Source organism: Ascaphus truei, chromosome 4 (assembly GCF_040206685.1).
Source record: "Ascaphus truei isolate aAscTru1 chromosome 4, aAscTru1.hap1, whole genome shotgun sequence".
NCBI lineage: Eukaryota > Metazoa > Chordata > Amphibia > Anura > Ascaphidae > Ascaphus > Ascaphus truei.
This window is the reverse complement of record NC_134486.1, coordinates 289261468-289405646: the sequence shown is the minus strand read 5'-3', so window position 1 is coordinate 289405646 and position 144179 is coordinate 289261468. Positions and strand designations below refer to the sequence as shown.

At 47.1% G+C, this 144179-nt stretch overlaps 1 protein-coding gene across 2 annotated transcripts; it reads left to right on the top strand.

Moving 5' to 3' along the window:
- Positions 1 to 56779: 56779 nt before the first annotated feature.
- Positions 56780 to 123131, top strand: SLC22A16 (solute carrier family 22 member 16). Of its 2 annotated transcripts, none has more exons than XM_075597615.1 (8): positions 56780 to 57163; positions 92328 to 92804; positions 105906 to 106023; positions 111514 to 112051; positions 112915 to 113042; positions 115645 to 115754; positions 117638 to 117737; positions 120111 to 123131. In XM_075597615.1, exons 1-8 carry the CDS (start codon positions 57126 to 57128, stop codon positions 120315 to 120317), a joined length of 1716 nt encoding a protein of 571 aa, XP_075453730.1. In that variant the 5' UTR covers positions 56780 to 57125; the 3' UTR covers positions 120318 to 123131. The 2 variants fall into 2 exon arrangements, with proteins under 2 accessions (XP_075453730.1, XP_075453731.1); XM_075597616.1 differs by lacking the exon at positions 56780 to 57163 and adding an exon at positions 91687 to 91808.
- Positions 123132 to 144179: the final 21048 nt, after the last annotated feature.

Below are 144179 nucleotides of genomic sequence, written 5' to 3'. Positions count from 1 at the left end.
AGTGGCTGGGGGGGGGCTCGGCCAGTGCTAGAGTTGGTCCTCTTCTTGCCACCGTGCCCGGCGTCTCCCCAGCTGCGGGCCTGCCTATGTCCTGCACTGTACCGTGCCGGGCCTTTCTGTGACGTCGGCGCACACTGGGAGTTGCGGCACGCGCTTCAGGCGCGCACCAGCATGGGAGAGCCCAGCATGGGACAGTGCAGGAGAGAGGCAGGCCCACAGCTGGGAAGACCCCGGGCCCGGCAGCAGCAAGAGGTGATTACTATGCCAAGAAATCCTATAAAGTGCATGCTTCCTCCTTTTCAATAGTGAAAACTATCTAGAACCCTTACTACTGGTGCTTAATTACTGGGCACATTTCCAACTGAAAACAACAAATGGTGACAGGACACATCTGAAGAACCTGCTTCTAGAACAATGGGTGAAGGTATATATACCCTCTACACATCACGGGTCACAAGACATACAAAGGAGTGGCAATCCCTTCTGCATAGAAAACCTACATCACATGATGGGGAGGGAAGTAACCTGAGTGAGCCCACACACTTAACCTATTAAAGCTGCAGTTCAGTCTTTTTTTTTAATTTATTTTTTTACTTCAATAGTTTCATGTGGGCAATCTCTAATTACCTAAAGAACTGTATAGCTGCAGGTCAATTCGTTCTCCATGTATTGATAGGCAAAATTTGGTGACATACTTAGTGAAGGGATCTGTTTTTCTTCTGCTTCTTTCTCTCAGTGGAAGCTCATGAATATTCATGAGCACTCCTGCACTGACATGTGCGAGAGGGAGGGCATGGCTGACAAAGGGGTGTGCCAGGGCTTGTGACAGGACATGAAGGGGCAGTGCCTTAGCAAATTGCTGTTAAAATAGAATACAAGAAAATTGGTCTTTCAAAGTTGTTTTTTTAAAAACAGAAAATGCTAAAAGTATTTTTTCTTACTACAGAACTGATTTATTAAAAAAAACACACATGCCGGATATTGACTGAACTGCAGCTTTAAGGCTGTTAACCTCTTTACTGAAATAGTAGCCCCTAAAGAGGGGGCTACACTTGTGTATGTGAAATGGGTTAAAACATCCAGCTGACTCACTTACCTCCAACTCTAGGGCACTAAAAATGAGCAATCCCTCCCCAAACCCTGTCACACTACACCTCAATTACGTTGCCAAAACAAGAATAATTTAAGGTCTGACTCTCAGGAGTTCTTGGTCTCCTGTTACCTAGAAAAAAAGTGTAATTAACACAAAAAAACAATTTAGCAAAATGTGTAAAAAAACTGCGGTTATTCTCTCCATGAAGGTTCAATTAGAGCCCAAAGACAGTACTTATTAAAATTTAGATTTAATATAAATAAAGTGTTACAGTGCTTGTTAACAGAAAATGAATGATACAAAGACATACAATATGCAGACAGTTTCATAAAAAATAAAATGATAACACAGAGAACCTACAGTATACGTTACCAATGGACAGTATTAGTTACCGTCAGAGATCTTGACATTAAAGATATGAGAATTCCTGTGTTATTGGTATAATATATACACGAATAGGATCATATAGCTCAACCTTAATATTTAGTACATGCTGTAAGGGGTGCATAGGGAATAATAATCATATAACCAAATGATCAGAGAAAGATCACAAAAAGAAACCCCGTTAGACTTGCACTCAACCTATATTAGTGATAAGACACATTGGTAATTGTAGCTAGGAGGGGTAAAATCCAAAACAATAAAATGTTATTAATAAACTCCTCTATATATATATTGTGAAAAACCATATACAAAAAATGTGAAATAAAATATCTCAAGAGGAGATAATGCCAGTATTGCATACACCAGATATATGTGTAACGGGTATTCCCCCACCCAATGGCATATAGCATGTGTGTGCGGGGAACTTAATGTTACCAGGTGTGGTGCTTTACCTGTTAGGCTCACAGGAGGCCTAAACCTCCCCACGGGGAGCCTGGGGCACATATAAATAATAGAAGTAACCTTGCACTCGGTGCAGCGCCTCCACCTGCGATGGCTCCCACCGGAGGGGGGAGTGGTTCGTCGCAGGACAATATATATATATCACACACACAGCATGTAAAACAACCAATAACTTTACTGTAGCAACCGTACTTATTCATATATATATAAACAGGTGTCCCTCTCTAGAGGAGACACTAACTACTGCGTCTCGCAAGACGCTACCCCCTTTCACCGTGTGATCCCACCCCATGTCCAGTAACCCCACACAATATGTCCCTTCACGTGAGATAGATATGTGTGACTGCGCAGCCACTAGTCCCGTGTAAGTATAGTTGGTGCACTTGGTGATGGTTACCTGCCGAGCACTCCAGTGCCCGGGCCTGCCAAGGAGCTTCACAAAGGATCCGATGACCGCTGACCACAGGAACTTCCATCCAGGGCAATCCCACCCGGATGGCTGCTGCAGCGACAGCGAAGGTCTGAGCCCAGACCTCTGGATGGACGCGCAGCGTCCGCTGTGTCCCTAACTGACTCTGAATAATAAGGGGCAGGGTCCCTAACATGGGGCCTGTCCCTGCAACACTCAAAGCTACTGGTGACTCAGGACTATCTGGGGCCTAGGGGGCTGCTGGCCTAGTGCCGGGAGTCACTGACTCCTGCACCCTACCTCCTTCCCCTAGCTGCTCCTGACGCCGATTGACTAACGTGATCAAAACCCGCGAAAATGTATCAATCCCTCTGTGCAGGGAGATACTCTAGCCCTATTGGCTCCCTGGTGTCACGTGGGGCGCTCCTGAGGCTCATGGGACTTGTAGTCCCTTCCAAGAGCCTGTCCCTGGCAGGCTAGGGTTCGCGCGCTATCACTGCGCATGCGCAATGTCCCTGGCTGGCCGCCGCATGCGGGGACTCACTGCGCATGCACGAAGTTGCGCAACATGGCGGTGCCCTGCTCGGGAGCCGCCGGGGACCTCCGGAGCACCGGAGTGCTCCTTGTTTGGCCCCCACACTCCAGAAGTGCCGGTGGGTCTGTCGAGTGACCCCCGGCAGCAGAGGTAAGAGGAGAGTGTGTCGCGGGACAAAGGGGACCTGGCTACATCCTCCCCCTGGTAAAAACCCCAACGTCCTCGCTTTGGATACATAACTCAACCATGTACAGAAATTAGATAATAAAAAATACAGTTCAATCATATAACTTAACACATTCGCATTGACTTTATACAATATTGCACAATTCTGTGAGCATCACAATCACAGATTGGATTTTGCTCCGAGACCACTGCTGAGCCTCATAATGGGGTGCCCCAATTTGATCATAGGTTACCTGATTTGGAGGGTACCTGACTCTTTGGCTCCTGCGGAGCTGTTCTTCTGCAACTCCCTCGGTGGAGTAGTAAACACAGTCCTGAGGCTCAGCCTCTTCCCTTGAGGGGAGAAATGTCTCTGAACAGTTTCTGTTTGGCACAAAGCACTGGCTCTGTGGATCCAAAGGCTGGCCTGTTGGTGCCACCTTAGTAGGCATTGGCCTACGGGGCCCTTTACCCATAGCTCCTCCGGGAGATGCCCCTTCTGTGGAGTAGTCCCTTTGAGAGGGTCCTTCCATAGGATCTTCAGGAGTTTCAGAGTGGGTTTCATTATTTACAGTCTCTTGACCCATCTCTGATAAGTCGGACTCACCGTTGAGCGGTGTGGCCAGTATTTCCGCTTCCTCATCTCCCACTTGTGGAATGGAAAGAAGATGGTTACGGTGCCATACCTTTACCCGGCCTTCAGTGTCTTTGATGCGATAAACCGGGAGGCCAGGCATCTGAGATTCTATTTCATATACACTGTCTCTCCATCGGTCGGCCAATTTATGTTTTCCTGGGACTACCAGATTTCGAAGCAACACAGCGTCTCCAGGATGAAGCTCCCGATATTTGACCTTATGATAGTATCACCTTTTATTGTCAGCATTCAGCTTAGCTGTAGACTTCTCGGCCTGTTGATATGCCTGCTGCAAGATGTCTTTAAGTCTTTGCACGTATTTGAAATGGGTAGCATTGTGTATCCCATCCGTCGAGACTCGAAGGCGTACATCTACTGACAGTCTCACCTCTCGTCCAAACATGAGGAAGTATGGGGAGAATCCAGTTGACTCGTGTCGGGTGCAATTGTACGTGTGCACCAAGGCCTCCACGTGTCGGCTCCATTCAGTCTTCTGAGCTCCCTTTAAAGTTCCAAGCATGTCCAGTAAGGTCCGATTAAATCGTTCTGGCAACGCATCCCCTTCGGGGTGGTACGGGGTCGTTCATGATTTGGCGATGTTCAGCATTTTGAGCAGTTCTCGGATCAGAGTGCTCTCAAAATCCCGACCTTGGTCTGAGTGAAGGCGGTTTGGAAGACCGTATTGCACAAAGTACTTCTCCCATAACATTTTTGCCACTGTGATGGCTTTCTGATCTTTCGTGGGGAAGGCCTGGGCATACCAGGTGTAATGATCCGTGATGACCAGAACGTTGCATATTCCACGGCTATCAGGCTCAATGCACAGGAAGTCCATACACACAAGGTCCATTGGGCCAGAACTCTTCAGATGGCCCATGGGTGCTGCTCTGGTAGGTAGGGTATTGCGTTGTATACACCGAGTACAACGGCGACAGTGGTGCTCTACGGCCTCTCGCATCTTGGGCCAGAAAAAGCGGTCTCTGACCAACCCAAAGGTCTTCTCTACACCGAGATGTCCATGCTCATCATGTAGGGACTTTAACACCAGGTATTGCAAGTTCCTAGGGAGGACTAGTTGTCGTCTATCCGGGTGGTTGTGATATTGCACCACCTGATAGAGTAAGCAGTTATCGATTTCGAATTTGTCCACTTCCCGCATGAGCGAGGCCACCAAGTCATTGGGAGCACGCTTCAGAAGGGCTGGATTCTTCTTTTCAACGGCTTGCCTAATGATACTAATGGCAGGATCTCGTATTTGGTAGTCTACCAGATCTTTCCACCGTAGCACTTTGTCATGAGTTATGTTCATCCCTTTTGGATCGCAGTAGGCAGCTGGGACAGCCTGCGACTGGCATCCCAAGGAATCCACCACCCGTAATTCTGAGAAGGCCACTTGATCATTTACGATGGCGGCAGTTCTACACATAGCTCGCACCCCTGGTCCTGGGAGTTCTTCCCATTCCTCATCATCCTGAGTAGCACTTAGCCCTGGCCGTCGGGAGAGGGCGTCAGCCCCGACATTCAAGGGTCCCGGCTTAGGCTAAGGTCCCGTTGCACGCGTCCGCACGGCTGGCTTGCTTGCCGGCGGCGCGTGCAACTCGCTGTACCGCGATCTGCGGTCTACAGGATGCTTTTCTCGGAGCGGGGGGGGGCGTGGCCAAATGGGTCGGGGGGCGCGGCCATGACGTGAGGGGGCGCGGCCATGACGTGAGGGGCCGGAGCGGGAGGTGGGAGGATTGACTGGGAGGATTGACTGGGAGGATTGACAGGGAGGGGGGGCGTGGCTTGAGTGGAGGGACCCGCTACTCTTCCCCCCCCCCTCCCTCCACGGGCTGCCACGGGCTGCAGGTAAGTAAAAAAAACACACACACGCAGGCACTCATACATACATACATACACACACACACACACACACACACACAGGCAGGCACTCACGCACTCATACACACACACAGACAGAGACAGGCACGCACACAGACAGGCACACACATACACACACTCATACACACACACAGACAGGCACTCAGGCACACACATACACACACACACACAGGCACTCAGGCACACACATATACAGACAGGCACTCACCTGCTTTCACTCCACACTCCTCCCCGCTCCCCGAAGCCTCTCCTCCTCCCGCAGCCTCCCCTCCCCATTGGCTCACAGCCACACCACGTGACGCGTTGAAGCTAGGAAACACCATTCTGTGGTGTCTCCTAGCGGCTGACGCGCCACAGCGTGTGATCAGCTGTGCAGCCAGTGGGGACCGGGACCGACTCGCGAGGATTCCCCTGCTGGTGGGGAACTCGCTACATTGCCGCCCGCGCCAACGAGCGCAGCGGGTCCCAGGCCTTAGAGGGCGTCAGCCCCGACATTCAAGGGTCCCGGCTTATACTTCAGGGAGAATCGGTAATTCTTCAGAGCTGCCAGCCATCGGTGTCCTGCTGCATCCAATTTGGCCGAGGTATTGATGTACGTGAGGGGATAGTTATCCGTCCTTACCTCAAACGTAACACGGTAAAGGTAATCGTGGAGCTTCTCGGTGATCGCCCACTTGAGAGCCAGGAACTCCAACTTGTGGACGGGGTATCTCTGTTCACTGGGTGTCAGACTGCGGCTGATGTAGGCTACAGGCCGTAGACCCTCGGGGTGCTTCTGGTGCAGGACGGCACCCAGTCCATTGAGACTGGCATCCACATGCAGAATGTATGGTTGTTCGGGATCAGCATACGCAAGCACCGGCGCTTTGGTCAGGCATTTCTTCAATTTCAGGAAGGCCTGCTCACACTCAGACGTCCATTTATCACCAAACGGCTGGCGAGCCTATACGGCCTTCCTTCCTGTATCTTCGGGGTATATCTTCAACAGATTGTTCAGGGGTTTAGCTCTACTAGAATACCCTTCCACGAAGCGCCGGTAATACCCACAGAACCCCAGGAAGGATCGTAGCTCCGTGATATTCTCGGGACGCGGCCAGTTCACGACCGCTTCTACTTTGGCTGGGTCGGTGGCGATTCCTTGAGCAGACACGATGTGTCCCACGTAGGTGTGACAAAACCGGCACTTGTCTAGGGACAATTTTAACCCTTCCTTCCCAAGACGGTCTATCACTTTAAGCAGCCGCTTTCGTGTTCTTCCAGGGTCCTTGTGAAGACAATGATGTCGTCCAGATAGACGAGACACTCCCGAGGGTTCATGTCCCCGATAGTCTTCTCCATCAGTCTTTGGAAAGTAGCAAGGGCCCCACATATACCTTGGGGCATACGTGTAAATTTGTAGAACCCCAGTGGGCAGACAAAGGCTGTTTTCTCCTGATCCTCGGCATTCATGGGTACCTGATAGTACCCGGATTGTAGATCGAGCACACTGAACAATTGGCTTCCGTTCAGAGCATTCAGGATCTCTTCAGTGCGAGGAAGGTTGTACTGGTCCGGTATCGTACGGTTGTTCAGGGTTCGATAGTCGACACACAGTCGTACGGATCCGTTCTTTTTCCTCACCACCACTATGGGAGACGTTCATCACATCATCCACATCCCTAGGGGTGATGCGACGAGAGCGTTCCCGGAACGGAGTGGCATCACTCAGTCTAATGGCATGTTGAGCGCTGCGACTGCATCCCACATCCATCTCACTCGTGGAGAACACAGTCCATCGTTTATTCAACTGGGTTGTCAGCCGCTCTTTCCACTCAGTGGGCAATGTCGACTCGCCGAAGTTGAAGTCCAGATCGACTAACCGCTCACTCACTGCCGCCGCATTCACCTGGGGCATTGTTTCCACAGGGCTGACTGGATATATGCAACCCAGACTCTGTACGGCATCAAGTTCCATCAGGAATGGGGAGATGTTCTGCACATATACGTAGGTCTGTAGAGGGATTTTAGTCGTCCACTCCCGCACCTCGGGTAGTACCCTATACCCTCTCTGAACTTCTTCCTCAGGGGTACTCTCCAGAGAGAAAAGCTGATCATTCTCATCTCGCTCGGGATAACAACACCAGATGGCCATTCGTTGCACTCCCCCTGGTAATATGGTCGTCATTCCGCGTTGACGATTGTAGAGATCCCCGTGACGCTCCAAGGCATAGACCCGGTTGCACTCCTCTCGTAGGGTGGGATCTAGGAGCGAATTGGCCAGCGGCAACTCATTGGTCTCTTTCAGGTATGCTCTGATTACAGCTTGTACTATATCAGTATTGGTTCCCAAGATGATCGGATACTTGCACTGGTCTTGGGGCTCCGGGCATACCATTGCCGCTACATGCATGGGGTGCCTCTTGCCGGTGTTCAGTTGGAGTATTTCTAGTTGAACCCTTACAATCCCATCGATGGGGTAGTCTTCATTACTTAACCCCCTAACCTTCATATGTTCAGCCGACCTAAGGGGGCAGTGTCTAAGGTGCTGGTCATAGAACTTGCGATATATAATGGTCACTTGGGATCCAGTGTCCAGTAGGGCAGATGCATAGATCCCTTCCAGGACAACAGGTACAATGGCCAAAGAGCCTACTTGACTGTAAGCTTCCCTGGGTAAGGCGTAATCCCTGGGACCGGAGTCAGAAGGAGCATCTTCGGTTCCAGCAGGGGTTTCTGGGTCAGACTCTGCCATTTGTATGCGGCAGACCATTGACTTGGCTGAATTTCCTCTATCGGGAGGTTTTTCCTCCGGAGGATCCTCCCTCTCCGGGCAATCTCTGGAGAAGTGGCCCTTCTTCCTGCAGTTATAGCAAACTACTTTGCGGCGTTCAGGGCGACCCTTGTCCGTGGAAGATGATCTCTCAGAGGTACTGCCCTTCCTGACAGGCGATTTGGGAGCCAACTCCTCCTCCTGGTTGGAAGATTTCTTACCCTTTGGGGCGGAGGGAGCGGAGGTGTCACCCTTGATGGCATCCTTGGTCTTTTTGGATTCATGAAAATGTAGCTGCACCTCATGTCCTCTGATGTGATGCAACAATTCCATGTAGCTGGGATTAGGCAACGACCCCTTTAGTAGCTGTTTGAATCGGTACCGGTCCACTTCGGCGACTGAAATGATGTTTTTGGACAGGAGGTTCCCCAGTGACAGCTGTAGTTTGCGGACGAAGGCAGACAAATCCTCTCCTTCTTTTTGGCGAAGAGCTTTGAACTGGGCCATCAGCTCATCCTCGTCGTCTTCTCGGGTATAAGACTGAGTGAGCATTTCCACCAGTTCCTGTGCCATAACTTCTCCTTCCACTTCACGATGCATCCGTACCAGTTGGGAGGCTGGGGCTCTGAGGCACTCAACCTGCCTCTGCCTTTTACTGGCTTCGGAGCACGACCACTCTGCTACTGCTTGGAGAGTATGGTCCCTCCATGTCTCGATCCCTTCTCCTGAAGGCGTCGGTAGAATCCCAGAAAAGGCCTTTAGTTTCCGGAAGTTCTGTGCTTGGGACGAAATGGTTACAGCTTCTACTAGTTGGGAGGCTGTCATATTCAAGGAAAGGCCTCCACTAAGGGGCTGACTACTGGTTCCAGCTCCCACGCTAGGCATGATTGGGAGACAGCCTGATCGTCTATCAGGAGTAGGCGAAGTGGGTGGACTCCCCGCCCAGCTGCTGACTCCTCCTACACCGCTCGGAGTGAAGGAGACCTTAGGGGGACCTACCCTGTGAGGAGTACTGGTCACCCGGTGGGTCGTGGTTGGCCCAGTACTAGTGGGCGGTTCGTCGGGTGCCTGGGTGTCAGGATATATCACGGGAAAGTCCTCTGCGGAGGGCTCTGGTAGGTTTAATACATGGGGAACAGTCTCTGAGCATATGTCACATTCAGTGGCCATGAGGTAGGTGGTCCCCCGGCCGTCAACATCAAGTTTAAAGTCTACCATCCGGGAAGTGGTCAGTCCCGGACAATTTCTTACTTGTGTGCATACTGTGTAGAAGCCCGTATCATTGGATACTCCCGCCACTGCAACCACGCGCCTTGGGGACACGCGGCGCTCTAACGCCTAGTCGATTACCTCTTGCTTTGATGGCACGGACATGATGGAGTTCAAATTGGACAAATTGATGAAGAATAGGGCACCCCAGGTAGAATCTCAGCAGCGCCTGCAAATGTAACGGGTATTCCCCCACCCAATGGCATATAGCATGTGTGTGCGGGGAACTTAATGTTACCAGGTGTGGTGCTTTACCTGTTAGGCTCACAGGAGGCCTAAACCTCCACCACAGGGAGCCTGGGGCATGTATAAATAATAGGAGTAACCTTGTATTCGGTGCAGCGCCTCCACCTGCGATGGCTCCCACCGGAGGGGGGAGTGGTTCGTCGCAGGACAATATATATATATATAACACACACAGCATGTAAAACAACCAATAACTTTACTGTAGCAACTGTACTTATTCATATATATATCAACAGGTGTCCCTCTCTAGAGGAGACACTAACTACTGTGTCTCGCAAGACGCTACCCCCTTTCACCGTGTGATCCCACCCCATGTCCAGTAACCCCACACAATATGTCCCTTCACGTGAGATAGATATGTGTGACTGCACTTGGTGATGGTTACCTGCCGAGCACTCCAGTGCCCGGGCCTGCCATGGAGCTTCACAAAGGAACCGCTGATCGCTGACCACAGGAACTTCCATCCAGGGCAATCCCACCTGGATGGCTGCTGAAGCGACAGCGAAGGTCTGAGCCCAGACCTCTGGATGGACGCGCAGCGTCCGCTGTGTCCCTAACTGACTCTGAATAATAAGGGGCAGGGTCCCTAACCTGGGGCCTGTCCCTGCAACACTCAAAGCTACTGGTGACTCAGGACTATCTGGGGCCTAGGGGGCTGCTGGCCTAGTGCCGGGAGTCACTGACTCCTGCACCCTACCTCCTTCCCCTAGCTGCTGCTGATGCCGACTGACTAACGTGCTCAGAACCCGCGAAAATGTATCAATCCCTCTGTGCAGGGAGATACTCTAGCCCTATTGGCTCCCTGGCGTCACGTGGGGCGCTCCTGAGGCTCATTGGACGTGTAGTCCCTTCCAAGAGCCTGTCCCTGGTAGGCTAGGGTTCGCGCGCTATCACTGCGCATGCGCAATGTCCCTGGCTGGCCGCCGCATGCGTGGACTCACTGCGCATGCGCGAAGTTGTGCAACATGGCGGTGCCCTGCTCGGGAGCCGCCGGGGACCTCCGGAGCACTGGAGTGCTCCCTGCTCGGCCCCCACCCTCCAGAAGTGCCGGCGGGTCTGTCGAGTGACCCCCGGCAGCGGAGGTAAGAGGAGGGGGTGTCGCGGGACAAAGGGGACCTGGCTACATATGGTAACTACTTTGTGGAGAAACCATAAACCAGGTAAATTTAGTACAGATAATCTCAGGGTTGTAGAACCAAATATGCAAGGGAAAATATCCACATAAGCAATTGTATATTGGTAACCAGATACCGTTGCCAGATAGTGGTTATAGTAACAGACTATGGCAAGTATATAGTATCACTTCCAAGCTCTGTTAGCTTCTGCAATCACAACAACAAATTGCTTTCACTTACAGTTCAAACACACGCTAGCCATTTACTCCATTAGTATCACTATGTAGCAATCATTTAGGACCTGCTGTACATAGCGTCTAGCTCTTTCACCCATGTGTTTCTAAGGCACATTAGTATAGCCTAAGGGTATGAAGGATCCTCACTATTTACTGTACATATAGGGGTCAAGCAGTTGTCTCAGCTAAACTAAGGAGTACGTGAAAATATCTGCTGCATGTGTGACATACACAGATTAACAATGGTTGTGTCATAATCTGCGGTATGAAGTACTGTACTCTCAACTATGTATAGTGAGGAGACACAGCAGTATGGTTAAGTGTATAACTGACCCCACATGCTATGTGTCAAAGTACAGTGCCATTGAACTGCGGCATGCATCTCCTGTGGCTGACACATACACCAGTGAAGCTACGGAACCGGGTTGTATGAATCCCTCTGAAGCATGAGGAATATGCTCTTTATACACTTATTATTCAGTTCAATGGCATTGTACTTTGACACATAGCATGTGGGGTTAGTTATACACTTAACCATACTGCCGTGTCTCCTCACTATACAGGGTTTCTAACTGGTATCTTTTTGTGATCTTTCTCTGATCATTTGGTTATATTATTGGTATAATACCCTTCTTTGTTGAATTCTACTTTAGATGCCCAAATGTGTTGTTTTTATGCTCAAAATTAGTGTCTTCTCTCTCACTCATCAATATTTTGTAACATTTATGACGGGGAAAAAAGAATGATTTTTAGTTCAAATGAATCTGAGAATATAAAATATCATATAACTCTCTCCTAGAATAATGTTTCCCTCACCGTTGCATTCGTATGATTTTAATGCACGCCGTGACATCTGTCTTGATAGATCTAATTTAAATCTTTTAGGAAGAGACAAATATGTGATATGCAATACAGACAACCTGTCAGATTTGATTTTTTTTGCACCCGCCTAATTTTGTCCGCTGCAAAGCTAAAATTTTTATCCTTGTAAATTGTATCAGCTTTTAATTATCATACATTTTTTAATCTGTAAGGAAATAGAGAGCAACCTCCCTGGAATTTACACAATGCCCTTGAATATAGTACATCAAATCTCTGGTGCGTCCGTACACTGTCACCAGTCACTACAATTATACCATGATAACGTTATAGGAGACACAGAAGAATATGTATTTTTTAAATGAAAGTTAATGCCTTGGTTGGTGTAGTTACCACAACTGAATAGGTTAAAGGCATTAACCTACAAACGTCTTTATCCACTCCTTACTATTCCAGTCCCATTCCCAATATTATTAAAAACTATATGAAGGGCATTGCTGATCTCGAAGGAAGGGACCGGAACTTAAAAAAATGTGCTGTAGTTTAGTTCTTGAGCGGTCTAGGATATTTAGCCGCCGTCATCTCTCTGCAGCCATCTCACCGCTGCCATTCAGCCACCGCCAATCAGTTGCCGGGGTATTTAGCTGCCGGCCATTTTGCTGTGAAGGTAAGCCCCTAACCTTAACCCATTACCCTCAAACCAGTAATCGGCCTCTTACCATAAAACCCCTAACCTTACCCTAAAACCCCTAACCTTACCTCTTACCCTAAAATCCCTAACCTTACCCCTTACCCTAAAACCTGTAAACTTACCCTAAAACCCCTAACCTTACCCTAAAACCCCTAATCTTATCCCTTACCCTAAAACCCCTAACCTTACCCTAAAACCCCTAACCTTATCCCTTACCCTAAAACCCCTAATCTTATCCGTTACCCTAAAACCCCTAACCTTACCCCTTACCCTAAAACCCCTAACCTTACCCTAAAACCCCTAACCTTACCCCTTACCCTAAAACCCCTAACCTTATCCCTTACCCTAAAACCCTTAACCTTACCCTAAACCCCTAACCTTATCCCTTACCCTAAAACCCTTAACCTTACCCTAAACCCCTAACCTTACCCTAAAACCCCTAACCTTACCCCTTACCCTAAAACCCTTATCCTTATCCCTTACCCTATAACCCCTAACCTTACCTCTTACCCTAAAACCCCTAACCTTATCCCTTGCCCTAAAACCCCTAACCTTACCCCTTACCCTAAAAGCCCTAACCTTATCCCTTGCCCTAAAACCCCTAACCTTACCCCTTACCCTAAAAGCTCTAACCTTATCCCTTACCCTAAAACCCCTAAGCTTACCCCTTACCCTAAAAGCCCTAACCTTATCCCTTACCCTAAAACCCCTAACTTTACCCTAAAACCCCTAACCTTATCCCTTACCCTATAATCCCTAACCTTACCCCTTACCCTAAAACCCCTAACCTTATCCCTTACCCTAAACCCCCTAACCTTACCCCTTACCTTACCCTAAAATCCCTAACCTTATCCCTTACCCTAAAACCCCTAACCTTAACTCCTTACTCTGAGACCCCTAATCATAACTTCTTACCCTAAAAAGCTTAGCCCTGCTTTTCATGCAGCTCTGACTTGTTTTGCATGTGTGCTTCATCAGGACCCTTTAATTAAACTATGATTGTACCTGCTTCTTTTACCCTCCTTTAATTGATTTGTCAATGAAAAATCTATCTTAACCAATACAATCAAATACTATATTGTTGATTCGCATGCACTATAAATACTTAAAACATCCACTCATTTTTATTTCAACATAAACATATTAAAAAACCTTACAGTACATCACAAAAATAAAAAATAAAATAAAAAAAGTGTAGGATACAACACCCCAACTTAATGAAGGACCCTACACGTTCCAATCACTGTGAACAAATGACCATTCTATTCAATCTCATTACCTCTCTACAGTTCTGTCATTACCAGGTCAAATGAACATAATAAAGTAGTGAAACTCTGGCTAAACATAAAAAGACAAAAATTTTAACCTTCTCATATCTGAAGGACTAATGGAATAAATATAGAACCCATTACTGTATCTGTAAGAATTAATCAAATACAACACATTCACTAAAATCATAATCCGTGAATCTAGTAAAAAAGGTAGAAAAAAGTTATGTTAAAACCGATGGAAACTTATCAATGACATTTATCAACAGTTAAAACATTATCGATGAGGGGTACATGCAGATCCGAATCTGCTTATTAATACGTGTATAATGATTCTAATCTAATATTAAATGTTAAATGACCTATATCAATTTCTATATTCAGACCATCTTGATGCAGAGTTTTCAATTTAAATATCCAGTCTTGTCGAGCAAGTTTTAGCATGTGGTCTTTTCCCCTCCAATTACCCTCTACATGCTCCATCAATCTATACATCATCCCTGTTGGGTTTCCCTGGTGAAGTATATGGAAATGCTTCTACACATTGTTTGTTAATACATGTTTGTTTATATTTCTAATGTGTTCTAATACACGTACAGTCATATGTTCACTTGTCTGGAAGTTCTGCCTACATATTGGATGCCACATGAGCACTCCAATAGATAGGCCACATTGCAATTTTTGCAATTAAAAAAAACTCTAATAACATTTTCTCCAGTTTCAAAAGATAAACAACTCGGTTTCTCCTGAGAGCCAAACCTGCAAGTGGAACATCTACAAAAAAATTAATTTTTTTGTAGCCAGTTTTCCTTTCATAATCTTAAAGGTACAGTACTTGGAGACAGTTCTGATTTCAAATTAGATGCTTTAAAAAAAATAAATCTGGGATGGTCCGGTGTGCCAGTGCCTATTTATGGTACTTTTTATTTTTGAAGCCTCTCTATTGAATTGCGTAATAAATGCCAAACTGAAATCCTCTTCAGTCTGATCTTTTCGTTTGGACACCTATAATTAATTTCTTTCCAGATTCTTTGATAAAATGTAACTGTTCCAAAAAGGATGTGCTTGAGAGCCAAGCAGAAATATTACAAGAGAGATTTCTAGAAATGGATTATGACACCGAAACTATAAATGAGAACCAAGCCAATGCCGATCACAAGCCCCGGATTAAAAATGGGGTGTGTTGGGTCCCGTGGCGACAGAACCGGAAAATCAGCCAAGAACCCAATGGCAGGACAACAATTACGAAATTTTCCTATGGCTAGCGCAAATGGGTCAACCGATGCGTTGGGAGTAGCTGGGCCTCCCTTCGAAAAATCGGCTACCAGCCACACTCAAAAAAAAAAAAAATTCAACGCTAAAGACTTTCTCAACCTCGCTGCTTGGAATATCCGTTTGGGCAGCCAAACTGGGAAAATTGATCTATTAGCCGACGAACTAGACGAATTCAATATTGATATAGCGACAATTTCCGAAGCCAGACTCCCTGAACAAGGGGAACGTACTGTCTTACACCCTAACCACTCGGCTCGCTTTCACCTACACTATTCCGGCAGCGATAGTTTTAACAGAGGCATAACTTTCATGCTGAAATCTAGTCTAAAGAAATTTGCTACCTGCTTCCAACCCATTTCAGACCGAATCGCCGTATAAGAGCTTGCCAGTAAAATACCAACGACCATTATTGGGGCTATGCCCTAACAGAGATCAGCAATGATGAAGACACAGTCACGTTTTACGAGGAATTACAGCAGATTTTGAACTCTTATCAAGGTGGGAATCAGCTGACAATAATTTGCGGGGATCTCAACGCACAGACCGGTTCTAGCCGACTCGGATGGGAAAAAACGCTCGGCCCATTTGGCTGTGGAAATATTAACAACAACGGTCTCCGCTTATTGTCATTTGTTAGCTATAGTAAAATGAAACTTTGAAAAAGTCCAAGCCTGGACGAAACGCGTCAGAGTGTCTGTGCTGATGTTCGTTACTAGCTATCAATAAAGTTTTTTATATCCATTTGTTGGCTGCTGAAGATGCTGTGAACCACGGACTACCTAACCTTTTTTCCTATAGTAAAATGGTGGTTTGCAACCAAGAAAAAAAGCAAGAAAAAAAGCACAGGTGCGCACCAAGGTAAGGGTATAATAATATAATGTAACAACAATAATATAGAAACTTACATATAATTAAAACTTAGTTCATCTCCAGGTCAAAGCGATGTCTTCATCTGTTGGGCTCCACCGTAGATCAGGTAAGGGGGCGATATCCAATTCCTTACAGATGACAGTCCCGCGCGCTGGGGCTGACTCTGAGGCACTCACTGCAGTTTCACCTCCGCGTGTATCGGCGTGGTGTGTGATGCATTGCGCATGCGTGGGAAAGAAGCCCCCTGTAGCTGTCCGAGGATGCCAGTTCGTTGAAGGATCGCGACCGGAGTGAATACACTTGAGTGTATGTCAGCCACCAAGATTAAGGTAAACTGGTTACACAATTCGCGACGCGTTTCGTATAACTGGTATACTTCATCAGGCTTGATTGGTTTGTTTCTCTAAAGGAACAACCAATGATGTAGCTTGAATGACATATATTAGACCCCTCATAGGTGCCCAAGTTATTACCTGATGAAGTATACCAGTCATACGAAACGCGTTGCGAATTGCGTAACCATCTTACCTTAATCTTGGTGGCTGGCATACACTCAAGTGTATTCACTCCGGTCACGATCCTTCTACGAACTGGCATCCTCGAACAGCTACAGGGGGCTTCTTTCCCATGCATGCGCACTGCATCACACCCCACGCCGATACACACGGAGGTGAAACTGCAGTGAGTGCCTCAGAGTCAGCCCCAGCGCACGGGACTGTCATCTGTAAGGAATTGGATATCGCCCCCTTACCTGTTCTACGGTGGAGCCTAACAGATGAAGACATCGCTTTGACCTGGAGATGAACTAAGTTTTAATTATATGTAAGTTTCTATATTATTGTTGTTACATTATATTATTATACCCTTGCCTTGGTGCGCACCAGTGCTTTTTTTCTTGGTTACCTGGTTCTGCCGACAGAGTCTTCTGCCGGGATCTATCTTTGGAGTGGGGGGAGACACTTCGAGCCACATGAGCTGCAAGAGGAAAGGGGAGAAATTACTTTTCTGCACTCATAGGAAGCAAGAGCGCGGACTGAACATTCTTTGACTGGTGGTTTGCAACACCTGGTTCCAACACCCTATATGTCACAGGTTAACTTGGTCTCTGAATAATGGAAGAGATCAAAACATTTTGGACTATTTTCTGATACATAAAAGGTTTCAGAGTGCGATACAGGATGTTCGTGTAATGCGCAGAGCTCCTATCGGGTCAGACCATCATTTAGTTCAAGCCAAATTTAAGCTTCACCTAAAAGCACATTATGTTCACATCCCACACCCACATTAGACTACTCATACCTGGCCAACCCCACCAATCAAGTCCAAATTCTATTACGCAACCGGTTCGCCCCACTCATAAATGAGGATATAAATGAAAACTGGAACTCAACTAAAACCCCCATCATAGAAACACTCAAGGAAATATGCCCCAGAAAGAGAAGAAAAATCAAACCATGGATTTCAGACAACACTATAAACTTAGTTGAAGAACGCGCTAAGATAAAGAACACCGATCACAAACATTATCTCTACCTCAACCGACAAATTAAACGCCAGCTTAAAGCGGACAAAGAAATATGGTGGAACTCAAAGGCCCAAGAAATGGAATCGGCCAGCAGGAAGCCTGACGTGCGCCTCCTTTATAGTGCCCTACGAAGCTGCAGCAGAAATTTCAGGGCAACAACATTAAGCCTTAAGGATCAAAATGGTGCCCAAATAAAATCACTTGATCACAAACTAGAAAGGTGGAAGGAACATTTTAACCTGCTGCTCAACCGCCCGCACCCGGCAAATCAAGACCAAAAGATGATAGAAAATGTCGACTTAAGAGTTTCCAAGCGATATAACCGACCACCCACCAAATGAGGAAGAAATTCGAACAGCAATCAAACGCCTAAAGAATAGGAAAGCACCCGGCATTGATGCCATCTCTGCAGAAGCTCTAAAAGCGGGTGGAGAAGTCGTCGTGAATCAATTAAAAGGCCTATACAACATCTTTTGGAGCAAAACTGATGTGCCACAAGATTTCAATGATGCAATAATCGTGCCGATACATAAAAAAGGCGACCCAGCTAATTGCAAAAATTATAAGCATAAGCTTGCTATCAACATCTGCAAAGCTTTTGACTTCTATTATCTGGACCAGATACGCAGAAACAAGTAGAAAAATAAGACAGTGCACTGCCCACGTTGATAAAGGGCATTTTTGCCTGAAACTAGTTGGTGGACCCCTGCTGTGGCCTAGGGGGGACCCTTTTGTCCACTTTTTAGGTAATAAATCTATTTTTTGTTGCTTAAAACCGTGAGGCTCCTTCTGTTACTTTGGGCAGTGCACTGCCTTATTTTTCTACTTGTTCCTGCCATCACCTGGGAGATTGCACGCCTATGAAGATTCTGAGATTGGATACTCCAGGAGAAACTGAGTGAGTGCACTTTGTGGGTCGCTGTACCCCTTTTTTCTCTGATATATGGGACGTTGGTCTGTACTATTTATTTATGGTGCCGCTGGCATTAGGTACTAGTCCCCTAACCCTATTAGGGCTTCGTTATGCTATATGCTTACATTGAAGGAGTTTATCCTAAACCTCAGTTTATTATGCCAAACAGGACTTGTTTTTTCTGATGCACCTGCTTTCTACACATACTTAAACGCAGAGAATTAGACTGCATGGAAGAACAGGCTGGATTTAGACCAGGAAGAGGGTGTATGGTCCAAATTTTCACAACTAGTAGAAATACGACTCCGCTGCAAAAAAGATACCTTTATGTGGTATTTGTTGACTTCTCGTGTGCTTTTGACAGTGTGGACCACCCATCGCTATGGTGTGACCTCAAGGCTGATACGGTATCACATGCCCCTCTCAATGTGCTATGAACTTTTTATGAAGGAGGTACAAGCAGAGTCAAACACATGGGCAACATATCCGCGCCATTCTCCATATCCACGAGTGTCAAACAAGGTTGCATAATATTGCCTATGTTATTCAATATTACCATGGATTGGATTCTCAGAAAAACATTTAAAGACAGGCCTGGCGTACAAGTGGGAAGCAAGTTTTCCTCATGGACCTTGTATGACATCATGTTCTTAGCGGATACAGCCCAAGAGGCACAAGAACCGTTGAACGACATGCAAGCCAATGTAAAGAAGCTCGGATTATCCATAAACTTTGGAAAAGACTAAATACATATTTACCGGTACCCAACAGATTCAACGTCAACTGGACGGCAACCCAATTGAATGAGTGGGCTCATTCAAATACCTAGAGTCTATTATTGATAGCCAAAGCATCGGCTATGAACGACATCAAAAGACGCATTGGTAGCGACACTGCAGCGTTCGCCTCCTTAAAGGAATGCTTGTGGAACCAACAGGACGTGACAAATGTAACAAAAATGTGAATTTTTAACGCCTCAATACGCACCATTTTACTGTATGACACAGAAACACGGACACTACTCATAAGCGATATGAACCTACTCAAACGATTCCAACTAAGATGTCTACGTAACATATTCCATATTACGCTACGAGACCAATGGAAAAATGAAGCTGTACGGTTAGCCTGTCAAAACCAATCCACAATCGACCAGTACATTAAGCGACAAAGACTTGGGTGGTTTGGCCACGTCTGCCGTATGGACATCACCAGAGTACCATACCAGTGCCTCAACACCACACGACCATAGGCTGGAAAGTGGACTGAAATGCTCCAAAGAAAATGTGGTCGAATCAGGTGGCGCAAGATCTCAAACCAGTCCACTTCTCAGAAGCCGAAGCTCAAAAAGCCGCCCTAAATCGAGATCAATGGCGCGGAATTACTAGAGACGTATGGAACATCCTGCTGCTAGCCTCCACAACGCCTCACTCCTTACCTTATAAAAGATGAAGAAATGTCGTTTACGGAGTATATACCATATATACTGTACTATAAGAATAGGGAAAGAAATTAATTATTAGTGCCCAAACAAAAAGATCAGAGAGGAAAGGATTTCAGTTTGGCATTCATTACACATTTCAATAGAGAGGCTTCAAAATTAAAAGTAAAAGAGGTATCTAAGAGGGGATATGATAACTATAAACAAATATATTCATAGACAATACAAGGAGCTTTCAAAAGAATTATTCATCTCACGGGCAGTACAAAGGACACAGGGTCATACCTTAAGGTTGAAGGAAAGGAGATTTCACCAGCAACAACGTAAGAGCAGTTAAAATGTGCAATTCATTACCCATGGAGACTGTGATGGCAGATACAATAGATATCTTCAATAAAGGGTGGACATCTTTTTTGAAAGGAAAGGTACACAGGGATATACCAAATAAGTAAACATGGGAAGGATGTTGATTCAGGGAGAAATCTGATCTCCATTATTTGGAGTCAGGAAGGAATTTGTTTTTCCCCTTATGAGACATCATTGGATGATATTTCACTGGGGTTTTTTGTTTGCCTTCCTCTGGATCAATACTGTAAATACAAATATAGGATAAGTATCTGTCATCTAAATTTAACACAGGTTAAACTTGATGGACATATCTTTTTTCAACCTCATCTATAATGTACTATGTGGTCAGGTCTTTTATTATCTGATTGAAGGAATGCTTAACATTTGTGGTATATAATGTAAAATAGTCCTTGGTTATTTGGTTGCCTATATATTTTATGTGATTCGGGTTCTATTTAAAGGCAACGTTAACTTGTAGTTTTACCACTTTTTTAGGGAGATGTATGTGCCAGTGGAAACCGTCAGACCAGCAGCCAATCAGGATGGAGGAACCTGCCCAGCCCCCTACCAATAGCCCTGCTCGGGGAGATCCTGCGGACCCCATGTTGGTCAGGTTACTATGTCCAGAAAGGTAATACTGGATACATACATGTCCAGTATTACCGCTAATCTTTTACTGGACAGTGTCTAAATACAGGACAGTCCAGTTCAATACTGGAAACCTGGCAACCCTAGGCCGATTGAAGAAATAATCAAAATCACAAACAGGTTGCTAGGTTTCCAAACACTGCCCAACTTGCTTTAACTATACACTTGCTTTTTTAGTAAACTCCCTTAACTCTTTCCCTGCCAGACTCGCAGATCATTTGCGTAAACTCCTTCTTCTTTTAGATGTAGCGAGGTTCCCTTTGTCTCTCCTTACCTATGCTACGAGCAGGAGACTTGCCGGATGCCCAGGGAGGTTACGGAGGAGCGCGGGTACTGTAGGGAGTGCCCCGGAGGCTCCGCCGTGAGACGCCGGTAGGGCACCACCATTTTGGATACTCACGCTTGTGCACGAAAGGCGCAATAGCTATTTAGCTGCGGCGGCCATGTTTCTACACCCTGCGCATGTGCAGGACATGATAGAGCGGCGGCCATTACTCTAAAACGACTTTGCAAGGGACTACAAGTCCCATGAACCTTAGGGACAGAAGCAGGGAGCCAGAGTGGATACATTTTGCATGCTTCAACCGCGCTAGCAGTCAGAGCCAGGACAGAGAAGGGGAAGGTAGGGTCTGAGTGTCAGTGGCACTCAGACTAGGCCAGAGTACCCCCTTATGTCCCAGATAGGCCCCACTCAAGTGAGCTTGTGGTTGCTTCAGGGAAGGCCCTAGATAGGGATGCTTCCCTATTTACCGAGTAGTGTCAGGGACACAGAGGAAGACACCGCGCGGTGATTGCGGCCCTCTGGTCTGGGATCAGATCACCTACGTCCAGACTCTTCATGGTGGGACCCTCCTACTGGAGACCACCCAACGCAGAGGCGGACGCCATCATGGACGGTGATGTCGCTGGATCAGCGGATCCCCATGCGCTAAGTCGGCCGCACTGAGTACTGGAGTACTCGGCTGGTACCTCACCAAGTGCACCAACAATTCACGGGGTAGTGCTACTCCCTACACTCTTGGGTGGGCCCAAACATTGGGGAAAGGACATCAGTGTATTGGTGCCTAGCACCTAATGTACTTCGGGGGCACTCATTGGTGGTACAGAGTTGGGGTTGTTATACTGTGTGGTACAGGGTACTGTTTATGGTTCACAGTAAAGATTGGTATTTATATATACAGACGGGTGTGTGTATTACTGGTATTGTTCCTGGGAGGGGCTTATCCTGTTGCGTCAGGATCCCTTTCAGGTGGAGGCGCTGCATCGAGGTGGACATCTGATCACCCCAGGCTTCCAGTGGCGGACGCTCTGGCCTTCTGTGATCCAACAGGTAACGGCAGTACCGGTAGACTCTTTAATAAGGGGAAAGAGGGGTACATAACATATGCTAAATAAGTAGCAAATGTGGTCCTGTCACAGCCACAGATTTGGTGTTATTCATTTTGTTTCCTGAATGGGAGTGAGGCGAGAGGCTTTGAAAGCATCAGTAGTACGTCGTCTGCGAAGAGAGCTATCTTGAACTCTTCTTTTTCTACAGTAATACAAGAAATGTTCGGGTTCGTTCTTATCTGGTAGGCTGGTGCTTCTATAGCCAAGGCAAATAGTAGAGGGGACAATGGGCAAGCTTGTCTAGTTCTGTTTAGTTTCAGAAAATGGTCAGATGGGATAATGTTGACCCTCACTATAGCAGTTGGATCAGAGTATAATGTATTAAAACTATTTCAACTTTTTGGGGTAAATCCCATTTTTGAGAGTATAGCCATCATAAACTGCCAGTCTAGCCTATCGAATTATTTTTCTGCGTCTAATGAGAGTAAGAGGGACATGCTGTTTATTTTTGCCACATGTATGAGGTGAGTCTGGGGAGGATATTGTTCAGTCTGGTGGCCAAAATATTAGCATAGAGTTTTAAATCCTGTGTTTAAATGGTAAATGGGTCTGTAACAAGAGCACAGCAGAGGTTCTTTTCCAGGGCCGCAGACAGATTTCCCGTGGCCCAGGACTAGAGTTATGACTGGAGTCCCCCCCATGTTGGTGGTCTTGCAAGTCCCCCCATTTCACACCTTAGAAGCCCCCTCTATTTCCCATCCTCTTCCCATGTTTTGTTCTCACCTCTCACTCTCCCCCTTCCATACATGTATTTCTCTCCCGTGCGTCTCACTCTTACTCCCTCCATCACCCCCTCGCTCCTCTCACTCCACCCTGTCAATTATCCCATTCTCTCAATCCCTCGTCATCACACATTCCCTCCCCCTCACACAATCCCCCCCCACAAAATACATACCTCCCCAATACATATTAAAAAAGCCCCAATACATATAAAAAATCCCCAATACAAATATAAAAAGCCCCAATACATATAACCCCCTCCCCCCTCCAATATGTATATGTATTGTTTTTTTTCTCCACGTGGGGGGGTTTATATGTATTGTTTTTTATAAACCCCCCAATACATATGAGCCCCCACCAATACATATAAAAAATCCCCAATACATATAAGAAAAAGCCCCAATACATATAAGAAAAAAACCCAATACATATAAAAACCAATACATATTAAAAGAAACCATACATATAACCCCCACATATATAAAAAAACAATACATATAACCCCCCAATACATATAAAAAAGCCCCAATACATATAAAAAAACAATACATATAAAAAAGCCCAATACATATAAACCTTTGCCTTGGGGCTGGTCTCAGGCTTCTGGCCTCTAGTCGGGCCCAGTGGCTGGGGGGGTTCAGCGGCCGGACAAAGCAGTTAGGCCCGACCTCTTGTGGCTGCCAGGCCCCGGCTCTCCCTCAGCTGCGGCCTTCTCTCCCTCCCTCTGTCCCATGCCGGGTTTATGACATCCGCGCGCGCCGGGCCGGAGTGGGCCGAAGCCGAGCCCAGCTGACTTCCGGCCCCCGACGTCAGAGGGCCTGGCGCGTGCTAACAGCCCGGCATGGGTGAATATGTGAGGGGGGAGGACTGCAGCTGAGGGAGAGCCAGGGCCCGGCGGCAATGAGAGTTCGGGCCCAACTGCTTTGTCTGGCCGCCAGGCCCCCCGCAGCCACTGGGCCCGGGACACTTGTTCTGGCTGTCCCCCCCCCTGTTGGCGGCCCTGGTCTTTTCCCTCTCTCAGGATTACAACTATGGTTGCTCGTAACATCTCTCTAGGTGGGGTAAGGTCTTGGAGACGAAGCGCCTGTGTGCGTGAAACATGTAGAGGAAGAGGCTGTACTGCAGCCTGCTGTGTCCACTGTGTGTCTCCAATAAAGCTTTGATGTTCAATTTTGGATTGTGACGTCATTGGGCTGTTTTGCTGTTGCTCCGGATGCACCTCTCCCTTCCACATGACCTCTCTGCCGGATGCACGCTGTAGGACTCACTGCTGAGGAACTATTGGACCCAGGATTGATGAGCTGACAGGGGTAAGATTGCTGTTTTGCCCCTGAGCCCCAACTTTTATAGTGGTCTTTATTTATCCTCTCATTTTCCTACCAGCCCTGCACAACCAGTGCTTCATTCAACTTTAGCCTAGGAGCGCATGACAGTTACATATCTCTAGGTTATAAAGGAATGCATAGTATTCTCTGAATGCTTTAAAAATACTGTAGTTTTAGGATTATGGGAAACCAGGCCATTTTTTGTGTATAAATTATGGATTTTGGTCTTCATTTGTTTTTGTTTTAGCTAGAGGCCTAGCATACTATCTGCTTCATTGCTTTTTTCTTAGTACTCTGTTGACGTAGTACTGTTTTCTTTTTCCAGGAAGCCAGCACAATCAACCTGCCTCTGATTACCGATATTTATGTGCCTCCCACAGGGTGAAGGAAGACACCTCTGGGAAGTTATTTAGCTTAAAGTACTGGGTGAGCTCCTTGTTGCAGGGACAATGCAACGACATGTGGGTGTTCTGAATTGAAATGTAGAGATCAGTCCTAAACAGGGCTTTGCCCTTTTTTCAGCAAGGGCGGTTCAAGTCCAGCATAGAAGCATAGAGGGAGGATCAGTGTCCAAATTTAACAGACCTTTTGGCAAGTAGTTCTCTCTGAATCTTTGCTTCAGACAGGAACCAGGCACAAGTGAAGAGTCTGTTTTTTTCAAGCCCCTTAACGAGGCATCTGGGAGCAGGTTAATTAACCCAGCCTTTTCAAAGCTGGGATTAACCATGTCACTGTTGGACTGCAGACCAGGTCTCCCAGGCATATTGATTTCACACTGTCTCACTGCTCATCCACTAGTTTGTGGGTTTATCAATAAAGGTTTCTTTAAAGACCATGATCTTATGATGTTTTTTGTTATAAATCCCTCCTGTTTAGTTATAATTGTACAGTGATCTAACCAAGCAGAATGGACAATAGTTGCTGAAGAGATGTTGACACTAATTTGTTGATCAACTAGCTATTGTGAAGCTATTGTGAGGATGTGAGTAGAAAGAAAACTCTTTGAAGTTAGGGTTAATTAATTTCCAGGAGTCCATGTGCATCCATTTTTTTTATATGGAAACAAGTCCTTGAGTAGAGGGCGCTACCCTATGTGGTGGTGCGGGGACGGGGGATTTGTCCAGATTTGAATCAATAATTGCATTTAGGCTAATATTAGAAAGGCTTTCTAAACAGACTCAACAACATTTGTTAACTCGTGGAAGAAAGACTCTTGGTTTTCATTAGGCACATAGATGTTTACAATTGTTAGGTAAGTGGAGTCCTGTTAGGACTAAGTAGTAAGTGTTAGGCTGTGATAATTACAATTCTTCCAGCGGAGTCAGTTTTGATTTTTTCTACCTTAAAGTTTCAATTCTTGTGGGAAAGTGTGGCCACTCCATTTTTCTTTGTGGGGGTGATGAATGGTAGATTAGAGCAGGGGTGCGCAAACTCTTCTCCCTGCGCCACCCTGCCTGCTCTCACCCCCTGCTCACACTCCCCCCCCCCTCCTGCTCTGATCATTTGACGCTGTTGCTGGAAAGTTAAGGTAAGTGAAGTTACAGAGGCCTCGCGCGAATCCCAGTATTTAATTTAAATGCCTTCGAGGAAGCGTGGGGCCTCTGTAACCGCTGTGGCCCCCCACCCCCAGAACATCACGCACCCACCCTGAGGGGCCAGCCCCCCAGTTTGCACACCCCTGGATTAGAGGATAATCAATACTAAATAATGCCTGATCCCCTTTTTTTCAAATGAGTTTCATGCAGCATAATTATATCACCTTTTGGCTTCTAACAGAGCTATGTTTAGTTGTCTCTTTTGGGGTGAGTTCAGGGCCTTGGTGTTTTGAGAAATTTTAATTAGCATGGTAATACTTCAGTGATGTATTGTGTGACTTAACAGAATGATAATATATACATATCAAGACATTTTTTTATAGACATTTTGGTGCCCATACATATACCAGTCATTACAGAGTGATGACAAATGCTTGGGGGATAGGGGGTGGGGAAAGGACACCTATACACCCAGATGAAGTCCAATGGGATGAAACCGGTTGGGCTTTTTTGATGCTTTGAGGCCACCGTACCCAATCTCCTGAGAAGCCCTGATTGGAAGGACACTGCTGAGACGACCGTGACGCGGCGGAGTGCCCCCACTGTGGGTGAGAGACGCTGGCGGAGGCAATCGTGGTTTGTTCCTGACTGAGAAGTGGAGCGGTCGCATTTGGAGCTGTCATCTAAGGCTGAGTCCCCGCTGTCGCTGAGCGCGCTGGCGCTCAAAGCATGCGTGGCGGGTGTCCTGCGTCTGCTCGCGCGTGGGGGGAGGAGGGGGCGGCATTACCGAAAATTGAGCGAGCGGGAAAGTATCAAATTTTTATTTATCTAAGCGCTGAGCGTGTGTGCACGCGCATACGCGAGCGCGCATCGCGTGAGCGGGGACTTGCATATATATATATATATATGCAAGTCACCTCGCTAAGCACCGCCCGCTCAGCGAGCTCAGTGCTAGCAGGGACGCAGCCTAAGGAGAAGGGTTGAAGTGCGCCCAAAGTCACTTCTTGTTCACTTACCAGCGGGGAAAGTGTGAGTGTGTCACCATTCCCCTCTGTGTTGTCTGTCATCTTAAGTAAATGATAATGCACTATACTCTCTGCATTAGTGTTCTTTTCTTCATATGAGGGTCTACAAAGAGTCTGCTGACCTGGAGAATCCTCTACTTGGAGTTACAGTATTATGTGTTTTTCAGTGCTAATCAACACTGGGATCATTTGCACATATTAACTGTTTTATCGCTTTGCGCCACGAACACTGTTTTGTTTAGCTACATTATGAATAATGTATAGGTAACCTAAAGAGCTTCTTTTTTTTTTATTGCGATATTCCTTCACATTTGACCTTTTTGTGTTCGAAATTATTTGTTAAAATATATGACTATACATTTCCTGGCTGTCGTAACCAGTAGTACTATGGAAATCTAAATTATAACAAAGGTAGGTTCACTCTATTGTGTCCTCATCGTACGTAAAGTTGTATGACTATACAGATAGCTAAACCTTGATCCAACTTCACGAACTCCAAGTATTTATTGAAACATAGTCAGTCAGAACATAATAATATTCATATGAATTAACTGGGACTTTAAGAATCATGTCTGAGAACTAATTGGAGCTTAAGAGGTGAAACAAGGTGATCTCCTTATGTCATAGTTGAAGACAAGTCGAAAATATATTGCTTTCCTAGGCCACAACAGGTGCAGATAGGGTCAGGGAACAAGCAACATAATTTACAGCTTCTTCTGCAGCACTGAGGGGAAACCCTGACCTGTAACAGTAACAATCTGCTCAGTCAGCTCTAGACCAAGGCTGCAGAAAACAGATACATACAGGGAGCATAGATTAATATTATGGAAAGCAGATCAATTAATATTTAGACTGATTCCTAAAATGAATACTATCATTATAGGAGCAGTCCTCTCAACTCTTTTGGAGCTGAACCGTGTTAATTTGAGCTCCAGAGACACCCTACTTTCCCAGCGATGTACCTCCATATGGGGTGCCGGTATCTATCTTCAGTTTAAATGTCCTGGTCACACAGGCCAATAGGATGCAGATAGGGAGGACAGCATGGCTTCCTATTAGCTCGCGCGATGCGGGATATGTAAACTCAAATTAATCTGCGTATAAAATATCCTATAACTCTCTCCCTGCAACCCATAGAATAATGCTGCCCTCACCATTGCATTCGTATGATTTTAATGCACACCGGGACATCTGTCTTGACAGGCTAATTTTAATCTTTGATATATTATTTATTTTATTTTTACAAATGTTTTACCAGGAAGTAATACATTGAGAGTTACCTCTCGTTTTCAAGTATGTCCTGAGCATAGAGTTAAGACAAATAATACATGGTTCCAAATACAGCTACATAAATGAACAGGGTATACATTATATACAAGACATTGCATGCACAGTTAAAGAAAATATTTATTATAGGCTTATGAAACAGTTACAGACCAAATTAAAAAATGTGAGACAGCATTAGTTTTGAAAGAACTTAAACTGATGGTTCCAGTTTTGGGGTGTACGGTAAGAGAAGGAGGTGCGGCCGGATACTTTGTTGAGCCTTGGGACCATGAACAGTCTTTTAAAGTACTGAAGAAAATCCAGCACACCCTAATAATAGATACAAAGTCACTGGTATATAACCAATTTGAAAATTTAATCAGTGCAAAAATAAGTCAAACAACTGACAACGGCACACTAGGAGAACAGATAACATATAGGTAGGGCCATACGTGGGATGTACAGGAGGATAAAGGGATAAAGGAAAAGTAGGATGGGACAATGAAGGGAAGGTGAGGTGAATGGTGGAAGGGGAACAAAGAAAACAAAAAAAGTGGGTCACAACGGGGGAGTATAGGGGGGCAACGTTTCGGGACTTGTCCCTTCGTCAGGCCCGTTCCCCTCAGTCCCAAGGGGACAAGAGGGTACTTCCCTAGCCACAGAACCCACAACAACAGAACTGAGCCTAAGTAAAAACAATAGAAGACCCTCCACAAATTCTAAGTAATATTCTAATTAAATACACACACAATATCCCTAAACTAATTGGCAAAATAAATCCACAGTTTAACTTTTGTATAGATATATTCAGGGACAAACTACATGCAAACAGCTACAATGTATTAGTGAACTAGCAACAACTGAGAACACCAGAGAACAACAAAGAGAGGAGGCAAATCAGGAGTAATGCAAACCAGACAGTCCTTAGTTAATAGGACACACGAACCACGAGCCTGCTCCTCACTCTAGAGGGTGTTTGCAGTGAATGTGCAGTTCATGAGGCTTCTTAAGGGAATCCTGACGTCATCTGCTGTGCGCGTTGCTCCAATCAGCCTGATACCATGCAGGTGGTAGTGTCCATAGCCTGTATCACTCTCTCCTTCCTCCTTGTAAATGTAAACAGATCGGGCTACCATGGTAACCACGGGGCATGTCCTCTGGAGCTTGAAGAAACGAATCTTTTGATATGTAGCAGTATAGGAGTCTGGCAGCATGCAGTACGATCCCAAACCATATTTAGATGTGTGGATAATTAGCTATAGTAGGACTTCCACAGGATTACCCTCAGAGGGCTACCTAAAATAGGTGAAAATTAAAACATACCATATTAAAAGCAGAGTATTATTTGGTCCTCTCATAAGCTAAGCAATGTATGAAAAGAACTGAACACACAAACAAATAATGTATAAAGAGGCTACTATAAACAAATAATGATCATTAAATCTATGAAAATATGACCTGGTGGGTAATTGGGGACCCTAAACATAGGACAGGATTATAAAGGAACTATATAGAACCAGGGTGTCAGGCCAGCGGTGGGGGACACCTACCACGGGCGAAAGTTGGATCAATCCGCACAGGCGGCAAGACGCAGGTACCCAACACCACAGACACATACCCCAATAAAAGGGGGCACTAGAGACACTAGTAAAGGGTACCAGGCATTACAACACCATGGAGCCAGAGAGACACTCTGTGGCAACTGTGGAAGAGACGGCAAGGGGCACTTTGGTTCAGAGGTAGCAACCCATATTTAGTTCTTTGTTCATGCCCGATGGGGTCATAGTGCCAAGGGTTCTTATCCATTTTGATTCTCTCTGTAGCAACATCTTATGTAGATTGCCTCCACGTCGCCCCATTTTAATGCCGTCTATTACCTGGTACCGCAGTTGACTCACAGTATGCCCAGCTCGTGTGAAATAATGTGCTACCGGTGCTTCAGGGTCACATCTGCGTATAGCCGCCTTATGCTGTCCAATCCTGTCCTTCACCCTCTGGGTGGTCTCACCCACATTGCCCTTGCCGCATGGACATTTGATCAAATATATGACGTCCTTTGAAAGGCATGTATAGAAGTCTCTAATTTTATAAATGTTACCAGAGACAGAGTTTTGGAAAGTGGGACCCTCCACAATATTATTGCAATGGGTACAGCTACAGCATCTCTAGCAACCCACGTTCGGGGTGCCCACAAATATTTGTTTAGTGGTTGTCCCCCCAAGGTCCGCCCAAACTAGGCGATCCCGAAGATTCTTTCCTCTTTTGTATGAAAATAATGGAAGTTCAGATAGTGCAGGAGCCAACATTGGGTCACTGCTCAGGAGAGACCAATGTCGTTGTATGATATTTTTAATCTGACCACTATTTGTATTGAAAGTTGAAACAAATGGAATGGAGTATTTCCTTATTTCACAAACAAACTGTCCCGTGGGTGTCCAGCTTTCAGCTTTTATACGTTGGTTGGACAATATCTCCCTAGGATAACCTCTGGAGCTCCTGAACTTCCATTATTTTCATACAAAAGAGGAAAGAATCTTCGGGATCGCCTAGTTAGGGCGGACCTTGGGGGGACAACCACTAAACAAATATTTCTGGGCACCCCGAACGTGGGTTGCTACAGATGCTGTAGCTGTACCCATTGTATGTATGTATGTCTTTATTTGTATAGCGCCATAAAATGTACATAGCGCTTCACAGTAGTAATACATGTCATATAAATAACAAATATAAATAACAGATCATGGGAATAAGTGCTTCAGACATACTGTAAAAGTAACATTAAGGAAGGAGTCCCTGCTCCGAGGAGCTTACAATCTAATTGGTAGGTAGGGAGAACGTACAGAGACAGTTGGAGGGAATACTAGTAAGTGCGTCTGCAGGGGGCCAAGCTTTGTGTCATGTGTCCATGATTATCCAGTGCTATTCATATGCTTCTTTAAGCAGATGTGTCTTAAGGTGGGTCTTAAAGGTGGATAGCGAGGGGGCTAGTCGGGTATTGAGGGGAAGGGCATTCCAGAGGTGTGGGGCAGAAAGTGAGAAAGGTTTAAGGCGGGAGAGAGCTTTAGATACAAAGGGGGTAGAAAGAAGACATCCTTGAGAAGAACGCAAGAGTCGTGATGGTGCATAGCGAGAAATTAGGGCTGAGATGTAATGAGGGACAAAAGAATGTAAAGCTTTAAAAGTGAGCAGTAGAATTGAGTGTGAGATACGCGAATTAATCGGAAGCCAGGAGAGGGATTTCAGCAGGGGAGATGCTGAGACAGATTTAGGAAAGAGTAGAGTGATTCTGGCAGCAGTGTTTAGGATAGATTGTATGGGAGACAGGTGAGAGGTAGGAAGGCCGGACAGCAGGAGGTTGCAGTAATCGAGACGTGAGAGAATGAGGGCCTGAGTCAGAGTTTTAGCAAATGAGTAACAGAGGAAATGGCGTATCTTTGTGATATTGCGGAGGAAAAATCGACAAGTTTTAGAAACGTTTTGAATATGAGAGGAGAATGAGAGAGAGGAATCAAGTGTGACCCCTAGGCAGCGTGCTTGGGCTACTGGGTGAATGATCGTATTTCCAATAGCGATGTGGAAAGATGTAGTAGGGCCAGGTTTGGGAGGTAGTATGAGGAGCTCTGTTTTTGCCATGTTAAGTTTCAGTCGGCGGATGGCCATCCAGGATGATATTCCAGAGAGGCATTCAGAAACTTTGGTCTGTATAGCAGGTGTAAGGTCAGGGGTTGAAAGGTAAATTTGTGTGTCGTCAGCATAGAGGTGATATTTAAACCCAAAAGATGTGATTAGGTCACCTAGAGAGAGTGTGTAGAGAGAAAAGAGAAGGGGTCCCAGGACAGAGCCCTGGGGTACCCCCACAGAGAGATCAATAGAGGAGGAGGAGGTGTTAGCAAAAGAGACACTGAAGGTACGATGGGAGAGGTAAGAGGAGATCCAGGATAAAGCTTTGTTCCGAATACCAAGAGTATGTAGAATGTGAAGGAGAAGAGGGTGGTCCACAGTGTCGAATGCTGCAGAGAGGTCGAGTAATATGAGCAGAGTGTAATGACCTCTGTCTTTGGCAGCGTGGAGGTCGTCATTGCAATAATATTGTGGAGGGTCCCACTTTCCAAAACCCTGTCTCTGGTAAAATTTATAAAATTCGAGACTTCTATACATGTCTTTCAAAGGACGTCATATATTTGATCAAATGTCCATGCGGCAAGGGCTATGTGGGTGAGACCAACCAGAGGGTGAAGGACAGGATTGGACAGCATAAGGCGGCTATACGCAGATGTGACCCTGAAGCACCGGTAGCACATCATTTCACACAAGCTGGGCATACTGTGAGTCAACTGCGGTACCAGGTAATAGACGGCATTAAAATGGGGCGACGTGGAGGCAATCTACATAAGATGTTGCTACAGAGAGAATCAAAATGGAAAGGAACCCTTGGCACTATGACCCCATCAGGCATGAACAAAGAACTAAATATGGGTTGCTACCTCTGAACCAAAGTGCCCCTTGCCGTCTCTTCCACAGTTGCCACAGAGTGTCTCTCTGGCTCCATGGTGTTGTGATGCCTGGTACCCTTTACTAGTGTCTCTAGTGCCCCCTTTTATTGGGGTATGTGTCTGTGGTGTTGGGTACCTGCGTCTTGCCGCCTGTGCGGATTGATCCAACTTTCGCCCGTGGTAGGTGTCCCCCACCGCTGGCCTGACACCCTGGTTCTATATAGTTCCTTTATAATCTTGTCCTATGTTTAGGGTCCCCAATTACCCACCAGGACATATTTTCATAGATTTAATGATCCTTATTTATGTTTATAGTAGCCTCTTTATACATTATTTGTTTGTGTGTTCAGTTCTTTTCATACATTGCTTAGCTTATGAGAGGACCAAACAATACTCTGCTTTTAATATGGTATGTTTTTATTTTCACCTATTTTAGGTAGCCCTCTGAGGGTAATCCTGTGGAGGTCCTACTATAGCTAATTATCCACACATCTAAATATGGTTTGGGATCGTACTGCATGCTGCCAGACTCCTATACTGCTACATATCAAAAGATTCGTTTCTTCAAGCTCCAGAGGACAGGCATGGCGTCAGTGAAGTCCCGTGGTTACCATGGTAACCCGACCTGTTTACATTTAAAAGGAGGAAGGAGAGAGTGATACAGGCTATGGACTCTACCACCTGCATGCTATCAGGCTGATTGGAGCAACGCGCACAGCAGATGATGTCAGAATTCCCTTAAGAAGCCTCATGAACTGCACATTCACTGCAAACACCCTCTAGACTAGAGTGAGGAGCAGGCTCGTGGTTCGTGTGTCCTATTAACTAAGGACTGTCTGGTTTGCATTACTCCTGATTTGCCTCCTCTCTTTGCTGTTCTCTGGTGTTCTCAGTTGTTGCTAGTGTAGCCCTCTTTCCCCCCCCCTAAGTGAGATTGGGGTGGGTAGGTGTATCTGACTACTTATCAGTGTGGTGCTATACCTGTTGGCTCACAGGAGGGCTGAGCTTACGCCATGGGGAACCTGGGGCATTTATACTAGGGGTACTTACTTCCAACGATGCAGCGCCTCCACCTGCGATGGCTCCCACCATAGGGGGAGTGGTTCCTCGCAGGACAATCACAATAATCGATACTCACACAGATATATATATTAACTAGGGACTTTACTCAACATGCAAGAAACAGATCACAGCAATATCAACATCATAACCTGTGTCCCTCTCTAGAGGAGACACTTACTGCGTCGCGCAGGACGCTTCCCAACACTAGGTGATCCCACCCAGTGTCCCGAGAATCCCCACCCAATGTCCCGCACTCTAATAGAGAACGTGGGTGACTGCGCAGTCACTAATTAATGTGTTAGGCCTGTTGGTGCACATATATATTGAATACCTTCCGAGCACTCCGATGCTCGGGCCTGCAACACTCTTCTAAAAGGGTCAGACGTGCGATGCATCCGACTGATCCTATCCAGGTACTTCTCCAGGAACCCCAACGAGGGTCCCACCGCTTCACGGGAACACAACCGAATCACGGCAACACCAACCGCATCACGGGAACAGCAACCGCCGCTATCCCTGTCTATCCCTAACTAACCCTAAAGCGACAGGAACCCTAACCTAGGGCCTGTCCCTGATGAACCGCAACCTGGGGTGGCTTGGGGAAAACTCCTAGGGCCTGCGGGGTAATAACCTGCCCCACTCCCCTAACTCATCCCAGTCCTGACACTCACTGAACCCTAACACTAACACTAGCACTAGCAGCTACGCACTGCAAACTTGGTAACGCGTACAGCAACTTGCTGCACACTAGCACTATGCCTTCTTGTCAAGCCTCACAGCCCTGCCAGCCGTGATCCTGACAAGACAGCACACACACACGCACTAAGGGCAGCGTCCCTATCTGGGCCGTCCCTCAGCACTTACCCACTAACCTGGTGGGGAGTTGGGGCCTTACTTGGGATGTGGGGGACCTTACTCGATGCAGGAGCTGCACATGCTCTCTGCACCCTTCCTTCCCTCACAGCTCCCCAGCTCCAACTGACAAACGTGCTGCAGCCCAAACAATGTATCTCTTTGCCTGCCTGGCCTTCCTAAGCCCTATTGGCTCCCTGGTGTCACGTGGGGCATACAGAGGCTCATGGGATATGTAGTCCCAGCTCAGAGCCTTCCCTGGTAGGCTAGGGGTTCGCGGGCTTTTCCTACCCTGCACTGCGCTTGCGCAAGCTTTCCCGGGCTGTCTCGACCTCGCGCGACTTTGCCCTGTTTCTGGGGCTCTGCCTACGCGTCCCTGCGCATGCGCAACCCGCATCCCAATGGCGGCGCCCTGCTTCACCGGCCGTCGGGACCTTAGAGACGCGATCGCGGCCTTAGCAACGGCCCGATCGCGTCCCCGGCAACCGGCCGCAGGCAGGGGAAGCCGCGCTGCTCCCTGCTCCAGCCCCCACCCTTGGAAGCAGCCGTCCCGGGTTTCGGCACCCGCGATCGAGCTGCTCAAGGGGAGGGGGGTCTCAAGGAGCTGCGGGAGCTCAAGGCTACACTCTCCCCCTGGTGGAAAATCCAACGTCCCCGCTTGGGGAACGACAACACACGGCATAATAGTTATATAATCAAAATGCATTGCACAGAAAATACAACTTATCATTTCGACTATAAACATCTGATTACAATGCACTTCACACCATACTATACCCGAGACTAGCTGAGACCATTTGTAGGGTGCCCCTAACTGATCATGTGGGGGTACCTCACTTTTGCGTCCGTGAGCCTCCCCCAGAAAAATTTCCTGAAGAGCACACCGGAGGGCAAAAGTCACGGGTTCCTCGCTACTTCCTCCCCCTGGTGGAAGGAGTAGCACAATGTCTCTGAAGCAGGCCGTTACCCGGTCACCCACGGCAGGGATGCGGTAGACCAGGAGGCCAGGACCTTTTCCGCGGTCCACTACTTGACGAATGGCATGCTCCTTTTTGGGCTTAAAGGAGGCCAGTCTCCCTGGATCTTCCTTTACACAGTCCTTGTCCCTACGGACTTGCGAGGCTTCAACTGAGAAGCGAGCACTGGACAATATCTCTGTTTCACCTGGCAGGGGGTAAAGAGTAGACACCCTACCACTGCGGTGACTCACAGTGTCCAACAGGTCCTCGGGGATGCTGTCAGTTCCCACCTCGGCTGTCTTGGGACCTGCCCCCGGCACTTCTGGGGCAGTCCACTTACGCGCTGAAAAACTCGGGAGCGTTGGATCCCAGTCCTGGGACCACTTGTGTCGGAGCGCACGGGCTCATACTCCGTTCAGAAACCGCAACTCTGGCCTTCTTCACGGCCAGCTCCATCGGAGATTGTGGGGAGTTAGGGAGTTCCTTACCACTCCACTGGCTTGGGATGGATTCCCCCAAGGAGGACACCTCCGCCAGGACGCGATGCAGAGGGGAGCCCTTCGCCCGGGTGACCAGACTTAAGGAGCCATCGTGCTCCACGGTCACCTGGAGGCTCACCCCCGACACCCCTGGGGCAGTCGACTCACCCTCATCGTCGTTTGGTACTGGTCCCCATTCTAGGACCGATGGTACCTCGGTAGTAGGTCGGACTGACCATTGTAGGGCGCACGGGCCCACAGCAGGGTCCGCAACATCGGGATACACCTCCTCCGGGGCACACGGGCCCACAGCAGGCTCTGTATCCGCCGAAATAATTGGTTCGATAACTTCACTAGAGTGGTCCGCCAGCAGGCGCATCACCACGAGAGGTTGGTCGCTGGAATCACTAAAAGAAAATGGGGGTATAGACACCTTACCCTGTGATTCCGGCATCGGCTGGTCTGGGCTCGGTGGTTCCTGCTCTACCACTAAGCCGTCCCCTTTGAGAGGGTCTGGAACCGGTTCTGCAACATGGTTGTGAACACACGGGGCCACTGGAATTAGGACAGACTGATTAGCAATGTCACTCACTGTTGCAGAGGGGTCAGGCTTCCCCGCTTCTTCTTTAACTGCCTCCGTAGCCTGGGGTGTAATAAACTTCAAGAACCGCACACCGCAGCATTCACATTCGGCCTCCCACGCCAGTGCACCTCTAGAGCAGTCACAGGTGGGACTAAAACATTGTATACCCGGTTCTCCGCATACCTCAGTCGTCTTGAAGTCTAGCGGTAACTGGGACAGTTCGGCTCCCTCGTCATAGGCTTCTTGCAGGCAGGGGCACATTAACATAAGGCCATCTACTCCTGGCGCTCGCCAGGCCACATACACATTGGGGTGTATGTCCTGACAGTCTCTCTCATCCTCATCCTCAGAGAAGAAAGAGTCTATTACGGCATCACTGTATGGTTGAAGATAACAAGGCTTGCTCCCCCTGGTGGAATCTGAAGATGGGGCACTTTCTACAAGGGAGTGGTTCTGGCTCTGTGCTGAGTCACTCACAGTGCAGGGGTGGGGTTCAGGGTTTTTGCGCCCAACCCGGACAATACTCTGCAACAATTTCTTGCACAGTCCTGGTGCTCTCCCGACTTGGCGGGAGCCGCCATCTTAGGTGTGACTCACTGCTAGAGAGAGACTCCATTTTAATCACCGTCTCTGCAATTACGCTAGGGCTCTCTGTATAGATAGGGGGGTAGCCTTCTGGTTTTCCCGCCAATCCCGGACAGTTTTCTTCAACACAATTTAGTGCAGGCTTGCAGCCAGCAGCACGGGCGTTCTCCTGCTTTGGCGGGAGACGCCATTTTACTGGGTCTGCGTAGACTAGGGGGTACCCCTCAGACGGGCCCCCGGGCATACACAGGGTGGACGGTGCCTCTGCCAGGCATATATCCGCAGTGGGGGTTGCTACAAAAAGTATCGATTTCCATAGGGCCGTGGGATCGTGTTCTTCCTCTAAGAAACATGCGTGCGGCCACCCAGCAATTTTACGCATATAGTACTGAACCTCAACCGCGGGTGTATTTGTGGGAAGGCCTCCTACCGCCAACACCCGGCCAGGTTCCATATATTGCCTCAAAGCCCAGGCAAGGACCTCGTGTCCGGACTTTCCAAACATGGTGACAAAAAATTGAGACTTGGACAATTTGGGAAAAAAAATGGAACAGGGCACCCCAGGTCTGTCTCTCAGCAGCGCCTCCAAATGTAGCCCTCTTTCCCCCCCCCTAAGTGAGATTGGGGTGGGTAGGTGTATCTGACTACTTATCAGTGTGGTGCTATACCTGTTGGCTCACAGGAGGGCTGAGATTACGCCATGGGGAACCTGGGGCATTTATACTAGGGGTACTTACTTCCAACGATGCAGCGCCTCCACCTGCGATGGCTCCCACCATAGGGGGAGTGGTTCCTCGCAGGACAATCACAATAATCGATACTCACACAGATATATATATTAACTAGGGACTTTACTCAACATGCAAGAAACAGATCACAGCAATATCAACATCATAACCTGTGTCCCTCTCTAGAGGAGACACTTACTGCGTCGCGCAGGACGCTTCCCAACACTAGGTGATCCCACCCAGTGTCCCGAGAATCCCCACCCAATGTCCCGCACTCTAATAGAGAACGTGGGTGACTGCGCAGTCACTAATTAATGTGTTAGGCCTGTTGGTGCACATATATATTGAATACCTTCCGAGCACTCCGATGCTCGGGCCTGCAACACTCTTCTAAAAGGGTCAGACGTGCGATGCATCCGACTGATCCTATCCAGGTACTTCTCCAGGAACCCCAACGAGGGTCCCACCGCTTCACGGGAACACAACCGAATCACGGCAACACCAACCGCATCACGGGAACAGCAACCGCTGCTATCCCTGTCTATCCCTAACTAACCCTAAAGCGACAGGAACCCTAACCTAGGGCCTGTCCCTGATGAACCGCAACCTGGGGTGGCTTGGGGAAAACTCCTAGGGCCTGCGGGGTAATAACCTGCGGGGTAATAACCTGCCCCACTCCCCTAACTCATCCCAGTCCTGACACTCACTGAACCCTAACACTAACACTAGCACTAGCAGCTACGCACTGCAAACTTGGTAATGCGTACAGCAACTTGCTGCACACTAGCACTATGCCTTCTTGTCAAGCCTCACAGCCCTGCCAGCCGTGATCCTGACAAGACAGCACACACACACGCACTAAGGGCAGCGTCCCTATCTGGGCCGTCCCTCAGCACTTACCCACTAACCTGGTGGGGAGTTGGGGCCTTACTTGGGATGTGGGGGACCTTACTCGATGCAGGAGCTGCACATGCTCTCTGCACCCTTCCTTCCCTCACAGCTCCCCAGCTCCAACTGACAAACGTGCTGCAGCCCAAACAATGTATCTCTTTGCCTGCCTGGCCTTCCTAAGCCCTATTGGCTCCCTGGTGTCACGTGGGGCATACAGAGGCTCATGGGATATGTAGTCCCAGCTCAGAGCCTTCCCTGGTAGGCTAGGGGTTCGCGGGCTTTTCCTACCCTGCACTGCGCTTGCGCAAGCTTTCCCGGGCTGTCTCGACCTCGCGCGAGTTTGCCCTGTTTCTGGGGCTCTGCCTACGCGTCCCTGCGCATGCGCAACCCGCATCCCAATGGCGGCGCCCTGCTTCACCGGCCGTCGGGACCTTAGAGACGCGATCGCGGCCTTAGCAACGGCCCGATCGCGTCCCCGGCAACCGGCCGCAGGCAGGGGAAGCCGCGCTGCTCCCTGCTCCAGCCCCCACCCTTGGAAGCAGCCGTCCCGGGTTTCGGCACCCGCGATCGAGCTGCTCAAGGGGAGGGGGGTCTCAAGGAGCTGCGGGAGCTCAAGGCTACACTAGTTCACTAATACATTGTAGCTGTTTGCATGTAGTTTGTCCCTGAATATATCTATACAAAAGTTAAACTGTGGATTTATTTTGCCAATTAGTTTAGGGATATTATATGTGTATTTAATTAGAATATTACTTAGAATTTGTGGAGGGTCTTCTATTGTTTTTACTTAGGGTCAGTTCTGTTGTTGTGGGTTCTGGGGCTAGGGAAGTACCCACTTGTCCCCTTTTGACTGAGGGGAACGGGCCTGACGAAGGGACAAGTCCCGAAACGTTGCCCCCCTATACTCCCCCGTTGTGACCCACTTTTTTTGTTTTCTTTGTTCCCCTTCCACCATTAACCTCACCTTCCCTTCGTTGTCCCATCCTACTTTTCCTTTATCCCTTATCCTCCTGTACATCCCACGTATGGCCCTACCTATATGGTTATCTGTTCTCCTAGCGTGCCGTTGTCAGTTGTTTGACTTATTTGTACACTGATTAAATTTTCAAATTGGTTATATACCAGTGACTTTGTGTCTATTATTAGGGTGTGCTGGATTTTCTTCAGTACTTTATTGTGTTTGAGAGGGATTGGGCCCTCTCTAGTCCGTGGCACCCCGCCTTGTGTATATTTATCTACTTTGTGTGAGTGCTGTCTTTTACTTTTGTCTATAATGAACAGTCTTTTGGAAGAGTGGGAGAGAGACAGAGAGAAAGAGAGAGGGGGGAAAAAAAGAGAGAGGGGGGAAAAAAAGAGAGAGGGGGGAAAAAAAGAGAGAGGGGGGGAAAAAAGAGAGAGGGGGAAAAAAAAGAGAGAGGGGGAAAAAAAAGAGAGGGGGAAAAAAGAGAGAGGGGAAAAAAAAAAGAGAGAGGGGGAGACAATGAATGAATCAGAATCCTCGGAAAGTTAACATAAATGTATAAGTCCATATATAGAATATTGGAAGGAATTTAGTTGTTTGCAGTCCAGGTGCTGAGTATGATGATTAATGGTCTGTGACACTGTGCCCCTTTTATAAAGAAAACTAATATTCAGCCTTCTGAGGGTTGCAGCACTGCTAACAGATGAGGGGGAAGGAAATATGGGAGCAGTGGGTAAGTATGATAAATCCCAAATAATAACGGATAACCCTTATTACTCCCTCCTTTGCGCAATCATTTGTATAGCCCCCTCCTGTTCAGACTCCAATAGAAAATAGCATCCAAGACCATTTAGATAAATGAAAGTCACTTTTAGATGACATAGCTACACACTGCACCAGTATGTGGATCAGCAATCCAGAGTCCGTCAGCGTGCGTGCGTCTCCAAGTAAGTGAAGCAGGTGAAGAGCCCGAACGAACAGGCTACGGAGAAACGCTTTTGATAAAGTGCCTGGTGCGCGAAACGCATAAGAAGACTGTCTGTTTACAACGCCGATGTTGTGGATGATTCCTGTTAAAAGATTAAATCTACCTTTTTTCGCTGGCATTTCGGTCTGCTTCCCGTTTTTTGTTTTTTTGGGCTGTGCTCTCCATAGCCTGTTCGTTTGGGCTCTTTACCTGCTTAATTTTAATCTTTAATGAAACAAATATCTGACATATGCAACACAAACAACCTGTCATATTTGATATTGTTGCACCCGCCTAATTTTGCGTGCCGCAAATCAATATTGTTTTATCCTTGTGAATTGCATCAGATTTTAAGTATCTTACATTTTAAAATCTGATAGGGAAATGGAGAGGACCCTCCCTGTCACCTTCTGTCTCCCAGAACAGTCTCAGGAATTTACACAATGCCCTTGCAGATAACCTGGAGATCGTGTCAAATCTCTGGTACTGTACATCTGTACACTTTCACCCATCACTACTACTATAAACATATAGTTTGTTCATTGTTTTATTGGCTGACTAATGCAAAGACCAGTTTACCCCAGGTGACCGCACAGGAAACAGAAAAAAATAGGTTTTTTTTTTCAAATGAAAGTTAACCCACTGGTTACTGTATTGTTACAACAACTGAATAGGTTAAAGGTTAAACTGAATAGGCAATAGGTTAAATGTCTTTACCCACTCCTTACTATTCCATTCCCATTCCCATTATTATTATAAAAAACACATTATGACAGGCATTGCTGATCTCTAAGCAAGGAGCCATCAATTGAAAAAATAAGTGATGTAGCTTAGTTCCTGAGCGGTCTAGGATATTTAGCAGCCCAACATTTCACCACAAAGGTAAGCCCCTACCCAGGGCCGTCTTAACGTATGGGCACGCTGGGCAGTTGCCCGGGGGCCCCACAGCAAAGGGGGGCCCCATGCGTGCCCACCAATGCTTAAAGCTTTCCCCCTGCCCGACACCCCGGCTCGCTCTGGCTGTCAGGTGTCCGGTATATGAGAGATAATACCGGACATGGGATAGAGCAGGGCTGCTGCTGCTAGGGGGCTGGGCAGCTTCTGATTGGTTGCTGCAGTGTAATTCAGCCAATCGGGAGGTGGCAGGAGCCTGGGGGGTTGGGCCAAAGAGCGGAGGAAAAGCATGGGGCAGAGATGTGAGACTGTGTCTGCGTCTCAGTGTGTGTCTGTCTCAGTGTCCTGCCTGTGTGTCTCAGTGTGTGTCTGTCTCAGTGTCCTGCCTGTGTGTCTCAGTGTGTGTCTGTCTCAGTGTCCTGCCTGTGTGTCTCAGTGTGTGTCTGTCAGTGTGGCTAAATGGCAGCGGCGGGGTGACGGAGGCCAGATGTCCCATTCTGGTTCCTGAGCTCCCCACAAAAAGAGCCCTTCCTATAAATTATTCTTTATGTATCTACAGACCATAACACTTTTTTTTAATTGTGATATTCCTTCACATTTGACCATTTTGTTATTCAAAATGATTTGTTAAAAAATATGAATATACATTTCCTGGCTGCCTTAACCAGTGGTTAATCTATCTTTGGAAATCTAACTTATAACAAAGGTAGGTACACCCTATTCTGTCCTCATCGCACATAAAGCTGTATGACTATACAGATAGCTAAACCTAGATCCAACTTCATGAACAAAGTACCGGGTGATCTTCTGAACTCCAAGTATTTATTGAAACATAGTCTGCCAGAAAATAATAATATTCATATGAATTAACTGGGACTTTAAGAATCATGTCTGAGAACTAATTGGAATTTAGAGATGAAACAAGGTAATCTTCTTATGTCATAGTTGAAGACAAGTTGAAAATATATTGCTTTCCAAGGCCACAACAGGTGCAGATAGGGTCAGAGAACAAGCAACATAATTTACAGCTTCTTACTCAGCACTGAGGGGAAACCCTGACCTGTAACAGTAACAATCTGCTCAGTCAGCTCTAGACCAACGCTGCAGAAAACAGATACATATAGGGAGCATAGATTAATTTTATGGAAAGCAGATCAATTAATATTTGGGCTGATTCCTGTTAGCAAAGCCTTTTTGATGTAATACTCAGGAATCTGGTTTGCAGTTCAAAATCAGCAGTCTTTGATTTCTTCAATCAGCTTTAGCGTTTTATGTAGCAAGGATATGTAGCCCTGTTTCCCCCTGAACACAGAAGCTACTGATGGTGTTCTATACCAGTTGACTCGCAGGAGCCTAAGCCTCCGCCACTGGGAGCCTGGGGTGATATACTTACAAATACCTGTGCAGCGCCTCCACCTGAGAGGGATCCCAACGGAGTGGGAGGAGCCCCTCACAGGACACAATTCAATACACACCCGCACAACATATGATATAGCAGTAACCTTTACTGGCCAACTTAACGATCTTAACACTATATTGATATGTACTATGGATACAACTGCCCACGCATCACGCAAGGCCGTAACCCTCCACCGTGTACCCTACACCATGTCAACAGTTCTGTGTGAGGCCCTTGGACACTCTACCTTTGTAGTGTCCACAATAAACCCCCCACCCTTATCCTGTGGTCAGCGATGCCATTAAGTGTGTGTACTTTGGTTGGTGCACTTTAATAAAGGTACCTGCCGGGTGCTCTAGCACCCAGGCGCGCAGATGAACTAGCAAGGGATCCGCTGATCCGGCGATATCCTCCACGACGTCTTGATCTCCGCGTGGATTGCTGTCCTTTTTGGGATGATCCCACCTTGAAGACAGTTTCTTTGTCCTTCTGAATAGGTCTGGTCACAGACCTCTCTTGTCAGGCTGCTCAGTGTAGCAGCTGTGTTGCTCAACCTAATCAATACTGAAGGGGCAGGGTCCCTACCTAAGTGCCTTACCCTGTAGCAGCCACAAACTATATAAATTAATGGGGCCTGGGGGGGGGGGGGTCTCTGGCCTAGTGCAGTGGGTCACAGACCCCTGCACACACACTTCCTTCCCCTATCCTCTCCTGGCGCCGACTGCTCCCTTCCTCTGTCAGCGTACAAAATGTATCTCCTGTCCCAGGAGACCTAGCCACTTGATTGGCTCCTTGGCGTCACATGGCCTATCTGCCCCTAAGCACTATGGGGCTTGTAGTCCCGCGGAGCCTTCCTACATTGCCGCCGCGTGCACATAGTACACTGCACATAAACACGCTTTCCTGGTGTTGCCTTCGGTTCTCAGACTGTTCTGCGTATGCGCCAGCTTCGCGCATGCGCAATTCAACTTCCAAAATGGCAGCGCCCTGCATCGAGAGCCGCTGGAGCCTCTGGCAATCCGATTGCCATTCTCACCCGCCAACAACACCACCCACCGTGGCAGAGTTAAGGGGGGTGAAATACAGAAGGACCGGGGAGCCAGCGGGGGACCTGGCTACAGATACATATTATAAAATACATCTGTTAGTCTTCAGTATCTAAGAAGGTAGATGGTAGTCTTATGCTTAACATTGCTCCCTTCTTATACGCTCAGGACGAAGAGATATAAATAACTTAGCTAATTCCTCTTTCTGACTAAAACATTCTGGTTTTTTAGTACCATGCTGTATTTACTCTTGTACTACACCAAATTGCCATCAGCAAGCATCTGTCTAGGAATGTTAAGATAAGTTCTTATCACTAAAATGTCTTGGTTTCATGTTGCCCCTGAAGTTTCAAGCTGCCCATGAGAAAAGCAACATGAAACATTTTAACCTATTGAGTGCTGAATATATATATACAGTGGTTGACAAATCACCAAAAAATCTACTCGCCACACAAAAAAAATCTTCTCGCCACCTAGTACCAAACGTGTGCTGCTTGGGCCAATATTTACTCGCCCGGGGGTTAAATCCACTCGCCCGGGGCGAGCAAATGTATAGGTTTGTCGAACACTATATATAGTATCCTTGCTTCATTCATTGTAACATCGCCGGAAGAAGAGATCAGTGTATCTCGAAAGCTCGCACAAATAAAAGCATTTCGTTAGCCACAGAACGGTATCATCTATTTACTTTTTGATTATTGAAGCTCGGCTAACACGGTACTGATACTTCTACATATATATATATATATATATATATATATATATATATATATATAGTAGTAACAGCAGGCACTTCAGTGGCTTCAATAGGGCAGGTGCATGTTTTATAGTGATCAATAGAAAAACGTGTGTCCCAATGGGAAACAAAAACAGCACTCAAAGTATTAATGCAAAAATCAAATGTATTAAAGAAAAAAACAGGCACAAAACATTCAACGTTTCGGTCCTGTCCTCAGGGGCATGCCCTAAAAAACTCCACCTACCTAACAGCTGATTGGCGCGCGCTCCCAGGCTTTGTGGGCGCGCGGCCAGGCTCTATATGAGCCCGCCCCCAATGAGCGGCCATTCTTTTTGCCTGGAGCTCTGTTGGAGGGTAGTACTCTCCAATCTCTCCATGCTGCGGCCCCTCTGCTCCTTCCCTGCGATCCCCCTGGTCCCCACATGGCTCCCTACTCCCCACCGCGGCCCTCTGCGTCTCCGCGTTAGCTCTCCTGTCCCCTGCTCCTGTCCCCTGCTCCTGTCCCCTTCCCCTCCCCTCGATCCACCGATCGCTGCCCGGGGTGGGAGGTCCCCACTGCTGCAGCCCAGTTGGCGTACGCGGGGGGCCCTCGCCACGTGCCTCCCTCCCACCCATCTCCCCAAAACTTAAAATATGCCCGCCAGCTAGCTTCATGATTAAGGCTGTGTAAACAACATAAAAATAAAGTGAATGAAACCGCAATCACCATATTTTAACAACAAGCTAATAACAGGTGCTCTGAAGGATTATTTATTTATTTATAAAATATTTTACCAGGAAGTAATACATTGAGAGTTACCTCTCGTTTTCAAGTATGTCCTGGGCACAGATTAAAACAAATAATACATTGTTACAAATACAGTTACATAAATGAACAGGGTATACATTATATACAAGACATTGCGTGCACAGTTAAAGAAAATCTATATTATGAGCGTATGAAACAGTTGCAGAACAGATTAAAATGTGAGACAGCCTTAGATTTGAAAGAACTTAAACTGGTGGTGGATATGAGAGTCTCTGGTAGGTTGTTCCAGTTTTGGGGTGCACGGAAGGAGAAGGAGGAACGTCCGGATACTTTGTTGAGCCATGGGACCATGAATAGTCTTTTGGAGTCTGAGCTCAGTTGATAGGTGCTGCATGTGGTAGGGGTGAGGAGCTTGTTCAGGTAGCTGGGTAGCTTGCCCAGAAAGTATTTGAGGGTGAGACAGGAAAGGTGAACTTTGCGCCTGGACTCTAGTGATGACCAATCTAGTTCTTTGAGTATTTCGCAGTGATGTGTGTTGTAGTTGCATTGGAGAACAAAATGACAAATTGAATTGTAGACGGTGTCAAGTTGGCTAAGATGGGTTTGAGGAGCCGAGCCATATACTATGTCTCCATAGTCAATAATTGGCATTAGCATCTGCTGTGCAATACGCTTTCTGACCAGGAGACTTAGGGAGGATTTGTTCCTGTAAAGTACCCCTAGTTTGGCATAGGTCTTGGTTGTCAGGGTATCAATGTGCATCCCGAATGTTAAGTGGGAGTCAAACCATAAGCCCAGGTATTTAAAACTAGTGACAGGTGTTAGGGTGGTGTTAGCGTTGGTTCTAATCAGGAGCTCAGTCACTGGAAGCTTTACAAATTTAGTCTTGGTCCCAAATACCATTGTTAGTCTTGTCAGTGTTTAAAAACAGTTTGTTTTGGGAAATCCAGTTTTCGAGTCTCAAAAAGTCAGACTGAAGTATGTGTTGAAGGTCAGAGAGGCTATGGCTGTGTGCATATAGGATTGTGTCATCTGCATACATGTGTATTGAGGCTTCCTTACAAGCTGTGGGAAGATCATTAATGAACACTGAGAAGAGTAGGGGCCCCAGAACAGAGCCTTGCGGGACACCACAGGTGATATCCAGGGGGTTGGAGTTAGAGCCTGAGATGGACACATGTTGCGATCTTCCTGATAGGTAGGACTGAAACCAGTTTAAAGCATGCTACCCTATTCCAGAGCTCTGGAGTTTGTTAAGCAGGATAGCATGATCAACTGTGTCAAAAGCCTTTGCAAAATCTAGGAATACTGCACCAGTGAGTTGTCCCCGTTCCATTCCACACTGGATTTCATTGCAAACTTTTAGCAGGGTAATTACGGTGGAGTGTTTGGGATGAAACCCAGACTGGAATTGGCTAGGGAAATTTGTCTTGGTGTAGAAATCGCTTAATTGGGAGTGGACACATTTTTCCAGTACTTTGGATAGAATTGGGAGAAGTGAGATTGGCCTGTAGTTTGAGACAGTGTTTTTGTCCCCACTTTTGAAGATTGGGACAACTCTGGCAGTTTTCCAGGTCTTAGGGATATGGCCTGCAGACAGGATAGAGTTGACTATGGACGCAATTGGTTTGGCAATGGCTGGGACACCAAGTTGTAGGAATCTAGATTGTAGTAAGTCGGGTCCACATTGGCTGCTTAGTTTTAGTTTGAGGAGCACTTGTGTAATCTCCTCTTCAGATACTGGGCTAAATTGAAAATTGTGGGCAGTGTTGGGAGGGGGTGGGACTGTAGGGATACTCCCAGGATGAGATTCATGTTTGGGGTTTGTGCTGCGTTTCGCTAATAAGTTAGTGGCACACCCCACAAAGTAATCATTGAATGCATTTGCAATGTCAGTGGGGTTTGTCAGAGTAATATCCCCCTTAGTGATATTACTTGGTTGTTGATGGTTAGGAGGCTGGAATATATTGTTGATAACCTTCCAGAAGTTAGCTGGGTTTGATGTATTTTGGTGGAGATTGTCAGAGTAATATTGTGCTTTTGCATGCCTTGTTTGCCTTGTGCACATGTTCCGCATGCATCTGTAGTGATTGAGATCCTTGGTAGTGCCAGTTACTTTGTAGCTTTTCCACAAGGCATCCCTGAACTGGTAGAGTGCTATAAGGTCAGGTGTAACCCATGGAAGGTGGGCCCCCCGTACCCTTATTTTGCGTAGTGGAGCATGGGTATCGCAGAGTTTTAAGAACTCGGATTGGAAATAGTCGAGCGCAGAATCGGGGTCGGGAATTAAATCGATTCTGTGCCATGGGCAGTTGGTAAGGTCATCCAGAAACTGTTGTGGGTTAAAGTTTTTAAATGTTCTAGTGAGGAGAACTTTAGGGCTTAAATGGGGCGGTTTAATTTTCCTTACACAGTACACTATTGCATGGTCACTGAAAATATCAGGAAGAATGCCAGAGGATTGGATTCTGCTGGGGTTTGAGGAGAGAATCCAGTCTAGCAAGGAATGGTTATGCGATTTCAGGTTTATCCGTGTGGGTTGGGAAATGAGTTGCGATAGGTTAAGTGACTTGAGTTTTTAGGGTCAAGCCAATTGAAGTTGAAATCCCCAAGAACTAGCAGCTCACTCTTCTCATTCAGAGAGGAAATGGAGCCAAGAAATTGGGTGATATCAGTCAGAGATTGTAGAGGGGCTTTAGGGGGGCGGTAGATGCCAGCAAGCAAGATCGGCTTAGAAAAGGGGAGGCAGATTCTGCCAACTAGGATTTCAAAAGAGGGTGGACTTGGTGGGCAATTTAACAGTGTAAATTGTAAGGTGTCTGCAATATAAAATAACACCCCTCCTCCTCTCTTTGACCTATCTCTCCTAAAAATGGAGTATCCCTGAATGGCGATATTTGCATCAGAGGTTTTAGGGGATAGCCATGTTTCTGTAAGAACGATGGCTTTGGGTTTATGCATAAGGCACCATGCCCTTAGTCCATCCAGTTTGGGCAGCAGGCTCCGGATGTTTATATGGGCGACAGATAGCCCTTTTTGGAATTTAAAGGTGGAATTCTCAGGGGCATGGGACAGAGCTGGAATGGGAGGACCTGGGTTAGTTTCAATATCACCGGCTAAAGAGAGTAATAGTATGAGTAGAAATTTGGGTAGTTGTTTACAAGGTGTAAATTTGTGGTGTTTTCCATTAGAGTGAGCAGTGGTTGGTGTGCTGGTTTTTAGAGTTCTCCACCAACATTCAGTAGATAGTGCAAGGCTTCTGAGTAGTCCAGGGTGTATGGTGATGTTGGGTGTGGGCCAGGATGGAGGAGTTTGTAGTGGATAGAGGGAGTAACATCTCCATGAGGCCAGGAGAAAGAAAAAAGTTAAAATACATAGCAGGTTCATGATGCCAGAGGTAGGCAGTGCTGCAAGGAGCTGTTGTGAGCAGAGTGAGTGTAAGCAGACTAACAGCAGGTGTGTGCCTGTTCCTTGTCAAATGTTTAGCTGTATTGCAATGCTAGAGTCAGTTCAGGGTTTCAGTGTATTGTGCAGTCAGTTTTGGGAGAGACTGCAGTAAATAAGTTGTAAAGGGGTGGGGGGTTGAAATAGGCAGGTTAGCAAGCTTGGGATCATAGTGTGATCTGAATAGCTTACCGTTTATTGTCTTGAGTTAAAGAGTTTGCAGAAAGGATGCAGTCCCCAGTCACCTCTAGTCAAACTATAGTCTAAATATATTTATCACTTAAAATATACTAGCTGAGGTTATTGGTTATTGGTCTTGCATGAAGAAAGTGAGTATATTAAATATATATATATATATATATATATATATATATATATATATATAAAAACAGAAAACTACAATAAGCGCAATCACAATTAGACTAATAATGATATTTACCACATATATAGGAGGGTATACTACCTCACAATCTAACTTTCCCTGATTAAGTCTGCAGCCAAAAGGTCTACCGCTCCACGGGCTGGTAAAAAAGGGATATCCAAACAAGAGTGACCTAGGCGCAAGTAAAAACAAGAAAAACAAACATAGGGTAATACGTTCAAACAATTGGTCTACTGGGGGGTACGATATGCACTTACAGCAGGTAGAATAAAATCAGGCCTTGTATCCACTCTGGGATCAGGAACAATGAATGAAGATCTGGAACAGCCAGCAGCAACTCATCTACAGGAATCGTATCCTCGTGTGAAGTATCACATATAGAAAGAGAAGTGGGACACATACATAGTGTAACACAGTTTATTTAAAAAATTTAATAAAAAAGACAATAGGTAAAATACTCACACTTTGTGAGTTTGGGTAAAAGCGTTTGAGAATTTAGAGCTTCTCACACTCATCAAGGGTGGGTATACACAGACTCTATTGATTCCTTATAAAATGTCCTTGTAACCACATGCGGTGTTGTGGCCAACTTCCAAGGGTATGGAGTCACTTTATGGGGCACTCCTAATAATATCCAGAGCCTCTGAGGATGGGGTACTTGCTCCGTTGTTGCGAGACCCGTAGTAAAGGGCCGTGTGTTTCTTTAGCTGCACCTAATGTGCAAGTAGTACTCACGCTACTTCTGGGGTACAGTGTGATGTTTTTCCCCCTTAGTTAGTGTCCGCCTCGATAGTCTGTGGACCTCCCCGCTTCTCTGACTGCTCCGGATCTCCGTGGCCGTCCGCCTGCACGCAGCGGCGTGGTGACGTCACGTCGTCTCGCGAGATTCTGGATCCAAATCTCCCGCTCGCTGTGTTGATCTCCGTCCCACACCTACTCGTTGGAAACATGTACCATGCCGGTACACCGATACAGATCACTGCCAGACAACTAAATATTGCTGGCTATTCTCCCAATTGTCCTGTGCTCACTCTCAGTAGTTCCAAACCACGCCCTACGCGTTTCTCCTTTCGGCTTCGTCAGGGGCTGATCCTTATTCTTGTTTTTACTTGCGCCTAGGTCACTCTTGTTTGGATATATATATATATATATATATTAACTGTAGTCTAACTGTATTTATCACTTAAAAACCTCACTTTAAATGCCTCACTATCTAATGCCAATTAGGATAATTGTATTGTATTGTATGTCTTTATTTATATAGCGCCATTAATGTACATAGCGCTTCACAGCAGTAATACATGTGGTAATCCAATAAATAACAGATAATATAAATAACAGATCATGGGAATAAGTGCTTTAGACATTAAGGAAGAGGAGTCCCTGCTCCGAGGAGCTTACAGTCTAATTGGTAGGTAGGGAGAACGTACAGAGACAGTAGGAGGGAGTTCTGGTAAGTGCATCTGCAGGGGGCCAAGCGTTATGTACCATGTGTTCAGAATAGCCACAGTGCTATTCATATGCTTCTTTAAGCAAGTGTGTCTTAAGGTGGGTCTTAAAGGTGGATAGAGAGGGTGTTAGTCGGGTACTGAGGGGAAGGGCATTCCAGAGGTGAGGGGCAGTCAATGAAAAAGGTTTAAGGTGGGAGAGGGCTTTAGGTACAAAGGGGGTAGAAAGAAGACATCCTTGAGAAGAACGCAAGAGTCTGGATGGTGCATAACGAGAAATTAGGGCTGAGATGTAAGGAGGGGCAGAAGAGTGTAAAGCTTTAAAAGTGAGGAGAAGAATGGAGTGTGAGATGCGGGATTTGATCGGAAGCCAGGAGAGGGATTTCATGAGGGGAGATGCTGAGACAGATCTAGGAAAGAGTAGAGTGATTCTGGCAGCAGCGTTAAGGATAGATTGTAGGGGAGACAGGTGAGAGGCAGGAAGGCCGGACAGCAGGAGGTTACAGTAATCAAGACGGGAGAGAATGAGGGCCTGAGTCAGAGTTTTAGCAGTCGAGCAACAGAGGAAAGGGCGTATCTTTGTTATATTGCGGAGGAAAAAGCGACAGGTTTTAGAAATGTTTTGAATGTGAGGGGCAAATGTGAGAGGAGTCGAGTGTGACCCCAAGGCAGCGTGCTTGGGCTACTGGGTGAATGATCGTAGTTCCAACAGTAATGTGGAAGGAGGTAGTAGGGCCAGGTTTGGGAGGAAGTATGAGGAGCTCTGTTTTAGCCATGTTGAGTTTAAGGCGGCGGAGGGCCATCCAGGATGATATAGCAGAGAGACATTCAGAAACTATGGTTTGTACAGTAGGTGTAAGGTCGGGTGTTGAGAAATATATTTGTGTGTCGTCAGCATAGAGGTGATAATTAAACCCAAAAGATGTTATTAGGTCACCTAGAGAGAGTGTGTACAGAGAAAAGAGAAGAGGTCCCAGGACAGAGCCCTGGGGTACCCCCACAGAGAGATCAATAGAGGAGGAGGAGGTATTAGCAGAAGAGACACTGAAAGTACGATGGGAGAGGTAGGATGAGATCCAGGATAGAGCTTTGTTCCGAATGCCAAGAGTATGGAGAATGTGAAGGAGAAGAGGGTGGTCCACGGTGTCAAATGCTGCAGAGAGGTCGAGTAATATGAGCAGAGTGTAATGACCTCTGTCTTTGGCAGCATAGAGGTCGTCAGTTATTTTAGTGAGGGCTGTTTCCGTGGAGTGAGCATTACGGAAGCCAGATTGTAGAGGGTCTAGAAGAGACTAGGTGTTGAGAAAATGGAGCAAGCGAGCGAATACAAGACATTCAAGGAGTTTAGAGGCAAAAGGCAGGAGGGAGACAGGCCGATAATTAGAAAGAAAGGTAGGGTCAAGCTTGCTGTTTTTGAGTAATGGTATGACTGTTGCATGTTTGAAGGAGGATGGAAAGGTTCCAGAGCAGAGGGAGGAGTTAAAAATGTGCGTGAGTGTAGGGATTATAGTAGGAGCAAGAGGTTTTAGGAGATGGGAGGGAATGGGGTCAAGAGGGCAAGTGGTAGAGGGAGAAGAGGCGATCAACAGCGACACATCCTCCTCTGAGACAGTGGAAAAAGAGTCAAGGAAGGCAGGAGGAGAGTTAGGAAGAAGTGTAGGATGGGAGGAAGAAACAGAGGGGATGTTCTGACGTATGGATTCCACCTTTTCCTTAAAATAGTCAGCAAAGTCCTGAGCGGAGATGGAGGAAGGAGAGGCAGCTGAGGGTGGTTTGAGTAGAGTATCAAAGACAGAGAACAGTCGGCGTGGGTTAGACTTGTGCATGTTGATTAGTGAAGAAAAGTAGGCTTGTTTAGCTTGCGAGAGGGCAGAGTTGAAACAGGATAGCATAAATTTGTAGTGAAGGAAGTCTGCGAGAGTATGAGATTTCCTCCAGTGGCGTTCAGAGGAACGAGTGGAGGAACGCAGCATGCGCGTGTGGGAATTTAACCAGGGTCTAGGGTTAAAAGGGCGAGTGCGGCAGAGAGAAAGCGGGGCATGTAGATCAAGAGAGGAGGACAAGGCAGAGTTGTAGTTCCTGACCAGTTTGTCAGGGTCTGTAGCAGAGCTTAGAGAGGAGAGGGAAAAGTGTAACGTGGACTCAAAGTCAGGTAAGTGAATAGAGCGCAGGTTTCTGCAGAACCGGGGGGTAGATGGAGGTGGAGAAGGGGAGAAGCGAGATAGAGAGAATGAGATGAGGTGATGGTCAGAGAGAGGAAAAGGGGAAATGGAGAAATCAGAGAGAGAGAAGTTTTTAGTGAAAACCAGGTCTAAGTAGTGGCCATCCTTATGGGTGCTGGCTGCAGTCCACTGTTGAAGGCCAAAAGAAGAGGTTAGAGAAAGAAAGCGGGAAGCCCAAGGGAGTGGGGGGTCATCAATGTGGCAATTGAAGTCCCCAAGGAGAAGAACAGGGGAGTCTGAGGAGAGGAAGAAAGAGAGCCAGGATTCAAAGTGAGAGAGAAAGGCAGAAGGGGGATGAGTAGAGGTAGGTGGGCAATACATGACCGCCACATGAACAGGGAGAGGAGAGAAGATCTGGACAGTGTGAACCTCAAAGGAGGGAAAGGCAAGAGAGGGGGGAATAGGAATAGTTCGGTAACGGCAGAGAGAGGAGAGCAGGAGCCCCACACCTCCACCCCTGCCATCAAGGCGCGGAGTGTGGGAGAAGGAAAGGCCACCATTAAAGAGGGCAGCTTCCAGAGCAGAGTCAGACTGAGTGAGCCAGGTCTCAGTTATAGCAAAGAGAAGCAGGGAGTGAGAGAGAAAGAAGTCATGTACAGAGAGGAACTTGTTAGAGAGGGAGCGAGCATTCCAAAGGGCACAGGAGAGAGGAGGGAGGGTGGTAGGGGATGGGTATGAGGTTGGAGGGGTTAACACCAGAAGGATTAGAAGTTGTATGTGGGAGGCGAGGATGAGAGCAAGTAGAAATAAGGCAGGGACCAGGATTAGGAGAGATATCCCCAGAAGCAAGGAGAAGAAGCATGGATAGAAAGACGATGTGTGAGGATGATTTATAGGGGTGTGTTTTAGTGCAGGGTGTATAGTTGTGTGGTGACAGAGGATGCAGGTAAGAAAGGAGTTCATGTGAACTGAGAAGTGGGGAAGAAAGGAGAGATGGAGATATATGAATAGAGTTAGAGACATAAGGAGACTGGTGGAAGGAAGTGCATAATTTGAAAATAAGTGCGGTTGCAGCAAATATAAAAAATAAAGGCGGCATCACAGCAATAGTTAAGTGTTGAGATGTGCAGTCTTAGATAGATGATATCCTCTTTTCCAACGTAGATCAAAAGCAGGAATCAAAAGCAGTAGGTGATGTCCACTTTTCCACTTCTTTTTGAACTTCCTTTTTAAACTTCATATTCTACTTGAAACATTTCTACTTAAAAGCATATCTGCTTGCAAGCATAATGGTATGATAATAACAGTGTTGATCAAAAGAAAGATCAGAAAGTTTCCCCATATAATAAGCACTCTTTGTCATATATAGTACCTATAAATGGACTTATTAGCCCAGCAGTGAATTACTGCAAATCAGGTCAGTTGAACCAGAATCACCGGAGAAATCAAAAATAATACAATTTTATTACTTCTACATTGAGATTAAAAACACAGATACATTGTTAAAAGTCCCCATACTAATGTGGCTTAAAGAGTTTATCGTCAAAAATAGGTATGCCTAATTAGCTAGTACCCACAGAAACTCATTTGTACACATCCAAATTTATAAGATAATCTTTATATATAGATTATCTTATAAATTTGGATGTGTACAAATGAGTTTCTGTGGGTACTAGCTAATTAGGCATACCTATTTTTGACAATAATCTCTTTAAGCCACATTAGTATGGGGATTTTTAACAATGTATCTGTGTTTTTAATCTCAATGTAGAAGTAATAAAATTTTATTATTTTTGATTTCTCCGGTGATTCTGGGTCAACTGACCTGATTTGCAGTAATTCACTGCTGGGCTAATAAGTCCATTTATAGGTACTATATATTACAAAGAGTGCTTATTATAGGGGGAAACTTTCTGATCTTTCTTTAGATCAACACTGTGTAAACAACATGTAACAATAATGTTGCCTTTTCACATGCAGCTAGCTGCTGGGACAGAGAAAATAACAGGCAGCTAAATTTAGGGAGACATGAATCCTATGAGCTGCAAATGGAGGCAGAGAAATATGAAATCCTGTTCCAGGACACTCCCGTTTAAAGCCCACTGTTACGCGGGCCAAGTGGAAGCCGCAAGGGTTGACGTCATGGCTTCCTATTGATACATGTGATGTGGGATACTTAAAGCCACCATATAGTGAACCCAGCCAGGGCTCCTAAGAGATCCTGGCACCCCATATGGAGGTACGCTCGGATTGCTGCTTTAAGGGGTCTCATCTGGGTAATTTTTTGTTAGACTTTGGAGGGGTTTGATTTTCTCTGGCTGCTCCCTAATGTGCGATGTCGCTGTGTGATCAGCAAGTGCTTATACAGCCAGAGCCCCCCTCCCCACCTCCATTTATCTTTATTGGTTCTCCACTAAGGACAGGGGGTATAAAGGTAAGGAAAACCCTTGCTTACATTTCCCCATTCAAAGTCCCCTAACAAATTTAACTGGCTGACTGTGCGATTACACCTTAAAGGCCTGGGCCATAGAGGGGTGAGGAGAGCGGATGCGCGCTAACGCTGAGGCTCGCCTGCTTCAGTCAGCGCGATTCCACGTACTTGCAGGCGAGCCAGCGTGTGCGTAGGGAGCCGGGGGGAGGTGGTTGGAGGCGGGGCAGTGACGTCGCTGGGCCAATCGCCCGCGACGCACTGACGTCAATGTCACGACGCTGCTTAAGGCTGATTGGATGTTTTCAGCCGACAGCGCACTGAAAAACAGCTTGGCGCTCGGCTGAAAACTCCAAAGCCTCCGCACGCCTGCGGACGCTCGCGTAAGCCCCCTCTCAAGGCATCCTCATTGAGGATGCAGGGGCTCAGCGCGGAGCGTCCGCACGCCTCAGCGCTGCTTGTCCTTCTATGGACGCAGCCTAATACAATGCACTCTCTTATTTCATCTTGAAAACACAAGTTGTTATACATTACTCGTAAAAGATCAAAGTAAAAGTGATACAGGAGTAAACCGAAATCTGCCCCATATATATATCATAGGGAAAATCCTGCTAAAATGAATAGGATTTTTTTTTCTTTGATACACGTGAAGCAATTTGTTTGCCCCCAAACTGCCCTATTTATACTTTCATACATCGATCCCATAGTCTGTACGAGTGTGATTTAGTGATACATACATTACTTCTGTGGCTAATAATCCCCTGGCTGCTGTGCGAGACAAGGGCAGAATTATAAGGCAAGCATGCACAATAATCACACAAACTATATTTTAGGTCAACTATAATAATTTTCTGGAACAAGATAGATTGGTACAGGTATCAAGCATCAGCATACATGCTATGATACACTAATAAATAGGTGCTAGTATGAGAAGTTGTGTTCATTATTTCTTCATGATATACAGTAAAATAAAATGAGGCTATTGCCCCTGATATACTGTGGCACATTGCTGTGCATCCTTACCAAGGCACCTGTTGTTATGGAGAGGAAGCAGTCATTTTAATACTTTTTTATTTTTTTATTTTGTAGGTGGTTGTGGGTTACAGATAGTCATAAATATATGAGCCTAATCCTTCTTGGCAAAGATGTTTGGAGTGAGTGATGAATGTTGCTGAGCTGAGGAACAAACAGAGAGGAGGAGGATCTGGGCTCTGCTGTCTGCTCTCTGCCCACCCATAACAAATACACAACTGCACACTGTGCTCTCTCCTCATCCAAAACACGAAAACACACACAACCTGAGCCAAACCCCTTACAACACCCCGTCCCCTCCGCCAACACACGCACAAACTGCCCTCCCCTTTTAGCCCTCACACTGCATTCACTCAATGCACTCTTGCATATAACTTCCACACAAATAAGGGGCGCAGAAAATGCACACGATGTACTGTACATACTGTACCCATCCCAACTCAGAAGGGAGTTCAGCCTCACTCACACAAATCGAGAGGCACAAGTGACACAACAAGTCTTGCATGTGGTATAAGAAACATGCCCACGTGAACAAGCAGAGGGGGAGCAGTGTTTGGAGACTCAGGAGCTGCACTGTGACAGCAGAGCTGCCAGCAGCCACAGCATGGAGAAGTTGTTTGACTATGTGGGACATTTCGGGAGGTAAGTGTCACTCTTTGTTGAGTGCGGGGACAGAGCTGTGTCACGGACTACCCGGCTGTACAGCTGGTGATAAGGGGAGCACAGGAGTCTGGGGGTGAAGATAGGGGGAGGCATACAGTACAGGGCGAGGGGGGGGGAGTGGGTGATTCATTAGATCATTGCAATTTGTTAAAAGATGAGGGTGTAATTTGTGAATAGAGGGGTGCAGGGTATGGATAGACATGTACAGTGTGTGAATAGAGGGGTGCAGGGTATGAATAGACATGTACAGTGTGTGAATAGAGGGGTGCAGGGTATGAATAGGCATGTGCAGTGTGTGAATAGAGGGGTGCAGTTTATGAATAGACATGTACAGTGAGTGAATAGACATGTACAGTGTGTGAATAGAGGGGTGCAGGGTATGAATAGACATGTACAGTGAGTGAATAGAGGGGTGCAGTGTGTGAATAGAGGGGTGCAGTGTATGAATAGACATGTACAGTGTGTGAATAGAGGGGTGCAGGGTATGAATAGGCATGTACAGTGTGTGAATAGAGGGGTGCAGGGTATGAATAGACATGTACAGTGTGTGAATAGAGGGGTGCAGGGTATGAATAGGCATGTGCAGTGTGTGAATAGAGGGGTGCAGTGTATGAATAGACATGTACAGTGAGTGAATAGACATGTACAGTGTGTGAATAGAGGGGTGCAGGGTATGAATAGACATGTACAGTGAGTGAATAGAGGGGTGCAGTGTGTGAATAGAGGGGTGCAGTGTATGAATAGAAATGTACAGTGTGTGAATAGAAATGTACAGTGTGTGAATAGACATGTACAGTGAGTGAATAGAGGGGTGCAGTGTATGAATAGACATGTACAGTGTGTGAATAGACATGTACAGTGAGTGAATAGAGGGGTGCAGTGTATGAATAGACATGTACAGTGTGTGAATAGACATGTACAGTGAGTGAATAGAGGGGTGCAGGGTATGAATAGACATGTACAGTGAGTGAATAGAGGGGTGCAGTGTGTGAATAGAGGGGTGCAGTGTGTGAATAGACATGTACAGTGTGTGAATAGACATGTATAGTGAGTGAATAGAGGGGTGCAGGGTATGGATAGACATGTATAGTGAGTGAATAGAGGGGTGCAGGGTATGAATAGACATGTACAGTGTGTGAATAGAGGGGTGCAGGGTATGAATAGGCATGTGCAGTGTGTGAATAGAGGGGTGCAGGGTATGAATAGAGGGGTGCAGTGTATGAATAGACATGTAGAGTGTGTGAATAGAGGGGTGCAGGGTATGAATAGACATGTACAGTGAGTGAATAGAGGGGTGCAGTGTGTGAATAGAGGGGTGCAGTGTATGAATAGACATGTACAGTGTGTGAATAGACATGTACAGTGAGTGAATAGAGGGGTGCAGTGTATGAATAGACATGTACAGTGTGTGAATAGACATGTACAGTGAGTGAATAGAGGGGTGCAGTGTATGAATAGACATGTACAGTGTGTGAATAGAGGGGTGCAGTGTGTGAATAGAGGGGTGCCGTGTGTGAATAGACATGTACAGTGTGTGAATAGACATGTACAGTGTGTGAATAGAGGGGTGCAGTGTATGAATAGACATGTACAGTGTGTGAATAGACATGTACAGTGAGTGAATAGAGGGGTGCAGTGTATGAATAGACATGTACAGTGAGTGAATAGAGGGGTGCAGTGTATGAATAGACATGTGCAGTGAGTGAATAGAGGGGTGCAGGGTATGAATAGAGGGGTGCAGTGTATGAATAGAGGGGTGCAGGGTATGAATAGACATGTACAGTGAGTGAATAGAGGGTGCAGTGTATGAATAGAGGGATGCAGGGTATGAATAGATATGTACAGTGAGTGAATAGAGGGGTGCAGTGTATGAATAGAGGGGTGCAGGGTATGAATAGAGGGGTGCGAATAGACATGTACATTGTGTGAATAGACATGTACAGTGAGTGAATAGAGGGGTGCAGTGTATGAATAGACATGTACTGTGAGTGAATAGAGGGGTGCAGTGTATGAATAGAGGGGTACAGGGTGAATAGAGGGGTGCAGTGTATGAATAGACATGTACAGTGTGTGAATAGAGGGGTGCGGTGTATGAATAGACATTTAAAGTGTTTGAATAGAGGTTCGTAGTGTGTGACTAGAGAGGCAAAGTATGTGAATACAGTGGTTAAAGTGTGAATAGAGGGGCGCAGTGTGTGAATAGAGGGGCTCAGTCAGTGTGTGAATTGATAGTGTATGAATAAAGGGTGTAGTAAAGTTGTGACATAAGAGGAACAATTATGAAGAGGTTGCTTAGTGTCACTAAAGATCTGCATGTTTCTCAAGGGAGGCATTAAGAGTGGAGAGAGGGTAATTTGGGAGAAGAGAAGGGCAGTACTTGAGAAGAGGAAAAATGTGCCATTGAAGCGCTGTGAATTAAAGAGGGAATGGGGGGGGGGGGGAGTGCTGAGGGAGGGGGCACTACATGAGCACAGCCAGGCATGGTAAATCTTGAGGTCAATGTGTTAGTAGTAGAGGGTACAGTGACATTGCTGAAAAGCAGGGCTGCCAACAGAAATATTGGGGCCAAGGACAAATTAAAGGCCTGGGGGTCCCTGAGAGGGGAAGAAAGAGATAAGGGCCTGGAGGGGGTAGTTATGGACCTGGCGGAAGAGGGCCTGTTAGAGGCCTGTGGAGGGGGCCTGCCGAGCTGCCTGCTGGAAGGTGCTCACGGAGGTGACTGTCGGGAGCCTAAGACAGGCTTTTACGGCAGCTTGCTAGCGTTCGCGCCCCCGCCGCTCGCTTCTGCAGCGGAGCGATCTGTGCTCCAACTGCAGGAGGCAGATCGCAGCATTTCGGGGCGTGGCGGGGGCGTGTAACGAACGCGTCACGGAGCTGGTTCGCCTCTGTTGGCTGAACCAGCTCACGTCACGCGACTGTAGCCCCAAATTACAATTTGGGTTGTGCCGGCAAAATGTTGGAGCGACAACGCTGCACTTTGCTGCCAGTGGAGTTTTCAGTTTGAAAACTCCCACCGAACAACCCGAATTTGCGACGGACGTGCACGTCGCATCGCCTTCTGTCTGAGCTCAGCCTTTACAGCATGCTGCCTCCCGAGGCCCCCTCACTGGATCAGGACACATGGCATATTTGTCCTCAGGGGGCCCAGGACAGGAGTCCCGGCTTACCCCCCTCCCCCCTGTAGGCGGCTCTAAGATCATGTTTCAGTGAGAGCTGATGGGCAGTGTGACAGTATTAAACAGCTATCCGTGCTGCTCGTTTGTTGTTGACATACATTTCTCTTTTAACCTTATTTGAAACAAGAGGTCTCCTGAAGCTTAACCGCGGACATCCAAGCTACGGGAGCCCACCTAGTTCCTGAGATGTTTCATTATACAATTCCCTTCCAATAATTCTTGTCTAAGACAAAACAATGTAACCACGGGGGTCACCCTCACTCTGGTAGTCAATACAAAGCTCTCACGTATTGCCAATGCTGACTATATTTGTAGTGCAAGTGGCGGGGTATTGGGGTACATGAATATATTTACCCTATAGCCTGATAGAAGTCGCAACTAAACAAACCGCAATCTGTTAGCTCACAACCCTAGCAGCAGGTAAAGACAGCAATCTCTCAACCACTGCAGCACTGCCTTTGATCTAGTTTTGCAAAAGCCTACGTCAGAAATTAGTTCAAGGACAAGGACCAACAGAATATTGGAAAATAAATTAATATATATTTTAAAATACTTACAATTATTATACAGTACATTAACATTTCACAAACATTGATACCACCATATATAATTACATTACCTTAGCTTATAAATTAGTATCGGTATGAAACATCTGCCTGAAACAAATGATTTATTTTTGCTCTTAACCTAAGGCCTTGTCCAGGGTGGCGCTGAGCAGGCGGGCGCGCTCACGCTGACCACAAGGAAACACTGCTGCAATGTGTGTGACCGGCGTGAGCAAGCGCATGTGCGGCGCTTAGCTGCTTGCAGAAGCAAGCAAATTTGAATTTGCTGCTCGCTAGCGCGTCACGTGAACGGTTTCGCCCAATGAGCATGAATCAGCTCTGTGACATCATGGCTGCGCCCCCTGCGCACGTATCTAGCCGTCCACAATTCGCCTGGCCGAGCAGAGCACGTGACGTCACAGAGCGCCAACGTGCTCTGCTTCCTGCCTGGCTGCAGCCTAAGGCCGCGCTTATAGTGCCGGCGACGTGATGTCGCCCGAAAACAAATGCATTGCCGTTGCGTGCGCTTATAGTAAGTGCGACGGAGCGACGTCGCTGTTGCGAAAACTGGTAGCTGGCAATGTTTGATTTTTCAAGGGGGCTGTCGCCTGATATGACAGCCCTATAACCAATCAAATGCCAGGAAACTCTCGACGCCGCCGCACGGTGAAATATAACTTTCGCCTGTGGCGACGGGTGATACCCATCGTGTCGCCATCGACGGCACTATAAGCGTGGCTTATGGCTGGGGCCATGGTACTGCAAACTGTGCGGAGGCGTCCGCACGCTGAGCGAACAGACTGCCTTAAGGCAGTGTTCGCGTTCATGTGGCGTACGAACGCGGCGGCGGGAGGGGGCGCACGTTGCGTGAGAAATCAGTTAAACTGATTTCTCAGCGCGACAGTCAGGTCACGTGAGCGGTTCGCCCAATGAAGGCGAACCAGCTCCGTGACATCACTAGGAACGCCCCCCACGGCGCGTCTAGCATGGCCAGGGAAAGCACCCGCTTTCCCACAGCCTCCGTGCGCCACCGCACGGGAGAAGGCACCATGTCCCGGGCCTAAGGCAGGGGTGGCCAACCAGTGGCCCACAAAGTGGGCCGTGCCGGCATTTGCAATGACCCGCGTGATAAATGAGCAAAAAAAAAGGGGGGGGGGGGGGAAATCGACTGAAAAATCGATTAAGGAAAGGAACAATATGAATTTCTTAAAATTAAAAAACCTTACAGGGGAAACATGAATATTAACATACATTTTGAAAATGAACACAGTTTTCCTAACTTTTTTAAAAACATAAAATAAATCAATTGAAATAATTAAAAGGTACATTATTCCCCATATTTGTTTTGTGAGCAGACATTTTTGCCAATGAACTTTGTTCAAAATAAGTACATATCTGTATTGACAGATGTTCATGTGGGCGCAGTCTGCTTCTGTTATCAACCTCAAAAATCAATCCTAACATTGAGAAACTATTGACTGAAATGCAAGTTCAGAAATCCCACTGAGACATTGTACATTCAGTATCTTCTTTTTTTTTAAAATTAGTATTTAAACTTTTTTCTAATCATTTGAATAAAAAAAAATGTTTTAATGTTTTTATTATCCTTGTTTACTTTTGACGTTATTTAGTTTAGGTTTAGTTAATAATATAAGCCAGATGTAGGAAGGGAATAGAACAGCGGCCCGCCAAAAAAAGTGTACCCATTTATTGCCAAAAGCAGAGGATCACAAACTAGTGACAGTATTTGAGTATTTTGTGTTTCAGTCTTGGAAGAAGTTTTCTGTTTTGTTTTTCGTTATTTTGTTTTTTTTTTAAGTTGTTTTTTCTTTTTAAACATATAGCCATCCTTCCGCAGACATCGTTTTTATGCCACATCAGCAATGTCAGTGCTTTTGTGAGTATAGGAATTTCAGACCCAGGAAGGGGCAGTGTTAAGATCTCTCCCTTTTGGCTTCTTCCTCTTCTTTGGCATCAATGGGCGTTTGAGCTGGATTGCATTTGGCAGAGTGCTTTTTTTTTTTTTTTCAATTTAAAAAAAAGAAACATCCTTTATTTTTGTGAGATCTCGGTTCTTTACCAGATCCCTATGACGTTTATCACAAATCTCTTTGCTGCCTGAAGGGTCTGCAACACATTACAGATTAAAGTGCAAGTCCCTCTGGCAAGCAAAGAGGGTTACCACCAGAATGTATCATCAGATTGTGCAGAAGGCCATGCAAATGCACACACTAAGGGGCCTATTCACAAAGCTGTGATAAATGGTTTAAAGCAGGCCTGCACAACATACGGCCTGCGGGCCACCTGGCCCGCCTGGCCTCTCTGTGCGGCCCGCGATGACTCCGGCCGGGCGCCAGTTAATTAATTAAATAAAAAAATAAAAAAAGTTTTAAAAAAAAGTTTAAAAAAATGGCGGCGATTCATCCCCCCCCCTCCACCACCACCACCTCCCCTCCTCCACCCCCCCTCCTCCACCCCTCCCCGCCCCCGGGTTTTGCCGTGCGCAGGGGCAGCAGCAGCAGCATGAGGAGGATGCAGTGAGTATTTTTTTTTCAACAGCAGTACGCCGGGGAGGTCAGAGCATGCAGGTGTGTGTGTGTGTGTGTGTGTGTGTGTGTGTGTGTGTGTGTGTGTGTGTGTGTGTGTGTGTGTGTGTGTGTGTGTGTGTGTGTGTGTGTGTGTGTGTGTGTGTGTGTGTGTGTGTGTGTGTGTGTGTGTGTGTGTGAAAAACGGGCTGGTGTAGGGTGACCAGATTTTGAAAATGAAAAACCGGGACACAATTTTTTTTTTTTACATTAACAGTTTATATATTGTATTACACTTATACTTTACTACCATTAGTCCTAGTTACGTGTGTGTGGTGTGTGTGTGTGTGTGTGTGTGTCTCGGATGGCCTCACTAATCGAACAAAATAAAAGCCAGATGTGAATGACTTCTGTACCCTTAACCATTGTCAGGACGCCCCCTCTTCACAATTTCTAAAGCAGCAATCCTGCCTGGGATCTTACCTGATCCGCAGTCCCTCAAGGTACTATACTGGAGGGGAGGTGTTCCCTACCTGTCTTCCGATGTCTCCCGAGTGAAACTTGAGTCAGATCTGGAAGAAAGCAGGGCGGGTTACTTCAGTGTAGGTATACGGCAGCTAAGATGAGACAGAAAGGGAGACAGGGGGAGAGGGAGAGAGAGGGGGAGAGACAGGGGAGAGACAGGGGGAGAGATGGGGGAGACAGGGGGAGAGAGAGAGGGAGAGACAGGGGGAGAGAGAGGGAGAGAGAGAGGGAGAGTCAGGGGGAGAGACAGAGGGAGAGAGAGAGAGACAGGGGGAGAGAGAGAGAGAGGGAGACAGGGAGAGAGACAGGGGGAGAGAGAGAGAGAGAGAGAGGGAGACAGGGGGAGAGAGAGAGGGAGAGACAGGGGGAGAGAGAGAGGGAGAGACAGGGGGAGAGAGAGAGGGAGAGACAGTGGGAGAGAGAGAGGGAGAGACAGTGGGAGAGAGAGAGGGAGAGACGGGGAGAGAGAGAGGGAGAGACAGAGACAGGGGGAGAGAGGGAGAGACAGAGGGAGAGACAGGGGGAGAGACAGGGGGAGAGACAGGGGGAGAGACAGGGGGAGAGACAGGGGGAGAGACAGGGGAGAGACAGGGGGAGAGAGAGACAGGGAGGGAGAGAGAGAGACAGGGAGGGAGAGAGAGAGACAAGGAGGGAGAGAGGAGACAGGGGGGGAGAGAGGGAGACAGGGGGAGAGAGAGAGACAGGGAGGGAGAGAGGAGCCAGGGGGAGAGAGGGAGCCAGGGGGAGAGAGGGAGACAGGGGGAGAGAGAGGGAGAGGGGGAGACAGGGCTAGAGGGGGAGACAGGGGGAGAGGGAGACAGGGGGAGAGAGGGAGACATGGGGAGAGAGAGAGAGAGAGACGGGGAGAGAGAGAGAGAGAGACAGGGGGGAGAGACAGGGGGGGAGAGACAGGGGGGAGAGACAGGGAGGGAGAGACGGGGGGGAGAGACGGGGGGGAGAGACGGGGGGAGAGACAGGGAGGGAGGGAGAGGGAGAGACAGGGAGGGTGGGAGAGAGAGACAGGGAGGGAAGGAGAGGGGGAGGGAGGGAGGGAGGGAGAGGGGGAGAGAGACAGGGAGGGAGGGAGGGAGGGAGGGAGAGAGACAGGGAGGGAAGGAGAGGGAGACACAGGGAGGGAGAGGGAGAGACAGGGAGGGAGGGAGAGACAGGGAGGGAGGGAGAGAGAGAGAGACAGGGGGGGAGAGACAGGGGGGAGAGACAGGGGGAGAGACAGGGGGGAGAGACAGGGGGAGAGACTGGGGGGGAGAGACTGGGGGGGAGAGACAGGGAGGGAGGGAGAGACAAGGAGGGAGGGATAGGGAGAGACAGGGAGGGAGGGAGAGACAGGGAGGGAGGGAGAGACAGGGAGGGAGGGAGGGAGAGGGAGAGACAGGGAGGGAGGGAGAGACAGGGAGTGACAGGGAGGGTGTGACAGGGAGGGGGATAGAAAGGGAGGGGAGAGAAAGGGAGGGGGAGAGACAGAGAGGAGAGACAGGGAGGGTGAGGGAGACACCCACCCACTGATAAACACACACACACACACACACTGACACACCCACCCAGCCCACTGATACCCACACACACCCCCACCCACTGATACCCACAACCACTGATACCCACACCCACCCACTCATACTCACACCCACCCACTGACACCCACTGATACACACCCACCCAACCCACTGATACACCCCCACCCCCACCCACTGATACACACCCACCCACTGATACACACACACCCACTGATACACACACACCCACTGATACACACACACCCACTGATACACACACACCCACTGATACCCACCCACTGATACACACACACCCACTGATACACACACACCCACACACACCCACTGATACACACACACACACACACACACACACACACACACACTGATACACACACCCACACCCACTGATACACACACACCTACTGATATACACACACACACACGATACACATACACCCACTGATACACACACACCCACTGATACACACACACCCACTGATACACACACACCCACTGATACACACACACACCCACCCACTGATACACACACACACACACACACCCTGATACACACATACACCCGATACACACACACACACACACCCTGATACACACACACCCACTGATACACACACACCCACTGATACACACACACCCACTGATACACACACACCCACTGATACACACACCCACACACACACTGATACACACACACCCACTGATACACACCCTGATACACACACACCCCGATACACACACACACCCTGATACACACACACACACACACACACACCCACCCACTGATACACACACACACCCACTGATACACACACACACCACTGATACACACACACCCACTGATACACACACACACCCACTGATACACACACACACACCCACTGATACACACACACACACACACCCCACTGATACACACACACCCACCCACTGATACACACACACTCACTGATACACCCACCCACTGATACACACACCCACTGATACACACCCACCCACTGATACACACACACACCCACTGATACACACACACCCACTGATACACACACACACCCACTGATACCCACACACACCCACTGATACACACACACACACACCCACTGATACACACACACACACCCACTGATACACACACACACACACTGATACACACACACACACACACACACACACACACACACACACACTGATACACACACACACTGATACACACACACACACACACACTGATACACACACAGACACACCCACTGATACACACACCCACTGATACACACACACACACTGATACACACACCCACACACACACTGATACACACCCACCCACTGATACACACCCTGATACACACACACCCCGATACACACACACACACCCTGATACACACACACACACACACACACACACACTGATACACACACACACCCACTAATACACACACACACACACACTGAAACACACACACACCCACTGATACACACACACACCCACTGATACACACACACACCCCCACTGATACACACACACACACACACACACACACCCCACTGATACACACACACCCACCCACTGATACACACACACTCACTGATACACCCACCCACTGATACACACACCCACTGATACACACCCACCCACTGATACACACACACACACCCACTGATACACCCACCCACTGATACACACACACACACCCACTGATACCCACACACACCCACTGATACACACACACACACACACACACTGATACACACACACACACCCACTGATACACACACACACACACACACACACACACACACTGATACACACACACACACACACTGATACACACACACACACACACACACCCACTGATACACACACCCACTGATACACACACACACACACTGATACACACACCCACACACACACTGATACACACACCCACTGATACACACACACCCACTGATACACACACACCAACTGATACACACCCACTGATACACACACACACACCCACTGATACACACACACACACACACACACTGATACACACACCCACACACTGATACACACACCCACACACACACCCACTGATACACACACACACACACACAGATACACACCCACTGATACACACACACACACACACCCACTGATACACACACACACACACACACTGATACACACACACACCCACTGATACACACACACACCCACTGATACACACCCACACCCACTGATACACACACACACCCACTGATACACACACACCTACTGATACACACACACCTACTGATACACACACACACACACACACATACACCCACTGATACACACATTCACACTGATACACACACACACCCACATACACCCCGCCAGCCCCTGCACCGCCCACACAACGCGCAGCCACCACTGCCCACCCCTGAGCCTATCTCCCACACCAAGTGGACAGGGGGAAGTGAGCGCCGGGGGGGAAAGGCAGGCGCGCGCGCCGGGGGGCAAAGGTAGGCGCGCGTGCCGGGGGGCAAAGGCAGGCGCACCCCCGCTACCACCTCCTATTGCGCACCCCCCCCCCCCCGGCTGGGACCCGGGACAGAAGGGGGACACTCACCGCGCACAGAGGAGCCGGGAGCGGGAAGACAGTCAGTCACGTGTGAGCTTCAAAAAGCGGAAGCCCCGCCCCCGGCTTCCTCTGACATGCCTGCGACCAATCCCCTGCGGGCCGGCCGGCATTCTAAGTCCCACCCCCGGCATTCTCCATCATTCAGTCCCCCCGGCAGCATTCACACACACATTGTACATAGACAATACTTACCGGCCGCATTCTCCTCACCGCCGCTGTCCCGCACTACCGGGACCAGGGACAGAAACCGGGACAAAAACCGGGACAGGCCTGAAAAAAACGGGACTGTACCGGTAAAACCGGTACGAATGGTCACCCTAGGTGGGTGTGAAAAACGAGCTGGTGGGGGGTGGGTGTAAAACAGGCTGGTGGGGGGTGGGTGTGAAAAACGGGCTGGTGGGAGGTGGGTGTAAAACGGGCTGGTGGGGGGTGGGTGTAAAACGGGCTGATGGGGGGTGGGTGTGAAAAACGGGCTGGTGGGGGGTGGGTGTGAAAAACGGGCTGGTGGGGGGTGGGTGTGAAAAACGTGCTGGTGGGGGGTGGGTGTGAAAAACGGGGCTGGTGGGGGGTGGGTGTGAAAAACGGGCTGGTGCAGAGGTGGGGGGGCTTGGCTGCTGACATGTGAGGGTGGGGGTGGGCTGCTGGCATGTGAGGGGGTTGGCTGCTGGCATGTGAGGGGGGGGTTGGCTGATGGCATGTGAGGGGGGGGCTGCTGACATGTGAGGTGCAGGGGGGGAAGTGATGTGAGTTGCAGGGGGAGGGTATGATGTGAGTTGCAGGGGGGGAGAGTGTCATATTGAGGGGAGGGAGAGAGTGTCATATTGAGGGGAGGGGGAGAGTGTCATATTGAGAGGAGGGAGAGAGTGTGTCATATTGAGGGGAGGGGGAGAGTGTCATATTGAGGGGAGGGGGAGAGTGTGTCATATTGAGGGGAGGGGGAGAGTGTCATATTGAGGGGAGGGGGAGAGTGTCATATTGAGAGGAGGGGAGAGGGTGTGATTTAGGGGAGGGGGAGAGAGTGTTATATTGAGGGAAGAGAGACATGGGGGGGATGCTGACTTGTGGGGGGGGGCTGCTGACATGGAATGGGCTGGGGGGATGTGGAGGTGGTATTGTGTGTTTGATGTGGAGGGGGGTATTGTGTGGGTGAGGGGGAGAGATGGGGGTATGAGAGATAGATGGGGAGTATCGTAAAGGTTGATAGTGAGAGGTTCTGGGGGAGATATGAGGATAATGATGAGAGGTTCTGGGGGAGATATGAGGATAATGATGAGAGGTTCTGGGGGAGATATGAGGATAATGATGAGAGGTTCTGGGGGAGATATGAGGATAATGATGAGAGGTTCTGGGGGAGATATGAGGATAATGATGAGAGGTTCTGGGGGAGATATGAGGATAATGATGAGAGGTTCTGGGGGAGATATGAGGATAATAATGAGAGGTTCTGGGGGAGATATGAGGATAATGATGAGAGGTTCTGGGGGAGATATGAGGATAATGATGAGAGGTTCTGGGGGAGATATGAGGATAATGATGAGAGGTTCTGGGGGAGATATGAGAATAATGATGAGAGGTTCTGGGGGAGATATGAGGATGATGATGAGAGGTTCTGGGGGAGATATGAGGATGATGATGAGAGGTTCTGGGGGAGATATGAGGATGATGATGAGAGGTTCTGGGGGAGATATGAGGATGATGATGAGAGGTTCTGGGGGAGATATGAGGATGATGATGAGAGGTTCTGGGGGAGATATGAGGATGATGATGAGAGGTTCTGGGGGAGATATGAGGATGATGATGAGAGGTTCTGGGGGAGATATGAGGATGATGATGAGAGGTTCTGGGGGAGATATGAGGATGATGATGAGAGGTTCTGGGGGAGATATGAGGATGATGATGAGAGGTTCTGGGGGAGATAGGAGGATGATGATGAGAGGTTCTGGGGGAGATAGGAGGATGATGATGAGAGGTTCTGGGGGAGATATGAGGATGATGATGAGAGGTTCTGGGGGAGATAGGATGATGATGATGAGAGGTTCTGGGGGAGATAGGATGATGATGATGAGAGGTTCTGGGGGAGATAGGATGATGATGATTAGAGGTTCTGGGGGAGATAGGATGATGATGATGAGAGGTTCTGGGGGAGATAGGATGATGATGATGAGAGGTTCTGGGGGAGATAGGATGATGATGATGAGAGGTTCTGGGGGAGAAAGGATGATGATGATGAGAGGTTCTGGGGGAGATAGGATGATGATGATGATGATGATGATGATGATGATGATGATGATGATGATGATGATGATGATGATGATGATTTAACCCGTGCGGCCCCAAAAATTTTTCCTTGGAGCAGTTCGGCCCTTCTCACTTTACGAGTTGGGCAGGCCTGGTTTAAAGTGCAATAAATGCCTTTATAGCACTATACTGCCTGCTCTGCTATTCACAAAGCAGTGATAACAGTGCAGTATCGCGCTATCATGGCTTTTTATCACCCATAAAGAGTCAGTGAAAAAAAAGTCGTACGATAGAGCAAAAAATGGCAAACCCGCTGTTTTTTTGGCAGTAACTGCTATTCACAAAGCAGTGATAACTTTATCGTAGTATAAAAGCCCACCATTTCACCAGATAAAAGCTGGTGCAAAAGAGATGGAGACATGCACAAAGCATTTTTTTTTCCTGCACAGCATTAATATAAAAGGCCGGCTTTGTAATAATGTTGTTTGCTTTGTAATAATGGTGTTTATTTTGAGTTTTCTTTTATTAACTGATGGTTTTTTTTTGGTGTTTGGATTTTAAATTATGGTGTTTATTTGGTATTTGCTTTATTGATTGCTGGTAATACTGTTGTGTTTACTTGTTTATTGTTGTTTATTTGGTGATTCTTTTGATTAAATTAGATATTGTTGGTGGTTGTTTTTTTTAAATTAGGTTGACCATTGGCTGGGATAGTGGTAAATCATGCCCATATTATTTGGCCATGATGTATCACTGTGCCAATTCATTTGTTTATTGGCATTTGTAATGTATTTATTTTTCTATGTAATGGGTTTTATTTTGGGCCTGTTTTTTTAGCTTCACCATTTATTGCTATAGTGGCAAATCATGCCCATATTGTATGGGCATGATGTGTCCACTGTACCAATGAATGGGTGGAGGGTGGGGGTAGTTGCCTGGGGAGGGTGGTTAGGCCTCCTGGATGGGTAGGTTAACCCCTTAATTACTATAGCGGTTACCAACCGCTAAAGTGATTAAGGGATTAGGGGCCATTAGATTGTATTTTTTATTGTATTCTTGCTGGCAATGGAGGAAAAGGACGGTGATGAGGATGAGGATGGCCTTCATCCTGGCAGGGGTAACTGCAAGTTTTATTTACTTTATGTCTGCTAGTTAATGTTTTATTTTAAAATGGGCAAATGCACTATTATCCATATCTGGATATTAGTAATTTTGCCCATTACTGTATAGTATGTACTGGGGGGGTGTATTTATTTAAATGTCCGAGGACCTCCGGACACCCGCAGGAACCACCCATGGACCCTGGACACCCGCGGAAACCACCCGAGGACCCCCAAACACCCGCGGGGACTACCCGAGGCCCCCCGGACACCTACTGGAACCACCTGAGGACCCCCGGACACCCATGGGGACCACCTGAGGACCCCCGGACATCCACAAGGACCACCCACAGTGACCACCCAAGGGCCTTCAGACACCCATGTGGACCACCCGAGGGCCCCCAAACACCCGTGGGACCACCTGGAGGCCCACTGCACTCGCGAGACCACCCGGGAACCCCCATCGGCCTCTTGTATCAATCCTGTGTATAAAAAAATAAAAAATGCTTTTATGTGGGGACACAGGGTGGGTTGTGTATTGGTGGTTAGTACATATTGTAATGTTTATTGTGGGCAGAGGGGGTGAGTGAAGGGCCAAGTACACGCTTCACTCACCCCCTCTGCCCCCAATAAATCTGCTTTTGTTCCTTAACCCCTTCATTGCCTTAGCGGTTAGCCGCTAAGGTAATGAAGTTGCCTGTAAATGCATTTTTATTGCACAGGATTCATGCCGGGGGGCTCTGGTGCTGATATTAATGGGTATCTGCTCCGGAGACTCCCGGTATCAATCCAATGCAGGAAAAATAAATTTTCTTTTTTCTATGTCCCATCTCGCCGCTTATCGGCAGATTCTCACCACTATCCTGCCAACTTTTCCTGGCGGGACGATTTTGAGGGGAAATCTCTATTCTAGAGCTGTGATCCACCTCGATAAGCTTATCGGGACTCCTAGAATTTCACGCGTTTGAAAACATGCTGATAAGTGGCTTCTCGCCGCTCGTTTGGCTATTTTGTTTTCATCTGGAAAATAAAATGCCGAAAAGGGCTTTTATCGGTGACTTATCGGGGTTTATTGAATAGCAGTAGACTTTTTTGGCGAAAAGGCCTCGATAAGTGGGTTATCGGCGCTTAGTGCATATTGTCGGACAGAAATGTGCTGATTTTATACCTGCTTTGCAAATATGCCCCCGAGTCTCTACTTAGTTTCCAAACCTCTTTAGGGCTTTTCTCCCATCAGCTTTAAGGGGGAGATTTGGGGTATTGCTCCCCGATCTGACGTTAACTGATGATTAACGCTGTATCAGTGCCTAGTCATTCCCACACTAATATTCTTTAACAGTTTAGGAAAATGGGCTTGCAGCCTATTGTATAGCAATGTATTCAGGGCCTTCCCGCACTCAGATCATCTTTATTTCACTCTTCATACTGCATACAATCTAGAGCTCAATTTTACTCATCTGTAGTTGATACCGTTTGGGTCAAGTATATTAATATAATGACTTCCACATATGCCCCTAATCCTTTAAAGATGATTTATGTAATTTATTTGAGAGCCAGTTGCTGTTAAGTATCATGAGAGCTCGAGTGATCTGTATTAAATATCACTTGGGACATTTCATAATGCAGCATTAAATTTGAAATATTTAGGTAGATTTTTGGACCGTGGCCTCAAGAGATTTTGCCCGATTACAAAATGCTGAGTTGGAGGCGTTACAGCATGATCAGGCACCAAAGCATCTATTACTTGTTCTCATTTATCTTTAAAAAACAAAAACAAACAGGTTATGAATTAGAGACTGGAATGATAATCGATAAAGTGACATTTGTAAAATTCAATCGTGACTTCTGTCTTACAGCAGCAACCCCGCTATAGCGCGACCCGTTATACCGCGAATCCAGTTATAACGTGATGTGAACGTGGCTCCCAATAATATGTAGTACTCCTACCATGCTGTTTTCCAGCCTCTCCTGAGGTGACCATGGCTTGCTGTCTGCCTGCACCCCTCTCCCCCCTTCGGCTCCGGTGTCAAATTACGTAGCGGGGGGGGACGTCTTGAAGGTGGGTGTGAGAGGAGGTAATAAAGCAAGTGATGAGGCAAATGTCAAGGGCAGATTGTTTAAGGATATATTTTGGAATGAGGGCTGAGATGCAGGGACTGAATGTGAAGTGAGTCAAAGAGAACACATAGACAGCGGTGTTGAAGTGTTGATTGTGGTGTTATTCACTGAGAGGGAGAGTTTGGGTGTAGGGGTAACAGTGGAAGGGGGAAAGATTATTAGTTCTGTTTTGGACATGTTAAGCTTCAGGTAACGGTGGGACATCCAGGAAGAGATTGCGGAGAGACAGTTGGGGATGCAGGACAAGAAATAGGGGGAATGGTCAGTGGAGGAGAGGTAAATGTTGCTGTCATCGAGATAGAGATGATACTGAAAGCCAAAAGATGGTATTCGTTCACCAAAAGAAGAGTTATAGAGTGAGAAGAGCAGAGGGCCAAGGACAGAGCTATGTGGATCCCAACAGAAAGAGGGAGGAAGTGAGGAGAAGACACCAGAGAAGGAATCACTAAAAGTGTAGTTGAATAGGTAGGACTTGAATCAGGAGTGGGCTGCGTCACAAAGGCCAATGGAGTGGAGAGTATGCAGGAGAAGAGGGTAATTAACAGTGACGAAGGCAGCTGACAGACCCATGAAAATTAGTAAGTAGAAATTACCCTTAGACATAGCGGTGAGTAGGCTCATTGGCCACTTTTGTTAGTGCTGTATCGGTGGAGTGTAGAGCTGGGGTGCGCAAACCGGGGGGGATTCTCTGCGGAGGGTGCAAGGGTTGCAGATGCCCCGCGCGCTTCCTGAAGGCATTTAAATTAAATGCCAGGGAAGCGGTGAAGGCCTCTGTAACTCTCTCTTACCGTGGTTCAGACATCTTCTGGTGACGCGTCGCCATGGCAACGCGGCGTCATGTGATGTTGCGTTGCCATGGCAATGTGACGTTATGGTGCCAGAACATCAGAGCCACGGTAAGGAGGGGGGGTGCGAGGAGAAGGGGACTTTATCGCCATGCGATCGTTGCAATTCAAGTTTAGGCGACGTCGCTGACTACAAATCCAGTGACTTCATAAAAGGGGAACGCAGAGGGACGGAGAAGCTCTCTGAAGGAGAGACCGTCGCCGAAAAAAATCAAACAACAGTGACTACCAGATTTTTGATAGCGCTGTCGCTTGGTTGCGCCGTCGCGTGCACTATAAGTGACGACGATAGCAACAATGCATTTGTTTTGATGCAACGTTGCGTCGCCGGCACTATATGCGCAGCCTTAGGCTGTTGACATAGTGCTGGAGACGGCGCGCGCGGCACGAATAAATGCATGTAAGTGCAACAGTCCGGCCATGCTGTGCGCAATGCGATTTTGAGCAGACAAAATGTTTTCTTTTTCGCGGCACGGCCGCCTTTGATTCAATCAGGGCCAACCCGTCTAGTGACGTCACAGCCACGCCTCCCCGTCGCACAAGTGATCCGAGTCTACTCCGTCGCGCACAATGGCCGCAGCCTTACTGTACTTTGTGTGTGGTTATAAACATCGAATAAATAAGTTACAGATTAATCAGCAACCAGTTTGTTTTTCTCTCACAAACAAGCAACAAGTGATCATGGAAGCTATCCAAATAACACAACACAAAATGCTTGGAGAAGCATAGATTTAAGCACACTGAGGGTCTATGCCTTTTTCTCTTTCATGTTGTCTTTCACTTTCCACCTCGATTGTGGAATGTAACCAGTATACTGTTTTCTGTGTTCTATTTATTTTTCTTCCGCACTGTATCTTAGGCCAAAGTTCTAGTTGCTGTACTGGTCCATCAGTAGTGCAGATTTGTTGTGATACATTTTAATGGATAAAATTCAGTATACAGAGCTTCCTCACAGGTCTATGCAGGAGGCCCACTAAAAAGGTACAACAAGCTACAACGTATCATGTGCTGCATTGTCAATTCACTGCCTGTTATAATAGTGGATTATCTTGTTACTGTCTAAACATTTAGAAAGGTAATAAGCCAATTTTTCTAAATGTGTGACCTTCTGGATATTAATAGCGTAGGAATGTCCAGAATTAAAATAAAAACGAAGTGGAAAAAATTTACTCTATAATGGTTAAAATAAAGGCCCAGCCAGGGCGTTATCACTTAAATGGCTCTCCCTCATAGGACCAAAGTGAACTCGTTCCAGTGACATGAAAAGTAAAAAGAGACAGCGCACAACCTCAAATAGTGTATAAATGTGTAAATATAATGAAACAATAATTTGTGGTATAATATGCACGTACAGAAATAATCAATTAGTTAGGCAGGGCATGTTTTGGGTACGTGTTACCGCTCAGACATCCAAACGATCCACTCCGTGAATAGCAGCTGTCCTTCTGGGCCTCCACTTCAATCTCCGCGGACGTTCCTGTTTCAGGCTGTCCAGGACTCCAATGCAGGCACCCGGCGCTGGCACACGTCCACACGGTAGTAGGGTCACAGGTGTGGATATCAGGATACCCGGCGGACCAACGGAACTAATTAACCCCAAACTGCTGGCTCTGGGGTATAATCCCACAATGCAGCTACCAGGCGATACGCTGACGTCACTGAGTTACACCGCACTAGGCGACTGACTGGCGCTGGCTCTGCAAAGTACCGCAAGCTAATCGGATTAGCTTACAGCAGTATAAGGGGATTCAAGCAATTTGTGCCAATATATCAATACGGTACTTTGCGGAGCCTGGTAGCTGCATTGTGGGATTATACCCCAGAGCCAGCAGTTTGGGGTTACTTTGTTCCGTTGGTCCGCCGGGTATCCTGACGTGTGCCAGCGCCGGGTGCCTGCATTGGAGTCCTGGACAGCCTGAAACAGGAACGCCCGCGGAGATTGAAGTGGGGGCCCAGAAGGACAGCTGCTATTCATGGAGTGGATCGTTTGGATGTCTGAGCGGTATCATGTACCCAAAACATGCCCTGCCTAACTAATTGACTTTTTCTGTATGTGCATATTATACCACAAATTATTGTTTCATTATATTTACACATTTATACACTATGAGAGGTCGTGCGTTGTCTCTTTTTTCTTTTCATGTGATCTTTATGGTGCCGAGCCATCAACTGTGACAAGCCGCAGACCTTCTCAGCAAATGAGGTTTAAAAACAAAAGTTTTTTTTTGATATATATCACAAATCTTTGGGTGCACCCTTTAAGGCCATTTTTATGGTTACTACTAAGATTTAATATCACAATATTGTATACACTATAAGTCACTCTTATTACACAGTTTGTGCGCAGTTATATTTTTTCTTTATAACATTCCAGTGACATGTTTAAAAGGGTCTCGTCTTTGTAATAGATTATTAGCTATTTACCCAAATCTGAAATCTATAAGTATTTGTAATGTATTTTTAAAGTTAGACTTGGGAGGGGTTTGATTTTCTCTGGGTTCTCCCTTATGTGCGATGTCACGGTGTGATCAGCAAGCGCTTGTACAGACAGAGCCTCACCTCCCCACCTCACCTTAACTTTATTGGCTCTCTGATAAGGACAGAGTGGGATAAGGGTAAAGAAAACACTTGATGGACAAACAGTCCTTCATATAAAGGCCTGTGACGGAGCAGCCTGTAGGCAAGGTCAGATCAGATTCCACACATGCAATTTTTAGGGTAAACCAAACGTTTGAGTGATTTTATTCCACAAAAACAGAAACTAAACAGTAGGGCTACTGCCCCTTTAAGGCCAAACATAAATCATAAAATAAATACGTATTCCCATTAGGGAAAATAACTACACTTTGCTGCCGTCCTTTCTAACGACAGCTGGCTAACTAAACTGGTTACCAACTCCAAACCATATAAACCATTTTAGCAAGACAAGGGAACAATGTATACAATCTTATCTGATTGATGCTGGTCCAGTGTCTCCGATTTCTCCAGCTGCAAGCTTTGAAGTCTTGCTGCTCCCAATAAGTCCTTTTGCCCTTCTCTGGTACAGGCTTCTCTGCTAGGTGAGGCTGTGGGTTCCTCATGGTTGCCAGGCAAAATCTTCTGGTCCACCAGCCTGGATCCCTGCGGGCGGGAGCTCTGAGCTCTGTGATCCTTTCACAGACTCCAAACAGGGACAGTGACAGGTTCTCATTTCCTGCCTTTTATACCAGTTCAATCAGGAGTTTAATTACCTCCACCTCTCTGTACAGGTAGGAAACCGACACCAGTGCAGTTTCCAGCCCTGTAAAGATAGTTTAACCCCTGGACTCTCTTACAAGACCCCTAAGCAATGTAACTGGCTAACAACAGTATGTGGGACTGCACCTTGAAGTATAAGATGATAGCAACACAGAAAACATTAAGTGTTTATTGTTTGTCTTTCCTATTTTATTTCTTTATTCTATGTCAGTGGTGCGCAAACTGGGGGACGGGAGAATCTCTAGAGGGGGCACGGGCGGTTACAGAGGCCCCGCGCTCTTCCCCACGGCACTTAAATGAAATGCCGGGGTAGGCGTGAGGCCTCTGTAACTCACTTACCTGCTGCCAGCTGGGTCTTCAGCAACGCGTCGCCATGGCAATGCGGAGTCAAATGGCGCCGTGGGGTCACATGACCAACGACGTCATTTGACACCGAGCCATTGGGAGAGGGGAGACGCGAACGCTGCGGCTCCCAGGAAGGGGGCCGCAGCTCAAAAACATTGTGCACCGTTATTCTATGTGATCTGTTTCATACATTTCGCTGGGATGCACTAACCTACAATATTGATTATCGGACTGCAATCATTTACCACCTTGGTCCCGAATAGCATATGAATGCATTGCAGATCTCCCTTACACTCTCACGTACCTGTTTAAATCAGTTTTCTCATATATATATATATATATGAGAAAACTGATTTAAACATATATATATCTGTTTCTGGGTATTTATATATATATATATATATATATATATATATATATATATATATATATATATATATATATATTGTGACAGAAACCAGGGGATGGTAATAAATTCCATATATAGGGCTCCCAGGATACTGAACAGTTTCTATCCTGTCTGGCCTGGGAGTGCAGCCTTATAATACATGCACTCCATCCCACAGTTTGGCAAGCGCTGGAACTGAGGGATGAGAGATCCAGACCAGAGTTTGTCTGGCTGCCTGATTTCTGTCACCTGTCATGCTAATTAGAAATCAGGTATGTAAGACTGATTTCCTGGTTGCTCTTGTCTCTTCTCCAGAGCCTGGAAGGCTGCTGAACACAGTGGGGAGAAGCCTCTTCCCCACACAGGTTCAATCGTTCTGTTCATTTGGCTAAGTCTGCAAAAGTACCTTGTTTTGTTGTTGGAAAGTGGAAAAGCCACTTCCACCCTGAGTTAAGGAAATCTAAGTTAAGTTATCACTCAGGTGAGCAGCTTTTGTTTTGATGTGTTTTGTTGTATGCACTGTGGCAGTCTCAGTGCCTGGGACTGAATAAACCAGGCCCAGCCTGTTTAAAGGAACAGTACGTGACGCCTCCTCATTTTAACCTACCCTAAAAGACCATGTTATAACCGTCCCGGACAAGCGGCGGAGCCCCGGAGTAAGCTGTTTGTCACATATGGTGGAGAATGCGGGCAGAACACTAAAAGGTCTGGGGGTTAAAGAACTTTAAAGAAAAAAAAAAAAAAAAAGTTTTTTTTTTTCTCTCTCTCCAAACAAGATGGAAGACGTGGTGAGTGCGCTGGTACGCAATGTCGCTGTCCAGAAAGACGCGAATGAAGCTCAGCAACAGGCGAGTGAAACCCAGCGACAGCTGTTAATAGCCCAGCAAGAGACTAATACAAACCAGCAAGAGACAAACCGCTTGCTGAGAGAGGAGCAACAGCGGTTCGCTCAGGGCTTACAGCAGGAACTCGAGATCCTGAGGGAGACTATCAGTAACCTTCCACTGGCAGCGGCAGCCCCAGTTCCGAAAATGACCAGGGCAAGCCACTACCTTCAGAAGATGGGACCCTCGGATGATGTGGAAGCCTATCTTCTCACGTTTCAACGCACGGCACAGAGAGAGGGATGGCCAGAAGCTGAGTGGGCTGGTCTAATCGCACCCTTCCTAAGCGGCGAACCCCAGAAGGCTTACTTTGACCTAGAGCCAGCCGAAGCTAACGTCTATGCAAAATTGAAGTTCGAGATCCTCGCCCGCCTCGGCGTAACCACGGCTGTTCGCGCCCAAAGGTTTCACGCATGGTCCTTCACGATGGATAAAGCCACCCGAAGCCAGATGTATGACCTCATCCACCTCGCCCGGAAGTGGCTACAACCCGAGATCAACTCAGCAAGCCACATCGTGGAACGGTTGGTCATGGACCAGTTCTTGAGGAAACTTCCCTCTGCCTTACGCCGTTGGGTCAGTCGGAGTGACTCCCACAATGCGGATGAGCTTGTGGCCCTCGTAGAAAGGTACAATGCAGCAGAAGAGCACCCGCAACCCACAGTCGTGGAGCAACCCCACTACCCGAGGTTCCAGGACTCTTCCAGAGACGGTAAAAGGGTACCGGGGTTAAGGGGAGCTGAGGAGCGGCGACCACCTTCACGCAGCACCAGCAACAGTGGTTCGCACACTAAGGGCAATAGCCAACATGGGGAGCCGGGAAAAGGCTCTAAGTGGGACACAGACTATGTACCTAAATGTGTAAATTGTCATGAGAGGGGCCACACAGCAAAAATCTGCCCACTAAATGATGAGCCCATGCAATGCAACAGCGTGGAACCTTATTCGCTGTTGTCCCAATGTATGCGACCTAGCCCAGAGGACCCCTTGAATAACCATCTGTGGGCATTTGTAAAGGTTAATGGTAAGAGGGTTCGGGCACTTCTGGACTCTGGGAGCATGGTCACACTAGTGTCCGAATACCTCTTGCCCATTAAGAAGAAACAGGGAAACAGTTCACAAAGAATGGCAATTTGTTGTATACATGGGGATAATCATGAATATTCCACTGTTGATGTTTTTTTTGAAACAGAGTTTGGTTCTTTAGATTTCAAGGTGGGTATTGTACCCAAACTGGCACATGATGTGTTAATAGGGACCGACTTTCCCCATTTTCTAAAAATGTGGTCCCCCGCTCAGAATAGCGCCCAGAGTTCAATAGCGGACCATAACGAAGTATTAGAAGAAATAAATCCTTTCCCGTTTTCAGAAATGGAGGTTGACGAGGGCCCAAATAAGAAGGGGGAAAAGGAGGAGTGCTGTAAAATTCCCTTCCCCATCACTACTTTGGTAGGGAATACCCCAAATCAAGATGTTGATCAGACACTTACCACCCCAGAACCGGATAAGACCCTCGCTGACCTAGAGGTCAGTCCTGGGAGTTTTAAGAAGGCCCAGTGGGAGGACCCCACGTTAGCGGTAGCAAGGGGAAATATACGGGACCTGAATAGTACTCCTGGCCAACCAGATAGGTCACTTGCTTACCCCTACTTCGAGGTAGAGAACGACCTAGTATATTGGGTTGATAAAAGGAAATCAGTTACAACTAAACAATTGTTGGTACCACGGACATTCCGTAACGTAGTATTACACCTCGCACATAGTCATCCATTGGGGGGACACCTAGGGGTGGAAAAGACAAAGGAAAAGGTTCTCCGAAGCTTCTATTGGCCTGGGGTTCTGGCAGAAATTACGAATTATTGTTCCTCATGCCCAGCATGTCAGATCACCGCCCCGTTCAAGGCGTACCGCAGCCCATTGGTACCCCTTCCCATAATAGAGGTACCATTTGACCGGATTGCTATGGATCTAGTAGGACCCCTAATAAAGTCTGCTAGGGGACATCAGCATATATTGGTAATATTAGATTATGCTACCCGATATCCGGAGGCAGTTCCCCTACGTAGCACCTCTGCCAAAAACATAGCAAAAGAGTTGGTAGTTCTGTTTTCCCGGGTTGGAATTCCTAAAGAGATTCTATCTGACCAGGGAACACCATTTATGTCCCAAGTAACAAAAGAGTTATGTAAACTCCTAAAAATCAAGCATCTCAGAACCTCAGTCTATCATCCACAAACAGATGGTTTAGTGGAAAGGTTCAATAAAACCTTAAAGAGCATGTTACGCCGGGCGGTCGATAAAGATGGGAAAAACTGGGATTGTTTGTTACCGTACCTGTTATTTGCCATTAGGGAAGTTCCCCAATCATCCACAGGCTTCTCCCCGTTTGAACTATTGTATGGCCGACACCCAAGGGGCTTACTGGATATAGCCAAAGAGACTTGGGAACACGAGGTTACCCCTTACAGAAGTGTAATAGAGCATGTTGCCCAGATGCAGGACCGCATTGCTGCAGTCCTACCCATAGTGAGGGAACACATGGAGAAAGCTCAAGAAGCACAGAGGAATACGTATAATAAGGGTGCTAGGGTCAGAATTTTTTTTCCAGGTGATAGGGTACTAGTTCTGGTTCCCACCGTGGAAAGTAAATTCCTTGCTAAATGGCATGGGCCATATGAGGTCTTGGAAAGAGTGGGAGAAGTAAATTATAAGATAAGACAGCCAGGTAGGAGGAAACCTGAGCAAATTTACCATATAAACCTACTCAAGCCCTGGAAAGATAGAGAAGTCTTGTCAACCCTAGTAACCCCAGGTCCGTCAGAGAGTCAAGAAACTGACCCAGAGGTTAGCATAGCTGAAACCCTGTCCGTTCATCAGAAACAAGAGGTTCAGAATTTAGTGAGAAGAAACAAAGAAATCTTCTCTACACAGCCAGGTAGAACTAGCGTAATTGAACATGACCTAGTCTCTGAACCGGGGGTCCGAGTTAACCTTAAACCGTACCGAATCCCAGAGGCCAAAAGAGAGGCTATAAGTTTAGAGGTTAAAAAAATGCTAAAACTAGGCGTAATTGAGGAATCCCAAAGTGGGTGGAACAGCCCTATAGTCTTAGTCCCAAAGCCAGATGGTACAACAAGGTTTTGTAATGACTACCGGAAACTAAACGCGGTGTCAAAATTTGATACTTATCCTATGCCCAGGGTAGATGAACTTGTAGAGAGACTGGGCAAAGCCCGATATCTCACAACCCTAGACCTAACAAAAGGGTACTGGCAGGTTCCCCTCACAGAAAGGGCAAAAGAAAAGACAGCCTTCTCAACCCCAGATGGCCTCTTTCAGTATAGGGTGCTGCCTTTTGGCTTACATGGAGCTCCCGCCACATTCCAAAGAATGATGGATAAAATTTTAAAACCACATGCTCGGTATGCTGCTGCCTACCTGGATGATGTGGTAATCCATAGTGAAGATTGGCAATCCCACCTTCCAAAGGTCCAAGCTGTGCTCGACGCAGTTCGGTCTGCTGGACTAACTGCTAACCCCGCTAAATGCACCATTGGTCTGGAGGAGGCCAAGTATCTGGGGTATTCTATTGGCAGAGGTTTACTCAAACCCCAAACACTCAAAGTGGAGGCGATACAAGGTTGGCCAAGGCCAGTTACAAAAAAACAAGTAAGGACCTTTTTGGGGTTAATTGGGTACTATAGAAGGTTTATTCCCAATTTTGCAACTAAGGCAACCCCACTAACCGACCTCACAAAAGCAAGAGGACCGCTTATGGTAAAGTGGTCCCCCGAAACCGAACAGGCCTTTAGAAGCCTGAAAGAAGCTCTCTGTGCCCAACCAGTGTTGGTCACACCTGACTTCTCCAAAGAGTTCGTCGTCCAAACCGACGCATCTGAGGTAGGGCTGGGGGCGGTACTCTCCCAGGAGTCTCAAGGTGAGGAACACCCCATCCTTTATTTAAGTAGGAAACTAAATCCCCAGGAGAAGAATTACTCCATAGTAGAGAAAGAGTGTCTCGCAATAAAGTGGGCTGTAGAGACGCTCAAATACTACCTGTTGGGGAGAAAATTCCGGTTGGTCACAGATCATGCACCCCTTACCTGGATGTGTCAAAACAGGGAGAAGAATGCTAGAGTGACCAGGTGGTTCCTAAGCCTACAACCCTTTAAATTTTCTGTGGAACACAGGTCAGGGCACAAACATGGCAATGCTGACGGGTTGTCAAGGATGCACTCCCTAATATCCATGGTTGCTCATCCCTCGGGGTCTGAGCTGGGGGGGAGGATATGTGACAGAAACCAGGGGATGGTAATAAATTCCATATATAGGGCTCCCAGGATACTGAACAGTTTCTATCCTGTCTGGCCTGGGAGTGCAGCCTTATAATACATGCACTCCATCCCACAGTTTGGCAAGCGCTGGAACTGAGGGATGAGAGATCCAGACCAGAGTTTGTCTGGCTGCCTGATTTCTGTCACCTGTCATGCTAATTAGAAATCAGGTATGTAAGACTGATTTCCTGGTTGCTCTTGTCTCTTCTCCAGAGCCTGGAAGGCTGCTGAACACAGTGGGGAGAAGCCTCTTCCCCACACAGGTTCAATCGTTCTGTTCATTTGGCTAAGTCTGCAAAAGTACCTTGTTTTGTTGTTGGAAAGTGGAAAAGCCACTTCCACCCTGAGTTAGGGAAATCTAAGTTAAGTTATCGCTCAGGTGAGCAGCTTTTGTTTTGATGTGTTTTGTTGTATGCACTGTGGCAGTCTCAGTGCCTGGGACTGAATAAACCAGGCCCAGCCTGTTTAAAGGAACAGTACGTGACGCCTCCTCATTTTAACCTACCCTAAAAGACCGTGTTATAACCGTCCCGGACAAGCGGCGGAGCCCCGGAGTAAGCTGTTTGTCACAATATATATATATATATATATATATATATGCGATTACCAGATTGTAGTCCAGCAAGAAGAGACAGCACACAAGGGGTAAACTTCAGGAGTTGTATTGAAGATGTAGACACTCAGAGAACCAGTGTTTCGATTCCACAAACAAGACACCACCCCGAGGAAGGTTCTTTTTGTGGAATTAACAATGTTCCCTATACGCTTAAGCTTGCTTAAGGAAACCTATCATTGCTTCATTTTTGCATAGCCAGTATAATCAACCAACACGGAAGAAACCCATTAAGGTCGAAACGGCTGTCTGTGGGTGGGTTTACTGGCAATGCATCTTAACCCTGGCTGTGCTCAAAGCTGTGACCATGCAGCAAGCTTAAGCCTATAGGGAACCATGTTAATGGTTTTGAGGCAAAAGGTGGCACTGTGTGCTCATTTGCATGTCTTTTCCCAGAATCCCTTGCTGCAGTGGAAGTGCTGTGTGCTGGGTGATAATGGTGAAAGGCGGGGTTGCAGACCTGTCTAAGACATGCAAATGAGCATACAGTAATATTTCCATTATACATACATATATATATATATATATATATATATATATATATATATATATATATAAACAGAAATTACCAACGCACAAATTATATATAGATCTAAAAAGTGAATGCATATGACCATTTATTGTATGAATAATAGAATAATATACACTAAGTGGTGATATATGAAGGGAGTATTATTTGATGGGGGAATAGGCTGCTCATCAAGGAATAACCAATTCCTAAAACACATCTAGAACAAAAGAATGATGAGCGCACACTCCTAGATGTACAATTAATAAGTAAATGTTTAATAAAATCAGACAGCCGATAACCGCAATTGATATAGACATATAAAACAGAGATGAAACAATAACAATGGATGTCAGTGGATGCTGTAATCTTAAATAGGAGAGGTTTGTGGGAATCTTGAGGGTTAATGATATCAAGAAATAAGTGCTGATATTGGGAGATTGAGTCCTTTATAAGCACCTGGAGGATGTGATGAATAAATGCTGGTATAATAATTCCTGCAATGTCCTGCAATATTGACAAACAGTTCCAATATATAGAATGTGAATGACTTAGCCCTTAACATTGCAGCCTCTCACTTTGCTGATTCGGGATCAACTCTGTGAGTGCGCCCGTCAGCGGGGAGCCCCGTATGAAGGAGCAATATAGTTGGAACAACTGGATCTGTTTGTGGCAGTTAGTGCAAACTCAGAGTACCTGATCTGCTGAAAACAGAGATGGTAATGGTGTCCGGAATTGCAGGCAGGTCCCGTGAGGCTCTGTGACTGATCAGCTGGGGCAGTACTGCGCCGATCGTAGCTGGCAGTGCTACACCTCCCCCCTAACCGAATAAAGTTGGTATTTTACGTCCGGCAGCACAAGTGGGTTCCGTAAACCTTCGTAGCCTGGATCAGCTGTGGCAGTGAACTCTGGTGCTTAACAAATGCAGACACACCTCCCTCAGAGGGGAAATTCAAAACTCCAAGCAGGCAGCTTCTCTGCACTCCCTCAAGGAAATTCTTAACAGCTGTGCAAGGGACTCCAAAGTGATGACGCAACCCTACGCGTTTCATCGGCTAGTACACAAACTTCACCAGGGGATCTATATCTTTGATATATATATATATATTGATAACAGGCACTCCAATTATGTATCCAGCCACTATATGCCTAGTGCACGAGTCAAACAGCAAATCATCAAAAGATAGATAAATACTCCACTAGACTCCAATGAAATAGACACAGCACGCAAGGTTGAATATTCAACATCTATGAGAGTGAGAAAGAGTGTCTGTGTGAGAGAGTGTGTTTGTGTGTGTGAGAGAGAGTGTGCGTCTGTGTGAGTGTGTGTGCACCTGTGTGAGAGAGTGTTTCTGTGAGTGTGTATCTGTGATGTAGATGTAGAGCAGTCAACAGGTAGTGAGGAGCAGGTGGTAGCCGAAACACAAAACACTGGTTCCTAAAAATTCTCTCTGGCGCCTAAGTATTTTATATTTTTGTCCAACATAGCACTCGCCCTACTATAGTTGATAAAAGATCAGGTGCCGTCCAGACCACTGGCTGCTTTACTCCCCAGCAATATACAGGAATCCAAAAAAGTCACGATATCCACCGGTGACTGACAGACTGACTGGGTGGGGGTGGGGGGTGATTGACTGACTGACTGACTGGGTGGGTGACTGACCTACTGGGTGGGTGACTGACCTACTGGGTGGGTAACTGACTGACTGGGTGGGTAACTGACTGACTGACTGACTGGGTGGGTAACTAACTGACTGACTGGGTGGGTAACTAACTGACTGACTGGGTGGGTAACTGACTGACTAGGTGGGTTACTAACTGACTGACTGGGTGGGTGTGTAACTGACTAGGTGGGTGACTGACTGACTGACTGACTGGGTGGGTAACTAACTGACTGACTGGATGGGTAACTGATTGACTGGGTGGGTTACTAACTGACTGACTGGGTGGGTAACTGACTGACTAGGTGGGTTACTAACTGACTGACTGGGTGGGTGTGTAACTGACTAGGTGGGTGACTGACTGACTGACTGGGTGGGTAACTAACTGACTGACTGGATGGGTAACTGATTGACTGGGTGGGTTACTAACTGACTGACTGGGTGGGTGTGAAACTGACTAGGTGGGTGACTGACTGACTTTGACTGACTGGGTGGTTGACTGACCTACTAGGTGGGTGACTGGCCTACTTAGTGGGTGACTGGGTTGGGTGACCCTGACTGACACTTGGGTGGGTGACTATGACTGACTGGGTGGGTAGGTTACTGACTGGAGACAAGGGGGGGCATGGGAGACAAGGGGGCATGCAAGACATGGAGGGCCATCCAACACAAGGGGGGCCATCCAAGGGGGGAGGCATGGGAGACAAGGGGAGAGGTAAGAAAGGGCATGGTAGAGTACTTACTTGCTGCTCCAGCTCATATAGAGCCTGGCTGCGAACCCCAAAAAAAAGGTCTTGTCAGTGCACCAACTCGCGTCAGGCCAATCAGGTAGAGGGATTTTTTTCCCCCTGCACGAGCAGGGGGATTGTAAGAGAATCACCAGCGGGCAAAATCCAGTTGTCATGGCTCGAACACTGTATATAACCCCACCCCGCAATACATAATAAAAATAGCCCGCCCCCGCCAATACATTTTTTTTTAAAACACCGCCCCAATACATTTAAAAAAGACCCCCACCGCCTCAATACATTTTAAAAGAACCCCCACCACCCCAATACATTTTAAAAGGACCCCCACCACCCCAATAGATTTTAAAAAGACCCCCACCGCCCCAAAACCTTATAAAAAGACCCCACCACCCCTTTACATTATAAAAGGACCCTACTGCCCCAATACATTTAAAAAAGACCCCACCCCCATACATATCTCCCCCAGCACCCCTCATCATCATCATCCTCATATCTCCCCCAGCACCCATCATCATATGTCTCACCCAGCACACCTCATCATCATCATATATCTCCCCCAGCATCCCTCATCACCTTCATTATATCTCCCCCAGCACCCCTCATCATCATCATCATTTACCCCCTGCATCTCACATCACCCCCCCTGAATCTCACATCACCCCCCCTGCATCTCACATCACTCCCACTGTATCTCACATCACCCCCCTGCATCTCACATTCTCACATCACCCCCATACATATCACATCACTCTCCCCTCTTGCATCTCACATCACCCTCCCCCCTGTATCTCACATCACCCTCCGCCACCCTGGATCTCACATCTCCCCCCCCCCATATGCCTACCTCAAGCGGGAAGAAAGGCTGGTATCCTGCGGTTGCCGGCGAAGGAGGCCGTGGCAGGCAGGGGTCGGCGGCAAGCTAACAGCAGAGCATGCAGGACTGCATGCATACGCTCGCTCTAGTTAGCAGCAGGCACCGGAAGTGCTGCACTGCTAGAGCATGCTCCTACCCTCCTGCAAACCTGAGAGCGGGCTCTGGGGGGGAAGGGGGGCTGAGGGGGAGAGCCAGGCAAGCCGTCTCGGACCACACAGTGAGTGCGGGCGGCCCGTAGGTGGAACCCTGGTTGGGAATCACTGGTCTATACACTCAGTTCAATAAAAACTGTATATGTGCCAGGGTCTGCCCCAGATGCCACATGTAAGAGACCTGTTAAACAATTGTCTGACATAATGGTAAGTCTGAAGTTTTTTGTTTCGTCAAACTTTGAAGAAATGTTTGGAAATACGAAAATAATGTGTGTCCGGTCTCCGGTGATTCCTCCGTAACAACAAGCTGCTGCACATGGGGTAACATAGGTGAAGACTGCTTTATTTCTTTGACCCCTAGAGATATCTCACTTAAGGCCCATATTTACTCAGCGGTGTAAGTTACAAGACACCATATGGCATTGCAAGGCACCTTAGGTGTGTTACAGTGGTGTAAAGTGTCTTATAATACAGCACCATTTTAGTACATTTGGTCCTACTCAGGGGCGGAGCTATAGCACGGGCAGCCAGGGCAAAGCCTGGGGGCCCGTTGTCACGGTAGCTTATGACAAGATATAACGAACACCAAATATCTGGGTTGAACTGAACGAGGCTTAGATATAATAAAATATATTTATTCCTTTAAAAGGTGAACACAGCAATATAGTACAATTAACAGACAAGAAGGTAACACTTACTTAGGGTTGGGGGATGGAGCAGTATCAGCTAGCAATTCTCCAACAATCTGGTGACATTCCAGGTGGAATCAGAAGCACAACTAAAAACTGTAGGGTTGACACAGTTTATATACCTGTGTAACCCTATTCTTAACATTGAATACAGACTATTGGTGAACAATTATCTGTATCCAATCCCTAACGTGGAGACACAGATTAACCCATGCCCCCCAGCTAATTAGCCCATGTGTACTGGGACTCTATGGGTAGCCCCATAATTAAATCAGGGGCAACGACCAGTCTACCAAATGAAGTATCTGCATTGTTTGTAGGTGTAGACATAACACTTACAAACCACTCCAGTTTGATGATTCTCCACCCTCAGGTAACAATTAGAGTGGCAAAGTCTGTTGATTAGTACTTGGTCTGTTGATTAGTACTTAGTGTAAACAATCAGGCAGTTAACTTTTGATCACAGTGCTTAGGCTCAATCAGCCGGCTGCCCTTCATGACCTATTAGCATAGCAGATGGAGTCTGCATTTTCAGGGCAGATCCAAAATACCATACATATACACTTAAATATCTACACATATTATTAAGTTCCATTCTGGTGGGCTCAGTGGGTCGAAATTTGCCAGTTATAAATGCCTACAGTGACTCCACATGTTGGCCAAATATCAACTCTCTGCGACCTCCAGAACTGGAGATACAGAAATGTACTTTAAAACATCTTTAAAATACAGGATTATAATGAAACATGGGAACAGGGGAACATACATTTTCATGACATGACAAGGTGTAAACCACCTTCCTGGACCGCAGTCCAGTTAACCCCTTGACTCCCTGGTGAGGTCAGGGGATGGCCATATGGGGTGCAACCCCTTTAACACCGGGCCAACCCCCTCTCCCTCTACACCCGTACACTTGCCCCCCCCCCCTCTGTAGGCGGCCCATCTGTTTCTCTTCATATAGAGACAGGCTTGGGTGGGTAGGAGGAGAGCAGTGGATGTCGGCTGCAGTGCAGAGCTGATCACAGAACAGCTGCAGCCCAGAGGAGGGAGGAGGAGAACAGGGCTGCTTAACCACTTCCGGGTTTGCTGCTCCTCTTTATATCTCCCAGTTTTGTGTGTCTTTTGATGTGTGTGTTTGTGTGTCTGTGTGTCTGTGTGTGGGTGTGTGTTTGTTTGTTTGTTTGTTTATAAGTGTGTGTTGGTAAGTGTGTGTATTTGTAATGCATATGTGTGTTTCATGCATTATGTGCATATATATATGTTGTATATTTAGTGTTTTTTATATATATTGAACATAAATGTGTATTTGTATATGGTTTGTGTGTGTGTGTGTGTGTGTGTGTGTGTGCGTGCGTGTGTGTGTTACACTAATGTTGCATGTTTGGTATGCATGTATATGGTGTAGTGTGTGTATTTATGGGAGGAGAGGGAGGAGAGGATGGGGGAAAGGGAGGGGAGAGGGTGGGGGGGGGGGAGACTGAGGATGGGGGGAGGGAGAGTGAGGATGGGGGGAGGGAGAGAGGATGGGGGGAGGGAGAGAGGATGGGGGGAGGGAGAGAGGATGGGGGGAGGGAGAGAGGATGGGGGGGAGGGAGAGAGGATGGGGGGGAGGGAGAGAGGATGGGGGGGAGGGAGAGAGGATGGGGGGGAGGGAGAGAGGATGGGGGGGAGGGAGGGAGGATGGGGGGGAGGGAGGGAGGATGGGGGGGAGGGAGGGAGGATGGGGGGGGAGGGAGGGAGGATGGGGGGGGAGGGAGAGAGGATGGGGGTGAGGGAGAGAGGATGGGGGGGAGGGAGAGAGGATGGGGGAGAGGGAGAGAGGATGGGGGGAGGGAGAGAGGATGGGGGGGAGGGAGAGAGGATGGGGAGGGGGGAGAGAGGATGGGGGAGGGAGGGAGAGAGGATGGGGGGAGGGAGAGAGGATGGGGGGAGGGAGAGAGGATGGGGGGAGGGAGAGAGAATGGGGGGAGGGAGAGAGGATGGGGGGAGGGAGAGAGGATGGGGGGAGGGAGAGAGGATGGGGGGAGGGAGAGAGGATGGTGGGAGGGAGAGAGGATGGTGGGAGGGAGAGAGGATGGTGGGAGGGAGAGAGGATGGGGGGGAGGGAGAGAGGATGGGGGGGAGGGAGAGAGGATGGGGGGGAGGGAGAGAGGATGGGGGGAGGGAGAGAGGATGGGGGGGAGGGAGAGAGGATGGGGGGGAGGGAGAGAGGATGGGGGGGAGGGAGAGAGGTTGGGGGGGAGGGAGAGAGGATGGGGGGAGGGAGAGAGGATGGGGGGGAGAGAGAGAGGATGGGGGGGAGGGAGAGAGGATGGGGGGGAGGGAGAGAGGATGGGGGGAGGGAGAGAGGATGGGGGGGGGAGGGAGAGAGGATGGGGGGGGAGGGAGAGAGGATGGGGGGAGGGAGAGAGGATGGGGGGGAGGGAGAGAGGATGGGGGGGAGGGAGAGAGGATGGGGGGGAGGGAGAGAGGATGGGGGGGAGGGAGAGAGGATGGGGGGGAGGGAGAGAGGTTGGGGGGGAGGGAGAGAGGATGGGGGGGAGGGAGAGAGGATGGGGGGGAGGGAGAGAGGATGGGGGGAGGGAGAGAGGATGGGGGGGAGGGAGAGAGGATGGGGGGGGAGGGAGAGAGGATGGGGGGGAGGGAGAGAGGATGGGGGGGAGGGTGAGAGGATGGGGGGGAGGGTGAGAGGATGGGGGGGAGGGTGAGAGGATGGGGGGGAGGGTGAGAGGATGGGGTGGAGGGAGGGAGGATGGGGGGGGAGGGAGAGAGGATGTTTTATGCTCATGTCTTCACTGTTTACCTAATAAAGACCTGTTATATTCTTAACCCTGGTTTGCACACATTCTTTTTGCCTTCTGGGAAACGGGGAGAGGAGACACTCACACACCACACCTATTGGGGGATATTTGGCTGAGACGACCAGACACCATCCATACAGGACACCACCCTCTGAGGGCAAGAACTCACATTAGGCCGTGTGAGTTTTATGTGTATTGAGACTCCACCATATGAGTCTGCATTAACCCACTTCAGTCTGCGTTGAGGGAGAAATACCACACAAGCCCGTGTGAGTCACTGAATCCATATATTTATGTATTCTTTGATTAGATAGTGGAAAATCACCATCAACCCTTCCAGCGTACCCTCCTTCCACACCCATCCCACCCCCCCATCCCCCACGCATTGGTCCTACGGGTCAGTTTTATGGCTAAAAAGGTCCATTGCGTTCCTTAATACATAGCCCTACTACAGGGGTTGGGGCAACTCCAGTCCCCAAAGTCCACCAACAGTCCAGGTCAGTTTTTTAGGATATCCCTGCTTCAGCACTGGTGGTGCAGTCTTTGATTGAACCACCTGTGCTGAAGCAGGGATACCCTGAAAACCTGACCTGCTGGTGGACATTGAGGAGTTGCCCACCCCTGGCATATTATGTGTTCTTCTTCAACCTTGTATGCCGCAGTGTAACTTTTTCTTCCACTCTTTACTTTCCACACAGATTCCAGGCATGCATCTACTTTGCATCCGTCTTCCAAGCTATTTCTTGTGGCATCCACTACTTGGCCTCCGTGTTCATTGCTGTCACTCCAAAATACATATGCAACGTTCCCGGAAATGTAAGCGCGGTTCTGCTCCTGAATTCCTCCACTGCAGGGATGCAGGAGGCCTGGGAAATGTGGACGTCAGCCCAAGATCATCTTGTTGTTCAACAGGACAATGGAGATATTTGGGAGATCAATCGATGCAGCCGGTTCAAGCGGGAAGGCCCATTTGATCTAACTTATGCATACGAAGGAAATAAGACGTTATTTTCTTGCTCTGATGGGTACCTGTATGATCACACTCACCTGGAAAGCAGCATAGTTACAGAGTGGGACTTGGTCTGTGACCGAGAATGGCTTGCTAAACTTGCCCAGCCCACCTTCATGTTCGGAGTACTTATTGGTGCAGTGATTTTTGGCGATATTGCAGACAGGTACAGTATTAACTAAACTAATTCAGCTCACAGTGCCATGGGCCTGTGATGTAGCGTTATGTGAGGGAATAAAATGAATAATCATTTTAAAATAGCAGGAAACAAAACTCTTCCCTTCAGCATGTAGTTGGATGTTTAGAAAAAACATATTTTGACTTTCTTTAAATGAAAGCAGTTTTTGTTCCATAACATTAGAGGGTTTTTTTTTACCTTGCCATTAGTGATTCTGAACCCGGTTCTGTCAGAATTAGGGCCACATAATGTAGTGGCTTTGGATTTCCAGCTTTTCACTTTATAAAGTGTATTACAGACTCCTCTGGAATATCTGTAGTGCTGGATGATATAAAGATTCACTTTCCTTAGTGATCTGGAGGAAGATGGTCAACCTAATAAGAAGTATATTTTCTTTTGGGCACAACATTTATACCCAAACGTGCCCTAAAAGACAGTTGCCATCATCATCATCATCATCATCATCATCATCATCATCATCATCATCATCATCATCATCATCATCATCATCATCATCATCATCATCATCATCATCACTACAGTGGTAGAAAACAAACGGCTCATTAGGTACAAAGAACATAGTGAGGAAACACTCCACCTTTTTTGCTCAAATCATCAGTTATATACAGTAGACTACACTTTTTAGTAAACGAGGATGTGATCACACTACTGCTTTGCAGCGTGTTAGCATTTAAAATCCTCTCCAGAGATACTCTATGATTGATTTGCTATGCGATCATAATCGTGGATTGTTATTATATACACATATAACTGCCGTAGGCATTAGGTTCTCCTCAACCCGTATCTGGTAGGTCGGTGTCCCAATAAAAGTAATATAAGTTTGCAGGGTTCATATGCAAGGTATAAATATGGTCATTTGGGTTTTTGAAGAGAAATCTACAATCTTAGTCATTACCAAAAAAAAATCCTTCCCTGTTTACTGTTTTTCACAGCATGGTATACCAGACAGTTATTTCTAGCGATTATCAGTATTACTATACTTACGACTTACAAGTTACATGGAGATATATTAAGGGAATCCTTGATGGAGAAGGATTTAGGAGTGCTTGTAGACAGCAGGCTTAGCAATAGTGCCCAAAGTAATACGCTAGCTGCAAAGGCAGACAAGATCTTATCTTGCATTAAACGGGCAATGGATGGAAGGGAAGTAAACATAATTATGCCCCCTTATAAAGCATTGGTAAAACCACAGCTTGAATATGGTGTACAATTTTGGGCACCACTCCTTAGAAAATTCATTATGGAACTTGAGAGAGTGCAGAGAGGAGCCACCAAATTAATAAAGGGGATGTACATTAGAGAAGAGGCGTCTAAGAGGGGATATGATAACTATATACAAATATATCCTGGGACGGTACAAGGAGCTTTCAAAAGAACTATTCATCCCACGGGCAGTACAAATGACTCGGGGGCATCCCTTAAGGTTGGAGGAAAGGAGATTTCACCAGCAACAAAGGAAAGGGTTCTTTACAGTAAGGGCAGTTAAAATGTGGAATTCATTACCCATGGAGACTGTGATGGCGGATACAATAGATTTGTTCCAAAAAAGGTTGGACATCTTTTTAGAAAGGGAAGGTATACAAGGATATACCAAATAAGTAAATATGGGAAGGATGTTGATCCAGGGAATAATCTGATTGCCAATTCATGGAGTCAGGAAGGAATTTATTTTTCCCCTTATGAGATATCATTGGATGATATTTTTGTTTGCCTTCCTTTGGATCAATATACTGTAAGTACGGATATAGGATAAAGTATCTGTTGTCTAAATTTAGCATAGGTTGAACTTGATAGACGCATGTCTTTTTTCAACCTCATCTACTATGTACTATGTACTATGTATTATAATCAATGTGCTAGCAAAAGTGACAGATTTATGTTATGCCACATTAACTGGAATATTAACATTCCTTTTAATATATTGTGTTTTGTTTATCAGAATGTCCTATAGTATATGGAAGAACTCATTTAGAAGTGAGCCTTCCAACAGCAACATTCTGTATTCTTATTAATATAACAACTTTAGTTTATATTGAAGAATAATTAGAGTACAACAGAAAAACACACATTTAGCAAGCGTAGTTACTCTTAACACTATGCTTTGCGTTAATGCTTATGCATTATTTTCCACAAGTATAAACGTAGTGCGTTGGAAAAGAATGGTAACACTTGTTAACTCCTTAACGCATTACTGAGCGTAATCATGCGTGTTACTGTACATCTAGTTACTGTGTTACTTCTCAAGCACATAATGTAACAGACAATATAGTACTGAAGCGAGGCCAATAATCTGTAGCTGGCATTGCTCCAAAAACATATGGTGTCATTTTGATTCTGTGTCACTTTGCATGAATGTAGCAAGGTGTTTTGTTTGAAGTTTGCTTCAATTGCACGATACGTGTCTGTTGGGGAGTAGTTATAGGAGAAGTTAGGAGTGCAGTGCTTTTCAACCAGGGTGCGAGGAGAACACTGTTGGGCCACAACCCTCTGCCTAGAGTGCCGTGGCCCCAAGGGAAAAACGTTGCTGGCTGCTCAGCGGTCATGTCCCAGGCAGGCTGTTCAGCGGTCACATCCCAGGCAGGCTGCTCAGCAGTCACGTCCCGGGCTGGCTGCTCAGCGGTCACGTCCCAGGCAGGCTGCTCAGCAGTCACGTCCCGGGCTGGCTGCTCAGCGGTCACATCCCAGGCAGGCTGCTCAGCGGTCACGTCCCGGGCTGGCTGCTCAGCGGTCACATCCCAGGCAGGCTGCTCAGCAGTCACGTCCCGGGCTGGCTGCTCAGCGGTCACATCCCAGGCAGGCTGCTCAGCAGTCACGTCCCGGGCTGGCTGCTCAGCGGTCACGTCCCAGGCAGGCTGCTCAGCAGTCACATCCCAGGCAGGCTGCTCAGCGGTCACATCCCAGGCTGGCTGCTCAGCGGTCACGTCCCGGGCAGGCTGTTCAGCGGTCACATCCCAGGCAGGCTGCTCAGCAGTCACGTCCCGGGCTGGCTGCTCAGCGGTCACGTCCCAGGCAGGCTGCTCAGCAGTCACGTCCCGGGCTGGCTGCTCAGCGGTCACATCCCAGGCAGGCTGCTCAGCGGTCACGTCCCGGGCTGGCTGCTCAGCGGTCACATCCCAGGCAGGCTGCTCAGCAGTCACGTCCCGGGCTGGCTGCTCAGCGGTCACGTCCCAGGCAGGCTGCTCAGCGGTCACGTCCCGGGCTGGCTGCTCAGCGGTCACATCCCAGGCTGGCTGCTCAGCGGTCACATCCCAGGCAGGCTGCTCAGCGGTCACATCCCAGGCAGGCTGCTCAGCGGTCACGTCCCGGGCTGGCTGCTCAGCGGTCACATCCCAGGCAGGCTGCTCAGCGGTCACATCCCAGGCAGGCTGCTCAGCGGTCACATCCCAGGCTGGCTGCTCAGCGGTCACATCCCAGGCTGGCTGCTCAGCGGTCACATCCCGGGCTGGCTGCTCAGCGGTCACATCCCAGGCAGGCTGCTCAGCGGTCACATCCCGGGCTGGCTGCTCAGCTGTCACGTCCCGGGCAGGCTGCTCAGCGGTCACATCCCAGGCTGGCTGCTCAGCGGTCACATCCCAGGCTGGCTGCTCAGCGGTCACATCCCGGGCTGGCTGCTCAGCGGTCACATCCCAGGCAGGCTGCTCAGCGGTCACATCCCGGGCTGGCTGCTCAGCTGTCACGTCCCGGGCAGGCTGCTCAGCGGTCACATCCCAGGCTGGCTGCTCAGCGGTCACATCCCGGGCAGGCTGCTCAGCGGTCACATCCCAGGCAGGCTGCTCAGCGGTCACATCCCGGGCTGGCTGCTCAGCAGTCACGTCCCGGGCAGGCTGCTCAGCGGTCACGTCCCGGGCAGGCTGCTCAGCGGTCACGTCCCGGGCTGGCTGCTCAGCTGTCACATCCCAGGCTGGCTGCTCAGCGGTCACATCCCAGGCAGGCTGCTCAGCGGTCACGTCCCGGGCTGGCTGCTCAGCGGTCACATCCCAGGCAGGCTGCTCAGCGGTCACATCCCGGGCTGGCTGCTCAGCGGTCACGTCCCGGACAGGCTGCTCAGCGGTCACATCCCAGGCTGGCTGCTCAGCGGTCACATCCCAGGCAGGCTGCTCAGCGGTCACATCCCGGGCTGGCTGCTCAGCGGTCACATCCCAGGCTGGCTGCTCAGCGGTCACATCCCGGGCTGGCTGCTCAGCGGTCACGTCCCAGGCTGGCTGCTCAGCAGTCACATCCCGGGCTGGCTGCTCAGCGGTCACGTCCCGGGCAGGCTGCTCAGCAGTCACATCCTGGGCTGGCTGCTCAGCGGTCACGTCCCAGGCTGGCTGCTCAGCAGTCACATCCCGGGCTGGCTGCTCAGCGGTCACATCCCAGGCTGGCTGCTCAGCGGTCACATCCCGGGCTGGCTGCTCAGCAGTCACATCCCAGGCTGGCTGCTCAGCGGTCACATCCCGGGCAGGCTGCTCAGCAGTCACATCCCAGGCAGGCTGCTCAGCGGTCACATCCCGGGCTGGCTGCTCAGCGGTCACATCCCAGGCAGGCTGCTCAGCGGTCACATCCCGGGCAGGCTGCTCAGCGGTCACATACCAGGCTGGCTGCTCAGCGGTCACGTCCCGGGCTGGCTGCTCAGCGGTCACATCCCGGGCAGGCTGCTCAGCAGTCACATCCCGGGCTGGCTGCTCAGCAGTCACATCCCAGGCTGGCTGCTCAGCGGTCACATACCAGGCAGGCTGCTCAGCGGTCACGTCCCGGGCTGGCTGCTCAGCGGTCACATCCCAGGCTGGCTGCTCAGCGGTCACATCCCGGGCTGGCTGCTCAGCAGTCACATCCCAGGCAGGCTGCTCAGCGGTCACATCCCGGGCTGGCTGCTCAGCAGTCACATCCCAGGCAGGCTGCTCAGCAGTCAAATCCCAGGCAGGCTGCTCAGCGGTCACATACCAGGCAGGCTGCTCAGCGGTCACATCCCGGGCTGGCTGCTCAGCGGTCACGTCCCGGGCTGGCTGCTCAGCGGTCACATCCCAGGCAGGCTGCTCAGCGGTCACATCCCAGGCTGGCTGCTCAGCGGTCACGTCCCGGGCTGGCTGCTCAGCGGTCACATCCCAGGCTGGCTGCTCAGCGGTCACGTCCCGGGCTGGCTGCTCAGCGGTCACGTCCCAGGCAGGCTGCTCAGCGGTCACATCCCAGGCAGGCTGCTCAGCGGTCACGTCCCAGGCAGGCTGCTCAGCGGTCACATCCCAGGCAGGCTGCTCAGCGGTCACGTCCCAGGCTGGCTGCTCAGCGGTCACATCCCAGGCAGGCTGCTCAGCGGTCACGTCCCAGGCTGGCTGCTCAGCAGTCACGTCCCAGGCTGGCTGCTCAGCGGTCACATCCCAGGCTGGCTGCTCAGCGGTCACATCCCAGGCTGGCTGCTCAGCGGTCACATCCCAGGCTGGCTGCTCAGCGGTCACGTCCCGGGCTGGCTGCTCAGCGGTCACATCCCAGGCAGGCTGCTCAGCGGTCACATCCCAGGCAGGCTGCTCAGCGGTCACATCCCAGGCAGGCTGCTCAGCGGTCACATCCCAGGCTGGCTGCTCAGCAGTCACGTCCCGGGCAGGCTGCTCAGCGGTCACATCCCAGGCTGGCTGCTCAGCGGTCACGTCCCGGGCTGGCTGCTCAGCGGTCACATCCCAGGCTGGCTGCTCAGCGGTCACGTCCCGGGCTGGCTGCTCAGCGGTCACATCCCGGGCTGGCTGCTCAGCGGTCACGTCCCAGGCTGGCTGCTCAGCGGTCACGTCCCGGGCTGGCTGCTCAGCGGTCACGTCCCGGGCTGGCTGCTCAGCGGTCACGTCCCAGGCTGGCTGCTCAGCGGTCACGTCCCGGGCTGGCTGCTCAGCGGTCACATCCCAGGCTGGCTGCTCAGCGGTCACGTCCCGGGCAGGCTGCTCAGCGGTCACATCCCAGGCTGGCTGCTCAGCGGTCACGTCCCGGGCAGGCTGCTCAGCGGTCACGTCCCGGGCTGGCTGCTCAGCGGTCACGTCCCGGGCAGGCTGCTCAGCGGTCACATACCAGGCAGGCTGCTCAGCGGTCACGTCCCAGGCTGGCTGCTCAGCGGTCACATCCCAGGCTGGCTGCTCAGCGGTCACGTCCCGGGCTGGCTGCTCAGCGGTCACATCCCAGGCAGGCTGCTCAGCGGTCACATCCCAGGCTGGCTGCTCAGCGGTCACGTCCCGTGCTGGCTGCTCAGCGGTCACGTCCCGGGCTGGCTGCTCAGCGGTCACGTCCCGGGCAGGCTGCTCAGCGGTCACATACCAGGCAGGCTGCTCAGCGGTCACGTCCCGGGCAGGCTGCTCAGCGGTCACATACCAGGCTGGCTGCTCAGCGGTCACGTCCCAGGCTGGCTGCTCAGCGGTCACATCCCAGGCAGGCCGCTCAGCGGTCACGTCCCGGGCTGGCTGCTCAGCGGTCACATCCCAGGCTGGCTGCTCAGCGGTCACGTCCCGGGCTGGCTGCTCAGCTGTCACGTCCCGGGCTGGCTGCTCAGCGGTCACATCCCGGGCAGGCTGCTCAGCGGTCACGTCCCGGGCAGGCTGCTCAGCGGTCACATACCAGGCAGGCTGCTCAGCGGTCACGTCCCGGGCAGGCTGCTCAGCGGTCACGTCCCGGGCTGGCTGCTCAGCGGTCACGTCCCGGGCAGGCTGCTCAGCGGTCACATACCAGGCAGGCTGCTCAGCGGTCACGTCCCGGGCTGGCTGCTCAGCGGTCACATCCCAGGCAGGCTGCTCAGCGGTCACATACCAGGCAGGCTGCTCAGCGGTCACGTCCCAGGCTGGCTGCTCAGCGGTCACATCCCAGGCAGGCTGCTCAGCGGTCACATACCAGGCAGGCTGCTCAGCGGTCACGTCCCGGGCTGGCTGCTCAGCGGTCACGTCCCGGGCTGGCTGCTCAGCGGTCACGTCCCAGGCTGGCTGCTCAGCGGTCACATCCCAGGCTGGCTGCTCAGCGGTCACGTCCCAGGCTGGCTGCTCAGCGGTCACATCCCAGGCAGGCTGCTCAGCGGTCACATACCAGGCAGGCTGCTCAGCGGTCACGTCCCGGGCTGGCTGCTCAGCGGTCACGTCCCAGGCAGGCTGCTCAGCGGTCACGTCCCGGGCTGGCTGCTCAGCGGTCACATCCCGGGCTGGCTGCTCAGCGGTCACGTCCCGGACAGGCTGCTCAGCGGTCACATCCCAGGCTGGCTGCTCAGCGGTCACGTCCCGGACAGGCTGCTCAGCGGTCACATCCCAGGCAGGCTGCTCAGCGGTCACATACCAGGCTGGCTGCTCAGCGGTCACATCCCAGGCTGGCTGCTCAGCGGTCACGTCCCGGGCTGGCTGCTCAGCGGTCACATCCCGGGCTGGCTGCTCAGCAGTCACATCCCAGGCAGGCTGCTCAGCGGTCACATCCCAGGCAGGCTGCTCAGCAGTCACATCCCAGGCTGGCTGCTCAGCGGTCACATCCCGGGCTGGCTGCTCAGCGGTCACATCCCGGGCTGGCTGCTCAGCAGTCACATCCCAGGCAGGCTGCTCAGCGGTCACATCCCGGGCTGGCTGCTCAGCGGTCACATCCCGGGCTGGCTGCTCAGCAGTCACATCCCAGGCAGGCTGCTCAGCGGTCACATCCCAGGCAGGCTGCTCAGCGGTCACATCCCAGGCAGGCTGCTCAGCAGTCACATCCCAGGCTGGCTGCTCAGCGGTCACATCCCGGGCTGGCTGCTCAGCGGTCACATCCCGGGCTGGCTGCTCAGCAGTCACATCCCAGGCAGGCTGCTCAGCGGTCACATCCCGGGCTGGCTGCTCAGCGGTCACGTCCCGGGCTGGCTGCTCAGCAGTCACATCCCGGGCTGGCTGCTCAGCGGTCACATCCCGGGCAGGCTGCTCAGCAGTCACATCCCGGGCAGGCTGCTCAGCAGTCACATCCCGGGCAGGCTGCTCAGCAGTCACATCCTGGGCAGGCTGCTCAGCGGTCACATCCCGGGCTGGCTGCTCAGCGGTCACGTCCCGGGCTGGCTGCTCAGCGGTCACGTCCCGGGCTGGCTGCTCAGCGGTCACATACCAGGCTGGCTGCTCAGCGGTCACATCCCGGGCAGGCTGCTCAGCAGTCACATCCCGGGCAGGCTGCTCAGCAGTCACATCCTGGGCAGGCTGCTCAGCGGTCACATCCCGGGCTGGCTGCTCAGCGGTCACGTCCCGGGCTGGCTGCTCAGCGGTCACATCCCGGGCAGGCTGCTCAGCAGTCACATCCTGGGCAGGCTGCTCAGCGGTCACGTCCCGGGCTGGCTGCTCAGCGGTCACGTCCCAGGCTGGCTGCTCAGCGGTCACATCCCAGGCTGGCTGCTCAGCGGTCACGTCCCAGGCTGGCTGCTCAGCGGTCACGTCCCGGGCTGGCTGCTCAGCGGTCACATCCCGGGCTGGCTGCTCAGCAGTCACATCCTGGGCAGGCTGCTCAGCAGTCACATCCCGGGCAGGCTGCTCAGCGGTCACATCCCGGGCTGGCTGCTCAGCGGTCACGTCCCGGGCTGGCTGCTCAGCGGTCACATACCAGGCTGGCTGCTCAGCGGTCACATCCCGGGCTGGCTGCTCAGCAGTCACATCCCGGGCAGGCTGCTCAGCGGTCACATCCCGGGCAGGCTGCTCAGCAGTCACATCCTGGGCTGGCTGCTCAGCAGTCACGTCCCGGACAGGCTGCTCAGCGGTCACGTCCCGGACAGGCTGCTCAGCGGTCACGTCCCGGGCTGGCTGCTCAGCGGTCACATACCAGGCAGGCTGCTCAGCGGTCACATCCCGGGCTGGCTGCTCAGCGGTCACGTCCCGGGCTGGCTGCTCAGCGGTCACATCCCAGGCTGGCTGCTCAGCAGTCACGTCCCGGGCTGGCTGCTCAGCGGTCACGTCCCAGGCTGGCTGCTCAGCGGTCACATCCCAGGCTGGCTGCTCAGCAGTCACGTCCCGGGCTGGCTGCTCAGCGGTCACGTCCCGGGCTGGCTGCTCAGCGGTCACGTCCCAGGCTGGCTGCTCAGCGGTCACATCCCGGGCTGGCTGCTCAGCGGTCACGTCCCGGGCAGGCTGCTCAGCGGTCACGTCCCGGGCTGGCTGCTCAGCGGTCACGTCCCGGGCTGGCTGCTCAGCGGTCACATCCCGGGCTGGCTGCTCAGTGGTCACATCCCGGGCTGGCTGCTCAGCAGTCACATCCTGGGCAGGCTGCTCAGCAGTCACATCCCAGGCAGGCTGCTCAGCGGTCACATCCCGGGCAGGCTGCTCAGCGGTCACATCCCAGGCTGGCTGCTCAGCAGTCACATCCTGGGCAGGCTGCTCAGCAGTCACATCCCGGGCAGGCTGCTCAGCGGTCACGTCCCGGGCAGGCTGCTCAGCGGTCACGTCCCGGGCTGGCTGCTCAGCGGTCACATCCCGGGCAGGCTGCTCAGCGGTCACGCCCTGGGCTGGCTGCTCAGCGGTCACGTCCCGGGCAGGCTGCTCAGCGGTCACATCCTGGGCAGGCTGGAGAAGTCCAGGCTATGATCCGCCCCTCCTCTCCCAGCCCGGCACATGGGAGAGAAGCCACTTCATCTGCAGACATCGCAGGATGCGCCCGCTGAGCCGCTGACATGTTTGAGGTGGATGGGAAAGTCAGAGGAAAAAGGGAAGGAGTGAGGGCTTTGTGTTGGGAGAGTGTGGAAGGCTGGTGCTTTCTGTGGGGTGGGGAAAGGTGTGTAATGTAAGAGAAGGGGATGAATGGGGTGTTTATGATTAGGAAAGAGAATGAGTGGGCTGAGTGCATACAGGGATACATGTGGAGTGTGTGGAGTGAAATGGTGATGTTTGAGGGTCTGAGGGAGTATGATGTGTGGGGGAGAATGTGAAGTATGTATGTATATCTTTATATAGCGCCATTAATGTACATAGCGTTTCACAGCAGAAATACACGTGATAATCATATAAATAAGAAATAATACAAGTAACACATAATGGGAAGACGCGCTTTCTGACATAAAAGTGACATGAATATTCTCTATTCCTGCGTTGCTACCTTTCCTCAGGTTTTGTCAGCATTCAGGTTTAGAAGTTTCCCCTGTGTCTTGAAAGCAGCTCTGCTGTTTCTTCTGGCAGGGCTCAAGACAAGTTGTGAGAGTCAAGGACAATCCCTGCTCTGTCTCCAAGTTCAGCTCAAGTGTGAGCTAAGGAGTCTCACTTCCTGTCTCAAAAGACAGGCTTTTCTAAGCCATCTAATCAGGCAGGTGGTGTTTGTTAATTGACTACCAGCAGTTAACCACCACACTGCTGGATTAGAGGCACATTACCTGAACAGGGATAACACCCCTGTTACAGTCACCTAGAGTGAGTGTGTAAAGAGAAAAGAGAAGAGGTCCCAGGATAGAGCCCTGGGGGGCCCTCACAGAGAGATCGATAGAGAAAGAGGAGGTGTTAGCAAAAGAGACACTGGGGTGCCCTCACAGAGAGATCGATGGAGGAGGAGGAAGTATTAGCAAAAGAGACACTGAAAGTACAATGGGATTGGTAAGAGGAGATCCAGGATACAGCATTGTTGTGAATACAAAGAGTACGGAGAATGTGAAGGAGAAGATATCAAATGCTACAGAGAGGTTGAGTAATATGAGCAGAGTGTAATGACCGTTGTCTTTGGCAGCATGGAGGTCATTAGTTATTTTAGTGAGGGCAGTTTCAGTGTAGTGAGCAATGTGGAAGCCAGATTTTAGAGGGTCTAGGAGAGAATAAGTGGTGAGAAAATGGAACATGCGAGAGAATACAAAACGTTCAAGGAGTTTAGAGGCAAAAGGCAGAAGGGAGATAGGACGATAGTTAGAAAGACAGGTAGGGTCAAGCTTGCTGTTTTTGAGTAATGGTATAACTGTTGCATGTTTGAAGGAGGAGGGAAAGGTACCAGAGTAGAGGGAGGAGTTAAAAATGTGTGTGAGCGTAGGGAGTGTATAAGAAGAGGGTGGGCGAGTGTTGTGTGTGCTTCTGAAAAGGAGGGTGAGTGCGTGTGCGTGTAAGCGATGAAGGGATAGGTGAGCTCTGAGTAGTAAGTGTGCCCCGAGATTTTATAAATCCTTCAAGGGTACTGTAACAGGGACATATCACTGTTTGAGAGAAACTGCCTCTAAATCCAGTAGTGTGCTGGTTAATTGAATTAATGAATTAATCAAATTAATGAATTAATTTGAATTCAAAAGTAATCTGGCAGAGGCTTTGCAAGACCTGAGCAAGGGTTACAAGGAATGGACATTTAGTGCTGAATTGGAGTCCATGGAAAAGATGGCGAGAGAAAGCTATTTGCGAAAAATGCTGTGTGACTGTCACCATACAGTCTGCCTACAAAGAGATGATCTCCCGATGCAGGGGAAATCTCATGACCACGCGGTCAGTAGAAAGACTGTACTTGAAAAAAGTCCTCCATGAGCGACTAAAGAGTGCTGAGCTCAAGCACCTTCTTGAGGAGACATTACTGACCTGGAGAAAGGACTCCAATCCCAGCGCGACTGAAGGCTCTCGTTCTCCATCCACTCTCATTCGAGCCCAGGGATATATCTAGTGAGAGGGGATGGATGGGCTTTGGCTGTGGTAAGCCCGAGCTTCCCACAAACAGGGGAGATATGTAACAGGGACATATCACTGTTTGAGAGAAAATACCTCTAAATCCAGCAGTATGCTGGTTAATTGCACACAGGCAATCAACCAGACTCCATCTGGCTGATTAGAACTCTTAGAAAAAGCCTGATGTGAGAAACAGGTGAGAGATTCCTTAGCTCACATTTGGGCTGACAGAAGGAGAGCAGAGAAGCCTGCACACAGACAATGTCTTGAACACAAAGGCTGAGATCAAAACACCCAGGCACCTATATTTCCTGGACACCTGACAACAGAGGAACCTGACAGAGACTGACATGGAGAGCCACCTGCTTACGTTACTTCCTGAGACTTTGGGGTGATAGGCTGGTAATGGGAATATCCCTCCAGTCCTGCAGATAGGGTATGGGAAAGTAAGTTAGCCTTTACAAAGGGATAGGGGTTTGTTGTTTTTGTATGTTTTGCCTGGATAAAGGAACAGGCTGAATAAAGCCAAAATATAATTGCACCTAAATCGGTCTCCATTATATGTACCTCTGCACACATCTCTTACAGATACCGCAGCTCAAAAAAGGTTGAGAACCACTGCAGTATTGAGTGCAATCTTATAATAACATGTATCAAAAGTTGTGACTATAAGTTTGCGTCAAATAAATCTGCCAAGTCTGGAGGGTCGTTAACCTCTTTACCAAATGTTACAAGCTTCATACAGATACCTCTGGTGCAAATTGATGCAGATGAAAATGTTTGCTTCGTGTTTCGGAGCAAATTGCTTAATCTTGATACTTACTCAACCCACCCCCCCCCCCCCCCCCCCCAAATCTCTGATACAGCACAGATGGATACAGAACATGCTTTAAAGAGTCAGTTTTATTTTTATTTTTTTAAATAACTGGCTTGTTGATTCAAATGTCCTCTGATTGCAGCCTCTATATCCAGAAAGTAAATGTATATTGTGAGCAAATCTGATGCAGCAGATCCTTGGTAAGAAGGAGCCTACGAATCAAAGACTGTACAATTGCAAAATACATAAAGATAAACAAAAACAACACTGTTGTTACTAATGTTGCTTTAGCGTTTCTTTTAGGTTACTGCAGCACTAAAAAGCAAATGGTTAAAAAATAAAGTACAGCGACATTAGTAACAACGGTGTTGTTTTTGTTTATCTTTATGTTTTACCATTGAGCCTTCAACAGTGTTCTTGGATACAAACCAGTGCAGTCATTTTTTCTGTATGTATTTAAATATTGTGACACTTCTCTTGATATAAATAGACCATGTAATGTTGTTCACAGTGTAAAGTATGTGTCTTGTAAACCTAGTTACTGAGGTCCAATTGAAAGAAAAAAAATTTACTTGCTAAATATGATGCTGTTTTGTAATATGGAGATAAAGGAATAGCATGTTCTTGCAATTACAGTATTTGTATCCATTTCCTACGTTTCAATAACTGTATAACCCTTGTCATTCTTCTCCCAACATTCAGAGTGGGGAGACGACCAATAATGTTATTCACAAGCACTGGTCAGTTTATATTCGGCATTGCAGTGGCATTCACCTTTGACTACTACAGCTTCGTGATCGTACGTTTTCTCCTGGCTATGGTGTGTGTTTATTCTTATACTATTTTATTGGGGGGGGGGGGGAGTTATACTCATTTTAAGAAATGCTTATTAAAAAAATATATACATTTTGACGTATTCGCAACACTTAAGCATCACGTCCATATTCAATATGCTATTGAAGAGGCGAAAGCGTCTTTCCAGAGTTCTATTCCTGCTCCATTCAAATGTATACGACTAAAATACAGAGCCTCAGTTGTAAATCTTCAACCTATATTCCTTTTGGCTTTGCAGTTGCTTCTCTGAGGAGCTCTCATTTCCATTCACAAGGCGAGTCAGAGCTTCTCTGACATGGAGAAGTGGTTTCACGTAAATAGTTTTCAGTGAGAGGCTTTTCCCTTTATACCACTGAAAGTCTTTGGTGGCACAATCTGAAAATTAACTTTGAGAGCAAACCAACATATTTCAAGATATTCCAACTGTCCCACATGGGAATAATTGCATTGTGCATAACAAAAGCAGGATCCGTTTTGAAGGTTTCTAACAAGAATACATGAATATAGTTTGTTGCAAACACACACATTATGATGTTTGGTTTTTAGAACATATTAATCCAACTTCTTCCCAAACGCCAACGTCTTCAACTAACAAGCAGCAATCCGAAACACAGCAGCCTTCTTATCCCGCTGTACCTTATGTCCCTTACCCTTCCTTACAGATTGTACGCTCTTTGAGGCAGGGCCCTGCTTACCTACAGTACTGTAGCAATATATGTTAATGTTTTTTATTTTATTGTTTTCATCCTCCAACCTTAGTGTGCTGCGCTACGTATGGCGCGTTATAAATAAATGATAATCATATTAATGACCAAAGAGAGTGAAAAAATGTTTTTCAATTAAGATGACCAAAGTGAGCTTTATTTGTTTTATGATAATGCCAACTGGATACAGTACATACAGTGTAAAAGATTATAAAAGTACATGGCAATCCTATAAATGCATTAACAGGTCTGGAACTGCTTGTTTGCTTGCTTTTCTAGTAGCCAAGTACTGTTAGAACAAATACAAAAGAAACAGCGCAAAAGACCTCATAGTGTAGTATGAATATAAAATTATATTATTATAACAGGTGAGTATTGCACGTACATCAGATTGAATAATTACTGGCAGTACATGTATATGGACATGTTACCAATCAGCCACGAGTGGAATGGGTTGTCTTCACGTGGGTAGAATCTCCTTCCCCTCTCCTCTGATGGATCAAGGCGGCCGTGGTGTGTGTTATTGACCCGGCATCCAACTGCAGCAGTCCGGTGGAATTCGTCTGCTTCACAGCTGTTGGTTCAGCGGGGCAGGCTCGCGGCATCCAATTCCAGCAGCCCGATGGGAATCCTCTACTGCACGGCTGTTGAAACAGCAAGATAGGCTTTTCCTCTGTGTCTCACGGCGTGTGTCGGCGTGTGACGTCTAATTCAGGCGCGCGTCTAGTGACGTCATCCGGTGGCGTCTGCACGAACTCAGCCGATCAGGGAGACAGCGGGCAGGAACGGGGATGAAGTGATGGGTGTATACAGGATACAAAAGCACAGTGAGTACCCATCACACACTGTTCCTGCCTGGACCTCCTTGGGACCTTTACTCTCCTTTTGGATTCCGGAAGACTGGGACAGTCACTCATAAACTACTAAGCGCTTCTCTGGACTACCCACTGTGCTTTTGTATCCTGTATACACCCATCACTTCATCCCCGTTCCTGCCCGCTGTCTCCCTGATCGGCTGAGTTCGTGCAGACGCCACCGGATGACGTCACTAGACGCGCGCCTGAATTAGACGTCACACGCCGACACACGCCGTGAGACACAGAGGAAAAGCCTATCTTGCTGTTTCAACAGCCGTGCAGTAGAGGATTCCCATTGGGCTGCTGGAATTGGATGCCGCGAGCCTGCCCCGCTGAACCAACAGCTGTGAAGCAGACGAATTCCACCGGACTGCTGCAGTTGGATGCCGGGTCAATAACACACACCACGGCCGCCTTGATCCATCAGAGGAGAGGGGAAGGAGATTCTACCCACGTGAAGACAACCCATTCCACTCGTGGCTGATTGGTAACATGTCCATATACATGTACTGCCAGTAATTATTCAATCTGATGTACGTGCAATACTCACCTGTTATAATAATATAATTTTATATTCATACTACACTATGAGGTCTTTTGCGCTGTTTCTTTTGTATTTGTTCTTCTAGTTGGTATGTGGAGCCATTCCACGAATACAGCTGCACACCTTCACCAAGTAACAGGTTTATATATTTAATTAATCACTTAATCACTGTAAGATAACACCACTTTGTTCACAATTATTAGAGCGCAGTTCACTTTCTGTTTGTTTTCATCAGCCAAGTACTGTATCTGAAAATAAACTATATTTTGTGAATGGTGTACTATGTAAAAAACCTAATGGGAATAAAATTGATGTGAAGAATATACGACTGTTAAAAAAAATATATGGTTTTATGTATAACTAAGTGATAGAAGAGTAAAACAATGATAGGCAAAAGTAGAAAACTAGACCTCCCTAGGATGGAATGTTACTGCTTCTGGAATCTGGAGCCACAGTCCTTATTCCATTTTCTTAGCACTATGGAGCCTTTGTACTAACAGCATATATATTTTTTATTGTGTTAAATTGATAGTGCTCACACCTACAGCACAAACCTTAATACAATGTGCATGGTATGTATGAGGGATGTTATGTGACTTCTTACATATGTCGCATAGTTTGTTGTCTGAATTGACTTGACGCATTGTGACACATACTTGATTGGTACAATTTAAATTAGGACAGAATTATTTTTATATTATAGCCAGTATTAGTAGAAATCAATTATTCGTTTAATATAGTATATAATAGCTATGCTGTGAAAAGAAAATATTTTGTTATCATATATACTGCAACATCTGATGTGCATCAAAAAAAATTAAAGCCCTTCTAATTCTGTGCTGATTTTGCTCCACATTTGTAGCTGATAAGACAAAATTCCCAGAGCTCCATTAAGTCGGCGCTCAGAACGTTACATTACCTAAAAAGGTAACAGGCGTTATTTTCCCCAAGGTCCACGCATATCCACAAAGCTAATTATATACAAAAACTGCAGCCATTGTTTATCTAATTCACATAGGCTTAGAGTCACATTAAGTTAGCACAACATTGCGTTCGCTTCAAATAACATGGCATTATGTATGTACAGGATGAACCATCCTGTCCTCTACTTGGGAGCGTGATCAGAAGCCAGGAGCCCAGCTTAGTGATGTCTGATCCCATGTATATCTCACATCATTCCTCCAATCCCATATTAATATGTTACTGTGGAAATAATTGCAGTAGCAGTGGCTGTCTTTAAATTAGTGTAACTTTGAAGGTCATACATGTTTTTTTTTTAAAGCGACAATCCAAGCCATTTTTCCCCCCATCATTTGTTTAATACAGGATTGAAGCAGGGGGTCTCCAAAGCTGAACCCCATTAATTTCAGCTATGGGGACCCCCTGCTTCCGGAAGTACTTACCTCTGTAGTGGGTGCCGATAGCTACTCGAGGCTTCACATTAGGGCTGCTTTTCAATGCTCCCACACCCTGTGGGCCAATAGGAAGCCGTGATGTCATCAGGTGCAGCTTCCTATTGGCCAATGGGATGAGGAAGCTGAAAACTACAGAAAACTGCAGAGAGATACCGGCACCCCCTTCGGAGGTAAGTATCTCCGGAAGCAGGGGGTCCCCAGAGCTGGAATGAATCGGGTACAGCTCTGGAGACCCCCTGCTTCAAACCTGTATTAAAAATTTGAAAATGAAATGTAGAATTAACTAGTCCATTTTTTGAAGAAGCCGTTTGTTAAACAGATACTGTACATCAATGGGACATACTGATGCTCGTAGTTGTAATCCCTATTTGCATATTAGATATTTGATGTCTTAAAGGTAATATTGTTCATATAATTTCTTAATATTGAGATTGTGTCCTAGTTATCATAAGGCTGGTTCTTATAATCACTAATTGTGCCTAATTATTGGTTTTATATACACACACACACACACACACACACACACACACACACACACACACACACACACACACTTAAATTATGATGGGTAAAAAAAAGTGACAAAACCCCTCTACAGTAAAGCATATAGCAAATGGAAATATTACTGTTTGCTCATTTGCATGTCTTAGACAGGTCTGCAACCCCGCCTTTCACCATTATCACCCAGCACACAGTGCTTCCACTGCAGCAAGGGATTCTGGGAAATGACATGCAAATGAGCACACAGTGCCACTTTTTGCTTCAAAACCATATACGCATAGGTTTACTGGCTATGCATCTTAACCCAGGCTGTGCTCAAAGCTGTGAAATGCAGCAAGCATAAGCTTATAGGGGACCATGTTATATGGTTTTGAAGCAATGGGTGATAATGGTGAAAGGCAGGATTGCAGGCCTATCTTAAGACATGCAAATGAGCATACAGTAATATTTCCATTTGCTATATATATTTTTTTTTTTTCTTTCTTCATATAGCTCCACCAATGTGCAGTACACAAAGCTTTACATATTTAGCAAGATAGTACAGAGAGATAATATAAAAAGTGTCACAGGAAGTTAACAATGGGAAATAGGGAATTCTGTAGAGGTATTTCCCCACAACCACAAGCAAGAGAAAATAATCCCAACACACATTCCTTTAAATCCTCCTTTTTCATTCATTTAATGCTGCATGAAACTCTGCAATGTATTATCATTTAAGATTCCTTCTCTCTGAATTCTGTTTACGAGCAGTCTGAAATTAATAAACACCATTAACACCTACATGCCTTTTACTAATTATATAATAATAATTAATATTTGATTTCTGTCAGTACAGATTTTGGTGATAATTAGTTTTATCATTTTTAAGGATGCATTTATTTATACATTTACAATGTCAACCCAGTTCATTGCTTTGTGGTTCTTCCAGTCTCCATGCTACAACAAATACAGATCTATGAGGGCTTAAGTTCATTGAATGGACTAAATGGACTAAGTCTAATGGTCACATGGATTTGGTTTAAAAATAATGGTAGAGATTGACTAAGTGCCGGTGTGGAGTATCGCACCCCAATCCAGCTTTATGTGCCATTCAAGTTAGGTCGCATCGGTTTAGTGAATCCCGACCAATGAGTGATATGTATGCTGCTTGGCTTAATAAAACATAACCTAATTTAGGTAGGTGAAGTAGTCATATTCTGAAACACTTGTCTTACAGATTTTGTGTTTTACTTACATTTACATTTGTCTCTTAATTGAAATTCAAACGTGTTAAATAAAATATCTGCTGGTTTAAATAAACTATATTTGTATTCCAGGTATTACATGTACAGCAATACTGTGTGCCTTCTACTTGTATGGTTCTGCATTTGAAGAAAAGTTTGTCATTGTGTAATATTATAAGTTAAGGTTATATTGCTATTTTGATATTAATATTCTTCTTTTTAAAATTTTCAGGTGTCCAGTGGCTATTTAGTGGTTGTATTTGTGTATGTTACAGAATACGTTGGAATCAAAGCTCGGACATGGGCCTCCATGCACGTCCATGCTTTCTTTGCTGTCGGAGTTATGGTGGTGGCTCTGGTTGGGTTTTTGGTGCGCACCTGGTGGATTTACCAGATAATCCTTTCCATAACAACCTTGCCCTTTGTCTTGTGCTGCTGGATGCTTCCTGAGACACCGTTCTGGCTTCATTCACAGAGAAAATACAAGGAGGTTGAAAAATTAATTAACACAATGGAGAAGTGGAACAAAGTCAGCACTCCATGCAAACTTTCTGAACTATGTTCAATTGAGGAAAACAGTCTAGCTGGTGAAAATGATCTTTCCACGGTGAAAAAGCACAACGTCTTAGATCTTTTTCATAACTGGAGCATTGCAAGAAGGACCACTTCTGTCTGGCTCATTTGGTTCACTGGGAGCTTGGGATACTATGTGTTTGCCTTAAATTCTGTCAATTTGGGAGGGAACGAGTATTTAAACCTTTTTCTCACAGGTAAATATTGCAGTAAATGTACCAGGGATTTATATAAATGGCAAGGAATAAATACCTGAACACAGAAAAATCATTGACAAAATATATAATAGAATCATAATATGAAAGATCAGCATTTTTGTTCCAAGAGGGACCATCATCAACACTCTAGGAACAGAAACATTGATATTATATGATTATCTGTAATATATGTATTCTGCGATTTATCTGTGTATGCTAGCTTGTATTCCTTGCCGTTATTGCATGAAACTTTTTTTTTTACAGTTTACTAAAATTCTAAACACCTCTGTGTGTAATTTTATCAGGAACTTATTGCATGTATGGTTTTTGCGGAGCTTTCTGAACCAGTGCAAATCTTATAAGTAAGCTGTAAAATTTCTTGAAATTCTGTTCTGTCCATATACTCTCAGTTTAAAAGTAGCATTGCTTATTATTCTATACTCAATGTTTTCACAGCAACTGCATTGGTTTGTTGTGTTACTTGGGCTACATCTTGCTCATTAGCAGACACACATAATTCAGCTCAGAGACACATCACTCAATGAGGCCAGAATGGTCGCATCGTATTACGAATCAGGGACACTGAATGAGCTGGTGAGAATGACACTAATTCTGGATTGGGAGAACCAGGTGTGACTCTCAGTGCCATCTCACTTTATCTTCCTGAGCTGTAAGCACCAGATTGTAACTTATTTGTAGTGGGGACTTGTTATACTACTGTAGTACAATTCTTTTTAGAACTCTTTGTGCACTACAGCAATACACGTAACAAAATATGTTTTACTATGAGATAACTGTAACAAAGCATCCCCAAATGAAAGGCAGAACGTTTGCTTACAATGCTATTTTGTTTGTTTTGGTAGGTGCTGTGGAGATCCCATCCTATGTTGTTGCTTGTATCGGTATGGACAAACTTGGGAGAAGAAATACATTGGCTCCATTCCTTATACTCAGCGCTGTAATCTGTGGCGTGATTATGTTAATTCCTCAGGTTTAGCTCATCACTTTTTGTCATTAATGGGGCTGACATACTGTGACCCCCACATTAGTCGTTATTTTATTTGTTAGGAGTTTTTTCATTTGTTAGTACCAATCTGTCCATTGGTAGTAACACAGTAAGAAATGGTTTTAGAAGAAAAATATATATAATTCACCTCTGCTTATAGTGATTGCACCTTCAATGGATTCTGTTGTACAGATGTTGACACGTAATGCCCTCATCCAGCTAATCTTTAATTAATATTTTGAACACTGCAATATATTGAAGACAGACTTTGTTTTTTAGTGTACAGTACATACTGTATTTTTTGGAAACGGGTCGGTTTTGTGTATGCTTAACTTACAAGCAAAATTATGCTTGGGACAAATGATTACTGTTTGAACATATCTCGCTGTTTATGCTATCGACAGTCTAAGAATATATATTGCGCATTTTAAAATATTTGGACAGCCTGTTTCTTTCCTAAGATACAGGCTGTTTGTACACCTCTCAAAATAGCATATGGGTAAACAGAGAAGACCATTTACACTACTTTAGTACAGCTAGGTCTTTGTCACTCGGAAAGTCTACTTGATTATTTCTTGTGAAATTCAGTAAAATCCCAGTCTGTTTGAGAATAGCATTTTTGATCAATGGAGTTGAAATGAAGCAAGTGCTACTGACTTTCATTATATACTAGAAAAATAGACATGTATATCAATATAGTTTTTGATTAAAATATATTACATAAAATGTACCTATGACATCCATTTATAATGACTCTTTTATAGTGTAATGTGTATATATATATATTGAAACACACAAAGGTATACCGCATCGACACGATATATCACTGTTGCCCAAAAACTGTCAATACAGTATATCGTATAATACTACTAGACAGTAGTGCTAAAGGTTGAAAATAGATACATAGCAACGAGAAAAGCAACCTTCTAAAAAGCACACGGGCATACCACAATAGTATTAACAATGAGTGTATTATAGTAGGTTAAAAACAAGGGAGAAAGAAAAGTAGGCTAAAGCGCTCCAATGCCAGGAAATCAAGAATATTGTAAGCCAAAACCACTTTATCCAAGGTGATAGAAATGAGTAATAATATTAATGGTAGTACATAATGACCACTTGTATGGGTACTATCCTCCTGAAGACAGGTGGTAGATGGTACTAGCCCACCCACAATCAGTCTCATTGGCAGGTTTTATCAGTCTCATCGTTTTATCCCTAAAAACAAGGGAAGAATATTAAAGGAGGAGGGGGACTCACATCTACCAAACATTGTATACCTAGAGGCAAAGGTACAATACAATACAATACAATTGCGACACCAAAAAATGTTCAACAAACACAAGAAGCTCTCAATTGAGCATACATGTATGACATATGCACACACTGCAGATTAGTGCACATCCAGCAAAGAATCACTGTTTATTGTGAGAAAATAACTGCAGAAAGTGGAGGCAGTAATAGCACATGTAACAATATTATGAATACATCACCACTAAAAGCATGGGTGTCAGGGGCCAAATAACGATTGACCAGAGCCGCTTGTCAGGAAAAAACAGTAGGGGTCCCACTCCACAGACTCCCACTCCAACGCGTTTTGACTAAAACGGTCTTCTTCGGGGAGTGGTGAGGGGAGGAGTGAGCCAGTATATATAGGGAAATAGTATGGGCAATTTTCGTGCCAAAAAGTGCCAAAAAGTGCTTTGAATCAACCACAGCTGTGGCAAATCAGGGAGAATCAAACATCCTAAAGTCTATGTGAATAAGGCCATCCTTCTAATAGGTTTATAGATGTCACAAGGTATAAACATCGTCATTACGCAAGAAGCTCAAAGATTGACGCATATGACGTCATTCCGCAATGACCGTCACTAGGTTCGGTCGTCATGGTGACCGCAAACATTGTTTACAATGCGGTCACGGGCGCGGAGGAAACTAAAGTCAGGGAATCGTTGAAGTCACAGTGTAATGCATTAGATAAAGTTTGAATGGTAGACAGGCAGAGGCGTATTTGCGCAACCATAAAAGAAAGAAAGTGCTAACTAACAATAAGTGGAGCATAAGTGCAGCTTTCATAAGGATGAACCACATTCAGAAGTAGTTCTAAGAGGGAAAGAATAAAGAAAGCGCACGCCCCATAGCGTAAAAAATAAACATTTAAATGGTGGGGATAGGGAAGGGAGGGAAAAGGCTCACTCACAAGGGCAGATAAAATATATGCAGTTGTGAAAATCAATATCACCGCCAAACATGCGATCCGGCAGTAGAAGTCCTCCCCGAAATGAACAGCATCCGCAGAGACTGAATATTATACGAATCTGAAACTGAATAATATACGATCAGCTCTCGGGAAGCTCCACACTCCAGGCTTCTTCTTCGGGAGGGGGGGGGATGAATCGCCGCCATTTTTGTAAACTTTTTTTTTTATTATTATTTATTTCATTAACTGGCGCCCGGCCAGAGTCATCGCGGGCCGCACAGAGAGGCCAGGCGGGCCGCATGCGGCCCACGGGCCGTATGTTGTGCAGGCCTGGTCTACAGTATGTGAGACTGCACATTTGAAATGTTGTTCTTCCTCTTTGTCTTGCAGAATTTCAGCACCATAACCATCATAATGAGCATGGCAGGAAAGTTTTCAATAGGAGTTGCATTTGGATTAATTTACTTATACACAGCTGAGCTATATCCAACAATTGTACGGTAAAGATTGAACTGCTTTGCTATATTCTGTACATTTTTTTATTAACTCTATATGAACAGTATATGATTTCTAGATTATGTCTTACCTTTATGTGCACAATGCAAAGGATTTTGCAATGACAATATTTATCTTTTTAATTTTTTTTAAATAACTGTTTTTGTTTAGTTATATTCTGAACACAGGCAAAAATTACTTGAACCTAGAGTATTTCACGTTGCATTTGCACGAATAATATCTTTGTAATTTCCTTATTGTGTATGAAACGGTAGTTGATAGGATTTCTATAAGCTACATAGGACTAGAAAACAAGGGGAGGATTGGGGAGTGATCACAGGGCCACACTAATTGAGTAAAGTGAAAAAGTATATAATAATAATGGTAATTGTAAATGTGGGTGCAAACTGTGAACTGATAAGTGAATCAGACAAAAGAGGGGGGAAGGGGAACACAAAATGAATGAGTCCCCTAAAGAATTCACTAACTGCACACCTACATAATGTAAAATCTAACTTTTAATAAATTTACTTAAAACATATATTACCAAACGTAGTGTACTGTGTGTTTTTTTTAAAAAATGAATTAAATATTCAATAGCGTGCAACCATGTCAATAAATGTATGATTGTACAAACCCAAATACAATATTCCTCAGTGAGCCTTTAACTGGTCAAAGACACAGCAATCCTGCAATGATATATATATAGCAGCGAACACCTATGGTTGTATTAAATGCATATGCTTGAGAGGTGACGCTGACACAGGCGCAATCAATCCACAATAACCCTCAGTATAGTTGAGCTGGTACTCACAGTACCATTGAACTAGAGTTACCCAGCAGAGAGGCTCAGATTGTGTATATATCATGTATTGTATATAGCAGGGAGGCAGACTCACTGTCTGTTGTTGTATTTATCAAGCTAATGCCGTCTGCATAAATAGAGCCAGGAGACTTAAGGCACTACATTAAAACAGCTCCAAGTAGGAGACTGACACAACTGCGCGTCTCAAGCATATGCATTTAATACAACCATAGGTGTTCGCTGCTATATATATATCATTGCAGGATTGCTGTGTCTTTGACCAGTTAAAGGCTCACTGAGTAGGATACGGTTTCCTACAGTCTGCATACATACTCCAGAGGGGTTAATACCCTGACTTTCAGCATCCACTGTCCTGTCAAACCCAGGAATATTGTATTTGGGTTTGTACAATCATACATTTATTGACATGGTTGCACGCTATTGAATATTTAATTCATTTTTTTTTAAAAACACACAGTACACTACGTTTGGTAATATATGTTTTAAGTAAATTTATTAAAAGTTAGATTTTACATTATGTAGGTGTGCAGTTAGTGAATTCTTTAGGGGACTCATTCATTTTGTGTTCCCCTTCCCCCCTCTTTTGTCTGATTTACATAGGACTAGACCTGCAATGCTTCGTTAAATCAATATCCCCATTAATGTGACGTTACCTAAAACAGTAACGGACATTATTTTCACTGAGGTTAACCCATATCCACAAAGCTAATTATATGCCAAATCAATTAACGTTCTACTGTATATCTCATTAGCATAGGCTTGTAGCTATCATTGTAATATTCAGGTATTCAGAGGCACACTAAGAGTTTGATCCTGGTGCAGGCTAGCCCATCAAAGCCCAAATGTTCCAAATAGAAGCATATATATATATATATATATATATAGTACAGCAAAAGGAAGTTGGAGGGACACAGTTTGAGTTGCAAAAAGAATGGCTGAAGCTTTACTTCATGCTTGCAGCAAATAGAATTAAGTTTCAGGTTAACGCCGTGTTATGTCACTGAACTGTGTGGATCGGCCCCGTAGTACTAGAACTAATGATCTGCATACCTGGTATTTTAGGTCACTTGCTGTTGGCAGTGGAAGCATGATGTGTCGTATCGGTAGTGTGGTCGCCCCGTTTTGTGTCTACCTGACAGATGTTTGGATATTCATGCCACAGGTAAACACTGTATAATGTTAAACTATTATACTAAAGACTCACTGCTCAAACCCTAGTGCCAATATGTATATTAGTAGTAACCAAGGTGCATTGGGACATTAATGTTAGAATGTACAAAAATGGCTTAGTGGGGAAAGATCCCCACAAAAGAGCCCCTATCACTTGCACTCAAAGTACATAGTCAGATATAAAGATGTATAGTGATCTTAAAGATTCCAATATTCTAAACAAGAGAATGTATGTTATGATATAAATATCCTCTTATGTACCACTAATAAAAGAAGAAAAACAATAAAGCTTTATTAGCAAATGACGCCGACGCTTTGTGATATACAGTTGTGTGGAAAAAAAAGTACACCCTCTTTGAATTCTATGGTTTTACATATCAGTACAAAATAACAATCATCTGTTCCTTAGCAGGTCTTAAAATTAGGTAAATACAACCTCAGATGAACAACAACACATGACATATTACACCGTGTCATGATTTATTTAACAAGAATAAAGCCAAAATGGAGAAGCTATGTGTCAAAAACTAAGTATACCTTATGATTCAATAGCTTGTAGAACCACATTTAGCAGCAATAACTTGAAGTAATCGTTTTCTGTATGACTTTATCAGTCTCTCACATCATTGTGGAGGAATTTTGGCCCACTCTTCTTTACAACGTTGCTTCAGTTCATTGAGGTTTGTGGGCATTTGTTTATGCACAGCTCTCTTAAGGTCCAGCCGCAGCATTTCAATCGGGTTGAGGTCTGGACTTTGACTGGGCCATTGCAACACCTTGATTCTTTTCTTTTTCAGCCATTCTGTTGTAGATTTGCTGGTGTGCTTGGGACCATTGTCCTGTTGCATGACCCAATTTCGGCAAAGCTTTAGCTGTCAGACAGATGGCCTCACATTTGACTTTAGAATACTTTGGTATACAGAGGAGTTCATGGTCGACTCAATAACTGCAAGGTTCCCAGGTCCTGTGGCTGCAAAACAAGCCCAAATCATCACCCCTCCACCTCCGTGCTTGACAGTTGGTATGAGGTGTTTGTGCTGATATGCTGTGTTTAGTTTTCGTCCAACGTGGCACTGTGCATTTTGGCCAAACATCTCCACTTTGGTCTTGTCTGTCCAAGGGACATTGTTCCAGAAGTCTTGTGGTTTGTTCAGATGCAAATTTGCAAACTTAAGCCGTGCTGCCATGTTCTTTTTAGAGAGAAGAGGCAACCCTTCCAAACAAACCATACTTGTTCAGTCTTTTTCTAATTGTACTGTCATGAACTTTAACATTTAACATGATAACTGAGGCCTGTAGAGTCTGAGATGTAACTCTTGGGTTTTTGTAATTTCTCTGAGCATTGCACGGTCTGACCTTGGGGTGAATTTGCTGGGATGTCCACTGTCTTGAATGTTTTCCACTTTTGAATAATTTTTCTCACTGTAGAATGATGGACTTTAAATTGTTTGGAAATTGCCTTCCCTTCCCAGATTGATGGGCAGCAACAATTGCTTCTCTAAGATCATTGCTGATGTCTTTCCTCCTTGGCATTGTGTTAACACACACCTGAATGCTCCAGACCAACAAACTGCTAAAACTTCAGCTTTTATAGAGGTGGTCACACTTGCTGATGATTAATTCATCAAAGGCATTCAATTAGCAGCAGCTGTCTGCTACTTAGCATCTTAATTCCTATGGAAGCAGTAAGGGTGTGCTTAGTTTTTCATACATAGATTCTCCCTTTTGGCTTTATTTTTGTTAAATAAATCATGACACGGTGTAATATGTCATGTGATGTTGTATTTAACTAATTTTAAGACCTGCTAAGGAACAGCTGATTGTTATTATGTCTTGATATGTAAAACCATGGAATTCAAAGAGGGTGTACTTTCTTTTTCACACAACTGTATATCACAAAGTGTCGGCGTCATTTGCTAATAAAGCTTTATTGTATTTCTTATTTTATTAGTGGTACATACAAGGATATTTATATCATAACATACATTCTCTTGTTTAGAATATTGGAATCTTTAAGATCACTATACATCTTTATATCTGACTATGTACTTTGAGTGCAAGTGATAGGGGCTCTTTTGTGGGGATCTTTCCCCACTAACCCATTGTACACCAGAAGACAGTGATGAAACAGATGAGTTGATGAGTACAACATACTGCATCATTAACAAAGGGGAAATTACCTTGAGGCACTGTCTATGAAAGGTTACATGGCATATTACTTGTTTAATATTATTGAAATAGTGGCAATTGTGTAAAGATCTTCCTTATAGTCTGGTATCACGTGATATAAGATGTAAGATCTAATATGATACATTGCACCATCCTACCAGCCAAGAATGCATTTGTTTTGTATTCTTCATTTCAGCTCTTGGTTGGAATCATGGCCTTTCTTACTGGAGTATTAACCCTAATGCTTCCCGAAACCCTGGGGAAGCCACTGACTAATACCATGGAGGAAGCTGCAGAAATTGGAACAAACAAAGGGAGCACTACAAGGAAATTATCACTGGAACCCAATGGCGTTGTGCTAGAAAAAATAGAACCCTTGAGCACTGAGGTCTCTGATCTATAGAGAATCGTTAGATTGATCATCTCTAATAGAAAATGTGACTGATTTGTTTTAATTGTGTAGCAGGTATTTAATGGTATTACTATAAAGAAGAAAAGAAATGGTCTGATAACTTCAGTTCCTGCAATCCATTCAATCTCAGTCACAGATACTCTATAAGCCAACAATATAAAGACATTTGGAATGTTTCCTAGTGGACTGATAGAACATTTGTTGAAGAACTGTGCCGTGTCCATTATAGGACACGCAGTGATCTACAATACGTGACATGTTAAACTAATACTTGATTTATTTAATTGTGGAATAATAATCATAGACTTCCCTTTGAAACGTACGCTCAAGTCAACAAAATTATTGAGTTCAGGAGTTCAAACCAAGGTGAAAGCATAACCACACAACTAAACCATGCTAGATCCCGTCTTTTTAAAATAACATTCAACAGAAGATTTTTGTTTATGAAGAGCTATACATGGAACTTTAGAAATGTTAAACATCATTAATGCATAAGGATGCAATTATATCAGCTTATGAACCATTTAAGGTACAGCTAAACATCATTAATGCATAAGGATGCAATTATATCAGCTTATGAACCATTTAAGGTACAGTTCACCCTACATGTTCATTTTTTTAAGATTTCTTCACCACACTGAAAGATTTCTTCACAAAATTGGTCTGTTTCAACCTCCAGTTTTTTCACTGCTCACAGTGAACAGGGAGGTCTTACATTTTCAGAGTCACATTATGTGTTTGATCCTGATTAATATCCCACAAGGAGTCCGCTTTATGGGCGGGTGGGTTAACTAATACATATGGGGCGCTCACTGATTTTTAAACGTCAAAACACCAAGAAAATAAATGAATATGGCTGCTAAGCCGCTCTCGCTTAATGACATTAGTAGAACCTTATCTGAGAAGATTAAGATGAGATTTTTTTCTGACCATCCTTTGTAGTCTACATGGAAATCAGCTCTGTGCGGCGGCCGTATGAAGTGGAGACAGTGAGAATAAACAGCAGGAGTTTCCATGTGGCTACTCTCCTGCAGACTTTGTGCCTGTGTAAATACAACTTGAAATAAATGGAAAGCAGCTAAAAATATAATATTAACATTGATCATCTGCTTTGAAGGGCATCCCATGGAGCCCACTCTCAAAATAGGTCCAATTGGAGGGGAGGGGGAAGGGGGGGGGGGAACAGCACCTGTGACTGCTTTTTTTAAATGATAAAATCAAAAAGTTCACAAAGTAACACCGTTATGTATTTGAATGGAATGTGTATAAACTGATCAGGTGAAATAAAGGAAAAGTAATATTAAGTGCTGCTAATGTATGAACTGTAAACGTAACTTTAACGTGGCTATGACATGGACATGGATTGTGACATGCCTTGTTGTGCTAAGACTGTATGTTTTTCTAAGAACCAAGTACATTCAATCAGCGGTTTACTATAAATCATTATAGTTTTTTTTTGTTTTTTTTGTTTTTTTTAAATGCTACGATTCTTTTTATTTTTCTGCTAAAGGCAACATGGTTAATAATAATAATTGTATTACTTTCAGAAACAAAGTGTATTATAGTTTACCTTTATCGTTAGCAGTTTACGCTAATTCTGTTTTTTTGCTGCCACATAAGAGTAAAATAATGACTGTCCCAGATTTGATGCAGGTACACTCCATATAATGTGTGAGTCGGGGAACTCCTCCCTATCTTAAATAGTATACAGTACTGTTCATTTTTACGGACGTTAGTGAAAGTGACATGTAAATGAGCAGAACAGTACATAACAAATAACATTGTACATTTACAAAAATGCGTTAAGATAACACTATCTCTCCTCTTTTCCTCTCTCTCGTCCTCTCTCTTTTCCTCTCTCTCCCTTCTTGCTCTCCCCTTTTCAGGGTTTTGGTTATGAGTAAGGCTAAGACATACTTAACATGACGTTATTGGAAGCTAACGTTATGCTAGGCATAAGCATTAAGCATAAAGTTAAGCATTTTACAATTATACTTACATGGTACTTATGCAATAATTTCTAGGGTAGAGACAATGTGGGAGAGAGAGACACCTGCTGCAGCCTCTGAGGATAGACGGAAGGGTGCACTAAGGGAAGTATTATTGGCAGAATAAACAGGTTCAAAGCCAGAGGGTCTCTCCTTGGGAGGAGAGACAAAGTAGAGTAAGGAAAGAATAAGCCCCCAATAATGTGCACTCACTAGTTTATCTAATTAACCATTTATGTGAGGAGCCAAGGATTCATAGTCATAGAATTTCACCTAGGGTCCCTTAGCCAAAAGAAAGTTGGAAACCACATAGATTCTTCATTAGCTAGATTAGCGAATTGCGCATTATTAGGGGATTTTTCTTTGTCTTTTCTCCTCCAACGGAGAGACCCTCTGACTTTGAACCTGTTTTTTCTATAATTTCTAGGGTGAATTGAATTTCTGGGGCTTCCACCTGCCGTTCATTCCATAAAATAAATAATGTCAATAAGAAATAATATTGACGCGTTATGTGTGCTTTTTATCAGAGGAATGTTTATGTACTAGATGAATAAGACATCCCATTGTACTTAACACTACAGAATATGCACAGCGTCTCTGAATTCTGTTGTATCCTTTATGTATGAAACTTCAGTGCACACCTTATAAAAACCCCATTTTTAATTAAGTGTAGATTGCAACCATTTTTGGGGGCTTTGTAAAAGTAAGACCACCAGATGACATTATGGGTCACTGTGATATCAGGGCCATTGACTAGCGATAAGTGAAGAGGGTACTTATTTTTTCCTACTACACAAATAAAGAGACTTCCTGAATATTTATGTTTCTACTTCTTCTTTTTTTTTGTTCTTGGTTTTATTATTTTTCTGGGATACGGGATACAGAAATAAAAAAAAGAAGGTTGATTGGGGGGGGAGAAATAAAGTACAGACATAAAGTAGGGGGTGGGGCACAGGGTTGGAGGGTACATTACCAGCAGTTCAGTTACATATTAGATACATCAGGTGATCACATAATTCTTTCAAATCAATAAGATGTAAGGGATAGCCCAAGATACATCCGCTATTGCTCTTACTAAAAAATATGGGGTCTAAGTTGCATTTAAATTTCTTTGTCTGATCGGGTGACTCATTGGTTGAGGAGGCTCTGGTTTTGCCCTATCTTTTCCATTTTGCCTAATCATGGCTCTCATGTGTTGCTAAATTTATTCACGGTGTCGAGGTAAGGGGTTATTTTTTTTAGAATAGAGGACTTACCAGACTTTATTGATTATTTTGGTAATGTCCGAGATTGGTTCTTTCAATGAGGCTGCAACGATACATCTGGTGGCGGTCAGAATGTGGGAGACCAATTTGCATTCCCTGTATGATGTATTCTGGATTGGTCTACTGAGCAGTGCTGTCCACGGGCTGATCCCTACCAACCGGCCCAAAATCCTGTTAGTCAGCTGGGAGACCTACAATAAACTGGAGACAACAGTTCAGCTCCACCATTGTGCCCCTCTGATCATATCCCGAAAAACATCTTGTTAAGTCTGTCAAGGGTCATGTACCATCGGCAGACTACTTTGTAGCGGTTCTCTTTTATGGCTGAGCTGATGGATATCAAGGCTGCTGCATTCCATATGTCATCCCAGTCTTGGCGGCCTACAGTCTTGTTTAAATCTGTCTCCCAATGTCTAATCTAGTGCAAGTCTATCTCGGCAAGGAGGGGTGAGTGTTTGATAGAGAGTCGAAATAAGGAATTTACTCAGCGGAGATTGCCTACATGTTGTTTCAAAGAATGTGTTACTATGGGATATGTTTTTTGTAAAATATGATGAGGTGAAGTGACTAAGTTGAATATACAGTAGTGGTATAGTTCTGTATTAAGGATCTAGTATACTTTTTTAAGGTGTAAGAATGTTTTATGGACGTGTTATTTAGTAAATCTCTAACTCTTTTAAGCTTTCTTATTTTCCACCATGTGAAATAGCCCCTCTCACAGCCTTGCTGGAATAGGGGATTATAGAATAGGGGCATCATGTTTGATTTAGGTGTTGTGAGGCTTCTTTTTAATTTAATCCAGTCCCATAGAGAAATGGATGATGCATTAATTGTAGTTGAATTTGTGTGTGTGTGTGTGTGGTGGTGGGGGGGGAGTTATGTATGTGTGTATTGTGGGGGGAGAGTATTGTGTGTGAGCATTGTGAGGGGAGTATTGTGTGTGGATAATGGGGGGGAGTATTGTGTGTTGGTATTGGGGTATTGCGCATGGGGGGTTGAATTGTGTGTGTCAGGGGTGGAATTGTGTGTGGGTGGGAGGGGGCAGTTGTGTGTCTGTGTGTGTGGCCAATGGGGGATTAAGTGAGGACGGGTGGCATTGAGTGATAGAGGGAGGGAGAGTGTGAGAGGTGGGGGGGAAAGTGTGAGGGAGAGAGATGGGAGGTAGGGGAGGAACAGTGTAAGACAAGGGTGGGAGTGGGAGAGGGGGGAGGAAATAGAAGGGGTGAGAGAGCAATTAGGAAAGAAAATGGGGGGCCTCGCAAGGCCGCCAACAGGAGGGGGGCTGTGGAAACTAGTCGGGCCCTAGGAAAGCTATCATTGGCCCTGATCCTGCTGACTCATTTACCTCAAAATGGGCAATGTCTCCCCAAATAACATAACTTCACACTACACCTCAATTATACTTCCACCACCAAGAATACTTTATGTTCTTAGCTCTAGGAGTCCCCGGTTCCTCGTTTACTGGAAAAATATGTAATTAACACAAAAACCCAATGTAGCAAAAATTTGTCCAAAAATTCAGTTATTCGTTTCTTAAAGGTACTAGGTCCAATCAGAAGGCCCAAAGACAGTCCTTATTAAATTTTAGGAACAGGTAGAAAAATGGCAGTGCACTGCCAAAAAAGACCAGGAGGAGGCTCACGGTTGCAACAGCAAAAATATTTATTGCATAAAAAGATTGGACTGCCCCAGGGGGGATGGTAGATTACTTAAAGTGTGTGGGATATAGTCTGTTTCTTGTCACAAAAGAGGTGGCAATCGTATCAAAAGGCTAGACCAAAGGGAGGCCTTTTGGATCTTTACGTTAAAAACCCAGGTCCCGTTTGGACTCAATACAGACTGGGACCTTGGCCATTTTCTCTGATTTTACTTCCGTATTTTGACCTTTACCAAAATCCCTCTAATTAAATAAAGGGGTATTATCATATTCAAATGGAAAATCCCCTTTCTTTATCAAATATGCTCATTATTGTATGAATTGATTCTCTTCTCTTTGGTTCTTAAGATATATATTTTCTTTCCATTTTTGATCATTATATTTTTACTTCCGATGACATCTACATATACTTCTTGTTCGTTTAAATCACAAAAACATGTGGTAAAATTACAAAGAAATGTCTTAAAATCAAATTACATCTGATTTAAAAAAAGTTATTGTGTCCTGTTTGTCTTATGCATATTTTGGATTAATATATATTTTTTTCTTCCCCTTTGTTTACCCCGGGTCTCTAATTTGCACATTGGTATACTTTAGGTCATTTATACTTAATTAAATGAATGAAGGTTCTTTATTTATTTAATTTTGTTGTTATTATCAGGTTATCGATGTGCTTTTTTGAGTTCTGGGGATATGAAGGAGAAAACTTTTTATTTTCTTTGATATATATTCCTTTTTTGATATATGTGTGTTATTGCTGTGCAAATGTGCTATTCTTTAATGATTTGTTTCTTTATTGATAATGTCTTTTTTGGGGAGTTATTTTCTTCAAAACATTAGATTAATAGTACTTTTTAATTCTTTTTAATTTTTCTTTTCTTGTACAAAATTTGTTATTGTTCTTTTTTTGATAAAGTTTTTTTGATAAAGTTGGGTTTGCACTGGGTGAGGAAGCCGTATCACTGACGTCACAGACGATTAGGTAATAAGATGTTCATGTCAGCTTTAATAAAGTTATACTTGTTGATGTGTTTAGTAAGCCAATCGGAGGGCTTCACCTTGAACTCCATATCCCTTCCATTGGATGGAGGGGTTTGTTTGTCTTCAATAGTTTTTTGAATATGACGCGATCCACTTATCCAATAGGGATCCGTCTAATAGGAGACGCCAGCCGATTGGTTAGTCTGTTTGTGACGTCATTCAGTAGCGCGTTCGGCGCAACGGTATAATTATCGGCTCCCTGTAGAGTAAGGTACACCTTGAGAAAGGGCATAGAGCCCGAAACGCGTTGGTGGACTATTGCTGTGGCTAGGGGGGACATTTAGTCTAATCTTTTTATACAATAAATATTTTTGCTGTTGCAACCGTGAGCCTCCTCCTGGTCTTCTTGGCAGTGCACTGCCATTTTTCTACCTGTTCCTGCTGCATCATCTAGTGGATTGCACGCCATTCATTTACCTGCTGTGGGATACTCCTGGAACAAAAAGTGAGTTTTTTCTGTGGGTTGCCATACCCTGTTATTCTCACCATATGGGACTTTGTCTGTACTAATCATTAGTGGTGCCAGTGGCATTAAGTACTAGTCCCCTAACCCTATTAGGGCAACTTTATTGTACATACACAGTACATTGGGAGTTTTTCAATTGCAGACGTTATAATTATAAGGACTTGTTCTTCTGATGCACTGGCGTTCTATACATCTCTTATTACATTTTAGATTTAATATACGAAAAGTGGTAAAGTGCTTGGTTACAGAAAAGAACATTAGAAAGAACATACAATATAGAAATACAGACAGTTTCAGAAATTAACAGGATATCAGAAAATCGAAATACGTCAATACATAACAGTTTCAGATCCTTCAAGGAGGGCTTAAAGTTGAAAGAATATAATCCACGTGTTTACTGACAACAACAAAAAAACACCGCTCAATGTTGAATTCTAATTTGAGATCCCAAATGCATGGTTTTTATTCTCAAACTTTGCCTCTGTCACAAAGATAAAGGTCTCCCCCCCTTTTGTGGAAGTGTCCTTAACTTGTACTCATCCATGTCTTGTGATATTTATGTAAAGTCCTGAAAGAGAAATGGTGATCAGCTCCTTAGCCACTCTTAGGCACACAAAATGTAATATATACTTTTTTTGCAAATAAATTGTATATAAATTGCCAATGGGACGGCTTATAATGGGGTTATTTAGCAGGCATCTGAGGCTGTATCATAATGGAAGAACTAATTAGGTCATTTAGCATAGTGCGACATCCCGCAGTACTCACTTGATGGCTAAGACATTGAGAGAGGTTAAATAAAGGCACAATTATGGACTCAGCCATATAGGTAAACATATGAGTCCAATGCCATTACCTTGATGCTCCTCAGTAGCGTGCCTGATGTCTTCCAAGAGTCCCTGCCAGTCCCCGACGTACAATCCGTGAAGTGTAGTCCAGAGGATAAAGGTGAAAAAAACGGAGCACTGATCCAAGCAGTAATCATAAGGTAGCCCCGTGAAAGATATTTTTTATAGTCTCGTGGACATACAAAATGGTCCAAGTGCGCTTTAACTTTATCCTTCAACCTTTATCCTTGTGATATTTATATTGACTGGGGATGGAGAATAGTATTTTAAAACTCCAATATAGCTCAGAGAAATAGCTCATAAAGAATAATCCATAACTCTCTTCCCGTGACTCTTAGAATAATGTGGCCAACATCATTGCGTTTGGATGATCAAAATACACGTTTAGATATTTATTTAGATAGGGATCATTTAATCTTTGAGGGCGAAATTTGTATCTGGCAGATGCATCATAACTACCCCAACATATGTAATATCATTTATTCCACCTAACTTCACATATCACAACGCTATATTCTTTATTCTTGTGAATTATATCAGATCCCAAATATCTGATATTTGGTAAATCTGTGAGGAAAAGAATATTGAACTTTTGTTCCCTCTGACTCAAAACAGGTTGTTGTTGTTTTATGGCTTATTTACTACAATAAATTCAGACCAGGCCACTCTTTGATCATTTCACCAGTAACACAAACAAAAACAATAGTTCTTTAAAAACGACACATTAACCCTTTGTGTGCTGTATTCTTAGCACAGCTGCACAGAAAAAGGCATTAACATATATATTGTACCTGAGGAAGGGAGATCCCCGAAACGTTGTGCGTTTGCAACCTGCAAATAAAACAAGTTTATTATGCTATAATGTCTGGTGTCAGACTTTATTAGAACAGTGCAGCAAGAAGATATCTAGCTTCAAGTTTAACACCTCCTCTCAGTAACTTAATCCCTTCTGATGCAGCCACTAAATTGCCTGCAGGCTTCAATCTCTCCGGGGGGTTGTATGTGTGTGTGATGTGTGTGTGTGTGTGATGCGGAGAACTGGTTCAGTTGTGTACTAACCCTTCATGTTTGATGTGTCGTTGTGTTGGCCAAAAGAGATTGGTCTGACCTGTACCCCTAGTCTAAAACATAACCAGTCAGGTTCTTCTGTGGTTTTGTAGTTTGTTACCCACTTATAGGTAACCCTAGGTATAGGTATTATTATCCTCTTATAGCATTACATGACATTATGTTATACCAGTATACTTGTCATAGCATTAGTAAAGTCCAGGTAGGTATTTACGGAATGTCAGTCTGGGTCAGCATCATGAGCTTGTGTGCTCTCAGTGGATCTTCTTCTCAGGTCTTGACTCTATGTCGCTCTGGGCCGCTGGTTGCTGATTAGGTTGCACTGGTGTAGTGAGGTCTCTACACTTGCTGCCATGTTCTTTGAAGAGGCGTCATAGAGCTTGCTTCCCTTTGGGTCGTTTTATTGTGGCGATTTTTATTGCAGGCCTAGGTCCTTCAGGATGATGTCAACCTTCCTCTGTGGTTCTTGCGCTCCAGAATTAACCATTGTGGGAGACTGTAAGCCTGAAAGGGAAGCCTCATTTGTATTTAACTTTCTTTCCTCTGAGCTTTTCAGATCTCCCTTTGTCTCGCCAAGGTGGTTGGCGATAGGTCCCGGAATATGTGGAGTAGTTTCCCCACAAATTCCAGCCTCAGATCATTTTGTTATGGTTGACACGGGGATGGGGGGGAAGACCAAGGACAAGTATCCCAGGCCCGGTGGCTGTGGGGGGCTCAGCCGGTGCAGGAAGTTGGGCCTGGTCAGAGGCCAGGCCCAACTTCTGCATCCAGCTGCCAGGCTGGTTGCCGCTACCGGGCCCCAGCTCCTGGGTCTTCCCAGCTGCTGCCTCCTGTTCCCACGCTGTCCTCTCTCTCCTGCCGGTGCACGCCGGAAATTGGATGCACCCGGAAGTCAGGGCCAAATTTCAGCGCACTGGTGGAAGAAAGAGGCAGCAGCAGCTGGGGAGAGTCGGGGCCCAGCATCGGCGTGGAGAGGGGGCATTACATTTTGGATGAGGGGGGTATTGTATTTTGGGTGTGTGTGGGGGGGTCATTGTATTTTGGTTGTTTGGTGGGGCGTTATTGTATTTTGGGTGTGGGGAGGGGAATTGTATTTTGGGTTTGGGGTGGTATTGTATCGTGGGCGGGGGTATTGTATTTCAGGTGGGTGTGGGGGGGAATTGTATCTTGGGTAGGTGGGTTTGTTGGGGGAGGATATTGTCTTTTGGGTGTGTGGGGGTATTGTATTTTTGGTGGGTGTAGGGGGCATATTGTGGGTGTGTGGGGGAGAGCATACCATTTTGAGTGTCGGGATATTGTATTTTGGGTGGGTGAGTAGGGGGGTATTGTATTTTGGGTGGGAAGGGGTATTGAACTTTGGGAGGGGTATTGCACTTTGGGTGTGTGGGGGAATATTATATTTTGGGTGTGGGTGGGGTATTATATATGGGTATTGTGTGTCTGTGTGTTGGGGGGGGTAATTAAGAGAGTGGAGGGGGGAGAGTGAGCAATAGAGGGGGAAGAGAAATACATAGGGAGAGGGGGCTCATGAGGAGGTGCGAAAGGGGGATAGAGGAGGGGGCTCACGAGGGGTGGGGGATAGAGTGAGGCTTGCAAGGCTGCCAACATATGGGGGGGGGGGGTTGGTTTATACTCCAGTTCTGCGGACCTGCGCATATTATTCCTTCTTGGTCTGTTATCTAGAGCTTCTTTTTTATTTCTTCATGAAGTTCATCTATTTCCTTTCTGGTCTGAGTTCTCGCTTCATGGTTTTGTGGGCCTCAATCAAATCTTATGTATTGTTCTCCAGCATGTGTGTAGTTACATAGGCTGGTAAGCTCTGATTTTGAACTCTTTTAGAGCCATTTTCAGCTCTGTTTGAAATAGTGGTTTTATATTTGATGTTTGATCTCGTCAGACCTTCGTGTGCTCTGGCTTTCAGAGAAAGGTGCCTCATCGGGTTCCACGTCACGTGACTGTCATTTTCCAGCTGCCTCTCTCCTTTGTGAAGAAATCTGATATTTTGGGGATCGACGCTGATTTTCTGGCATTCGCACGGTTCAGTGGTGTAAGCAGTTTCCCAAGCTTTTTGACAGTTTAAAGCCACTTTTTCCCCCCTTATTTTGATCCCGGGCACAAGCATAGTCGAGCTAGTCTGTGTTCCCCTGCATTCGTGCCCCTACTTGTTTTCTTAAATAGCTGGAGAATTATTTACTAATCTCCTGGCTGCAAAACTGGGGCAGACAGAGCAAAAATTAGCAATGTATTTATCAAAAAAAGGAATCTCATTGCAAGCAACTGTGTTTTTCCTTTGATAAATCCGGTACAGTTATTTTGCACTGGTATTGCAGCCCTCTCATTTCAACAATACAATATCCACCTGTGCGGAAACTACATAAATAGTAAATAGCCTATCTATTACTGTAAGCATCACAAACTGTTTCTTTTTGCGCACTGAAACCTTGTTTTAAATTGTGCTTGTGTGCACCTGTGAGCTAAAGTAAAATTTCTCAATCTGTACCAAAAAATACGTTTTTCTTGTTTTTTTGACTCACAGAAAAGGACTGCGCTAGGTGTACAGATGTAAATGGTATGTACTAAACAAATGTTTCTGTGTGCCCCCCAAAAAAGTGTCAAAATTGCCCATTAAGTTCAACTTTGCGTAAACCCCCATAAAATATCTTTATATTGTAAGCAAATAATGAAGTTGCTATGTGTCAAACCCAACATTTATTTGATGTACAGCTGTTTTATTATATAGGTTAACAACATGTATTATTTTAACAGTATGGCTTTGTAGTATAAATGTATGTGTATCTTTATTTACATAGCGCCATCCCATCCAGGTACATAGCGCTTCACAGCAGTAATACACGTGACATATTATAACACATAATGGGGATCAGCGCTTCAGACATGAGAGTAACAATAGAAATGGGAGCCCCTGGCCCGAAGAGCTTACAATCTAAGTGGTACATAGGGAGAACTGACACCGTAGGAAGGTGTTATGGTAAGTGTGTCTGCGAGGGGTAAGGGCATCTGAGATGTATAGTATCAGCCAGTAAATAATATGAAACTAAAAGTTGATATTGACCAATATTAGTTATAAAAAAAAAACATATCAACAGGTATTCAATATAAAGCTATCCATCAAAAATAATGTCAAACAAGTAGATGATATATATCACACGTATAAAGTCCTATTACAACCTTCATACATACAATGCACTGTTATGAAGGTTTGTATTACTTTTTGCCACAAAAACTGACACAAAACAAATTCAAATATAATTTTCGTGTTGGTAAACAACATTAAGCACTATACATATTAACCCATCTCCACTTGCTGCATACATGAACAAAAGAGAGGAAAATAATCCCATTTTGACTACACTCTGTGCCGTACAATATGCTGGATGAATCAGTAGACCATTAAAACTTGGATACTAATAAAATAAATTGAAACAAAGACTAATTTACATGTAAACAAACTAATTAATAATGCACTTGGCATTAATGAAAGACACAGTCCGCCCTACGAGGCAATAATGACACTGGTGTGCCTAGGATATGCAGTACTCCGTCACAAAATCTCCTCGCATAAATCACTGAATACAATTATCATTTCATTGTGTGCTTGTTTGTGACAACTCTGTGAAGTAATCACTTGCCTGAGAGCTTTTAGTGACCTTTATGACTGTAATTACAGCAGTAAGGGATGGATTCAGTATGCTCTCTCAGTTCCTGCTTAGGTGGAAGAAACAGACAATTGTTGCTAAATTTTCAAACTGTTTCAAGAAGACTTGGTATATATAAAGAGTATAAATAGGCTACTATGTAGTCTTTAGTTGCTTAATGGTTAGTCTGTAACCCTTGAGGAGAATGGATATAAAAGAATGATTGAAACTGCAACAAAGTGCTACTGCTGAACTGCTTTTTAAATAGTGCTTCTGCTAATTAGTAGGCTATTTTATTTAGGGAGGTATGTTCTATGTGTTATTCCAATATAAAACGCACTGGCCAAAAAGAAGTGCCCCTTCTCAGCAGCCTAGCCCAGCAATACAAGCAGGACACTGCGGGCTGCACCTAAAAACCGGCGAGTGTTGACACACCATTGAAAACCAATCCTCCTCCCTCATCTTTCTCCCCCACCCCCCACCCTCATCTTTCTCCCCACCCCCCACCCTCATCTTTCTCCCCCGCCCCCCACCCTCATCTTTCCCTCCCACCCCAACCCTCATCTTTCCCCCCACCCTCATCTTCCTCCCCCTCCCTCATCTTTCTCCCCCTCCCCCCACCCTCATCTTCCTCCCCCTCCCTCATCTTTCTCCCCCTCCCCGCACCCTCATCTTTCTTCCCTCCCTCATCTTTCTCCCCCTCCCTCATCTTTCTCCCCCTCCCTCATCTTTCTCCCACTCCCTTATCTTTCTCCCCCTCCCCGCACCCTCATCTTTCTCCCCCTCCCTCATCTTTCTCCCACTCCCTCATCTTTCTCCCACTCCCTCATCTTTCTCCCCCTCCCCGCACCCTCATCTTTCCCCCCCTCCCCGCACCCTCATCTTTCCCCCCCATCTTTCTCCCCCGACACTCATCTTTCTCCCCCTCCCCACCTCCACCCCCATCTTTCTTCCCCTCCCACCTCCACCCCCATCTTTCCTCCCCCTCCCCACCTGCACCCTCATCTTTCTCCCCCTCCCTCCACCCTCATCTTTCTACCCCTCCCCCCCCACATCTTCCTCCCCCCAATCTTCCTCCCCCTCTCCCCAATCTTTCTCCCTCTCACCCCCACATCTTTCTCCCCCTCCACCCCACCCTCGTCTTTCTCCCCCTCCCCCCACCCTCATCTTTCTCCCCCCCCACATCTTTCTCCCCCTCCCCCCCACATATTTCTCCCCCTCCCCCCACCCTCATCTTTCTCCCCCTCCCCCCCACCCTCATCTTTTCCCCCCTCCCCTTCATCTTTTCCCCCTCCCCCCTCATCTTTTCCCCCCTTCCCCTCACCCTCGTCTTTCTCCCCCACCTCCACCCCATTTTTCTCCCCCACCTCCACCCCATCTTTCTCCCCCACCTCCAACCCCATCTTTCTCCCCCTGCCCACCCCCATCTTTCTCCCCCTCCTCACCCCCATCTTTCTCCCCCTCCCCACCCCATCTTTCTCCCCTCTCCACCCCCATCTTTCTCCCCACCTCCACCCCCATCTTTTTCCCCTTCTCCACCCTCATCTTTTTCCCCCTCTCACCCTCATCTTTTCCCCCCCTCCACCCTCATCTTTTTCCTCCTCCCCACCTCACCCTCATTTCTCCTCCTCCCCACCCTCATCTTTCTCCTCCTCCCCACCTCCACCCTCATCTATCTCCTCCTCCCCATCTCTACTCTCATCTATCTCCCCCTCATCTTTTCCCCCCTCCCCCTCCTCATCTTTTCCCCCTCACCATCTTTTCCCCCCTTCCCACCCTCATCTTTTCCCCCTCCCCACCCTCATCATCCTCATCTTTTCCCCCCTCCCCACCCTCATCATCCTCATCTTTTCCCCCCTCCCCACCCTCATCATCCTCATCTTTTCCCCTCCCCCCACCCTCATCTTTTTCCCCTCCCCCTCCCCACCCTCATCTTTTCCCTCTCCGCCCCACCCTCAACTTTTCCCCCTCCGCCCCACCTCATCTTTTCCCCCCTCCGCCCACCCCCATATTTTCCCCCCTCCCCCCACCCTCACCTTTTCCCCCCTCCCCCCCACCCTCACCTTTTCCCCCCTCCCCCCCACCCTCATCTTTTCCCCCTCCCCCCCACCCTCATCTTTTCCCCCTCCCCCCCACCCTCATCTTTTCCCCCCTCCCCCCCACCCTCATCTTCCCCCCCCCCTCATCTTTTCCCCCTGTAGAGGGAGAAAGGGGGTGGCCTGGTATTAAAGGGGTTGCACCCCATATGGCCATCCCCTGACCTCACCAGAGAGACAAGAGGTTAACTGGACTGCGGTCCAGGGATGAGGTTTGCACCTTGTTATACCTTGAAAATGTATGTTTCCCTGTTCCCATGTTTCATTATAAGCATGTATTTTAATGTTTTAAAGTGCATTTCTGTATCTCCAGTTCTTGGAGGTCGCAGAGAGTTCATATTTGGCCAATATGTGGAGTCACTGTAGGCATTAAAAACTGGCAAAGGTCGACCCACTGAGCCCACCAGAATGGAACTTATTAATATGTGTAGATATTAAAGGGTATATGTATTTTCATTTGGATCTGTTCTGAAAATGCAGACGCCATTTGCTAGGCTAATAGGTCATGAAGGGCAGACGGCTGAGTAGCCTAAGCACGGTGATCAAAAACTGCCTTGATTGTTACCCAATGTCTAGGGATTAAGTATTAGTCAATCACAAACTCTGTCAGTCTAATTGTTACCTGAGGGCATGGGTTAGTCTGTTAGTCTGTGTCTCCACATTAGAGAGTGGATACAGATAATTGTTCACCAATAGGCTGTGTTCAATGTTAAGAATACGGTTGCACAGGTATATAAACTGTGTCAACCCTACAGTTTTTAGTTGTGCTGGAGTTGTGCTTCTGATACCATCTGAATGTCACTGGATTGCTTGAGTTGTTGCTTCTGATTCCATCTTGAATGTCACTGGACTGCTGGAGAATTGCTAGTGGATACTTCTCCATCCCCCAACCCTAAGGAAGTGGTTGATCTTCTTGTGGTGTTAGATTGTACTAGATTGCTGTGTTCACCTTATTTAAGGAATAAATTATATTTTATTATATCTAAGCCTCGTTCAGTTTAACCCAGATATTTGGTGTTCATTATATCTTGTCATAAGCTACAGTGACACCCCCCTCCTCCCCACCCTCATCTTTTCCCCCTCCTCCTCCCCACCCTCATCTTGCCCCCTCCTCCCACCCTCATCTTTTCCCCCTCCCCACCCTCATCTTTTTCCTCCTCCCCACCCTCATCTTGTCCCCCCTCCCCACCCTCATCTTTTCCCCCTCCCCATCCTCATCTTTCCCCCCCTCCCCACCCTCATCTTTACCCCCTCCCCACCCTCATCTTTTCCCCCTCCCCACACTCATCTTTCCCCCCTCCCTATCCTCATCTTCCCCCCCCCCTCCATCCTCCTCCCCACCTGCACCCTCATCTATCTCCTCCTCCCCATCTCTACCCTCATCTCTCTCCCCCTCATCTTTGCCCCCCTCCCCACCCTAGTCTTTCCCCCTCCGCCTCCCCACACCTCATCTTCTCCCCCTCCCCACCCTCATCTTTTCCCCTCCCCCTCATCTTTCCCCCTCCTCCCCACCCTCAACTTTTCGCCCCACCTCCCACCCTCAATCTTTCCCCCTCCCACCCTCATCTTTTCCCCCTCCCCCTCCCCACCCTCATCTTTCCCCCCTCCTCCCACCCTCATCTTCCCCCATCCTCCCCACCCTCATCTTTCCCCCCTCCCCCACCCTCATCTTTTTTCCCCTCTCCCCACCCTTATCTTTTCCCCCCTACTCCCTACCCTCATCTTTTCCTCCCTCCTCCTCCTCCCCACCCTCATCTTCCCCCCCTCCTCTTCCCCACCCTAATCTTCTCCCCCCTCCTCCCCACCCTCATCTTTTCCCCCCTCCTCCCCACCCTCATCTTTTCCCCCCACCTCCCCACCCTCATCTTTTCCCCCCTCCTCCCCACCCTCATCTTTTCCCCCTCCTCTTCTCCCCCCTCCTCTTTTCCCCCTCCTCCCCAACCTCACCTTTTCCCCCCTCCTCCCCACCCTCATCTTTTCCCCCCTCCTCCCCACCCTCATCTTCCCCCCCTCCTCCTCCCCACCCTCATCTTCCCCCCCCCCTCCTCCTCCCCACCCTCATCTTTTTCCCCCTCCTCCCCACCCTCATCTTTTCCCCCCTCCTCCCCACCCTCATCTTTTCCCCCCTCCTCCCCATCCTCATCTTTTCCCCCCTCCTCCCCATCCTCATCTTTTCCCCCCTCCTCCCCACCCTCATCTTTTCCCCCCTCCTCCCCACACTCATCTTTTCCCCCCTCCTCCCCACCCTCATCTTTTCCCCCCACCTCTGCACCCTCATCTTTTCCCCCAATCTCCCCACCCTCACCTTTTCCCCCTCCTCCCCACCCTCATCTTTTCCCCCCTCCTCCCCACCCTCATCTTTTTCCCCCTCCCCACCCTCATCTTTCCCCCCCTCCCTATCCTCATCATCTTTTCCCCCCCTCCATCCTCATCTTTCTCCTCCTCCCCACCTCCACCCTCATTTCTCCTCCTCCCCACCCTCATCTTTCTCCTCCTCCCCACCTCCACCCTCATCTATCTCCTCCTCCCCATCTCTACCCTCATCTTTCTCCCCCTCATCTTTTTTCCCCTCCCCCTCCCCACTCTCATCTTTTCCCCCTCATCTTTTCCCCCCTCCCCACCCTCATCATCCTCCTCATCTTTTCCCACCTCCCCGCCCTCATCATCCTCATCTTTCCCCCCTCCTCCCCACCCTCATCTCTTCCCCCCTCCTCCCCACCCTTATCTTTTTCCCCCTCCTCCCCACCCTCATATTTTCCCCCCTCCTCCCCACCCTCATCTTTCCCCCTCCCCCTCCTCATCTTTTCCCCCTCCCCACCTCATCTTTTCCCCCTCCCCACCCTCATCATCCTCCTCATCTTTTCCCCCCTCCCCACCCTCATCATCCTCATCTTTTCCCCTCTCCTCCCCACCCTCATCTTTTCCCCCCTCCCCCCTACCCTCATCTTTTCCTCCCTCCTCCCCACCCTCATCTTTTCCCCCCTCCTCCCCACCCTCATCTTTTCCCCCTTCCCCCCCACCCTCATCTTTTCCCCCTTCCCCCCCACCCTCATCTTTTCCCCCCACCCCCCAACCCTCATCTTTTCCCCCCTCCCCCCCACCCTCATCTTTTCCCCCCTCCCCCCACCCTCATCTTTTCCCCCCTCCCCCCCACCCTCATCTTTTCCCCCCTCCCCCCCACCCTCATCTTTTCCCCCCTCCTCCCCACCCACATCTTTTCCTCCCTCCTCCTCCTCCCCACCCTCATCTTTCCCCCCCTCCTCCTCCTCCTCCCCACCCTCATCTTCCCCCCCCCTCCATCCTCCTCCCCACCTGCACCCTCATCTATCTCCTCCTCCCCATCTCTACCCTCATCTCTCTCCCCCTCATCTTTTCCCCCCTCCCCACCCTAGTCTTTCCCCCTCCGCCTCCCCACCCTCATCTTCTCCCCCTCCCCACCCTCATCTTTTCCCCCTCCCCCTCATCTTTTCCCCCTCCTCCCCACCCTCATCTTTTCCCCCCACCTCCCCACCCTCATCTTTTCCCCCTCCCCACCCTCATCTTTTCCCCCTCCCCCTCCCCACCCTCATCTTTTCCCCCCTCCTCCCCACCCTCATCTTTTCCCCCATCCTCCCCACCCTCATCTTTTCCCCCCTCCCCCACCCTCATCTTTTTCCCCCTCTCCCCCACCCTTATCTTTTCCCCCCTACTCCCTACCCTCATCTTTTCCTCCCTCCTCCTCCTCCCCACCCTCATCTTTCCCTCCCTCCTCTTCCCCACCCTAATCTTCTCCCCCCTCCTCCCCACCCTCATCTTTTCCCCCCTCCTCCCCACCCTCATCTTTTCCCCCCACCTCCCCACCCTCATCTTTTCCCCCCTCCTCCCCACCCTCATCTTTTCCCCCCTCCTCTTTTCCCCCCTCCTTTTTTCCCCCTCCTCCCCAACCTCACCTTTTCCCCCCTCCTCCCCAACCTCACCTTTTCCCCCCTCCTCCCCACCCTCATCTTTTCCCCCCTCCTCCCCACCCTCATCTTCCCCCCCTCCTCCTCCCCACCCTCATCTTCCCCCCCCCCTCCTCCTCCCCACCCTCATCTTTTTCCCCCTCCTCCCCACCCTCATCTTTTCCCCCCTCCTCCCCACCCTCATCTTTTCCCCCCTCCTCCCCATCCTCATCTTTTCCCCCCTCCTCCCCATCCTCATCTTTTCCCCCCTCCTCCCCACCCTCATCTTTTCCCCCCTCCTCCCCACACTCATCTTTTCCCCCCTCCTCCCCACCCTCATCTTTTTCCCCCACCTCTGCACCCTCATCTTTTCCCCCAATCTCCCCACCCTCATCTTTTCCCCCCTCCTCCCCACCCTCATCTTTTTCCCCCCTCCTCCCCACCCTCATCTTTTTCCCCCTCCCCACCCTCATCTTTCCCCCCCTCCCTATCCTCATCATCTTTTCCCCCCCTCCATCCTCATCTTTCTCCTCCTCCCCACCTCAACCCTCATTTCTCCTCCTCCCCACCCTCATCTTTCTCCTCCTCCCCACCTCCACCCTCATCTATCTCCTCCTCCCCATCTCTACCCTCATCTTTCTCCCCCTCATCTTTTTTCCCCTCCCCCTCCCCACTCTCATCTTTTCCCCCTCATCTTTTCCCCCCTTCCCACCCTCATCATCCTCCTCATCTTTTCCCGCCTCCCCGCCCTCATCATCCTCATCTTTTCCCCCCTCCTCCCCACCCTCATCTTTTCCCCCCTCCTCCCCACCCTTATCTTTTTCCCCCTCCTCCCCACCCTCATATTTTTCCCCCTCCTCCCCACCCTCATCTTTTCCCCCTCCCCCTCCTCATCTTTTCCCCCTCCCCACCTCATCTTTTCCCCCCTCCCCACCCTCATCATCCTCCTCATCTTTTCCCCCCTCCCCACCCTCATCATCCTCATCTTTTCCCCTCTCCTCCCCACCCTATCTTTTCCCCCCTCCCCCCTACCCTCATCTTTTCCTCCCTCCTCCCCACCCTCATCTTTTCCCCCCTCCTCCCCACCCTCATCTTTTCCCCCTTCCCCCCCACCCTCATCTTTTCCCCCCACCCCCCCACCCTCATCTTTTCCCCCCTCCCCCCCACCCTCATCTTTTCCCCCCTCCCCCCCACCCTCATCTTTTCCCCCCTCCTCCCCACCCACATCTTTTCCTCCCTCCTCCTCCTCCCCACCCTCATCTTTCCCCCCCTCCTCCTCCTCCTCCTCCCCACCCTCATCTTTCCCCCCCTCCTCCTCCTCCTCCCCACCCTCATCTTTTCCCCCCTCCTCCCCACCCTCATATTTTCGCCCCTCCTCCCCCCCACCCTCATCTTTTCCCCCCTCCCCCCCACCCTCATATTTTTCCCCCTCCTCCCCACCCACATCTTTTCCTCCCTCCTCCTCCCCACCCTCATCTTTCCCCCCCTCCTCCTCCTCCCCACCCTCATCTTTTTCCCCCTCCTCCCCACCCTCATATTTTCCCCCCTCCTGCCCACCCTCATCTTTTCCCCCCTCCTCCCCACCCTCATCTTTTCCCCCCTCCTCCCCACCCTCATCTTTTCCCCACCCTCATCACCCTCATCTTTTCCCCCTCCTCCCCACCCTCATCTTTTCCCCCCTCCTCCCCACCCTCATCTTTTCCCCCCTCCTCCCCACCCTCATCTTTTCCCCCCTCCTCCCCACCCTCATCTTTTCCCCCCTCCTCCCCACCTTCATCTTTTCCCCCCTCCTCCCCACCTTCATCTTTTCCCCCTCCCCTCCTCATCTTTTCCCCCTCCCCCTCCTTTCCCCCCTCCCCACCCTCATCATCTTTTCCCCCCTCCCCACCCTCATCATCCTCATCTTTTCCCCCTCTCCTCCCCACCCTCATTTTCCCCCCCCCCTCCCCACCCTCATCTTTTTCCCCCTCCTCCCCACCCTCGTCTTTCCCCCCTTCCCCCCACCCTCATCTTTTCCCCCCTCCCCCCCATCCTCATCTTTTCCCCCACCTCCCCACCCTCATCTTTTCTTCCCTCCTCCTCCCATCCTCATCTTTCCTCCCCCTCCTCCTCCTCCCCACCCTCATCTTTTCCCCCCTCCTCCCCACCCTCATCTTTTCCCCCCTCCTCCCCACCCTCATCTTTTCCCCTCTCCTCCCCACCCTCATCTTTTCCCCCCTCCTCGCCACCCTCATCTTTTCCCCCTCCTCCCCACCCTCATCTTTTCCCCCCTCCTCCCCACCCTCATCTTTTCCCCCCTCCTCCCCACCCTTATCTTTTCCCCCCTCCTCCCCACCCTCATCTTTTCTCCTCCTCCTCCCCCCCACCATCATCTTTTCTCCTCCTCCTCCCCCCCACCCTCATCTTTTCTCCTCCTCCCCCTCACCCTCATCTTTTCTCCTCCCCGCCCCCACCCTCATCTTTTCCCCCCTCCCTCATCTTTTCTCCTCCTCCCCCCAACCCTCATCTTTTCTCCTCCTCCCCCCCCCCCCTCATCTTTTCTCCTCCTCCCCCCCCCCCTCATCTTTTCTCCTCCTCCCCCTCATCTTTTCTCCTCCCCGCCCCACCCTCATCTTTTCTCCTCCTCCCCGCCCCCACCCTCACCTTTTCTCCTCCTCCCCGCCCCCACCCTCATCTTTTCTTCTCCTCCCTGCCCCCACCCTCACCCTCACCTTTTCTCCTCCTCCCCGCCCCCACCCTCATCTTTTCTCCTCCTCCCCGCCCCCACCCTCACCTTTTCTCCTCCTCCCCGCCCCCACCCTCATCTTTTCTCCTCCTCCCCGCCCCCACCCTCATCTTTTCTCCTCCTCCCGTTATTCAATAATTGGAGAGGCGCGTTCCCGCCCTTCAACCGTAATGACGGCAGAGACGGCGGAGAGGCATGGAAGTACGTATCGCGTACGGACGCTCCTTGCAGCACATGCACACTGCACTGTATTGAGGACTTTGGCTGCACTGCACCCTCAGGCCGTTTCTTTTCATTGCTTTGAGGTGAAAGTTGTTTTAAAATAGTTAAGAGAACTAAAGAGAACGTATTCAATATGTTACTATTTTTTTTTGCATTTAATAGTTTTAAACATAAACTGAACATACCACACTGCAGTTAAAATCCTAACCCATTGGTAAATGAGTGTTATTGGTGAATGCTCCCCTTGTATGGATATCTTCTCATCTTGTATGGAGATCTAAGTACTAAGTATGGAAGCCTGTTAAATGTATTATTGTGTGTGTGGAGAATTTTAGCCAACAATGTACACAGCAGTTTACAAAATGACAATACACAGTGAAACAAATTTAAAAAAAGGGATAAGCACAACACATAAAGGACAAAATAAGGCAAAGGGGGATCCGGCCCTGAAGGGCTTACAATCTAACAATAGTAAGCAATTAAGGGTAAAAGTGAAGTAATGCTTTGTTTTGACTTTTAATGTTCTATATGAAACCCAAACATGATCGGATTGTAGGACTTTTGCAGTGACACCTGTCATGAATCTGTGACTATATTGTGTGACTGAACTACACATTTTAGAATAACTCGGCGCCTGTTTCGGGTTTTGCAGGATTGCTCACTTATGTGTTAGGTTACTTGTCTGCAGATGCACACATAGGAGGGAAGAGTGGAGATACAGGTCATTTCTAATATTAGAAGAGTGAGCAGCTGCAATTGCAAAACAGAAACACTAGCTGCCCCTTTCTCATCCAGGGGAGTGTCTAAGCTGCTAATAAAGTCTGGTAAGTTTTGTTTTTTTCCCTTCTTTACTTTAAGAATGAGATATTGAAGTATGTTAGATAAATGAATACTATGTTTACCAAGTTTATTTGGAATAGCAAAATGCATCGTAATGCTTTGTCCAATCTGGTGTTAGACAAGGAGGATGGGGGAATAAGATTGGTCTCATTTCACTCTGGCTTCTTTAACCAAATACTACAGAGACTGGCTACTGTATATCATTGCAACACCTTATCCAATATATATTTTTTCAACCTGTTATAGTAATTTTTAAATAGGTTTCAGGGAAAAGTGAGTAGCCTACAAAAAAGGAAGGGGAAAGGGTATGATACAGACATGTCTATATTCAAGACATTCAGTTATATAATTCATGAAAATACACAAAAGGTTTCACATGAGCTATGCAAACAAAGAATCTTGCACTATATACAACTTTTTGGTCATTGGGTAAACGCTAAGTTAGAAATATGAACAAGAAAAGCAATGGTCTTCAGCACACAAAAAATAAAACGCACTAGAGTCCAAAAGAAAATGTGGAAAACTAGATAAAACAATATACGATTTTAATATGCATAAGCATAAAACATGCAGTCTATGGATAGTACAAAAAGACAAAGGTCTATGAATAAATCTACACTATGCACTATCTAAGACGGCTGGATGTTCCGGGCACCGCAGAGGGACTTCCCAAGAGAGGAGTTATGTTCCGAGCAGGGAGGAGAGTACCACGGTTTAGTAGGGACATGTGGGAATGGGCCTATAGAAGGGGTTCTTCTCTGAAACATTGCCCCCTTTTTTTTCATTTAGTATTTGTGCCCCCTTTGTTTTTTACCCTTTTGGTAGTGGTTTAGCTTTCTTGGTTTTGACCCCCTTTTTTTCTGATTCTCCCCCACCTTTATTTTTTTGCGCATCTTTTTTTGCCTCTCGCTATTTTCTTTACAGAAGCGGATGAGTATTTTTCTGTTTCGTATTACATAGCTGCAGATGTTTAACTGTCATTGATATTTTTGATTTATTCAGCTAGTCAATTTTTTTCTTTTTGGACTATCCATACACTTTGTTTTATACTTATGTATATTGTAAGTATATCTTTATTTATATATATCGCCATTAATGTACATAGCTCTTCACAGCAGTAATACACGTGACAATGATATAAATAACAAATAATATAAATAACACAAAGGGGAGAAGTGCTTCAGTCATAAAAGTAACATTTAGGAAAAGGAGACCCTGCTCTGAAGAGCTTACAATCTAATTGGGTGTTAGGAAGAACATACAGAGACAGTAGGAGGGCGTTCTGGTAAGTGCGTCTGCAAGAGGCTAAGGTTTATGTATGAGGTGTTAATTATCAGCCATGGAGCTACTTATATCCTTCCTTAAGCAGGTGTGTTTTTAGGTGGGTCTTAAATGGGGATACAGAGGGTGCTAGTCGAATATTGAGGGGAAGGTCATTTCAGAGGTGTGGGGCAGTAAGTGAAAAAAGTTTAAGGCAGGAGAGGGCTTTAGATTCAAAATTGGTAGAGAGAAGACAACCTTGAGTAGAACGCAGGAGACGGGATGGTGCATAGCGAGAAATTAGGGATGAGATGTAAGGAGGAGCAGAGTGTAAAGCTTTAAAAGTGAGGAGGAGAAATGAGTGTGTGATACGGGATTTGAGAGCAAGCCAGGAAAGGGATTTCAGCAGGGGAGACGCTGGGACATATTAAAATAGTATTCCTTTTTTTAATGTAGTTTATTCGTACATTTTCTTTTGAACTCTAGTAGAGTCTGTTTTATTTGCCGTGTGCTGAAGACCATTGCTTGTGTTGTTCATATTTATCAGGGTCTTGGGATTGTGGTTGTCTTCGAGCACTGATCGCTCTAGCTCGGTGTTGTATTATTAGTGGTGCTGTCTGACCCATACTTTTTGACTTAATTTGTAATATGTTTTAACGATTAAGAATAGTTAGAGGCCATCCAAGAGTTCCAGTTGTCACAGAATTTGTTCTAGGTCTCATTTACAATACATACAAGTCTCTCCATTAACATGACTTCTTAATTGATTAATTTTGAAATAATCTCCATTTTTAGAGGTTG

Excerpts from the sequence above, each read along its gene's own strand:
- SLC22A16 (XM_075597615.1), top strand. The coding sequence starts at position 57,126 with ATGGAGAAGTTGTTTGACTATGTGGGACATTTCGGGAG. Across the intron at positions 112,052-112,914 it reads TTTAAACCTTTTTCTCACAG|GTGCTGTGGAGATCCCATCC; the intron begins GTAAATATTGCA and ends TTGTTTTGGTAG. Across the intron at positions 115,755-117,637 it reads CTATATCCAACAATTGTACG|GTCACTTGCTGTTGGCAGTG; the intron begins GTAAAGATTGAA and ends CTGGTATTTTAG.